Here is a 121,896-nt window from a genome sequence, read left to right on the forward strand (position 1 = left end):
AGGGAATGATCGAAGCATGCAGTGGTGGTTAAAGAAAAATTAAAACTGATATTCTTTCGTGTCTGCGTGACTAACTTCATAGAAGGCTTTAACCCTTCGTGGTCACACCTTCTGAGAATCACGAATTGGTCACATAGGGTTTACTGCACCCCAGCGTTAATTTTGGGTTACCATATTCATATTTTTGAATCTTTTAACTTTTGAGTGATAATTGTATATTTGTAATACTCATACAGTCATGTTTTAATTGTCCTCTTCTGGAAATGTAAATTCTGATACGATGAAATTTGTAATTGAAAAAGAGCGGGTCTCCGCGGTTGTGGAAAAGGCGATTTTGTTCGCGATAAATCCCCTTTGGAAGTTGTAATGGCGCGATATTTGAACTCGAAATTTGCTCTTGGGGTGCGATACATCCGTGTGACCACGAACGGTTAAGTATCATGTTTGAACTCCCCCATCTATGGGATATATGGGCCAAGTTACGCAGAAATCTACCAACACTCAAAATGACAAAAAATTAGTTAAACACGTATTCTATAATTTTGTGATCTTCATTTTGCAAAAAAATTACCAGCTCGTTGAACAACTCTTGCATTATATAATTATTAAAACTACGAAGCCATAGTTCCATTTCAAGTTTCAAAAACATAAACTGCAGCAAATTTAAAATAATATTAATTATTCTACTCACTATTAAATAATCCGTTAAAAACGTTGTAAAACAATAACAAGAAATAGAATATACCCAACAGAAATAAAGCTACATTTCTGTAACAATTAAAATCTTTAAACTAAATTTACTCCATTTTGGATCATTAAGGATTGGTAACTTTCTCTATAACTAGGCTCATATAAAGTTTAAGACTTATTTCTTTCTAATAAGACTATCTTGTTTCTGTTACCATTCAAAATTGAAACCATCTTTTTACCACTACTGTAGTGTCAACGACCTATTAACAGATTATCTAAGTAGTTGAAGCCTCGAATTGAGGAAGCTTGCAAGATAAATGAATAACTCTGTGTACCATCTCTCCCAAAACCGCGAACCATCTCTCCCAACGACGAGAACCATTTCTCCCGGCACCTCGGGAGAGTTGGTCAGATGTCATGCCTTCAGTTTTCACCCCGATCTTTAGCAAATATTGTATTAAACCAAATATCGACTGGTTTTTCTGAATCGGCATAAAATTCCGAACATAATAGATTTATTCTGATAGAATAAATAATATCAGTATTAGTTTCACTAGCCATTTTATGCCAAGAGCACCGACACCCCCGGGTTGACCCTTTTCAAACAGAAACAGGAAGCTTAACCAAAATGAAGTAGTCCGAATTTATGGTGTTAGTACGTTTTAGCACAAGTTCGCGGGTTTCGCGAAAATTGACGAAAACTGCTTGTCAGATCAATGGCGCCTAGACAGGCGTCGACGACACGGTTGTAATCGAATTGGAAACACCCGACAAAACGAGCAATTCGCGCGGCATCCGCTGGTACCGGCTCTCGTGGTGTCTCGACGTTCTATAAATATTTACGCGAATTCATTCATTCGTGCCGCGTCGAAGAGGGACACGCGTGTGAATGCACTCGGTTCTCGCGGTGCATCGCGGCTGCAGACCCACGCGACGGGAAGTAATGTCGTTTTGCAAGCGACGTGTGCCGACTGTGCCTGGCCTCGCCGAGAAAAACTGGAGAAATAGACTGATTCGTATTCGAATCATGGAAATCCTTGCTCCATAGGAGACGGATGCAGCAAGCACCGAAAAACTGTTGAAACATCGACGTCACCCTGAGATCCAAAGCCGCGACACTTTGTAGCGCGTCATAGAGGATTCAGAACGACGAATCGCAGAATAATATGAATAAAACAAGCTGGAATTAGTTCAACCGAGGCTGCGTCGATGGGAGTTCGACCAGAAGTAAGGAGGAATTAAATTACGGTGGTGCGCGGTGAAAAAGAAGCTCGGGAGGCTTTCGCGAAGCTTTTTGCGTCAAAGGGAAAGGTGTATCATCACTCAGCGCGTGACAACCGCGCTTTCCACAGCTATGAAACTCGACATTTAATAATAAGGCAGAAGTGAACTGGCAGTTTGAGGCCAGCTTCTTTCAGCACGTATCCCTCGGGTTACCGTGGCCAGCTAAGAGTTCGTTCGCGTGAACATTTTTTTCCTTCAGCCCGCCTCGTGCCTCATCTGATGACGTGACATCGCGATTACATGGGAAGAAGGGCACCGTAGGTGATCACGAAGGTTATTTCTCATGAAACGTGCATGAGCACAGGCGAACCTTAATATTCCTCGAATAGTGCAGAAAAATTAAGCCTTGACCCGATAAGGACTAAGTATTCTGCTGCTTCTAATTCAAGTACAGGTACTTCAAGGAGAATTCCTTATGAGAATTCAAAAGCTTAAATGAATAAAGTGCCATTATGAATGAAGAATTAATTAGACTTCAGACGAAGTACAATTTATATTTCACGACACTTTAGTCGCGATAGGGAAACTTCTACGATCACAATTTGCTTTGCTTCACCAGTGAGGGTACAAAACGATATTTCCACCACCCTGAATAGGATTCTACCTTCAGGTGTTACCCCTCGACGCACCGTATAAAAAGGTTCCGGTTGGTAAGGATGTATGTAAATCCTTTTTCAGAAAAAAAAAGAACAGCCGTCCTAATCCTTCCGCCACTGACTGATTGGCGTATGCAAATTTCTTAATGACGGATCAGCCGGAACACCGCTGAGACGTGTGACGTCATGCTGCGCCGAGTAGGTATCAAAATGATTTTGATAAATTCGAACGTTAGATCCCCCTTTTTCGTGGCACCGAGGAGGCTGCGGCTCATCTATCAATATTATACGAGCCGTGGGAAGAAGACACGGGATAACTCCTTTATTTTTTACCTCTAATCGATTCGAATCGGTTGGCGAAGCTTCTTAAAAGTCAGGGGACATGGGGCAGCGATGGCGGCATTTGCAAACTGAATGTTCGCTGCTCAGAATCCAACGTGTATCAAACTCATGCAACAGTGGTACAATAGATGATAATAATTTGCAGGTATACAGTGCTCAGAAAAAATAGAATGGGACTGTCCAATCAGTCGAACTTGCCAAATTGCGCCCTTTATTTACATTGATTTGAGTTTTTGTATGACGTTACTCTGAATTTTTATTCGTCCCTTAAAACATTTATAATACAATTTATAATATTTCGTTTAAAACCATATTTTAATAAATGCCAACATTGAAAAGACCATTTTGCACCCCTTGTCAACTTTACGCCCTAGGCAGCTGCCTAATGGTGCCTATAAGTACGAGCCAGGCTTATGCTCGATTAACATAAATCCAAAGAAAAATCACGTATCACACAAAGAGTTACGAACTCCTGACCCGCATATATTTCATCTATTTGTATCAGTACTCTTTGCCTGTTCGACCTTCTACAGTATTGGAAATAATGATTGCACCACTAGAATAAAAATGTTATCACTTATATCTCCTCTCTTATTGTCATTGGCACCAGGAAAATATTATTACAAAAATATGTAGCTCACTATTTTGTCCAAAGTAAGATGGATGTGAATGATTTTATCAACCATGTTGCTATGGAAATCATGCGCATTACGTAAGTTTCAGTGATGCAAATAAATATCTCCAATACCGTAGCCCAGAACGTCCCACGAACACGAAAGATTTCGGACAATAGGAAGTTACATAATTCTGGAACCATGCAATTTTAACTCATCTGTATACGCCTCGCGATAAGCCAAAGCAAGAAGCCATTTTATAGCCTCAGCATCCCCGATCGAGTCTCCAACCGTCCACCCCTCGATATCAATAGTATCTCGCGAACACCTGAATCGATCAAAGACAATTCCTGGCGAGCCTGTATCAGGAACACGATCAGCAAGATCAACAAATCAACGAAGGAGTCGGATTCATCGGGAGATCGAGCAACCAAGAGGAATGTCTGGCGTCGGACGTCGCCACGTGGATCACCGATTCGTCTCCCATTTTTCTCCCCGGCGGAAAGAATATAAACACCGCTCTATTTTGCATGCGGAGGGAGCGTCGATCGTGAAAGATCGACACGATACTCCAGGTACCCTCGTAGGTGACAGTGATTTACATTTGAATGAGGCACTTGGCCTGCAGCCAATGGCGGTGGAACGCTCATAGAGAACGCAACAGGGGGATAAAGGGGCGGCAGAGGGACAGGGGAGAGGAGGTCTAACCCACCGGTCGTTCCAAGTCATCGTAAACTAATAGACGTCTGATTGCGGTTACCGCGAGTTTTGACTCGTCAGTACAAATATTTATCTTCATCCCTGCGCGCATTCACGCGCAGCGTGCAACGCTCTAAGACGCCGATCGCGCTATCGATGCATATAAATGCATTAATCTTGATCGGCCAGGCATCGAGCGCCGCTCCGCTGCGTGCGCGCACCGTATCCATGCGGCGTAGATCCCGTACGCGGGGGGCTGAGTCAATATTTAAATTATTGGTATTGATCAGCGGCTGATTAATGGACCGAGTCGCACAGCCGCGGAAAGCGTCGGGTTTCCGTGAATAGCAGGCCGCTGATTTTCAGATTCTAAGTAATTGCACGAACCCGCTTAATTTGAAATGATGAGGCGGGTTCATTAAAATTTCAACGATTCATCAGCGGTGGAATCGCGATCGTTTGAAGTGCGACGAATAAATTGAAACGTCGATCGGGGGTAAGTTTTCATGTACCGGATGATCCATCAGCAGCGTTATTCGTTAGTTTGCATGGTGCTTAAAATATTCCTCGGATCTTCGCGCGAAATTTCTCTGGAATAGAGGAGAATATACTGTTTCGGTCGTTGTTTAGTTTCTTTAAACACAGTGCTCGTTCTTTGACCCTCTTATGGTTTCCTTAACACTTCTTTAATTCCTGCTTCCTTTCTTCTTGCTCCTGCTTTTCTACTTTATTTACTGTCGTGAAGTATATTTGTAATTGAAATGGTGCAATAAAGACTTAAGTACAGAGTGTTTCTATACCTATAGTGAATACTGCAGGGGGTCATTATACAGGCAAAAATAAGACGAAATGACAAAATCGCGGTAAAGGCTTCGTTTTTGAGAAAATTGACTTTGAAGTTCAGCTAAATACACTGAGGAACGCCCTGTATATTACTAGCTTTATTACTCGGCTTCGCCCGAAATTTAGATTCTGATTTTATGCAAAAAAAATTTGTTTATTTTTTTTTAGAAAATATTCACATCCATCTGGATTAGCTAAGTTGGCATAATGAGCTGGGACACATTTCGTGACCCCAGAGTTTTGCCGTTCGAAAGTTTTCAGCTGACAGATAAACACACGAACACTTTCTGCTTTATATATATTAAGATTATTGTTGTTACTACTACTATTATGATTCGTAGCAGTGTTTTCAATAGGTTTCTAGAAAATACAACGTAACAAAGTGAATAAAGTGTCCTCCAAATGTTTCCCATCTCTACGCTATTTTAACTTTCTTATTCGCCAGTGCAGATTTACCACTTACCCCTCATCTACCGCCGCGAAATAAACAATGAATCGAGCCAGAATTCCAGTTCCCAGAGGCAAGTGATGGAGCCCGGGGACACGGTTGCCGCAACTCCGCAGAAACGGCTCCAAATGACCCAGAAACATCGCTGCCCAAGAAGAAAGGAAAAGACAGCCCCTGACAAACTGTCCCCGATTTTTATTAACATCCTCGTTCTCTTAACCCACAATAGCTTTCTCCCTGCCGGCGAATAAAACGGCACCCGTAATCAAACGTCGCAGTTCAGATTACGCCGGGTGTACCCGCCGGGTTACCGTTCAGGGGACGAGGAAATACAATTTCTATAAAACCCTACCCACGCGGACAGTTCTCGCCGGTGAGTACCCACGAGATCCTTAATGCGGCCAGAAACAATCGTCGACGCGATATTCGACGTAATATTCCGAGAAAACGTACGGTGACAAGGCTCGCGCATTTCGTGCTCGTATATCTGCAACCGTTCCAGGCGAGCCTCTCCGCGGCGAACACGGAACTTTATCGTGGCCATGGCGCAGGACCGCCCTCGCCAGTATGCTTATAGATGTATAGCAGGCTACTTTTTATTTCTCCACTGGGACCAGCACCAGAGAGAGAGACAAAGAGAGAGAGAGAGAGAGAGAGAGAGAGAGAGCGTATTCGAGCCCACGTATGCATGCACGAACCATGTTACGCGGTAGCCACCATGGGCCATGTCCGGGTCAATGTTGCATACGGTGTAGGATGCACATCGATGCACATGTATGCACCGACGGTTTGCCCTCGCATCTCGCTGCCACAGAAGAATAGAATCGCCTATGCTGCACGACCGCAAGAAAATTTACCCACTTACAGATCATACTTCAGCTTTTATTATATCTTAATTATTATCCCCACGATACTATAAAACTTGCTAATGCAGGTAATGAATTATAGTAGCTTGAATAGAAGAATTGCTGGTAGATCTTGGAATTTGGAGGGCCGAGATTCATAGTGGTGTAAGTCACTCGCATGGGTTTTCTCGTAAAACAATATTTTGCGTTTATTGTTATAAAATCTCTATATATATAGAGAGAGAGTTGTTTTTATATTGCAACTGTGGGAACACATCTACAGGCTCAAAATAGGGTTGAAATTATGGTAATAAAATCTTATTCATGAAAATCGCGTATTCTTCAAGCGTTTTGCCGAAGGGTACCCTTAAGTCTCTAACGATTTTCATGAATTAAAAAAAAGAAACAGAACGTCATACAGTAAAAATGCTTTTTGGACTTTATTACTTCGTATTTGAAGAATAAACAAAGAAATTATTGTTTGAATTTTATCAATTTTTACCGTAAATATACAGCACTCATTGCACCACTGTAGAAGTTAAAGCTCTTGACAGGCGCCACTGTAAAAAGCTTAATTATGGACCGATTTCAAAAACTCTTACGGCATTCTATTCATAATTCGACTCGCTATCGCCTTACCCACAAAGAGTAATTTTGGATCACACATTTTTTTTTTATCGACAGATTTACGCGTAGAAAAGCTGCTTTTTTGCAACATGGCGTTTAAACATGTGCTAAAAATCGCCGGATTGTTTGTTTGCGACGAAGACGGGTAAGACGATAACCATTCACATATATTTTAAGAATTTCTTTAGTTTTTTTATTTCAGACGATCCTGTCACGAGTTCTGATGGCGCCCGTCGAGAGCTCTAATTTCCACAGTGCTACAACGAATGCTGCATATCTAATGCAAAAATTGATAAAATTCAAACAATGATATTTCTGTTCGCTCTGCAAATATGTAGTAATAATATCCAATAAGCTTTTTTACAGTACGTTATTCAGTTTCTTTTCGGTTAATTCATGAAAGTCGCGTATTTCTCAAGCGTTTTGACCGGAGGGTAGCCTTAAAAACTGTTATTAACACAAATTAACAAAACTTCCACTTACACCGTTATGATTCTCAACCCTCCATCTGCAAGTATTTTCTCTACGTTCAGAATTTAATATAAGAGAATCGAGCGTAATGCGTGCACAAGCACTCTTAATTTAGACGCATCTATGCGTGGATCGAAGTCAAGCAGCTCTACAGCTCTTCGGGATTAATCGCTGGCCAGAAGCGCACTGTACGCCACTGTATCGGCGTCTCGTGGGGATTCAACGAGATCTTTGAAAATCAGCACAGAGGGACGGACACGGCGGAGCGGCTCGGCTCGGGGGCAGCGAAGTCGACGGCGAGGTGCAGAAAAAGCGTGCATTGTCGATGCGCTCGGGACCGTGGACCCTGTCAGCCATAACAAATTGTGACTTCGGTAGCAGGGACGCGGTGTTACGGCTGCGGCCACGGTCACGTGATTAATTGTAACGTCGCGGCCGCATGGCCGGTCGATTTTTTCCACGAATTATTTGCATGTCAAAGCGGATTGATGGAAACGCACGGAAAGGCAGTAGCCGACGTCCACGGGCGCATCCGTTCGTATGCGACGCGCCGAGCCGACGCGTGTGCTGCACGTACGTACAGCCAAGCGCCCAGAGCCCACCGCGGCCTCCGCAACTCCACACCGACGAGAAACTCCCGTTCCAGTTGGCAATTTAACTTTCAAATGCGCCGCCCCGATCAAACGTGCCACGGCGTACACCGCACCGACGCCGGATTTTCGAGAGCGCATAATTCCCGCTTGAAATGCGAATTTCCGCGATGTCGATGCACGATAAGCGTGCAGCCTCTCCAACGTCACCTCCGACGTTCGGAATTGCGCGTTATTCCGGCAGGAAACGCCTCGAGCACCGAAAACGTATCCCTCTCGGCGGCCCTCGCTCTAACGAAGGAGCCGAAGCCTCAAATTCGTTCGCACCGAATCTCACGAGTAAAGCAGTGACCAGCATCTGTTAAATGTATGTGGAAATAAAAATTTTAGTGCATTTGTTAGCCAACAGATTTGTAATTTAATGGGTTTTTGTAAGGACATCGCAGTTTATGTGACCACTGAAAAAATATTATTGAATTTCATAAGGGTAAAGTAAGTATTCTTCCATTTCTATACAAACTCATAAAATTTTAACAAGTTAATATTTGTTAAGTTTTGTTATACTAAGGTGTAGAAAAGACTGTGACAAAGAAGCATGCAAGGTTTGAAGTCGGTCGGTCTGATCCAAGAATTATAGTTTGCCATGTGCTTAATTAAGTCAATGTGTTGCACCCTTAACCAACAGTAACCATTGTACATTTGATCATTCGACGTAACTCGAGCTATAACTAACGAAATAAAGGGAAAAAATTGTTTGCATAATGAAATGTCTCAGCTTCGCTAAAAATAGTCAAATTTACATATATGAAATCTGGTGTTTTTTAATCGGGAAAACGTGAGGAATCCAATAGTACTGTAACTGTAGAACAATATAAAATTTCACATTTCTTGTTTTTATTTTTAATTTTATTTTTCTTTGCGAGAGCAACAGCTTTTAACCGGGAAACTGTTTCTATAGTTTTTAACAATTGCGTACAGCTTTTAGAATGATATATGTTTGATACAACTAACATTTGGAACTGTGATGAAACGGGCATCGCAAGAGTTCATGTACCTCCAAAAATTATAGCACAAAAAGGGAAGAAGCCAGAGAAACTTGCTATTCAAGGGAAGAAATTTATAATTTCATGATAGAGAAATTTAAAATTTATAGAGTAATTTATAGTTTTATGATATAGTATAAATTTTATAGTCTATAGGTTACTGTAACATTATAAAAAAACATTTGTACTCATTTAAGCCTACTTCTTTTTATCATGTAGCACTATATACCTGCTGGTCAGAGGTACAATACCCCCAGTAAAAAAAACAACGGGCTGTTGTACCTCTAACCAATTTTCCTTTTTTCTTTAAACTGCGGTAAAATGATAGTAAAAAATATATTAAAATTTGCTAAAAATGTATGTGCTGAGAAAAGCCTTGAAAATTGATACGATCCCTTTTCCGATTCTTTTTTAGCAAAACTGAAGTGGAGAAAATTCAATAACTTCAAACTGGTTAAAGGTACAACACCTTCCCCTAGAGCAGGAAGCTTCATTGCAAGCGGAAATAAAATTAGAGTGCGTTTGGAGACGATGCAGGGCCATTTGGGGGTATTAGGAAGCGACACGGTGTCCTCTGCTTTCGCGATGAAGCAATGATCACGGATGAATTGTATCCGGGGCAAAAACTGGCAGAATATGCAGAATGATCGACGAGGACCTGCACGCAGCCCGGTTGGCGCGACTCCAAATAGAGAAAGAGGCACGCTGCCCTTCGATTTCTTGCGCTATTGGCGCACAGCCGAAGTTTCGGGGCCCATAAAGAACGGCCGGAAGACAATGCAACGACACAACTCACAAAGAGACAAAGCCCCCAACTGGCGGTCGGCCACGAAGATGATATCACATGCTTTACGATCGTTCCACGGATACTTTATACCCCACTCTGCCCTCGAATGCTTCTTCGACGTGTGTGCGTTTTCTTTGGTTTTCGAGTCGCCCAGTGCTTGATATAGGAATATGCAGATGTCGCGTGATGAAATATCTTCGCCGTTGCCCTTTCTTTCTTCCCTCCCTGCCCTTACTTCGGGGCCGGACCTCTCTTGTTTCACCTTCGCCTCGAAGATCGAGAAGTTACGCGGCCATTTCGGCTGCTACCACTGCTCTAGCGCACCCAGCAGCCCTGACATTTCTATTTATAAGAGCCAGGCGAGCACTGGCCCTACTGCGCGGTTACAGTTTACGAATATACGTCATCGATTCTGAGACACCGAGGGGCAACGTGTCCATTAGTCTTGCGCTCAATTTTTCTCGAAGATTTCCGACCTTCGCAGGCCAGTTCCTTCGGTTGATGCTGATGGAGGTGGACAAGTATGACCCTTTGGTAGTTGAGTTTCAATGCACGGGCTGTGCTTTAATGGCTACTTTGTTATACGCATGGTCACAAGGTGCGCGGTGGCAGCGATGCGTCACGGGTGCACGCTGGACTGGTATGGTGGATGAAAAATGTAGGTGGTATGAAATAGAAGAGAACCACTGGCTGCCTGGATCCCATCCTCTCCATCATTGTCTTCTCGATCAAACGTTTCGAACAATGACAGTCGCGATGGATTCCATCACGAATCTTATTCCCAGCACTCCGGTGTCTGGACAGCTTACACTAGACAGCAGCAGCAGCAACCTCGAAAGGACGTTCGACATCTCGCCATAGTACTCGGGACGTATGACAATCACGTAACTCATTTCCTACACGATAACGTCACGGTGGAATTTCATTATTGAAGAATCGATTGAGGGATCGAGGAGCCGCGAATCTTTCTGTCGGGGGGGACGTTCCACGGCGGCCATCAAAGGGCCGATGATTCACATCGTACGGAGGGTTGCGTGCAAATTAATGTGAACGGAACTCCCGCAGCTAACTGCGGCCTTTCGTTGTTTTATTTCTCTTAGCCATTTTCTGCTTAGTATGGAAATGCTCGCGGCACATAGATGTTAGGGAAGAGGTAGTAATATCGCACTGGTTTCGTAAATCGTACCTCATGATTTTTTTTTATAATTGAAGAGTCCTTGTAGAAAACCCTGTAAGTGTAAAAAATCAAATTTTCAGAAGAGAGAAAACTTCCCTAGCTTTAAATTGTTTACGAAATTTGATTTGCTTGGATCGCTAAGCATGCTTAAGTATGCAATAACCCAAATGCATCGCAAACTTTTCTATTTTTCGCATTAGTATAGTCGAAATTGGTGAAAAACAATCTTAGGAATCTAAGGAAATGATCTTTTAGCAGTATTGGTAACTTATTCACAGAGGGAAATTGCATTAAAATTCTATACTATAGTATGATCATTGGGGCGTAAAGCATTTTACTAAAAAATTTTTTTTTAATTTTGGCACTTGCAGTTTATTCCACAACGACTCTTCAATTAATGAATAAATGCCGGAACAATGAGAAATAGATGCAAAACTTTTCGCATCTTTTACACTACGTCATAAGAAGATTGATAGCAAAGTAATTTCTTCGTCTCAAAAAATTAAAATATCCAATAGTAGGTGTTTCAAGGTTCAAACTACTTGGCAACTCTTCCCTACTCCAATCTTAACATTAAAAAATAATTTCCGAGAGGAAAAGTGCATGTATACATATGATAAGGAAATTGAAAGATTCTAATATCGAAACTGATCACTGAATTTATCATGGGAGAAAGAAATGATCGTCACTGTATTACTATTTGGTTTCACTTCTGCAGAGACAACAAACACTTTCGTTTTGGTCAGAAGTATCATCCACTTCAAAGGGTCCATTTAACGAATAATTGAGACTACGCTTCCTTCTCGAGTGCAGCAAAAAAAAAGAGGCCTCACAAAAGTCTGGCAACAATGGATCCTCATCGTTCTCCCTTGTGATTCGATATGCGTTTGATGGACGTGAAGATGGCCAGCCTTTCTTTAACCTTGGCCCCTCGCGTCGAGAGCCCTTTTTTATGAACTATCAATAAGATATCACCTGCTGTTTGGAAAGCCAGCCTCGAAATATCGAGGTCCTGCGTCCAGTGCACATTTCATGTAAACGCGCGCGCAAATATGGAAACGCGAACTTTCCACTTCTATGTTTCTATATAATGACCATTCAGTAGTGCAGATTACATAGGGGGTTCACAGAAAGGGCCAAATCAATTAGATGATTAACTTTATGAACCTTGGTTTGTTTCTGTCGCTTTTAAGTAGACCATCTCAACGATAAACGCTACTTTTCCCCATTCTATAAACTTAATGAAGCCAGCTTATTAGTCACCGCAGAAATTTTTTCGACAACTTGTTCCCGTGAAAGGAAGGCGGCAGCTTCTTAAAAATCTAAAATCAACTTCATGACTATAAATATCTCTCAAGTATACACGCAGAAACCATCTGAGGCACCTACCAGTACTTGCAAATGAAAACTAACATACAAGAACTTGCCTCGACCAGTTTTCATTTGAATTCAATTTATTACCTTGTTACCAGGAGTGAACTCCAAACTTTACTAAAGCATCCCTGATACTAGCTCAGAAAGCAGTACCTACCGTACAATAATTCGAAATTCATCTACATATACTGTATTCAACGTTACATATTTAGAATCGAATGTCTAAGTAACGTACATGAATTTCTAATCCACTGCACTACTGACTGTAATATGGTTTAATACGAAGGGTTAATATTATTATTGTTATAATTAATCAAATAATTTCAATTAAATGACTATTCCCTTAAGGGGGTACTCTAGTGTAACTGGCCGTTTTTCAACGCCATCTTTGAGAATTTATTTTATAGAAACTATAAGGTTATACTCTCTGGCGTTTTGCCTGCATATTAAAGTATGTTTGAAGTAACACTCAGAATTTTTTGATCTAGTTTGTTGCACATATACATAGATATAGTCGCTGGCACAAACTTCTTCAAAAAAAATCTTTTCCGACAGGCGTAGGTGTGGGAACTGTTCTAGTCATCCAAAATGGAAAAACTAAGATTTATTTTCTTTATTATGTTTGTGGCTATGCTTGGAACCACCGACGAGCCTCTATATTGTATAAAATGAATTATACGGAACGAAAGCAGCTAAATTTATCAGCAGAAATCAAACATTTTTTTCAAACTGCTGTCATTCTGCAAATTTTTATTATTACTGGGCCTCTATGGTTCCAACCATAGCAACAATAATAATAAAGAAAATAAACCTCAGTTTTTCCATTTTGGAGCACTAGAACAGTTCCCACACCATCGCCCGTGGGAAAAGGATTTTTTCGAAGAAGCTTACGCCACCGACTATATCTACGTATATGTGCGATAAAAAGGATCAAAAAAATTCTGAATGTTACTTCAAACATACCTTAATATACAGACAAAATGCCAGATAGTATACCCTTATAGTTTTTATTAAATAAATTCTCAAAGATGGCGTTGAAACGGGGTAGTTACACTAGAGCACCCCCTTAAACATTCTTCCTGCAACTAGTATACAGAGGGTTCACACTAAAAACAAGCCACTCCACAGAACATTGGAAATAACTGTGGTACATCGATCAAATCACTCGATCCCTTGCACCAGCATAGTCCATTCAACATCTCAAGGAGCCACCCAACAAAATCCTCCCACCTTGGTTCGATTGAGCCATACCTACCGGTCGGCGAGGGAGCCAGCTTCCGGTTACAGGAACGAATCGAAATACGCTCGTAATTCAAGCGAAGAGCTCCAGCCTGTCCCGTGTCGTCCGCCCGTGAATTTATTAAACTACTCTTAATGCAGTGCGCCTAGTAACGCGGAATAAACGACCGTGGCCAAGCTACTCGATACTCGTCCGCGCGCCCACGCGACTTCGACGCTGCTCGCACGACAAACGGACGAATAAAGGAACGAAAGGTTCGACCAACTTCCCGAGCATCGTGACAAGGCGCGGCGAAGTGAGATATCTAAGATAGCTGGAACAAGATCGGCGGGATCTGGCGAGGACCATTATTCTTTATACCGTAAAAGGCGCGATGGGCCAGCGCCAGGAAATACAGAAGCTGTTACCGCTAAGTAGTCCGCCCACGCACCCCCGGGCTTTAATTCAAATCCTTCCTCTATCCCGTCTAACGATCTCGCGAGGGGCCAATCAATTCCTCGCGGCGTCTCGCCGCCGCGGGGATAACGAAGTCATTCAGATCGGAGAAACTGTGGGGCTACCTACTGGAATCGAATCAATACTCTCTGAGAGCTTCCCAGTGGGAGGAACAGTTAACCGTCGCGAGAAGGGTGTCTGGTATATTCTTGCCCCTGAGTGATACTGAGGAGGTTTCTAAAATTGGGAGAAGCTTCAGGCGATTATTGCACAGTATCGACCAGTTGAGGAACGTAAACGCTATGGATGTACCTCAATCCGGAATAATATTATTAAATTTAATAAGTTTTATTGCACAATTAATGTGAATATTTTTTAGTGAAAAACGGTGCTATGTTTTCAAACACTCAGCATTGAGGAGCAATGCGAATCGAGGGGCATCCATATCGTAATTTTATTAAAAACACAAAACTATTTGGGTTTCTGGTTTCAGGCCACTACAACGGACCTTAGACTGCACGCAGCTGAACAACTTTGCCACTTCGAAACACTTGCGCCATTTGGAATTACCGCGTTAGCTTTACGTAAAAAAATGTGCGTTCACTTCTTGAAATACATAATGATATAGCCTGAAAGTTTTAAAAAGATCGCATGTATAGTTTCCTTATAAAAAATTCCCGAAAAGAACCTTGATTTCTGGCGATTACACCAGGTTCCAGCTTAATAATATACCTGATTTCAAAATAGAGTTCACTTTAAGGCACACCAGGTGACAACTTTTCAATACGCAACTCAGAAACCTTCCGCGAATTTCCCTTTATGTCAAACCTGCAAGTACGAAACAGCTTATTTACCATCTCAAATTAAAAGCAAGCATCCGTGTTTCATTTACCCGGAAAATGATTATACATAATTCTTTAAATGGCTTCCAAGCAACTCAATTCCCCTCCAGCCAGAGAAAGAAATTATAGACGCCAGTCCCAGCGATAGAAAGCGTGATAAGAGCGAGAATCCAAGTCCATTGTCACTGGCACCGCAGCCAAATACGCCCTGGAAGCGAGAGAATCGAGACGCCAGGCCCGAAATGTGAGGCCGATCGATAACGCCACGTCAATGCGCGATGCGGAGGATCGAGAGTGTCCCTTTGTCCAGGCACTGGTGGACTGAATGGATTCGAATCGAGGAGCGACTCGAAAGCGACTCGAAATATCGGCGAAAACACCACTGCTCCAGTCCATTAAACACAGAAGATGCTATCTGTCCTACTGTTTCTTACGAGAAGTATTCGTTCGCCGACGATTTCATCGATTCCCCCGATTAATTCCCCGAACCCTGAACAGTGGAGGTATTCTCCACCTTCCAACCACTCCCAGAACTAAAACAGACAGTTCCGATCGTCAGAACATATCGCCCCAGGCCTAGGGAACTGTGAAATAGACAAACTACACTGCATTCCAGATTAGAGCATACCTGTTTCGCGCAGGCACGACCCTCGGTAGGCATTGCTACGCCCTTTTCTCCGTCGCACGGCCCTCTACTCTCTCTGTTAACTTTTCGCGCGGGACGTTGTTAACGTTGACAACGGGCAGGTGCCGCATTTGGGATTTACCACTTATTCCCTGGAAACCACCACGGCCAATCGCGTGCGGCTCAAACGGTGGGTAGTGGTGGGAGCTGCGCAGATCGGTCGCAAATCGGTAGGGGCGTCGGTGTGCTCTTATATGGAACGCAGTGTAGCTTCAGAGTTCCGAGGAAGCCTTCAGTCGCAAATGAGCTTGCGCGCGGACGAGCAAGAAACGAAGAGAACGGAGGAGTAGGAGGAGGAAGGGCGTTAAAAGAGGACCTTGAGTGTCGCCGAAAGGGCATAAATCCCCGTTTACAATGGCAGGCTGCAGGGCGCACGTGTCCGCACGAGTGAAGTTTGCCGCGCGGATGAATGAAACTCTTTGACGAACACGTTCTGCTCGGTTGGCAGGCCGATGCGCGGCTTCCCGTTCTCTGTTATCGTCGTGCTGCCAGTTGTCGTCGTTGGTGTTCCCCCTCCTGTGGCATCAGTAACAGCGGCACAGCGACTGGACTTGCCACTAGACTCGGCGGGCCCGGTTATTAAGACGGTTTACGCTGGGGGACAGAACTAGCACCTCCATTTCGCTTTCCCCCTTACAACTTTTTTTCACATCTGGACCCCTGTCAACTGAGAACGTTCCACTTTTCGACTTTGCTTATCTCTCATCTGAACTGTCTGGCGAGGGGAAGTAATTGGGAATTCAGACATCGAATGAACGTTCCCTTATCGCAAATGAGACGTTTTTCTTTGAGATACTTGAGCGAGAGTTAATGCTGGTAAATAAATACACTTGAGTAGTTATCTATGGATGCATAGATCATATACAGTGGCGGACGAAAGAAAGTTTGCAACGTTTAAAATCGCATAATATTTTTCGAATTGGTCAAAACGACGTGAGTGTTTTTTTTTTAGAAGCTAGAAGGATTAGTTTGCTAAGTGACGTGTTCCGCCGTTTTGAAAGATAATGCAATTATCTTAATTGGTCGAAATAGCAAAAAAAAATAGTAAATGTCGTTTTTTTTCAACTTTTTTGTGAGCTTGTAATAAAAATACGAAATACCCGTTTGTAGATTGAAGTAAGTTGTATGCATGCTTAAAATTTTATCAAAATCGGCTGACGTTGCTCTGAGCTATAAACGCTTAAAGATCGCAGAATAAGGTAAAAACTCGCTGTTTCGGGAATTTCGGGGTTTTTGAATTTTTATTACAAGCTCACAAAAAAGTTTGAAAAAAACGAAATTTACTATTTTTTTTTATGATTTCCGACCAATTGCATTTTTTTTTCAAAACGTCGAAACACGTCGCATGGCAATCTAATTTTTCTAGCTTCTCAAAAAAACTCATGTCGTATGACACTGTAGATATTTAATAAACCTGTGCTGTTTTGCAAATGTCTGCTTAGATTCCTATATCGCTAACTTAATCTCAGTTCTATCAAGCACTATTTAACTTAGGTACTACTACATATATCCCTCTGTCGAGGGAACTTCAGTAATCCAAAAACATTATTTTATGCTTTATGCAATCGAAATGTTTAAAATTTGTGGGCAACGTTTTCTCGTTTAAACTACAAATTTGGGACAATCCGATTACACAGTTTTATGGAGCATAAAACAGTATTAAATTTTTATATCCACTATAATTTTCAAGGTATAAAGGATAATTAACCTCGAAGGGGTGTTTTCACCGAGCAAACCAAAAAGTAGCAGAAACAAAAAATTACTCCGACACTTTTATCGAAGTCCCTTAAAAATCTGCAAAGTTTCCAAAGAAATCGGAATTTCGGGGCTACCAATGTTTCTTTATTACAGTCCGACCACCGTACACACTATCCCCTGCAAGAATCCTGCTCGCGGGGGCCTGAGATATCTTACAGAACGGAATCCGCGGCAAGCCACATAAATACCGATTCAATATCACCCTGTTCTGGGAAACAAACACCGGTGCCTAAGCCCTGACTGGGCTAAGCAGGCAGAAGCGAGCCGGCGTTGCGAAGCGTGCAGCAGCGCCAAGTGAAACGGGCTTTCATTAAACTCCATTACATTAAAAGTACGGCTTATGGGGGCCCCTGTTCGCCGGCAAGGCACGACGAAATTATGCATTCGTATTATGTGCCGAAGCATCGAGTCGCCCACGCGTCTTCCCACCCCCCCACCCTGCCATATACGCGAGGTCTCTCACGTTACCGCTTAAATTCCAGCCCCTGCGAGGCCAGTGCAGCACGAACGTTAATGAGTAAGCGATGCTGCCGGCCCAGCATCTTTTATTCATTTCACGAGGAGAAGCGAAACATCGGCGGGCCGCCGCTTTTACGCTAGCTGCCTGGCATCCACGTATACACGCGGCGGGGCTGCCCACGTGCGCCGGCCATATTGCATTTCCGGTTCGTGAAATGTTATAAAGTTGGCTGCTCACTGGAATCCCCGCGGCCGCTATCGCGATTTCCTGTCTGTGATCTGTTGCTCATAGCCGGTGCTCCCTTCCAGAGGCAAAGTGAGCCGCGCTCGCCTCCCCTATCTGCCCCTAGTATCGTAAATTTTTGCCAATCCCCCATCGAGCCGCGATTTAAGATCGGCACCGGCCTGGCGAGCGCCGCCGGAATCTCAATCGCGAGATACCTTAAATACCGTAAATATTGGAATTTGATAGTTGCTCCCTAGCCACCGGACCAAATTAGGCGATCGCCGTAGCGTTCGGCGCTGAACGGGCGCGCGCGATCCCGCGACAAGCTTTCTATGGGTGCTCCGAGCGGCGCGTTAGAAGCTTAACTTGATCGCGGTGGGGCCTCTTGTAGACGTTATCAGGAGAAGCGCGATTTTATTTGGAACGAGGTGCTGGTTGGACGCGAGAGCTGATTGCGGAACAGAGGCAAAGTGGAGATGTTAAAAATAGGTCGTTACTGGATCAAAGTCGTGACTGCTGTCAGATTTCTGATACTTGCTGAATCTTCGTTTCCTATCGGCTGGAACTAAATGGCTTGGCAGATTCGATTACTAGAATTGTGCGCGGATGTTTCGACCGTGTGGACCGACAGCATCCATTAATCCAGCTTAAGCGGGATCATTGATTTCCTCGCCTACCTTAGCGTTCGACTCTTTCAAGCGTAACGAATCGCTGCTCGATCTATACCTAACTAATGTTTCTGTACTCTGAGGTGAATGTCCCAATTTCTGCTCATGTCCCCATTTCTGATCATTTCGTATTTTTCTTATTATTATACGCGTTACGTTTGTACTATAGTTATATATTTTCATGAGCGGTAATACGGACATTTAGAGGATTATATATTTAATTACAAATTACTAATAGTTAAACATCTTGGAATATCTTTCTTAAATAGCTTTTGAATTGCTTGATTTATTATTAAAGCATTAATCAATTACTCTGCAAATTTTCGTCACGAACAAATTTATTACACCTTCTTTATGACGAGTAACCTCTTAAATGAACAGAAATCGGGACATTCAGCTTAATGCCATGAGCTCTGAATCGTTTGGAGTTGAGTTGAGTAAATCAAGTCTCAAAGGAAACAATCATCTTTATATTAATTATCATTTCCTCTCCTGACTGCTATTAATCAAATTCTTCTTTTTCAAATCCAATGGACAGTAATTCTCGTAATTATTATTTTAAAGGACCTGTACAAGTTTGAGTTCTTCTATATGCAGGTTAGAAGAGGAAATGATAGATTAGAACGCAGGGCTGAAATTCAGCAGAACGGTGCTCCAAACTAAAATTTTTGTAAAATAACGCGTGCATAGATTATATAAAAAAAGAAGCGGATAAAATGTCTGAACCCTGTTCTCGAGAGAGATTTTTTGTCGGGTCGGTATCATAAAACGGGGTAGGTGAAAAAGGTGGAAGAAGGTTTCGGTGAATGGCTGGCACGATGATTCCCGTACAAAAGGTTTAACCTCTTCACGAGTGTGTCCGATTTTCGGACGTTTCACCAGAAATCGGCGCACCGTGTAGGGTCGTCGAGGGGAGAGAAAAAATTGTCCGGTTCTATCGAACGGGATGGGATAAGTCCGGGCACAAAGGCCTCATTGTATCTCGAATTTTTATAAGGATCCTCGAGAAGCTCCATTGTGCGAAAATTGGGGGTTTACGTTAGACGGGGATTGCGGAGGCGGAAAGGGATAGCGAAACGAGTCTGTCGACCGTAAAAATGTAAAAAAACATTGATCTTCCATCGATGCACTTGATAGAAATTGCGTCCACGTTCACCAAATGCATTCTACGCAACAACAATTCGGAAGGCATTTGGCAGAAAAATTCTCTTACATTTTTTAACGTAACGAATTTTGTTCACTTTACTCTTACTGTTTAGAAACGTTAATGGAAAGCTTATTTTGACAGAAAACGAATAGGTACATTAGATACAAGCAACAAACCACGAGTTTATTATAGAAAATAATCTACTTCCATTTCAATTTTTGAGGCTTCGTGTTATGCAGATATGTTAGAGCTGCTGATTTATTCCTACTTTAAAAAGTAATCTGTATTATGTTTAATATTTTATCACGCCTGTTCTATACACTTGTAATGCGACGAACCAACGCAAAAGTACATTTTAGACACTTTTCCAAATTTTACTGCGAAGGAAGTCAATTAAATCATTGTTCCAAAAATCCGATGAAAGGGGATCAATATTTAGACCGATCCGGATCAAGCGCCGGATCAATATTTCCAAATAATCGGTTAACCGGGAAGGCAGCTCAACTTTCAACCCCGTTCTCTGGAGAACCGGGTCGTGGGAGGGAAAAATCCTTTCGAGTTACGACAATGGGGTGCCTGCAACCACGCGTGTCACTCCACATATCCGACAAAGCGGCATTGACGAGTCGGATAATATAGAATTTCCAGAAATCTGGATTCACCGCGAGAATTGGGGGATCGAGATTGGGGTTTCTTAAGGGTTCGCTGCCTTTCTCGACGTAATAAAGGGGCGGTTGGCTAGAGTTCACCCCGCGCACCACCTGCGAGGAAGACGTTTTCCGTCGAGAAAACCAACGTTACGTGAACTTTCTCACGCGTCTGCAGGGAAACAGCACCTGCCTTCTAAATCAACCCTTATTGAGGATTATTAAAACTATGAATCTCCAAACACTACAGTAGTGCAAGCTTATATGCGCTTCCTATTTCTGTCAACAACATACAGTAATACACAGTAGTCCTTGAGTAAGGGAACACTATTGATTTACGCCTTTGTTGATAACAGCGCCTTTGGTTTAGAACTCGTGACACATTCAACTCTGTTGCAAAAGAAAGGAATTTACTATCAAAGAGAAGACGTCTTCGAATTCACATATGTATAAATTCCCTTCATCCTTGCTGCTAATTAAAACGAACATCTAAAGCTTGATCAACGATTTGAAATTTACCTTATACGTCCCTCGTAGTTGAGCAACCAGAGATAAAAAGCTACACGAAGCATCAGAGACGCTCTAAACTCTAAGGAAACCCATAAAGCGGTTCGAAATTTCGCGATAAAAATTACCGCCATCCGCGGTCCCTGAGTGGCTCCGCCACCATAGAGTGGAATCTGCCGATGAAACCTTTCCCCTGGTCCAGCTAATGAATGAAAGAATCGTGAAGATCTGTGACACAATCGCGAGCCCGTTTCCATTGAAGAACGATCCAGAATCGAGGGAGCAATTGAACATCTGAGCAGCGTTAAATCCGAGTGTCCCCTGAAATAATGATCGACGATTGAATTTGTATCCGTGGAAGGTATACCACTGTCTTCCCCGCGACGCACAGGAGTGTAAAATGTAATTTGTTACTTCCTCTTCCGTTTTATTATCCCCCTTGATGCATCCAGAGATTCACATGACGAAGAATGTGGTGGAGGATTTTAATTAGACTCAGGGGTCATTTGTTTCGAGGAGCTTTTATGACAGCTTCAATGGTCGCGGAAATGCTGCCTTTGCGAAATGCGAGAATGATGGATATTTATGGTGATACTGAGGAAAATAGATAGTACTGTACAGAACGCTGTAAAGCTGCAATGCAATCAAATATTCACAAAGCAGGACTAAGGGGACTGCCTGTTTTCAACGCTGTTTTCGGGAATTTATTTAACGAAAACTATAAGTTTGTACTGCACGGCGTTTCGCCCGCATATTAGGGTATGTACGAAGTGCAACTCGGAATTTATTTCGAGCGCTTTTATTGAAAATTTACAGAGTCATAGTCGATGCCGTAGGCCCCCATACAAATGTTTATTTGTCGGGCGCATTCGTAGCGGCTGTCCCCGTCGTGTTAAATTAAAAAACCATGCCTTAGGTATTTTCTTCAGTCACCCCAAACACCCCAAATTTAACAAAACGACGATTTTTTAAACAAAAATGGTTGATTTTATAAGAGAAATTTTTACTTTTAGCCTGAAAACCTTGTTCACTTTTAACAAAAACAAAGCTGGGGACATCGATCGTAGCCAGTCATATGCTGAATACGTACGCAAAACCTGTACCGGATCCGCCCAGTGGTTTCTGAGAGATCACTGTGTCTTAAGAAATATTGTTTTGAGAAGAACTAAAAGTTTGTACCTTTGCGCCTCTATACATTTTTGGGATCAAAAACTAAAAGAAAATGCATTAAATAAAAATTTCATTTCTAATGCAACTGTTCCAGATACATATGGCCCTGCAAGTACACTTTAGGGTGCAACAATATATTGAACAAAAGTGCGCATTAGCCACGGGCAACACTGTTTCCTCAGCTCTCGCCGCAAAAGTCTCACAACAATTCATCAACGATCTCCACCGTCATAACTCACCAATATCTTCCGCTTCGTAAACCAACATCGACCAAGGAACGAAATTGGTGGCACACTCGAAATTCGAAACATGGTTCGAACAGGCTCGACAGTTTCAAAAGATCGTCCCTAAACGTGTCCTATAACCCTATGATTTATCGCGGCCTCCCTGAAAAGAGGACTTTTTACGTCCACGGGCCTTAAGCCCCCGCGCATTTCCATCTCGTAAAAGCACGGTGTAACCTGCCATCAGTCCCGATTCAGCTCTGCACGAATTAAATCGATTTAACCCGCGCCTCTGTTGGCATCGCGAGACCGAGGGTCAGAGGCATAAGAGCATAGGCTACAAAGCTGAAGAATAGTAAATCCAGGCGGGTATAAAGCACCGTGCGAGGCGGTGGGTTCGATGAAGGCCTCACACGCGCCATAAACTACCCTCCGTGCAACGAATTTGTAACATTTTATTAGCGAGGCTGGCCCCGGCATCAAAGTCCGCGAGACGTTCGCAGCCCCGGCGAGAAGCCACTCTGCAGAGGAGAGAAGCGTTTTTAATGGCCTGACTTTGTTCTCATGGGGGCCCTGTTAGGCGGTTATGCCCTACCGGTTGCATTCATCCGGGGAGATTTATGCCCCGTGCCCATACGAGAGGAAGGATGCGAGGACGGCACTTTTATGATCGGTTTTCTGTTACAATGTTGACTCTTTATGCCGACACGAGTGCCGCGACGCACAAAGACGCGGGAAGGAAGAGGAGGACGCCTTTAAAGGAGCGACCTGAACGATCTCGCGACGGCTGGTTTGTCCTGCGGGCAAAAATCGCTAAGCTTTCTCCGTGGACTCTCTAGGAATTGGATTCCAGCTGGAGAGTACGTAGCCTATAAGCTGGACGGTATTGGTAAGACGCTGGAAAACTGTAAGTCAGAGGTGACGCAATGAGTGAGAAAATAATCATATAAATGTCTTCTTTTTTAAAAATAATTCCAAGTTCCAAATCTGGATTGTTGGAAAATAGACATCGATTCTCTTGAATTTCAGGTTTACTTTTAAGCAATCCTGATGCAGTAGGTACTTGGTGCATCAATTAGTATTTTGTCGATGTAACGAAGTAATGGATAAAATTAAATCATTGGATTATTTTCTTTGAACAAATTATTTTAGATGTAATTTTAAAATAATCCCTGAGCAAACTTTTTTCCAATTGAGATTTTAAAATGTGTGGAATTAAGGGGGGTTTGCGCCTTGTGGGGCTGAAAAGTAGGTAATTCTTTGTGAATTCTTTGTACAAAAACGGTTCGACAAATTAATTTGAGGTTTGGCAGCCTGTTTTATTGTATCTTGAGCTATTGTTCTGAATTTTTGTGGGATGGTGAAAGAATAAAAAACGGTGATAGTACTGTAAGGGTTATCTGAAACACGAAAAGGAAAAGGGATTCTTAATCTATATGAATGTGGCTATCTGGGGTAGTAGATGCATTAAGAAAAATAAAAAAATGTTAAAATAGCAGCCTTTTGAAGAAGATGAAACGCCCTGACTTGAGTCTGAGAAAGGTTTTTCCCCAAAATCGGGAAAACTTCTTTAAATAAAACAGGAACGGTAACAGATACGACAATAAATCTACTAAAGTTTTTTTCACTGTCACACAAAAATTCAGAACAATAGCTCAAGATACAATAAAGCAGGATTCCAAACCTCAAATTAATTTGTTTCACAAAGAATTACCTATTTTAAAAAACAATAAGTAATTCATTCGAAAATTAATAACTGCCCACATATATACATGTATATTAAAAAACTTTGAAACGCCACATACTAAAATAAGCAGAATTTCACCGAATTGTTGCTCAATCTCCAAAATTATGATATCTAACTCAAAACATCATAATTTAAAGCCTCACCATGATTATTTGTATAGGACATAATTTCATCTTTTTCCATATTAAGTAGCTGTGTTTTAAACATAAAAATTGCTAAAGTTAAAAGAAACTTTCTTATCCCACTTTACATATCTTCGTATACTTACCAGCAAAAGAGGCGAATAAGGAGTCTGTCTTTGGCGGCCTGCCTTGGACTGTTCGTTAATGGACAATTTAGGAACGCAGATACTCCCTAATGAACCTCATTACCGTAAAAATTCCCCGATTTTCGCTTTGGTAATTAAATCCATGTCCTACAGGATATTTAATCCTTAAGTTGCGTGACTTCGTCGTAACGACTTTTTGGGAGGGAACTTCGGGACCCTCCGCGATACTTCGCTACCCTCGGCCCACGCGCGCTCCAACTACACTAATAACTCTAACTACGATCGATTACACACCGTTGCTGATAATCTCGCTCGATTCCGCAGCTCCAACTGTATACTCAACGCTTACACGAGGGCGTGATCGCGGAGTTGTGCAGGTAACGGCCGATTTACGTGCGATAAAGCCGTACGTCGAAGAGGGCGACTCAATATATATTAATGCGCGATCCGTTTAAAGGCAATTACGGGCTAATTCGCGTCTTCGTAAATCAGCTCCGTTATCCAGCGTCCTCGCCGATCTCGGACCAGGCCCGCTCTTCGCCGCGATGTACAATCAACGGCTCGATGAGATGTTACCAGAGATACCTACACACCTTTTTTCAGCTACTTATCTAACTAACGACGCGATTTTATCTGCGGCGATGATACGAGCCTGCCTGCGATGCTGTTCCGCAGCATTCGTGAACATGCATGTACTCTACTGCGAGCTATTATAATTGGATGAAAATTGATCGGGCGTTCAGAGCAATTTTCTTGATGCTAATTGCGAGTGACACTTGCAAGGGAACATACCCAACCCGCACACGCCGATTTTGATGAGACTCTGCAGAGTGATTTAGAGAATAGTGATAAATATTTGACACGATTCTTTTGTTATCGGAATTTGTTCACGTTGAAGGGGTGAAAACAGCCCCTAAAGTGGGGGGTCGAAAATATATTTCCTGGAAGGGGTGGTCCTTAAATTACCTAAGATTTTTTTGGGGGGGGAGTCGCAAATTTTTTACGTTTTCTTACAAGGGGAGGGGAGTCAGCTACCGTCTTACGTAATATTTTTTAACCCAATTTTCAATAAATACAAATTCTATCATTAATGTTCCAGACAAGTTGTTTTAGTTTAAGTTTCCCGAAACCGAGTTAAATGAATTATATAAACCTTTAACAGAATTTTAATAACTGAAAAAGTTAAATGTAAAAAACATTGCGTAAGCAGTGGGGTGCAATATCAAATCCTACAAATTTTTATACTGGGGTATGGAGGGCGTGAGAAATCGCCAAAATTACCCTTACGTAATTTAAGGACGGCCCCGAATATCTCGAGAACTATTAGGCGTAGGTTATTTTTTTTTTAAGTGTGAGTTTTGTAAAGACGATTCCAGCCCCTGCTCAATTTTTAGAAAATTTCACGTACGTACAAGTGCGAACTTAAAGTCACTTGAAGTAAGCTGTTTATTGTTTTTGAAAAATGAGGTTATAATCATAAAACAGTGAGTAAGAATTGGTGAAATAATCACCGTTTCCTTTCAATCCTTTTTTTTATATTTTTAATAACTCGTTCGTAATTTCGTTCCTTATTACACGCAACGCAGCAAACACCACCTTCTTTTAGGCAATTTTAGATATCTACTTGCTTCGAGTAATCTTAAAAGTAACTCGGAGGCAACTGACACTACTGAAGACAAACTTGAAGTCAAGTTACTTGACTAATGACAACGAGGTTTAACGATCGTAATTCACTGCTCTATCAATTGTTTTAATTAACCCACTGCATCCGCGTAGTGTGTGCCTCCTTCACAGCCACAAGCTACACGACGCCGACGCCTATCCCGAAATTTATCATGTCCGAGAGAAGGTGCAGCGCGATGCTCGGTCCATTCCCAAACGCTGCACACTCGGCACGTACAAAAACCCTTAATTAACACCACTTTTTCCCCCACAAGGCGGGCAAAGAATGGTGTAACAGCCGCCCTGTTGCTCCCTTCGCGGCAACCTTGTTAACGTTCGCCAAAGCAGCATCTCAATAAGCGGTACACCCCGATCGTAAAGTTCGATTGCAGAAAGGGAATTCTTTCTCGCGGGGCACTAATTTATGATAACCCGTGCGTGCGCGCGCGGAGAGGAACGAGCTCGTGTCAAGTCGTAACCGGATATCGGCCTGGCCCCGGCGGTGTAATTATTTTTCAACGGGCACAAAAGAACGAGGCGGTGGAAAAAAAAACAAAAAAAAAAAAGAAAAAAAAACGGCGAGACGAAACGAAACGAAAGTGAACGAAGTGAGAACGCGAAGGCACCGAGGGCGAGCGCTAGCTCGCGCGAGATTTCGCGCTTTACCCCATAATTACGCGATGCTGGGAATTCATTAGCGCGTTAACCAGGTGTGAGCACCAGGCGCCTGATAATCGAGAGGTACGATCCGGCCAACGAGCGCTCGCCTCGAGTCAGCACAGGGAGAAAAAAAGAATTAATCCCATCAGATTAACCGGCCCATTATAATTACGTACGAAGCGTTAACGCGGCCGGAGCTTCCACGGCCGGGCGGATTTGCAAGCGAATGGGGCGTCTCTTTCTCTTTCCAGGCCCCCGAGTATTCGGCCTGGCAACCCAAAGCCTCGCGATACGCCGGATTAATTAGGTCCCTCCTTTCATTATCGCGAGCCTGCGAGCGAAACGCTATTAAGTATCGACGTATATTTCAATCGGGCGGGCATTAAAATAATCTCACGCTTGTTTCTCGCGGTGAAACGCGGCGCGTATTAAGCGGCGGGATAAAATGTTAATTTATGACGGTCGAAAGTTGGCCGGGGTTAATAAGGTCCCACGGAGATTCGTGGCCTCGACCTTTCGCCAGCAGCCATTAAGGGCGAGGATAGGAATCGAAAACGCGAGGAAATCAAGGCCTTGGCTTCTCGAATCAATGCGCGGAGAACACTCTAGACTTCGCTAAAATCGAATTTATGAGACCTTACTACGAATCCTCTACCTTTTCTGAATTAAAAGAGTCCTGCATGAGGTTGTAAATAGGGTCGACAATATTCACGTGGGAATTCCTTCGAGTTCCCGTAACGTTTAACACAAAAGCAGTGGCGGATTTAATGGGCGGCCGACAGGCAGTTGCCGCCTGGGCCTCACCTTAAACAAAATCATGTTTTTCTCCGAACACTATATTTTTTTTCTGTACTACTACACTTAGCCCAGTTTTAATAAACTACCTCTTCATTTTCTCGAAAAATGGGCCCCTGCCCTGAAGGACCCCCTAAGGCCCTATCTTCAAAAAGAAAGTTACGATTTTATCCAAACACTATATATATATTTTTTATACATTTCTGTACGCTTAGACCGTTTTTGGTAAACTACCTCTTCATTTTCCCAAAAAATTGGGCCCCTCGGAACGTTCGCCACCTGGGCCTTTTCCCTTAAATCCGCTACTGCACAAAAGGAACTACAGTGATGGTCATATATACCCACACATGAGTATGAATAACTCTAATACCACAGTTTTTTATTCAACTACAATGCTTCTGTTACCCTTAAATACTATCTACTTTCATCTAACCTGAATTTCGTCTACTAGAATCCTGACCTACCCAAGAATGCTCCCTACTATACATAGTAAGCGTACTGATACTCAAACATATGAGTACCAGAATAAACCGAAATACTCTTCCCTAGACATCAGAAGCCGCCAACGAGTCCAGGAACAGAAGCGCCGCGTTTATGTATCTCGTGACCATGCGAAGGCTCAAGCAACAGAGCCTTTCATCTGGCTGGCTGTCGGAACTGGGGTATTTAATAAAATCGATACACCGGACGACGTCCATCGAGGACGAGTGGCCGGTCGGTGGCAGTAAGAAACTTTATATCGCGATATGTTGGAGCCGCGGTTGAGCAGCATCGACTCGTAAATTCGTATCTCCCTCGGCCGCGGCCACCCGTCTCTTCCTTCCTACAGAGCTTTCAGCGGCGGAATAAAGAGTTTAGCGATCGATTGGCTTTTTATCGTGCGATTGGGACGCGGCTGCGCCGCTCGTGCGAGCGACCGAGTCGCCCCGGAGCCAACGATTTATGCCCGGCGACTTATTTGGCAGCATTGTTTACGGGCCAGGAAGCAGTTTGTCCCGGACACTCGGCTCCTTTTTTGCGATATAATTGCAGATTCTGCGCGTCCACGCAGCCAGGGCGGTCCTTTTTTGCGGCGGATCTTTCTGTCCCACCGCGCCATAAGAAACTCGCACCCTGCCCTCGCCCCCTCGGCCCGCCTCGTCATCCCTTACCGCTGCCCTCTCCGAGCAACATCTTGCCCGCACTTTATCACAACGCCCTCCTTTTCCAACCAGCCGCGAATGTCCCCGCTCCCTTCCTCCTTCTGCGCCCGCTTTTACGGTAGCCCGATTCAACGTGTCCCGATTTTTTTTCTCCCTCTCACAGCCCACCAAAATCCCTCTTGCCGTGGCTCGGTCGCTCGGCACGCGGTCCTGGGACAAAGGTGGAGAAAGTATATAGACGGGACCGCGGACTTTTCGATGCTTAATAGCTGTTTCCCAAGGACGCGTTAATAAAGAAGTTGGTCGTCTGATCACTGGTCGTGGATTTAAAGACTTGAATCTTTTGGGCTTATTGTGTCCTCCGTTCGGATAATCGAAGTGTTTATTTCTTGATACCGAAGCTTCTTATTCTGGTACTGATTGCGAGGCAAATCGCTGGCTGATGACTGGTCAGGGAACCGCTTGAATGTCTGTGGGAAACGAAATGCGAGCTTTAAGAAATGTCACTCCAGGTAGCTGGCTATTTTACTTTTTATTTTGTCGGTTTTTAAAATATCATTGTGCTGTGTCGTTTTAAGGGACGTTTCTTCGACCATGTTGAACAGTGCACCTGAGTGTTACCAGAGATACTCCGCGGCTCAGCGATCACCACGTTGAAGCAACTTTATGTGGCTAGTCGTGAATGTGTTAACAAGGGTATCATCGTCGGGAAGCATACCAAAATGACGTTATCTGATACACAACTCGGTTTCAAATCACGGCGGTCTAAAATTACGCTAATTAAGGTCGGTATTCTGCAAAGATGACATATCTTGCCAGTGTAATTGGAGCAAGATGTATTTACATGATGGAACCTATCATCTTCTCGCCGTGCACGGGCCCGATCGAGTCGATGATAATTGATGCGCGCTTAATAATGAACGATGCCCGACGTAATTAAGAACAAGCTTGCAAATTTATCAAGATCCTTTGGAGCATGCTATTAACGCCACGGCGTCTGATGCGCAGATATGCAAAGTAGCTATTTGCAAACTCTGTTGCAACGATTATGAAAACACAGGATCCACTCGAGTATCGAATTGGACCGAAGGAGGATCGACTAATTTCATTCGAGACAAATTATCGGCTTCAAAATTAAATACATCTACGTGTGTAATTATACTGAAACCCTGTTTAAAACTTTAATAGGAAATATGATGGGAGATTATGGCATTCCATATCTAACACCTTTCAACCATGCAGTGTAGATGTATATGTATAATAGTGTCTACAGAATTTTCATAGAAGTGTATAAGTGACTTTACTATCATGTGATGAGAAGCATGGAATTTAGTTTCCTCTGATTACTTAGTCTGTGATATTTCTGCCCTTTGGTCGTCACTGACGCTAACTAGATACCATATTCTACTTCTGAGGACGCTAACATACTCTTTGATCCTTTTTTTAAATCAGCCTCCAGAAGAAACGAGTACTCGCGAAATAATTTGGCTGTCAGGGTAAAAAGGATGGTCCCTGAAAGTTCCCTCCGTGCGAACGGGTTAGTGGCCTGAGAAGTGTTCTGGTTGCATGGATACCTCGAGGGAGGACAGATAATCGATGAGGGGAACCAAGTGTCTTGACCATAGCGAGGAATTGACAGACAAGGCGCTATCCTAAAGGGAATTCTCCGAGAGAGATCGTGCTCTCCCGCCTTTGCGGAGAAACGAAGCAATAAATTCGCGGATACGCTGCCGACAGAAGGATCTGATAGCGGCGAGACTTGCTCGCACAAAACCCTTTTTTCGCCGTCCACCAAGTATGGAAACTCAAGACCCTTCGTTAAAGCGATTCAAATATTCCTATCTACGGCGGGAATTTCGTTGGACACTGAAAGCGCGAAAAACTACAAATTTTCTGGCTGTTAATCGCAGTTTAAATTACAATAATTGTCATTTAATGTAAGAGATTTAAAGGTCCCAACTACTTGCATTTCTGCGATCTTGATTTATTGGAAATGAGTACTGGATCCTGTTATAGATAGAAAACCTGACATTTACAACTCTGTGAATACTTTATTCTATTATTACGTGTATTGCAAATACCTGTGTGTACAATGATCAACGATGGGTAATCGCTGCACCATAAATGTTCAAAAGGGGTTGCTGGAGGAGCTGTGGTTTTTCACCATTGATGACCATATTCTAGTGCTTCTTGTTTTCAATTTTTCCATTTCCTTGATCCCCTATAAACATTCAGTTAGAAACCGTTGAGCTGTGAACATCACTTATGTACACAAAAATAATTAAGTCATTTTTAAATAACTAACAAATTTTGTTTCGGGAGTTGTTAACCGAGATAAGATTATTTCGTATTCTAAAGCAACAGGGAAATTATACCTATAAAGATTATAGAACGTAAATGTATCTGCTACAAATGCTTTGAAAAACAGGTCCATTTGAATTAATCGCGCCAAGCAGATCGATGATGCCGACATCTCGAAGAAAAGTGTCGAAGCAACAGACGGGTACCATCTTCTGCCCATAATGGAAGATATTTCTGAAGAAGAATATTGCCGAAATCAAATTTTTCTGAGAAATAGTTAAATATGTTCTTTCAGGAATAATTCACTGCTTTCAATTAGAATTACATGTGTTCCTTCTATTTAATTTACAAATTAGTTCCGATGCGTATTTCGTCAAAGCGATTGGAATCCTTCCTTACGGACAGAACTGATTAAAACCACTCACGAGGTACATATAGTCGCAAACCAGGTGGCGTAACACAAACTCCCATAATATGTGAGATTTATTCTCCTATACCTTGTCTAGGATTTTGTATCTCATCTCAATCTCATCGTCTCATCGATTGCATCTCAGAAGTCGAGTAATAATTACTGTTACACCTTTCTGCTTTTTAGCATTTTTTAATATCATTTAAGGACGCAAAGAAATCGAAGCCTCGTTTAACCAGATCTTCCTGGTTGTTAGCTTGCACATACATACTATTTGACTTTAATGTTTGGAGAGAAGCAAAAGAATAGGAATTGATCAATAAAGAATTTATTCACCAGCCTTCACGTTAAATGGAATTATTTTCGAAGGTGCTAAATGATTTCGAATTCATAGTAATATAGTGTTAACACACTACTAACGGGTAATAAGTCAAAGTTCGTAGCCCTCTGGCGGAAGTATTCCAGAGGCTTTCAACAAGTCCGTGTTATCCCCATATGAGATGAATTGATAGTACAGTGTACAGTTAGTGTATACAATTTTTAACGTGATTCTGAAAGAATCGGCGTATGTCCACGAGGTGATCTGAAATTAATACAGTAATACAGCAACAATGACAGAACATGTAAAACTGTTAACATATTACAATATGGATTCCCAATTAGTGAGGGTATTATTCGCTATAGTTGCAATTATCATAACCATAGGTAATTAAACTTAGTACATTTAGGTTATGACTAACTTATGTTTCGCGTATAGTGTCAGCATCGCTCCTTATGATCTGACAAAATTTTCATAAAAATCGTACGACAGGTTTTGTTTCGTGAAAGAGATATATTTTTCAAATATTTATTATCACATTGTCCAAAATAACATCACAGTTCTTTTCTGTAAATCGTGAAATTAGAGATACATTTAGTAAAGGTTTTAAATAGATCACATATTTCCGAATCACACAATCAAGTTTATAAACAGTCTCTTAATGTCTCGTAGAATCTTGCAAACATTGCATTCATTTATTTAAAGTAAATGTATATCATTATATCTGCAGTAATTGTGGAATAATATAATGATAGATACAAGGAATGAAACGAACATAATGTTATGATTATATATGTAATACAAAAATAGGTACATCTTTAAGCGAGACCTTCCCTAGGCTATAACCACAGTATCCATAAATTTAACTCTGTAGGGCCATTTCTTTGGTACAGCAATCCAACGTTAGGCATTACCATGTTCCTTACAAACCTTTGCCCTGTCTTTTTGTTCAGTGTTATTTGCCCTATGGCGCAGAAAGAAGTCCATAGGGAACAGCGTATTGTTAACCGGTCTCAGCGATGCTGGTAAAACATTGATATACGCGCGTCTAGTTTTTTCAAAATTTGTCGCAACCCACACATCTGTAAAAGAAAATATTGCAGACGTTGTAATTAATAATGTAAGTGTTTGTAACTATATTTCATGGAGGAACATGATTTAAGAACATAGATCTTTAAAGTGCTTCGTATATTTAGCACTCGTTGAAAATCGTTGATATACCTGGACACGAGCGTTTGCGGTACAAGTTTTTCGATCAATTCAAATTGTCCTCGAAAGGAGTCGTCTATGTCATCGATTCAGTGACCTTCCAGAAAGATATTCGAGACGTAGCGGAGTAAGTAAATACGAACGCCAGGTCGTCCCATCCTGAAACAGAAACGATAAGGAGGTTCAACTTTTCAGGTTCTTGTATACCTTGCTGTCCGACAGAGCTATACAAAGGAAACCTGTTCTTATACTGTGTAACAAACAGGATCAAACTATGGCGAAAGGTTCCGCTGTCATAAAGACTTTGTTAGAGAAGGAAATGAATTTATTGCGCGTGACAAGAACGAATCAACTAGAAACTACAGACGCATTAGCAACAAATCTCTTCCTCGGTAAAGAGGGGAAAGATTTTGAGTTCTCCCACTTGGACGCAAATATTGAGTTCGCAGAATGCAGTGCATTCAGTAAAGATTCTGACACCTCGACAGAGATTGAACAGTTGAATAGTTGGTTAAAGAAAATTGCATAAAAATGTGTAACCCATAATTTTTCCAAATAAATTATCTGTTCATAACTTTTTAAATTGTGTTATTACTCTCGGGAAGCAGATAAGACTGATGATTTTGTTACTCTTGTATTTAATAATGCCATGTAACACTCTGAATAAAATTTGTAAGACATATTTCGCTAAATAGATGAAATGAGTACGATATGTTTCTAATTAATCTAGTTGAACCGTCAGTGTTAATTTTGACAGCAACCATTGATTGGTTAATAAACGTTGATCAAGTAAACGTCACACCTCGATTTAACTTTCGGTACTTTTGCGTGAAAAGTAAATATTTATTTAGACGAATAACTAGATTTCACGGACTCTTTATTAATGCTTACAATCATTTACAAATTTATTCTACATTCGTTCTAACCTAACAATGATATTATCTGCTATTCGTCGTAGTACAGTGGAGAGAATTTGCGTATATATTTCGATTTTGTAACCGATAATTACTCGACATGTTTTCGTTTGTTTCTATTTGATACTAAACGCAAACAACAGAACTTAGAAAGTCTTTTCTTCGGGTGATCAATTACCGACACAAGCGCTCGAAAGCAAGTATAGTTTCTCACTGATCAACATGAAATACTCATTACATGTCGTAAGTTGAAACATTTCTGATGTATGCTGTTTAAATTAAATCATTTATTGTATTCTCGTTTACTTTTGTAACACAAATAATTGATCTGTGAGGCGAGGAAAGTTTATTTTGCATGGAAATTTCTCAAACATATCGATATGTCTAATTTTCACGGTAATATAAATAATGTATTTTGTTGGACTCATAAAGTTATCTTCAGATGAAAACTGTAATTACTTTTATTTACATCCTATATTTATTAAAGTTTTTTTTACAAAATTAATCACATCAACAATGATACTCTTGTTTAGTTGATGGACGATGCAATATTACGTCTTACAACTCACAAGGGAAGATCCCGAACCCGGAAATTCAGAAAATTCTGAAACTTTGTGAATATGCAGGGAATGTCTTCCTGATTATAACGCAATGTTTGTTTGCTGCCCAAATACACTCTGAAGGAGTGTAATAGACCCCTGAAAATCCGGTTATTTTCTAATTTTGTGTTATGACGCGTGAACTGTAAAATATTTTTTTACCACGTGATAGATCTAATTAAAAGAAGTAACTTTTGTCTTGAAACTTTTTTCTAGCCCCTACAGTTCGCGAGTTATAACACAAAATCGGAAAATAGCCGAATTTCCAGGGATTAATTTCGCCCCCTTCGAGTGAATTTGGGCAGCAGACAAAAATTGCGTAATCAGGAAGAAATCCCCTACATATTCACAAAGTTTCAGAATTTTTTGAATTTCCGGCTTCAGGATTTTCCCTTGTCAGCCTCTCAGGTTCGCACAGCCCAGAGTTTTTTTTTATTAATATTGTTGTCTAACAAACCGAGCGTAGTTCTTCGTTAGAGCGTTATTTTGAATGTACCGGTTCCAGGTACCACTTATACTTCCTTTCATGCTGTCACGTGACAGAAACTGCGCTTGCGCACATGCCTGCGCCCCACGTTAGCGCAGGCGCTCTTTTGGGTTGTATATTCGCGGCACTTTGAACATACATTGAATCGCACAGTATTATTTAGATACATTAATCAATTAATAGTTGTATTAAATTAATTTAGTTACAATAATATTATAAAAGAGTTAGTATACTACCAGGAGATATAGGAATATTTAAAGAAATCAGAAGAACATGAAAATAGATATTACATTTGAAGGAGAAATTTAAAAATTCACCTATTTTAACTATTACTTTTTAAAGGCGCTTTGATAATTTGTTTTCAATGTTGCTCGAAGCGAACTGAAAACACCCGGCAAATCTAATCAGCAGCATTGCAGTGAGCTTCGCTCGTATTATATCACTAAGTGAATTCTGCTGATAGAAAAAAATGCGAGGCGCGAATACATAAGGATCGAACACTTTTTAAAACGATTTTATTCAGCTTCGATCCTCTCTTTGTAAAACTAAAACTTTGCAGGCGTTCGTAGTATATCATTATCGAAATTGTAGTACAAGAAAAGAATTAATTTTAGTGACTAGCACTATAGAAGCAAACTGTTAAACTTTATACAGCAATAAAAGCTATTCGTAAAGAAATCTGAGCTGTGAAATGTGAATCCACAAACACTAAAAACTAGAAAATAAAAAAATATATAAAATAAAATTTAAATAAACGATTTTATTAAAAATGCACAAAGAACTAGAAAATAATTCTTTCCTTTTACTGCAATTTCGGTGTTGTTTTTTCACTTTAAATACAATTTGTTTGACTATTATTTCGATGTAATGATTAGAACGAAGTTACCGTAAACCGCGTACTGCAAGCAATCGAATAAAATAGAAAAAACTGTCTCGATGTAAACAAAAGGCACAGATACGATATCTATTAATTACATAATTGAGAGCTAACATCGTAATAATATTTGCAAACATTGCAATGGCGTAGCAGGCGTGTTCCAATTTTAAATTCTAGAATGCGCTCGTTAAATCTGGAATGACTAATCGTACTTTATCTGGAAAATGCTAACGCAATGGGACACCGAGCCAGAACGATGTTCGTCAAGCTCGTGCAACGAAAATAAACAAACAATATTCTAACAAAGTGTTTATCGCCGGATACTCTACGACACTGCGCGCCATCTTACGCTACCAGCGAACAGAATTCTAAAGAGGAAGGGGGATAACCTCGAATTTCTCAAAAGGAGTTAACTACACACACCAAACGCGAGTAGCGTGTAGTTAGTGAAGCGTGTTGGTTCATTTTTATCGTTTTACAAGCGCGCTTCGCTGACGCGTATCGTATCAGTGAGCTTCGGTCGTTTTCCTCGAGCGAGTATCAGCTGTTTCCTTGCGAGCCCGATTAGATACAGCACTCTGTCACCATGTCCTCCGTAAAATCCACCGCTCAAGATACAAATTGCAGCGTTGACATTGGAGGTAACGTTGACAATCTAATGGATCTAATAATCCCGTCTGTCGTCGGGAAATGGCAATTGTTTCCTGCGATCAATACCGCCACTTATTGAATAGCGGATGCGGACGTTCACCGTATCCCTGTCACGGTGCCCTAAATCGCCAGAATTAAGCGCCTTCGTTCGATAACAACTTTCGAACCGATGTAAAAAAAATTTGTCGCTCGCGAGTACAGCTACGATTTGCTCTGCAAGCCTACGAGGAGTCACGTGAATCAGTTTCTAGCAGATAGCTGCGCGATCATTACCTTTGAAACACCTGTTATCGAACGGCTGCGCGCGACAGTAGGTGGCGTCATCCCTCACGAGAGCGCGTTGCTGCAACGACTTCGGCATCGCTGACGATTGTCGATATTGTAAATGGAGATAGCGGCAGATTTGCAAAGTAGCTTTCGCGCACGAAGTAATAAATCAATTTGAAATATTTTCGTGCTGATCTTTTCTTAGGAGATTGGAATACTGCCACGAGTAAAAGGCAGTGCTCCAATCACCCTGTAGAACGAGTCTTAAGTGAGGGCCGCGCGAAAGAAAGAATGGTGCGAATGCTATTTTATTTGTTGTAATTAATGCGACAGGCATGCGAATCAAATATAAGGATAAAAGCGAAACTTTCACCGAAGACCGTCTCGCCAGCAAGGAGCCTATCGGCCAATTCAAGGCATGGTTCGACGAGGCCTGCAACACTCCGCAGATATTCGAGCCGAACGCTATGTTTCTCGCCACGGCTACCAAGTATTACCGAATGATTCATCTCCATCGCGCGCAGGTTCGCAGAAATATTCAGGAAAATCTCGTTGTTGCAGAGATGGTATTCCATCGGTGAGACCTGTGCTGCTCAAGGGTTACAGCACAAATGGTTTCAAATTTTACACGAATTACGAGAGCAGGAAGGGTCGCGAACTAGTGAGTGCATAAAGTCAACGAACTTTGTGTGCTTGACGGGCGGGATGTGTATTCAGTTACTTTTCAGGCTGAAAACCCGAGTGCAGCCGTGACGTTTTACTGGGAACCTCTCAGACGATGCGTAAGATTATCAATATTGATACACGATGATTACTATAGGGATTTAATAGGAACAAAATAAGGATCTAGGTCCGTAATTTACTAGACCTGAATTATTTGGCAAATCTACAAACTGTTCTGTTTCAAGTTGAATGCACGATGATAGTTAGGGTTTGTTGGTTTAAGAAAACGGGTTTAAAAGACGGTTTTTATTTTAAATTTAAACACCGGGTTTATATACTAGAATTAATATGCAGATATGAATTAATTATTTAATTAAAAACGTTAACATTTTGACTTGAACTCGCCTCGGACACAAGCATATTGTAGTAGGTAACAGTTTACTGTAAAACTTCATGATATTTTCAGAAAAAATACGTACTAAATAGAATAAAGATTTATAATTTGGTACCACCTTTTAAAAGATTTATATTTCGTACGGATTTCACATATTATAATTTTTTTTATTTGCTCTTTTATAGAGTATATTTTATTTTGTTATATTTTTGTAATTCCATAATATTAAGGAAACTGATTTTTTTTAAAAAAATAAGTACAAGTATTTATTTACTATTTTAATTATAATTTTTTGTGAAAATTCAAAAACCAGTTTAACCGATTTTTGGGGAATAGTGAAATTCGAAAACCGGGTTTTTCAAAAGTCGGTTTCTGTATAAACCCTAATGATAGTTGCCATTTATGGCACACAATAATATAATTCCATTTCTGTAAAAAAATTCCACGTTTCCCTTTATTATTAAACAATGTAGGTGCGAATAGAAGGCAAAGTGAAGAAGACGTCAGCAGAGGACTCCAACCGTTACTTCGAAAGCCGACCGTACTCGAATCAAATAGGGAGTATGTCCAGTAAACAAAGCACCGTGATCGCAAGCAGGCAAACGCTTATGGTGAAGGAGAGGGAGCTGATAGCGCAATTTCCGGAAGGGCAAACTAAGAGGCCGGATTGTTGGTAATTAATTCGATGGACGGTTGCACGAATCTTTCGAGTCACTCCATGATATCATTGAAAGGTTACCATCTGTGGACTTAATAATCTGTCTTTTAGGGGAGGGTACATAATCATTCCAGAATTCGTGGAATTCTGGCAGGGCCAAAGCGATCGTTTGCACGACAGAATTCGTTTCAGACGTCCTAAGCCCAACGAAAAAGTCGATAACATTCTCGTTCATCAAGGGAATAACGGATGGGTTTATGAAATACTATCTCCGTAGAAAATAGAAAAACGAATTACAGTTATTTATTCTAAATAAATGCGGAGAGAATACAATATGTTGTTAGATAGGCCAAAAACTTAAATGTACATAGGATAAACCTACGAACGTTGCTTCCTTGTAATTATTAGAATTTCTCTTTGTAATCCTGGAATGTATATTCACATACAATTGTTGCTTGTTTCGAAGGATACAAGGATATATATTTAAAACGTATTTGCATTAATTAATTACCGTTCTGACTTTTCCACGCTGTTCTAACGTGGAAAAAACCATCCTCCTCTATGAGACTCTGAAATTGCCTCATCCCTCCTCCCACGCCGAAATAGTAAGTTTTACCGGCAATGAACCTGAAGATACCACGAGGCACGATATTATCTACCGTTGCTATAAGAACCTAATCGAATGTTTACGTCACGACCGTTATACTTGCCCAATGCCGTCTGGTTTCAGTCTTTGCTTAAAAACTTCGTATAGCTTCCTGTGATTATCGGGATTGTAAATCGTTTCGCTAGTAAAAATTAAATCGTACTTCGCAGCCTGGTCATTCGAGACATTCAACCTTGTAAACGATTCCCAGTCACCGCAGAAAAATTCACATCTTTCTAACGTACTTTTTCGATCCTTCGTATTGATCAAAACATTCGGGATAGTCACGGCTTTAATTACTTCTACGTTCTGTAACATGATTCTCTTGTGTACACGATCTCGTGAAGATCAGCATTGCACGCAGCGATAACGATACCAACATAATCTTGAAAATGAACGAAGGAGTTTTTGTGAAGAGCGATCAGACCAACGACACCAGCACCACACCCTAAATCCAAAACCGTTTTGTTTCCGAAATCGATATCGTTGTCGGATATATAGAGACATAAATCGTAACTGCACTCCCAGATTTTTAAGCCACCTTGATACAAGAATTCGTATGATTTATTTGTTACTTGTTCCTGCCGGTGACGAAGCAAGTTTCTCAAAATTGTAAGCATTCCACGTAATTTAGGGTTAGAAATAGAAATTAGCGATTGTCTACCTTCGTATTTCGCGGGAACAAGGTCGGAATGTTGCGACTCCGCCTCTAAGATATTTCTACAGTTCTCCCGTTTCAAATCGATTAAAGCCCTTTCGGATCGAATTAAGTCTAACTCAAACCCCGGGAATATTACAGTTCTCGCGTAATCGTTGCGTTCATATTGTTTCTCGGTTTCTGAGGTCGATACCTCGACCTTCGAGGCAGGTGTCCAAGTAATCGTCGATTTACCCGCATCGACATACTTCTCTGGAATAATTGTAATAAAAACTTTTTGTAGTATCGTACTTCACTATGCTGACTTCATTCGAACGCGAGTAAAGTCTGATCACAGTTTGGATAAACACTTTTAAAGATCGCAGGTGCGCCGACAGCAATGTGACGGGAACATAACCTTAAAACGGTTCCTAATGGGAATTTTAAACAATCGAGTCAGAGAGAAAGAGGCGAAAATACCTTCGGCCTCGTCGCCCTTTAAAAATCCAAACTTGAACATCTTATCCTCGCTAGTTTTACTTAGATCTACGTTCGGAAGAACTATTAAAAAGAATCCGAGGTACGGGCACAGACGTGATATACAATAGACCTAACATCTTATGGACTGTCGCGGTTTGCGGCTCGGATTTCCCTGCCTTACCGACCTACAAACTCCAGACTGACTGTACAGATGAGTCTGTGCTACAATACCGTCGAAGATAACTCAGATCTCTACCGACGCAGAGGCTTCCTGGATGCAACGACCTCTGCAGATTGGCGGCTGAATATAATTCAAAAAGTGATTTACAAAATGTTACGCATTGTAAATATATCCTCGAAAATACACATCCTTCTCCTCTCCACTATTAATAACTTGGTAAACATTGGTGCTTGAAGTTTCGCGATAAATTAAATATGTACATACTACTTTTAAAGTTTAATGTTTCGAGTTTGTAAATGAGACTCGAAAGACAGCAATATCTTATGGGTTACAAAATCGGAGTCCTTGCTTTTGTAGACAACGAAATTCAATTCCTTTTCTTATCGCGACATGATAATTTAACGAAACAACGAAGTAATATATCTAGCGGCGTTGTCGTTCCTTTCCTTTAATCTAATATTTCGCAACGCTTATTGTGTATCTGAGGAGACAATCTGTAGTTGCAAAATCATTCTGATAATAACAACGCTGTTATCCATTTCCTTGTAATACGCACTGTGGCGATAGCTTCTTGTTTAGATGACGCAAAGATCCTTTAATATACGCACAACTTTTCGAATACCAGCCTTATTCCGTTAGATGAAAACGTGAATAAATTCTGTGCCGGGAGAGCGGACAGATAATTTTTAAACTAAGTGTTCCTCCGCTTCCCAGAATTTAAGGCAAAACGAATAATAATTAATTGCGCTACTACATGTAACGTAAGTAGTTTGCAAAATAATTTACGTAATGTGGCTTCGAGTACACAACTGGCACCAAAGAACCAATTAGCTAGATAAAGAGTACGCAGAACTTTTAATAATTTTAATCACTGAAACGCTATACAGTATACGTGTTTAACGTGCCATTGATAATAATTATCCAACGAATTCATACACATTACGCTTCAGTGCAATCGTATTATCACCATCGACCATTAGAAAAAAAAAACAAAAAAATAAAAATATTACTGAAACACCGTCGCGAATTTTCTCGCAGAGAATCGTGTGACGTATTTGTTATAGATTTCGCGTTTCCTGATTACTTGATACTAACAAACGTGTAATTATCGATCAGTGTATCTTATCGTTTAACATTTCGCGGTATATCGTATCTTCGCACTATCTATCCAATTTTTACACCGTTTTCAGATTACAGAGCCGTTGTTTTTTTTATTCACACTCGCCTGGGCCCCGTTATCGATCGCAGAAATTGAATTCGCCGGGCCACGTTGTTATCGCTTTCACGCTACCACGATTCGAAGAGGGGAGAGGGTTGAAAGACCCAACGTGCGTCTCTCGAGGGACTTCCCGGTTACGTTCAATTTTTCGTTTAAAAGCCGCGGACGTTTCACGATTCTTGTTCAGTTACACTTTTAACACGAGCTGACACGGTGCTGGCGATCATGGGGTCGTCTGTCTTCTTGGCAAGCGCGCTGATTTCAATCGTGTCCCTCGAAAATGCTGTTCTCTCCTTACCAGTCACTTGGGCCAATTTCGAAAATGACACCGGTAAGGAGTGGTTCTTTTCTGCGAGTCTCGCATAGCCGGATTCGTAGACTACCTACCGTTAGAAAGTTCGCCCGGTTGCTCCGAAGTTCTCACACCTCTTGAACCATTCCACCCTGGCTCGTAGTGTTTCCACGCCATTTCTAAAGACTCTCGCACCATTCGAACGTCGGCAATAAACACCCCACGTCTTCGCGATCGCCATACGAATCCAAAAGAAAGAAATCGTCGATCCGAGCACCGCGGAATCTATTAGCGATGCCACAGTAGCGGTTCATACAGACACCGTAAATGATAAAGTACATGTTGCCCTCTTTTTTGAATGGTTGATCTCGTATCATCTGCGCGTAACGCGTTACCCATGCAGACTTGTGATTTCTACGAGCGAGGGTTTTCGTTACGCTTAAACGTTACTTAGATGCGCGAGTTCGCCTGTTTAGAAGTGCCAAGGATCGTGACCAGGAAAGAATGGGGAGCCAGGCCACCGGTGGAGCGTGTGCCAATGGAAGTGACACCAACGCCTTACGTTGTGATCCATCACGGAGGTATCAAGCAGTATTGCTACGACCAGAAGACATGCTCAGCGATTGTGAGATCCTACCAGAATTATCATATTGACGATCGAGGCTGGTTCGACATCGGCTACAGCTTTGTCATTGGCGAGGACGGGAACGCTTACGAGGGACGGGGCTGGGATTACGTTGGGGCGCATGCACCTGGTTACAACACCCAAAGCATTGGGATATGTGTCATCGGTGACTTTAGTGGTAGGTGCATTTTCTTTTGCAATTTAAACGGGATCGGGGAAAGGAGAAGTTGAGGAGTGATTTTTCAAACGGGCACATTCCCGCATAGAATTTTTTTTAATGATCGCAGAAAACTGTGGCGCCTACGGTTATTAAAAAAATCTTCTTTTTATTAGTACACGTACATTTTATTTAAAAAAAAAAACGTTTGGAAATAAGCCGTTTTGATGGAAACTATACAAAATATGCCGTTTTATATGAAACCATTTGGAAATAAGCCCTAGAACTTGCACAGTCTTTTCTGCCATTTTCAAAATGTAATATAATGTTTATGGCTAATTTGTATTGCCAGTTTTAATTGTAAAGGTAGTATGACTGTGGGTACGTTTTTAAATTATTTTAGTGTATGTTTGGGTAACTCTATGGAATTAAGCTCCTTTTGTTTCGTGTTCGTAACAATTTTATTTCACAGATGGGTATAGGAAATATGTCCGTCTGTTTCAGACTAAAAAATTATTTCATCAGGCAAACTTGGGAATAAGGTTTTTGGTATGAAACATGTATTTTCACTTCCAATTTCCAAAAAGAAATTGTGTAATTTAATATTACACTGTTCGACAAAATTTAACTTATTTTTTGGGCTTGTAACATTCAATATCTGTTTCTTATAGATTTTCGTCGCCATCGCAGTCAGTTTCCGAGAAATTCGATTTTAGAAAAAATGAAAATTTTCAACTTCGAACATCTTTTCGTGTTCAGTAATAGTTACTGTTATTAATGTTACAAGTCCAGGTGGCGATCGAACAGTGTTATTGGCGATGCCGTCAAAAGCTTCAAGGTGAAAAATGGAATTATGCTCTTTTGAAAAGTCACTCCTCAGTTGTATTAGGTTCTTAGATAAATTGTTTTTGTGAGGAAGTGAGAGGGGTCTTTCGTGACAGCTCTGAACAAGCATAGCTTTGGCCAGAATAAATTCTTTAGTTGAAGAGGGGGTCAGAAGTGGAACCAGTGCGGTGATAACTTGTTGAATTGAAAGAGCGATGCTTTGGCATGAAGGAACTTTATAAAAGCAGAGCATTAGCAGACTCTTTGTACCTGAAATTTTAAAACGAGGGTAGAGTGGAAGATTGTAGGTTTTTTCGATAATCAAGGAGGGTAGATTTTTAATAGTATAACTCATACTGGGAACAGATAAAATAGAACAAGTTTTTAAACCTAAATATGTATTGTTTTTTGCAGATTTCCTTCCAAACGACGCTGCTCTGAACACCCTGAACGCCCTCATCGACTATGGCGTGTCTCTGGGAAAAATTAGCGAAAGTTATCACGTCTTAGGGCATCGACAAGCAAGGGATACTCTGTGCCCTGGAGATGAGTTTTACAAATACGTGCAGACAAATCCACGATGGACAAAACATCCTATACCGAAGTACTCCAACGCAACAGCCGCCACGGAACCAGTCACTGCTGCGAGCCGAAGTTCCTTGAATGCGATTAAAAGCAACTAACGCAACGCGAAATGCCAGTGCTTCGAGTCAAGTTGTTGCCTATGCAACTCGAAACACTTAAAGTATTTGAAAAGCATCGCTTTTCACAGGCAATATATTCCTAAAGAAGCATTTCAGACAGTTGCACTTGCTGGATCGTGCCACGAGGACAATTACGAGGAAAATTGGTTTGATTAATGTTTATCTAACCACAAACACGTGAAATAAGAAATATTCAGTTTTACCTCGAGGTATGATAATTACCTCAAGGCGCAGGCTTCTTAGCCTGCAACTTGGCAAAATACGTACAGTATTCGTCTCACGTGCACGTTATTTAAGGGGTTATTCTACTTTGATCGGCCGAAAGATGAAGCTATATTTAAAGATTTTTTTCTCAATAAACACAACATATAATGAAATAAATCTTTTTGGAATTTATTAAGCTACTCTTGTATTATGCAAAAAACAATTTAAAATCATCGTTTCTAATTTGTTTCATATGTTTTTTATAGCGTCAATGTGGCACCAACAAAAAGGGGTATGTCCGTGGCGTAGGTGATTTCCCGGCTCAGGCTAATCCGAAATAAAAAATTCGAAAAGATTCTTCATCTGTCTGAGTGTGGCTATCGTCCGTAGCGCAATTAACAATTTTTGTTGAGGAATAACAAAATGGCGGTTTGATGAAAAAAGTTCCCCAAAGGAGTGTTTTCTCGAATTTTCTCCGAGAGAAATCTCGATTATTTTCAGACAAAAATTGTTAATTGAGCTACGGGAGATAGCGACACCCTTACAGATTAACAATCTTTACAATTTTTTGTGTCACATTGACGCTGTAAAAAAACGTATGAAAGAAATTAAAAAAGTCGTTTTAAATTTCTTTTGTATAATATAAGAGTAGCTTAATAAATTCCAAAAATATTTATAACGGTATATGTTGTATGTATTGAGAAAAAAATCTTTAAAAATAGCCTCGTTTTTCGGCCGATCAAAGTAGAATCACTCAGCTACCTGAATTAATAATAAGTATATAATTCTTCGCGTCTACTGTAGTTTATTTCTTACTATAATTAATAGTTTGAATGAACTCTGCTAAGAGGAGATAAGTTCTTGTGCAAATGCGCGAAATTCGGTCGTACGATAAGTCCGATTTGTTTATCGACCGAACTGTAACGCGTTTTGCTACGCACAACGATTGTAAAGAAATAAGTTCGCAACACAGCGATGAGCAATGTTCCTGAGACTCTTATTTCTCATTTTCTTATCGTAGTATCTAAGTACAAGACATTGATAACTGTTACTTCATCTGCTTGCGCGCGTGTGTGTAAAATAAATCAATTTTCGCCAATTATTGTGTAATCACAGTCTCGATTAGAAACCAGTATCCCCGGGCATTTTTTCCGTACCTTCCCTTCATTCTACATGCGACGTAACACCACCTGAATGTAATTCAATGTTCGATGTAAGCTTTTACACGCGAAACTTCGAATGTTTACGTGATTAAAACTCACTCCAAGTCCTTGGCCTCCGCGTTTTGCCGTAGTGAAAGGGAAACTAGTACAAGTGAGTAACGTTATCAGAAATACGCAACAGGTGAATGAAACAGGAGAACTCATTGAAGCAAAATTAAGGGAATCACTTGGTTCAGAGTGAAGAGGCTGAAGTTCCCACAAGAAATAAAGATTATACACACGTACATTGTTTCGCTGATGAAAAAGACTTGCGCGAACATAATAACAGCTGATGTCACGGAATTATCTATTATAAACAAAGGTTGCGTACGATACTCATTATTAGGTATCGCTGCTTTGGGGAAACCCAGTTCGACACTGATAGAGATGAATCTTGCATCTGCATAATTGTACATGTTAAATCCCCTCTTTAATGTGCCCTCTTGTGACCAAAGGTCAGAAGCGATGACACACGGCTGGCTGCTATTAATATCAACCGTTTAAAGGTTCCAATGTTAGTGTCTTAGGAAGAGCGAAGATGGACACGCCAGTCTTTGCGTTTCTGCTGCTCGCGATTCTTCGAGCGACCTTTGGCGCTGAACACGAGACTCCTGGTAATGAAATTTTCGCCATACCGATTTTAATATTGCCGCTTGAAAACTGAGAAAAGTACAAATTAATTGTGCGTCTTTTGTTCGAAAGCAATGCATTAGTGGCACTCTGTGTACTGACAAGAAGATTCAATCTTGACGCTACTGTTTTCTATTTTCTTTATGCTCCTTTTCATTCGATTACGCAATGTTCTTTGGGCGAGCTAGACGCGAAAGCCTGGCAATTGTTGTTACGCTACAGCGATGACAGTGTTCATATTCAAGGATGATAATTTACCACGGCCGTGAATTACGTATAAGATTTAATCTTTCTACAGAAATCATTAGTTGATGAGGCGCAGCTTCTGCTACGACTTGTCAAATAATGAAGACGTGTGGAAACAGGTGGCCCCTTCGGTTGTGAAACGTTTCCTTCTGTCGTCAAATTAAGTCTTCTCGCTAAGTGACAAGTAATTGTCCACGGGCTTCATGTTTTTATTAAAAGGGTCAATTAATTCAATCCTCTGGTCTGAACTAATATCATGCCTGGAGCAAAACATCTTTACATGCTGTATTGAAACCTTTAAGAATAATTTTCAAAAGATCTTGAACAGGGAAATAGATTTATCACTTATTGTCAGTTTTATTTTCTTCCTACGCTTGACAGAAAGGAAAAGTGCTGTTTCAGAATTTATGAAAGTAGAAATGCACAAAATTGATGCGTAACTGGGTGTTCTAATATTCTCCAGTTCGTCCGAATATAATATCGAGGGCAGATTGGGGCGCCAAGTCACCGAAATGGTCGATGAAAAACCTGGCAACAGATCCACCCCCGTTCATAATTGTTCATCACTCAGCGACCGATGGTTGCACGACTCGAGCAATTTGTCAAGCCAGACTGAGAAGCTTTCAGGTGATTCACTTGATGAAATATTTGCATGTGTAAAATGCAGTGTTTAGCTGCATATGGGAAAGCTGCTTCGAAAGCAAATCTGAGCAAACCGAGCTTGTTAAACGGTAACTCTGAATAAACACTTTTATTATTCAGCTGAGGGTACCATTTAATAATTCAATCAATACTTCAATTTCAAATTCTGCACAGATTGATTTGTAGGAGTTCTTCCTTGAGTGAAAGTACTAGATACATGTGATTGTGATGGGAGTAACAGGATAGTATTGCGAATTTTTAGAACACTTTGTTCTCACTTTGTTTAATGATGATTCGTAGAACTACCACATGAATGAGAAAGGCTGGGGCGACATAGGCTATAATTTCGTAGTTGGAGAAGATGGTAACGTGTACGAAGGAAGAGGCTGGGGTAAACATGGGGCACATTCGGTCTCTTACAACTCCAAGAGTATTGGAATTTGCGTAATCGGTAACTTTGTTGGTAAGTTACGCCGTATATCGCTGTATGCATTGCGTAATGCGACACGCATGTAAACGAAGACGCTGATTAAGCCTGAACGATGGCGAGAATTAAATACTATCAGAAAGATGAACCTTCAAACACGTCATTTGTAATATTTTGTCAGGTCACTGTAGAAAGTGCAAGCCACCTGAAAGTAATATTTTTAAAAATAGTCTTTTTCGTGTCTTAATATAGAAGATGCTTTCTGTCCTACCTTGCAGAGAAAAGATAGAGGAGATAATAGGAAATAAATTTCCCTAAGGGATGAAATTTCATAAGTTCAAAATAACGAACTAGATATTATTTCCCATTTGGGTCATCTTATAAAAATATTCGTAGGTCACAATCCAAACGCAGCCGCAATTCAAGCTATCCAGACGTTGATATCGTACGGCGTGTCAATTGGCAAAATAAAAGAAGATTACACGTTGCTTGGACATCGTCAAACCGCGTCAACGACTTGTCCAGGGGACAGCCTCTATAGGCTGCTTGAAACCTGGCCCAGGTGGTCATCAAGCGTATAATTTCACTTCACCAAAGAATACCATCACTATTTATGTATATTATTTATTTTCCATCGTGTGTCAAGTGTACTCGAACAAATATACTTTCTGTTATATACAACGTTGTGTTTTATTTACTCCGTACAAGTGTAGCTTTATATAAACAGAAAGAAGAAAGTTACGAGCGTCGTTGAATGAACGATGGCGGCCCGTAATCGAATAAAATGCGATGTAAATAAAAGTTCTTGAAGAGTAAGGCTGTATTAATAATTTTTCTCGAACGCTTGAAGGGGAAGAAGAGTTTTTACGCTTGCGCGCAGGCGAGGAAAGCTGATTAAATATTCAGAAGGATTCTATTTAAATATTACGATTATATTTTGAAACTATACTCAACATAGTATAATCAATTGGACGCTTCATTCAGCATCCTTTGCCGATAATAGCACAGTAAAGTAACTCATTGCCGTCTTCATAATCTAAAAATACAATGTCTGTTATTAATGAATGTTTCGCATCGCGATATATTCATTCTCATCTTATGTCCTGTATAAAAGTATACAGCACGCAAGTTGGATTTTACGACACGCTTTTCAGAAATTCTAATAAATTACACAGCTTTGTGAATTGGAATTCTTTTTGTTTACCGTGAGATATGTCTCCATATTCATTGGTACGATATTTAAAGCTGTTATTTTGCTAGGCTTCAAGCTTCTTTGAAGCAGGAACATGTGCAAATTCTTAGACTTTTTGGAAAATATGTACCACATTGACTCGCACCTAAGCACACATGAAATCATTAAACATTCCACGCGAGTGCGATAGTGTGAAATATTAGAGCAGTGGGGTATATTCTTACAGAGCGGTGCACACGTTTTCGCTGTGATTTAATAGCTTCTGCCCGGGAAGGCATAGCAGTAATATGTAAAACGATTGCGACAACGAGAACGACCCAAATCTTATCACATCTTCTAGATTATCTAGATTCAGTACAGTCTAAAAATACAAAAGCATCGCAGAGTCACAAATTTCAGAAACACGCTCTTAAAGAACTGTCTCAAAAGATACAATTATATATATACCTTCGCATTTTAATTTATTTGCATAGAGTTTAGTTATATAATGTTGAAATAGTCTGAAAATCATTTCTTTGAGAGTACTTACTTGAGCTCCTGTGACACTCAGACGTATTAGAGTACAGAACAGTTCAAAGAATAGGGATTTCGTGAATATTGATTCAACCAGCTCTGTGTACCTAATAGAAAAAAGTAGTCGAATGCATACAGGGTGTCCCGAAATTCAGGGACATCCCGGGACATGCAGTATCCTGATGCAAAAAAACGTCGAAAAGTCATTTACCGTTTTGGAATCGGAGGCTTAGTTCTCGAGATATGAACAGTTGAATATTCGCGGTCCAAGTTCCGGGCCGCACAGTTTAAAGCCGAGTCAGCTGATGGATTTTAATATAATCTATCAAATTACTTAATTTTCAATTACAATAAGTAGAGCCGACCGCAATGGTTCGAACCGTGAAAACGGGTTCTCTAATGCATTTTTAACCTTAAAATTTGCGCAAGATAATATGTTACATAATATATAATACATTGCTAAAGAAAAAAAAGTACACGCAGTTGAACTTGAATCCGGGCCAGCCGTGTGGCAAGCTGTCACGGTAACGTTGTAGCCACGGAACCTTCTTGGGTATCGATGCTATATATCTGGATTACTAGGTACGTTAAAAAACTTTAAGTCAAAATATCTCGAAATCGAAGGCCCATTTTGAAAAAAGCCGAAACGGTATTTTTATACTACGCGAGTACTACGACCCCCACATACTGTCGTTCCAAAAGCGATTTCCGCAACTGTGCCTTCCCCTTGTCAGCTGATTCGACGTTAAACTGCGCGACCCGGAACATGGACCGCTAATATTTAACTGTTAATATCTCGAGAACGAAACCTCGGATCCCAAAACGGTAAAGGACTTTTCGACATGTTTTTGCATCAGGATATTGCATGTTCCGGCAAGTCGATGAATTTTGGAACACCCTGTATATACCTTCACGTTGGCAATAAGAGGAATTCTTTGAATTATTAAAATATAAAACTAACTTGATAGCATTTTGATGGTCTTGTATACAGACACACAGCTTTTTGTACAGCTGATCCTGCTTGTCTGGCGCAAACTCACTACTACCGTATTTCTCAAGGATCCACCCATCTTCCATGTTTATTGAACCTTCTGGATGTAGCACGTGTACCGTTCTTAGCTGGTGACTAGGAAAGATAGTGCGCTAACGTTGCAGCAATTTCTTTCAATTTACACATTAATTCTTCTTCGATCCTTACCTCACGATCGCAAGCAGGGCATCGGCATGGTGCACGTACAGCATATACATGCTCTCGCAGGCAGCGAACAAGTGACCTACTGCAAACGCTCCTATGTACATGTGGATGCATAAATAATAGTAATATTCCTCGTTGTCTACGCCGTAGTTAGCTACGAATATGTATTGCTTCTCTCGAGACTGGTTCAGTGGCATAACGACATCAAGTATGAGTGGTGTCGATGGTACCGCCAAATAACTCAACAGCGTCACGTAAGTGTACACTGTAATGAAAGCTCAGATTGAAGGAAGATAGAACCGTCAGTTTAATTACAGGGAAGCGAAGGATCACGCTTACATCCATAGTTGATTACAATCCTTCTCCCTTGTACTTTGTAGTCATGAAGAATCGTGCTTTCTGGGTGACTCGTGTAGCGTTTACAGTCTCTCTCAATGGACAGAAGCACAACCCTGATCTGACACATACCATATCGTTTTAATAGAATCGAAGGAGATACTTTCTAAGGGAAAGAAGGATTCGATTCCATCTAGACGAAAGACATTTGGGGGAAAAGGGGCAGTTGCCCTTCCCCCTGGCTTTTGAGAAAAAATAGCTTATTTTTAAAAACTGATTTTCATTAATACACGAAAGAAGTGAATACTTTTAAATTTCGGTTTCAAATTTTTAATTAAATGGGCCCTACAAAATGGGTTCCAAAAAGGGTTGTTTTTTCCCAAAGTCTATGGACGCCCTTAATTGTCGGGGGAAATTGCTGCTCGTTAATTAAACACAAAGGGGTGAATACCTTGTCTAGGTTGACAATTCCATTGACGTATATCGCGATGGCCAGGATGAGGGTTGTTATCGTTGGAAAGATCTCCATAACTAAATCATAATCAACGCCCCACACATCGTACAATCCTCTGAACTGAAAATTATGCAAAGCACAGGGGCTGAATAAATAGACGTCGAAGCTACGGAATTGAAGATGGAAGGAAATTTCGATCGTATCTGAAACTAACAGATTTCTGTTCCATGCCAAATCATCGAAGTGCCTCAATTCATAGACTCCCTTTCTTAACCGACTTCAAAAAGGAGCAGGTTATAGATTCGAACCGTATGTATTTTTTTTTATGTTTGTCCCCGCATAACTCCTCAGCACATGGACCGATTTTGATGATTTATTTTTATTCGAAAGATGGCGATGCCCCGGTGGTCCCATCCTACACTGCATCAATATTGGTCCAATATTTTGCCAGTTCTGGTTAATAATAAAGACTATTGTCACCTAATTATTATTATGTTATATACGTACACCCACATCTCCTAAGCACGTTGTGTCGATATATATAAAACTAAAAAGACAAACAAATATTAAAACCGACTTCAAAAAAATAAAAATGCACTAAAACGTAAAAAATAATTTAATCCCTTATTTAATCTACGACTCTCATATTTGTTAAGCAGGCGTCTCATCATATACACTGTGTAGGTAAATCAGGCGCTGACTTAAAAAATATGAGAGTCGTAGATTAAATAAGGGATTATTTTTTTTTTACTTTTTAGTGCATTCTTATTTTGTTTGAAGTCGGTTTTAATTTTCTTTCTAATTTTTAAATTAAATAACTATCTAATTTCTAACATAATCGCTAGCCACAGTTTCTTCTGTACATCTTCCACTTAAACAACAGCGTTTCTGCGAAGTTACATCCGCCGATAGGCTAATCTTCGTTAGAATTTAGGATTAAGAGTATTAGTAGCTAACAATTAGCGGCTGAAATACAAGCAGTTACACCACATAGATTGTGATTCACCCATTCACTTGTGCAGGTACAGTCACTAGTAATACACCCTACGCGTTCGAATGCGTCATTGCACGCAATGCGCATAAAATGTGCAATTCGTCCGTTACGGCTTTACTTTTAATCGTTCCATTCCACCTTGAAGTTACGACGCGAAGTGAATAGCCGAGGGGCTGCCCCGACTGATAATCTCACTCCCAGACGAGTAGCTAATAGAAAATTCAAGAAAACTCTCCGCCCCGTCGTCGCTTTTCTTGGGGCACCTCGCTTCGTCTAATGACAATCGATCGTCCCGCTTATTACGCGAAATGTCCTCTAATCAGCCTATGACGAAAGTCTCCCTCGACCGATGGTGAATTAGCTGGCTCATTTACGTGGACTTGAAAGAAGAGAGTATAGATCCCCTCGTCAATGATTAATCAGCGATTTTCGTCGCAGCCATCGAATCGCCCCAACGGCCGACGGTAATCGCTCCCAACCGACCACCGAGGGAAGAAGCGAGAGCTACCAGGTAGGATGGATTTCTTCGAGCAGCCGGCGTACGAGTGGAACAAGCGATTTTTGAGCTGGGTCGGTATGTGGCCCTTCCAGAGCACCCGCGTTAAAATTCTGCTGCAAAGCTTCGTGTTGGGCTTGTGTAGCACCATGTTCGTGGTCGAGGTAACTATTGGCAAAACTGATCATTCCCTGCGACTCCCTTAGGCGAGACGTACACGATAGTTCACTTCTAGCGCGAAACAACAAATTGCAAAGCGAACAGTAGTTTATTCGGAAAGATTTATTTAACGATCTTATGGATAAGCTTTCATGCCAAATCATCTCTGAGCATCGATAGGGATTCTTTCAGGACTTAGTGACTTAGTTTTAGTTCTGAGAACAGGAGTTATTGTTAGAAAGTTATATAAAGCAGGTCCGAAGATGGGTTCCTATTGTGGGATCAGGAACGAGAGACCTCGGAGAGTTGGCTTTGGCGACGTTGGTAAGGCGGCTGGCCAAGTAGCACGGAGGACCCCCGAAGATCGTGGGTTGGAGTCCCATCGCCCGAGGTCCGTTTCTTCCGCGGCTCCCGAACGTGTAGGAATTACGAAACCTATTGTTCCTACAGTTAATAAAATTAACTTTAGATTGTAACTTTTCAGATCAATATCCAAGGCAGATCTTCCCCTTAAAAAGGTCCGTCGCCCAGTAAGCCGAAGCGCCCGGCGACCACGCGTCGCTCATATGACAGAACAGCCAGCGATCACGCATCGCCTATATGACAGAACAGTGCCGACGAACATTTCGCTTTGGTCGCCGCGCTTCGCTTCGGCGAAATGGGCGACGGCCTATTAAGGGGATACACCACTGTGCCGGCCGGAAGAGTAAGCCATTTGTAAGAATTTTTTTCAGGAATAGTTTACAGTTTTCATAGAAAATTTGCATTACCTAGCTTTAGTACGCGATCTTAAGAGATTATACGAAAAAAGAAAAATAGAAAAACATCCATAAATTTTAATATATTAATTACTCTTCTACACCCCCTCACGCGAGCTGGTCGAATGTGTATCTATGGAACAGCAGGCCCGAAATCAAATTTCATTTTATTAAAATTCATTTCGGCAGACTTTGAGCAACGCGCATCATCTTTCAGATCAATTTTTGCTCAGCCTCTTACAATTCCAACATAGTAGACTGCAGATGAATGGCACTTTGTGTAACGTGTGACAGTGACGCGTCCTGTACTTGATCTGATGCAACTGCAGCGAAAGTGGAAATGCAGGAGGACATGGTCTAAAGATGCGATGATTATCTTCCGGTGTTTTTCCAGTTAATGCATATGTAGGTGTATGTATGAAGATACGGGCAGACTCATACTATCGAAAGAATTGGAAAGCCAGGGAAGTGGGGGTAAGCGAATTGTTCTAATAATTTTTATTTAACATTGTGTCTACAATGCGAGTACTGAGAAACGTGACGTCTTTAGATGCTAAATTAAAGAATGATCGTGAATCGATCGAACAGAGGGTAAACTTTTATTATAAACCTGTGTCATGTATACTACGTTCGTGTTGATGGATAGTAATTATCCTGCACTTATCACGAATCATGATGTTAATGACTGAAATGCAGTGAGTATGTACTAAAGCTGATCGGGTACTCGAATATTCGAGCAGCTCGAAATTCAAGCCGAGCCGAGACTCGGTTTCCGATCCGATCCGATTGCTTAAAGCAATCTAGTGGCTCGAACGATCCGAGCAAGTCCGGCGTACGGTGTGCAATGTAAGTACATCTTTCGTGCAGATCGGTATTATCGAACAGTTCGCTGTATCGTGTATGATAAATGTTTCAGATATTTTATCGTATGTTTTTCTAATGGAATAGATATAATGATTGCTAAGGAGAGTCTAGAATTTTTATAAACTATATAAATCAGATAACTATTATTTATTTATTGAGATCACTATTTTTCTAATTTTGTATTTGTAAACTTACTCATATAGGTACTTTTCTTTATTTTACCTTCCTTTTCTTTACTTTTCTCTTTCTTTTCTACCACCCTTCGTAATTTTGTTTGTCTTGTGTTATTATTAACAAAGGGTGTTAATCGTTAATAAGCAAATACACATGTAATCCTGAAATAGTTGTACTTATTTGAGTAGGTATCTAAATCTCTTGCACAATTGATAGAATTTAAAAAAAAACATTCGCCAGCACACAACACCGTCAGTATTGGAATTCGCATAATCGCTAGCTTTGGTGGTAAGTTCCGATCCCTACAGGGTTATCCACGTAACTCAGAACGCGCGCGCGAGAACAGATGAGTTTACCAAGTAGTTAGTCCCTGTCCTAAAGACGAAATTGACTTTTGGATGTACAAACGCTTTGCTCGAAATTTTTGCGTCGTTTTCCCCTGCGCCTGAGGACAAATGTCGAGGCGGTTGTCTGAAGAAAGCCACGCAGGGCATCTGTTCTTGCGCGCGCGTTTTGGGCTCCCAATCAGTGGATAACCCTGTATATCGCGATGTGCATTGCGTAATGCGACACGCATGTAAACGAAGACGTTGATTAAGCCTGAACGATGGCGAGAATTAAATACTATCAGATAGACGAACCTTCAAACACGTTATTTGTAATATTTTGTCAGGTCACTGTAGAAAGTGCAAGCCACCTGAAAGTAATATTTTTAAAAATAGTCTTTCTCGTGTCTTAATATAGAAGATGCTTTCTGTCCTACCTTGCAGAGAAAAGATAGAGAAAATAATAGGAAAATAAATTTACGTAAGGGATGAAGCTTCCTAACTTCAAAACAACGAACTAGATATTTCTTCTCATCTGTGTCACCTTATAAAAATGTTCGTAGATCACGATCCAAATGCAGCCGCAACACAAGCTACCCGGGCGTTGATATCACAAGGCGTGTCAATTGGCAAAATAAAAGAAGATCACACGTTGCTTGGACATCGACAAACAACGCGAACGACTTATCCAGGGGCCAGCCTCTTCAGACTGATTCCAACCTGGCCCCACTCAATATCGGGTGTATATTGTTATGGCCATCCGTAAAATAGCCCATCAAGTGGTCATCAAACGTATAATTTCAGTTCACCAAAGAACACCATCACTGTTTTATGTATATTATTTATTTTCCATCCTGTGCCAAGTATACTCGAACAAATATACTTTCTGTTACAACGTTGTGGTTTATTCATCCCGTACAAGTAGCTTTATACAATTACGCGTAAAGTGTTACGACACCGTTCACAGAATTATCGTAACTGTCTTCCTCAGACCTTACGCAAATATCGACGTGCGAGAAGTCAGCTGCTCCTGTTTTAACGTCACTGTAGTGGCTCTTGTCTCTAGCCTGCGTGGTATTAAAAAGGGATGCAATTATTTAGAAAATGGGATCGTATTAATAGTCCGGCGTACCTGAAGCGGAATTTGGCGTCGGAACTTTGCATTCAATTCAGGTATGCAGAATTTTGTCCCATACGGTATTCCGGAGTCTAGATCCATGGAGATGGTAACGAATTCCGCGCGACCGTCAAGAAAATCCTGTCAAACGAACACGCAATACTTATGCTCTCGCGTTATATTTATAGTGCTGTAACTTTATGTGCATATATTCGTCGATTCAAGCAAATATCCTCGAAGTTGATAGTAATTTCATGAAGTCATCCAGTAATCATGTACGTTTAACTATTATTCAAAAAATAATGTTCTCAATTTACATATTTCGAAAAATATTTGCTCGATAGTGATCACTGTAAAAGGGGGTAGAAAAAGTTGATATGGTAGTAAATTGCTAAACGAACCTGCAACGTTCGAAGTTTTTTCATTTTCGAGTCCAAGTAATCAGACTCATCGTCGCTACTGTAATCAGGATAATACGCAGTGAGAGTCGCATTGTAATGAGCACGACCGCTGCAATCGAAGTCCGATCTGTTGAGACTTCTTTCTAAAGTGTGTTAACAATATCGAAGAATATATAAAAGATCAAAATTTCACGAGGATAAATGTATATAAAAATACTGCTTTGTAATTACCACTAGCAGAGACAATTGTAAAAATGAGTACCACGTATGGTATCGTTAATATTTTCCTCTCCATTTTATCAATCACAGCTTATAACTTAACAGTACAACGTGGTCGATGATGAAGTGACTTGAAAGCATTGGCTGGTGCTGTTGGTGGCCTTATTCGCTGATATCAGCAAGCATTGGAATTTGCCAATCTTTCAAAAACCGAGGGAAGCCTCGTTAACTATATCTTAATCGAAACAAATTTCCTTCTGGGACGATTACTTTAAGACGTTTTTCTTGTAATTTATCCCAGTGTAATATAGTATTAACAAATCAGCAACAACGGATACTAAAAGCGTGTTGCTTTAAAACAAATTCTTCTATAATGTAAACGGAGCACCTCTGATACGCTATCACAACCTTCGCGGAGTATGTGTAGCTGCGAGGTGTGCAAATATTCTCCAGGAAGTAAAAAACAAACGTTAATCACGCTCGTAACTAATTAAGGAAGAGCATAATCCGTCTGAATATATTCAACGACACGAATTTAGCTCACTGAGGCGTCATGTCACGTTTGACTGGTTGCATTGACCATAGTGCCTCATTAACTTTTTCGCAGTGACCCTAAGAGGTAGCGGCTATTATACTATACTCCTCTTGAATAATAGAAACCGTGTTTGAAGGAGACACGTGGAAAACTATGCCTCGTCAGTCGAGCAGAAGACACCGCCGCTCTCGTACGTGTTTTGTCGCGAAATTCCTTTTTAATCGTGGCCATTTATTGTTACAACGTGACGGCAATGCGTGCTACTAACTAACGAATCGATGGTTGCAGTGTTCGAGAAAAATGGTATAACACGGACGGCGGGAGAATGGTTCGTTGAATAACAGAATAAGCTTTTCAATTGTCTTCATTCGATACCACCTACTTCTGAGTCACGCAGCTTTTCTATTTTTGCAAGCCAGATATCGATAGTGGTGAAATGGTAAAGTTGCAACTGTTGCACGCATTTGTACGTTATTCCTATTGTTTTGCAACTATGCTTATTAGATGGTTAAATAACGCGGCGATTAGGCAGCTTGGAAATAGTGAACTTTTCTCGGGATTTGTTAATTCATTTCAAAATCCTCTGTATAGACAATTAGGCAACCACCACCGTGAATAGTGCTATTATATTTGCTCTATTTAATGGGCTATTTAATGTAACTACAATGTAGTCTGTGTACTAAAAGGTTTTATTCGTTGATTTATTAATAATAATAATAATTGCGTATTTCGTGATCGAGAGACGATCGATCGGGGCAACATCACGTATATGATCGACGTGTCATTGCTCCAAAGAGTGTCTATTCTAGCGGACTGGCTGGTTGTTAAATACGTAAAAGAAGTATCAGCGAAAACATTTCGAACCGAAAATAAACGTCGATAATCGTTAGGTTGAAGCCTATCCAGGGCTAATGGGGATGCTTAACGATGAATAAATGATTGGTACATGCCGCTCGTTCCTTGGATTCTCCGTATCAGGGACAGACAGAGACTCGCTCGATAAAGTTGTGCATTTAATATTTATAAAATCAATGCGAAGTATGTATTTAAATATGAAGGAGATATCTTAAGTATTTAGCTTCTAATACGAACTCGATTTCTTTCTTCTGACGGTACCTCCTTTATTCCTCCCTTCTCTTCTAATGGGGGCACCTCAAGGAAACGAGCAATCACAAAAAATCGATACAAAAGGTAACCCGAAAATGTTAAATCCCATTTCGAGTTCAATGATAAAGAGTTCAGCAAACTTACTTCGTCGTGTAATTGTGTTTCATTTAGCTCATTCTCTTTTAGAAAAATGTTACTTGAAAATGTCCGACGATAGATCAAACACCCGCTGGAAATTTTTTCAGTGTCTTGGTTGTTGATATTAATAACAATCGCCTTCAATATAAATCGACTTTATAAATAGATTTGTGCACCAATTTTCTCTTCATTTAATTGCAGAGATCCAAAATAACTGTTATTTAAAAAAAATTGAAAAATATTCATTTAGTAAAAATTAATTCTTATTTAAATAGAAGCCAGCTATCATTAAATCTCAAAGAAATTTCTCAAGAACTGAAATGATTAAAAATATTAATTTTTAATTTTTCTGATTAAAACTATAACCATTATGAAGAATTAAATTTTTAAACAAATGACCAGATTTTTGGATTACCAGTGAGCATTATCGGTGACCCGAGTTTTATTTTGGTCATTGATAACCAAATTATCGACGATGAACAAATTTTTTAGTCAACGCTAAGCAATATCGACGGAAATTTTTTTTCTGGTGACATTCACTCATTTTCAATTATTATTAACATTACTGATAATTAGCATTCATTGACAACATGAAAAAAATTAATTGTTAAACTTATATATTTCATTATGTAAAACACAGTAAATTGTACTACAAATATCTTTTATTCTATTCTTTGTTTCATATATTTTCATATCGTCTTTTTGCTTAATAAAAGATATAAGTTTTATAATTAATCTGTGTTTGTGTTGTGAGTGAATAGTAATTATCAGTAATTATAATAACAATAATTGACCAATAATCGAATATAAACAGAAAAGAATTTATGCCGTCGATATTGGTTAGCGGTAACCAAAATAAAATTCGGGTCATCGATAATGATTACGCGTGATCAAACAATTTTAATCATTTATAATTTATAATGGTTAGTCGTAACCAAAATTATCTAATTAAAGGTATTAACTCTTACGCCATAACTTTTAAAATTTGTCCTATAACAGTTATGATGTCTGTTTAATTGTTACACCTAACGAAGCTCAATTGTGAAACAGTTCACTGTATTTTACAATAACAATCGTGACCCTAACGCCGTTCTAAATAACTGAGGAGCGATATTCCTTGGTGCAACTGTTCCTCGAACCGTTGCATTTCCTTTGACGAAACGGCTTTATCGGGCGACTTTCACGAACCGGCGTTGCGCAAGCGTTTCCGCACCTCCCATTATTACAATTACCATCTAATTTACAATTTCTCGATGCTTGGAAATAGTTTGATTCGAGGGGGTTCACCGATAGAAGGCACGCGCCGTTAGCCTCGTGCACGTTTTTCAGCCGAAGTGACGGGAGCTCAAGGATTCCCGATGTTTTCACACTCGCTGTGATTCCTCTTGAGCAACTCGATCTACCTTGTCGCACAGTATGCCCACATTTAGTTATTAAATTCGATTGTTACTTGGATAGTCCGCGTTTGAGCGAAGTGTATTTTTCAAATGGTACAAACAAACGAGATGCATTGTTATTTATCTTTCTCCATTTTATTTCCATACCTAATCCATTAGGATTCAATCACAGCACTATCTTATTTGCATCTGAATTTCCCAAGTAATATTAAAAACTACCATTTTACTTGCATCGTAGTGAAAACAGAAGAACATAGGTATAACTTCGTTCCAGATGATTTATTCAGAAATTAGAGGGCAGGAGTAAAATTCAAGCAGTTCAAATCAGAGGTTGGCAAAATAATTATTTAAATAAAATTTTAAATAACGAATAAAAGTTTTAAAAAAAGTATTCGTCATGTGTCGAATAAAGTTAACCCGGTTCGACGAATAAAGTTAATTTTTTTATTCGTCGAGCGTTTCAACTTGAGCTTCGAATAAATTTTTCAACTTTAACTTTAATCGACGTCGAATAATTTTCTGACTCGCATTCGAGCCGCCAATAATAATTGAAATATTTTTTTATTTAGTTAATGCCCAACACTGGTTGGAATGGAGAAATTCGATTAAAATTCTGTTCCCTCCAAGTTCTTACCACATACCCTGACATTGGCACCCATAGTGAATTTCTCCCCTGATTCAAACTTTAAATTACTCGCTAGTTTCGACTGCTCGAGTACCTTGATCGAGTCCACGGAATTATCCAGGTCAGACGTACTGTGGATTCACGATCGATCCCATTTATTTGCGTGAACACGTAGGAAGACCGTCGTTCCGTGGTTACTTCCTCGTTCTTTTCCGCGCTGACCGAATGTCCAGTCTCGACGACCTGGCAAAATCTATGGAACGAGTTCACAGGTGGCGTCGCGACGCTCGGCATCGACTTCATTCGACGCGCGACGCTTCCTCGTGTCGACCGCCGACGCTTTTCAGCCAGACTATCGCGATTTATACATTGTACGCGGCATAGCGATGCGCTTTTCCATTGCACAGTGCAGTGGGACCATGACTCCGTTATGATAGGAGTTCCCTGACCCAAAGTCGATCAGGTAATTTCGCTTTTCGGAAATGATTCCGGCGGGTGATCAGCTAGATAAGATCACCGCTCGACAGACCACAATGCACACGCTTCATTCGTGGCTTTCGGTGCACTTTTGTTTGTTGGCGATGCACTGACTGTCGCTGCAATCCGTGCACTCGTTATGCATTTAGTTAATTCTTTATATTTTGTGCGGATTTTAGTTACTTTAGTTTTTTTATCATTCCGTTTTTGTATGCAGTCTATTTTATTGTGTTATATTTTTCTAGATCCATAAATATTAAATGAACTCAAAAATAGTACGGATTTGTACGGATTTTAGTTAATTGAATTCTTTTTATTTTTTTTATTTTGTAATATTTTTGTAATTCTATAAATATTAAGGAAACCGAACATTTTTAAAATAAGTACAAAAATTTATTTACCATTTTAATTATATACTTTTTGTGAAAATTCGAAAGCCGATTTTTTGGGAATAATGGAATTCGAAAACCGGTTTTTTCAAAGTCGATTTTTTGTATAAACCCTAGTCACAATACACCAGTAGGAAATTAAGTCCTCTTGAAAGAATTATAGTGTCACAGTTTCGCTTTTCGTTGATTTTAACGTGGGAATATATCGGAGGCACAAGTAATTAAGATAAACATTTATATTCATATTTCTTGCTGTCTCTATTGACGCAAGCTTCATAAAATATTCAAACATTTGTTTAAGTAATTTTAATAGCTGATACTTCCTTTCACACGATCTAACAATACTTCTAATAATAGGAAGACAATGGTTACAATTTGATCCACGATTAGTCACGTGCACGAACAAGGTATCGCGAATGTAGTTTCCTCGATGGCTTATCTTCAGAAAAAAAATTGTTCCGTTTACCTCCACGTGGCCTACAAATTGGTATACATTTAAAGTCCATTATGTAATACCGAAAAAGTACTTCCCGGTATCAGATAAGTCATCGACAACTCCACCCTAGCAGGCTACTCCAATTGGGACGGAACGATTAAGCGAAATTTTCGATTGGTTCAGCACGTTTCCTCATACGAAATTTTACAACGCAAATAAAACACGATTCGCCGACGATAACGTCGCACATGTCCATGACGATGTTTGCCTCCCATTTGGCTTCGCACGCGACCCACAAACCAGGGGATTCACCAGTCGTTTCTGCAAGAGGAAAAGCGAGGCCAGCGTGAAATTGCGTAGATTTGTCACTCGTCCGAACATTAACATATTTTTTTTAGTTCCCTGGCCTCTTTAGGAGAGTGATGACAAGTTACTTTATCTTGCGAAAGCTACGCTTCAGCTCTGGAGCTGAGTAAAAGGAGCAGGAAATTCAATTTACGTCAACTTCCCGATTCTACTACGTCACTTGGATTATTGGGTCCCAGTTATTAGGACGAAAAGGGACTCGGTTGAAAAATAGAATAATTTAGATAGCATCTGACTTCAGGGTTGACCGTGGTTGGAAAGTGTTTTATTCTTCGCCGGTGTTAGCGTGACTATGCCCCAGCAATTTCATATCAATTTCGTTTTAGTAATTTTACTCTACCGGAAGGGGTTGGGCAAGTTCATTTCGAAAGCTGTTTAGAAAACTGCGAAACAATTTCAATCCTTTCAGCTTTGCAGATTGCATCGTATGGAGTAATCTGCGCGTCGATACGAACGTGAAACGAGAAACTGTGTACACACGCGGTCTCGATCCTATGAGCTTGATGGAAAATCAATAGCAGCGGTTTCGAGAATCGTGATTTGCCACTGTTTGTCAGACAACGTTAAATTAAGAAATATCCCCTTAAATGAGAAATATTATTCCTATTCTTTCCATGTCATGTCTTACCTTTACCCACGCTCGGCTCGTCCCTATAAACAAATTTAGTCAGCTGCCTAGGGCGTAAAGTTGACAAGAAGCACAAAATGGTCTTTTTATTATTGGCATTTTTTAAAATAAAGTTTTAAATGAAATATTACAAATTGTACTATAAATGTTTTAAGCTACAAATTGACAATGGGCGCGAAATGGTCTTTTTATTATCGACATTTTTTAAAATAAAGTTTTAAATGAAATATTACAAGTTGTACAATAAATGTTTTAAGTTACGAATAAAAATTCAGAGTAAGGTCATCAAAAAGCTCAAATAAATCTATACTTATGTAATCGTTGTGTCACTGATTCATCACCGTCCAGCCCAAACCGCTGACCCTAGAAACATGAAATTCGGAGGGTGTATTCCTTTTGCGATGTAGGTGCTCGATAAGAAGGGATTTTTTTAAATTCCAACCCAAAGGGAGTAAAAAGGGGTGAAATATGTTCTCTCGGACTTCTTATTATTTCTTAGGCCCAATTAGATATCAACTTGATTTTTAGTTAGGGGTGGTGAAAAGGAGTGAAATGAGTTTTTGTGGAGTCCTTAATATCTCTTAGGCCCGAAGCGAAGCGCGGGGGTAGTTTGCTAGTATATTATAAATAAAGGGCGCAATTTTACAAGTTCGCTTAGGGCGGAAAAAAGGTTCGAGGCGGGCCTGCCTTCACCCACCATCCGCCCAATACACCTAAAAACTTTGCTAAGTAACATAATTTAAAAAAAATCACCACCACTCTGTCACTTCACTGTTCCCACCTCTGAAGCCTTGAATTCATATAAATTAAATTCTACAAATTCTCCCAAAATGATTATTGCAATCGTTTTACAGACGCAGATGAATCCGACTACGCTGAAGTCCTGGCTGCTACGGGGTGAGCTGGAGAAACTAGAGCATGTCGTTTTAGAAGGACGTGGAGCTCGTCTGTTAGGCGAACACTCGCCTGATCTTAGGACAAGAGTCTTCCTGAAGGGACTCCCAAATTACTTGGTTGGTATATCATTGATAACACGATTCGCGAAGGCAGGACATTCTGGATCCTTTCAAGAAATAGTCACTTTTCTTCCAGACAAAAATCTCGAACGTACACGATGCTGTTTCCCGTGGTTCCCTGCCAGAGGTGCAAAAATTAGTAACAGAAGGGGCTAAAAAGAAGCTGGCCATTGCGAAAGATCCAGCTGGTATTCCTTTGCTCCACAAAGCGGTCTATTACGATCATCAGGACATCGTCGAATGGCTCGTGCAGAATTACCCTATCACTGTGCAGCAAAAGGACAGGGTGATTCTCGTTATTTCATCTCTCCTAATAGGGTAGACCGGGGGTGATAGTTACAGGGGGACGATTGTAACACGTTAAATATCTCAAAACATGTGATAGATATTAACACAAATTTTGGATATATGATGAAGAATGGCATTTCGAATACACAAATCCATATCCTAGCAGTATAGATACACAATAGACATGCATAATGAAGAAAATAACTTTTCCATACCCTAAAGTAACTTTTCCTTACTGACTTAAAATTGTAATATAAATAGTTTTCTCTATTTTTTAATATTTAATCTGGCCATTTTTCAAGTAATACTGATCGTTACTTATCACTTTTAAGTGTCTCGTTAATAAAAATTTACAATTTAAGTTCAAAAACCAGGTCAGGGGCGATTGCAACACTTTCTCCGCTTCTCATTTTTGATTAATAACCGGAATATTACTTGACATACAGCGAAACTGTCGTGGCTCAAATAATGTCAGATAAGTAAGTAACATTTTCGTAAAAAAAACTGCTGTTGTAAATGTAATAGTTTTTGCGTAAGCGTATTCCAAAGTCAAAGTGTTACTACCGCCCCCGGTCTACCCTACACAATTTACAGATTCATTTTCGTCTTTTGTTTATTATCTTCTTCCACTTCGTATTTATCACTCGTTTCTTGAATCACTGTGTTTCATTTCAGCTTCTCATACCTTTCTATCTTTCTCGAGCAGATTCAGATCAATTATCTACTACGTCCAAACTTAAGCACAGTCCACGTTTCACACAGAATTTAAAATTTTGAAAACTGCACTGCTTAAAAGCATCAGAAAATTACTCACTTACGCTGACTTAAGTTGCTCTCTATCTCAAGAACTTTAACATCTCATATCCTACACTCAACGAAAGAGTGAGCATGGTCAATTATCAGACAGAGCTTATAAATGGTACAAGCAACGAATGCCAATATCAAATTCAACAGGCAAATGAAAACCATTTAAATCTGGCCTGATGAAAGCAACGAAGCTAAAAGAATCACGCTCTATTCTAAAGCGAACCGCCCCGTGATATGGAATTTATTTTAATTCACCCTGAAAAACTCTTAAGGCCACCCAATCTTTTTCAACACGCCCAGTGTCGATCTCGACCGATAACACGAAGAATATCGCGATTAATTAGCAAACGTGCCCGGCCCACCCCTGTTCCCAAGATAGCTGGCACGTCACGATCGTGTCGTGACAGGGGCATTTGCGCTCCTCGCGAGATATTCGGCTGCTGAATAATCGAAAGGCCATTTTTTGTAACGACAGTCGCCTTTCTCGCATCGCGTGACGCCGCTAATAACAAAGTGTAAACCACCTGTTCTCCCCTGCAGTCATCTAGCTTCGTGTCCAGGCGCGCACGCAGTGCCTCTGACACGGCAAACGGCAGCTTTTCACCCCTTTACCACCCCCGATCTCAATTCGAGCCCCATACATTCGCCGTTTAACTGTCGTCGACATCGTGCTCCCAACGCTGCTCCTCCGCGACCATTTATTCCTCAACCATCACAATTTCCAACCCCTTCTTTTCCCGCCGAACACCGCGCGGTGGCGTTTCGCCGAGGATGACTCGATAAGTTTGCGGCAAGTGACAGTTTCTTTTCGCAAACATTGTCCATGCTGGCTCTTTTAGTCATTCTTTAATTTCAAATAATAACTGCGTGGGATGAATCGTTGTTTGAAATCAATTCTTGCTAGTTGATTGTGAGGTGACATGGAATATTAAAGTTTGAACTTTTTTATGGTTTTTGTGATGATTTTGGATGTTTTTTGTCAATTAAAATGTCGAGTTCGGTGGTTATAGGTGATGGAACTTTGAAGGGTGATTAGAGAATTTTTAATTGAACGGATGAGGGGTTAGTTTTTGGTGACTCTGAGCTTGTAAATTGTACTTTTCATGGCGCTTCGGTGTCACTGGTTGTAATGGGTTTCACGAGTGGAGAGAATTATAATATTGTGTTTCTGATGTTTAGGAAGGTAGAACAGCATTGCATTATTGTGCGGCTTGCAAGGATTTCGAGGCGATTTGGGATGTTCTCATAGAAGGCGACTGCGACGCGAGTATCTGCGACAAAAGGGGCAACCCGGCGGCGTACTACTTGGAACACAGCACCGAAATCGAGTTGCCGGAGGTGGAGAGCATGTCCCGCCGAAAGATGAGCAGTGGCAAGGAAAGTGAGTGGTTTTAATCGAGCACGTGCACCGTTCTGATTCAAACACTTAAACGAATTCATCCGAAAGCTGTTTCAGGCACACGTTCAAAAGAAATTTTCTGTCTGCTTGAAATTTGTTTTAAGCGCGATGCTTCGTCAATAATGCACCTTTTATTTCCCAGCAAAGGTTCATTACTTATATCTCAAAGACAAACGCTAAAGTTATTTTAAATGCATATAAAATTATTCACAAAACTTTATATTAATTTGACGAACAACATGTTTTCATGCAACAGAAATTCGGGGACCTCGTTATGCGAACGTCGAGGAAAGACGAGTAAATTGAGCTCACTCTAGGCTATGACAGTTAAATGCAACTGAAGGTACATGGGTGGCAATGAAAGTTATCGTCGGTTTCAATTAATGTGTCTGTTCGTCATACAAGTACTCAGTGGGCAGACAGCTTGGCTAAAAACAACTTAGTAAATGAATTCTAGACAACCTTGCGGTAGGCTCCGTTCCGTTCATCCTCCACCTTAGTCGGATATAGATTCCTTGACTTATACCCTACTACGAATCCACCCCTAATGACCAGCGAGAATCGATAGGACTTAAATTTGTAAGGCGCGGAAAACTGCTGGCGATCGATAAGATGACATGCCGTGGGTAATCGAGCAGCGAATTATTTAGAAACTCTTTAAAACTGTAGTGCCCAGAAACTGTGTCAACGTTGTAACGATGCAGGAATGTTGAAGCTTAATCCAAGATTCCTCAAGATATACTAGCTTTATAATACAGTCAGAAATGGACACCTTTATAATTGATTTTCGCTTGAAACAGAACCGTGCAATTCCCTAGAAAAGATTGGGTGTTTCTGTTCACTAGTAAATACATATTTGCATTTCCTTCGACGATCGACTGACAAGCAGAAATCGGCAAACCAATATCCTGAAAATCTGCATTCCTATAGCATTCCTCTGTTCTGTGCCGTTTAAGCTTGAATGGTAAACTGTTCCAAGAAAATCTGAATACCTAATAGCTCTATAAAGTTGAACGAGAATTTCCGTAGTAAATCAATGACGATTACAATGCATAATCAAATAACGATTACATCCAATTCAGTGGGGATAAGTTGCAAGGACCTCGCAATACTAAAATCAGTGAAACAAAATTGAGCCCCTTTCAAATGATCGGCAACTTTGATGATACCATTTCTTTATGCAATGGAGCTAAATTAATAGCCGACCAGAAAAGAGTAAGTTCACTTCGAATGCTGCCATTTACATTGAGCCGAGAAAATGGCCCTCGAGTTGTTCGAACTGACATTGGAAGTTCCATGGAATTGACAGACCTCGAAGTCGCATTAAATTGTTATAAGCAGCCGGTATTTTACGTCGCATACGAAGCCAGTGTGCCACGCTTGCAATGTACACCGGAATTCCCGCCTACTACATTGATTGATCTATTTACTAAGAAAGCAATAGGGTACGTACGATGTAAACGGTGGCTCGAAACGTGTCAGCGACGTGACGGAGTCCGTGCACTCGGCTGACTTCTAAAAAATTTATTAATCCTTCGTGGAGCACGCAATCTCTGTCGAAAGAGAACATTAAGCCACGTTTCCACGTGCTGCAAATGCACTGCACTTATCCAACTATGTAAGAAAGGCTGCTCTTCGAAAGCAGAGCACAGGTAAGATGCGTGGTAAGCCACGTTCCCACGTGAGTGGCGTACGAATCGTTTAAGGGGTTATACCTAGTCAGGAGGGCGAAAAGAGGCGAATTTTTTTGAAAAAGCGAAAGCATATATTTTTACAGAACTTTTTGCACTTAAAAGAGCAATATTTAAAGAACATTTGGTATTTTTTTTGTAGAAAAATATTTACGTTTATAATAAAAATACAGCGGCATCCAAGAAGCTTTTTTAAAAACAGTGAGCCAGATATCTCAAATATCTACTGCACCAGTCTTTCTGAAATTTTGTGGGCTTATATTTTATATAAAAATCTATTGAATGACAGAGGGATTTTTTTCCATTGTATAGTGTCGATTTTATCCACGAAAAATGGCCATTAGTGATAACCATGAAGCCATTTTTCTTTGATAAAGTCGAAACTATACAATGGAAAAAAAATCCCTCCGTCATTCAGTAGATTTTTATATAAAATATAAGCCCACAAAATTTCAGAAAGACTGTAGCAGTAGATATTTGAGATATCTTGCTCACCGTTTTTAAAAAAGGCTTCTTGGATGTCGTTATATTTTTATTATAAACGTAAATATTTTTCTACAAAAAAATTACCAAATGTTTTTTAAATGTTACTCTTTTAAGTGTTATGCTTTTTTAAAAAAAATTCGTCCCTTTTTGGCCTCCTGACTAGCTATAACCCCTTAAGCCACACTCCTACTTGTGATTACAACACAGTTCAGATGCAAAGTATTCTATACATCGTATTTCTTCGAATAATTTTTGTAAATGTGTATGTAGAATGGAATATCTCGTTTAATCACCTTAGTCGCGGTCCGTTATGTTATGTAAAAAATCGATGATTCATTGGTAATCGTAGATGTTTGCTGAAAGATAATTACTTAATTGGACGACGGCGGTTTCATTAAACCACACTTGAGAATTTTAATACTCAGTCATTCTGTTTAATTTATGCGTTAAAGATACTGTTTAGTTCGTTAGAATTTTATTCCACTCGTCTCCAGAATAGCGCCAGTGTCGAACACAAAATCGATCATCCGTGGTAAGAGGATTCCCCCAGTGCTTAAAATATGTATTACACTGTTCAAACACGCAACGCTCTGTTATAAATCCTGTTGCTCGTGAATTCTTAAGAAACCAGTTATACCTCGAGGCAAGAAGACCGCGTCATTACGATACTTATTATAAAAAACCAAGTCGTACAAGCCTCTGATTAATTGAAACCCCCAACCTGTGTCCAAGTACCTAAACGTACGTCACACATCTTCCTACATTTTTCGAAGCCTGGTATTGTAATCGAGAAAAAACCAGACACGTCTAAGAAATTATGTCCCAGCACTGTTATTAATTATCAATCAAACATCGATTTAAAGAAAAAGGCGAATAAAAGGACCAACGACTGTCTTTGGAAGACATTATTCGAAACATCTGAATAATTGCTGTAACTGTTGAAGAAAATGTTCCCTTCCTAGGCTGGGATTTCAAACCTTCCAACATAAGAATATGGATCCACAACCGGGACATCAGGAAATTGCAACACGTTTTATGGGAAGGACATGGAAACAAATTGCGTATGGAGACCAGCAACAATCCACGCGTGAAAAGATTTTTGGAAGCCGTTCCCCACATAATGGTTCGTGACACTACCAAAATTTTAAACTGTTTTTCTCAACGGTATATAAAAAATTCACTCTATTTCCCTTCGATTTCGATTCAGTGATAGAAATAATTTCCAAAGATTCACTGCTACAAATGTATCTTTATTTTCCAAAAATTTTTATAGTAACAAAACTAAATTTCTGTGCTTTTGTGAAAGGGCACCGTCAAAGACGTCCACGCAGCGACAGTGCGCAACGATTTAGAGAAGCTTAAAAAGAAAATTGATTCCACGTCGCCAGCCGTTCTCTGCAGCAAAGATAGCAACGGCTTAAACGTCCTGCACAAGGTAAACTACACGCAAACCGTAATTTTCTGTTTCTGGATACTTTAGTATCCTGATAAGCGTCGTTTAAATGATGAAATTTTGAATAAATGTCAGGCCGCTGGATTGGGATACACGGAAATCGCGAGAGAAATCTTAGCGAGATACCCGACAGTTGTGGAAGCGCAAGACAACGATGGAAAAACACCCTTGCACTATGCAGCTGCAGTGAAAGACGGTGGAACGCTGTATGATTTGTTAACGGAGCATGGAGCTGACGAGAGCAAGCTAGACAGCGTAAGTTTTCAGTATGGTGAATAAATAATTATAGAAATTAATCCACTGTATCGATTGAAATGGAAATGAAATACTCGAAATGGCAGAAGTCGAGTCAGTTCGAACTGAGATGTGCAATTACTGCAACATATTGTTATACCTTCATCCTATATCGAAGAATTAAATAGTATCTCTGTGTATAATTTATAAAAATCGTACGTGAGAGGAAGAGATGTTTCTATTCCTCGTTGTACCTCGCATTAATCGACTAAATGGTGACTCGCAACGGAGTATCTTAAGCTCCGAATTAAACGAAACACTTGCGTTCATTTGTGTAATCGTTTTCTTCGTCAGAAACAAAAAGCAGCAGCTTTCTATAAGAACCGACCATCGGACATAGATCAATCGCTGTTAACCGTGGTACCAGAAGCACCTCGAGTCTCTGGACCATCGTACCCCAAGCACTGGGACTGGAGGATTTTGGAGGCAGAAGAATCAATTTCAAGGGGGATGAAGAAAGTCCACAGTGCAGATATTGACAGTGCGTTCGGCAGCGCTGAATCTGCATCGAAGAGTTTCAGCAGGTCCATGGAGCAGGTACCACAGTGAACACTTGGAGCCTTTGTAACTTAATAATACGCTAACACTCTAAGTCTAAGCCTCGAACGCGATACCACCTAGTTCATTAAAAGGTAGAGACAGAGTCTCATTAGAGAAAAGTCCATTTAGGTACACCTTACCTACGACCGTAGCTAAAGTTTGCCCCATTTCGAACAAATTTTGCATTCATTGATATTATACAGTACCTAAACCCTGCTTCGATATTCTAGAAAAAAAAAATAGAAAACAAATTTTAAGATCACCGAGATTAATGACTAATTTAACAAAACAGATAAAGAACGTCGAAGATGACGGGGAAAAAGAACACCAGGAAGATGCAGGGAGCGCAGAAAAGCCAGGAAATGCAGAGGATGTAGAAACTGCAGAGAATGCAGAGGAGAAGCCAGAGCACCCGGAAGATACGGAAAATGGGGAGAGTAAGGAGGAAGAGACCGCGCAGGAAACGAAGGTGGACGATTCGGAGGAAAGATCCTCGGACGATGACGTGGTGACGGGTGCACCGATGCAAGAGGCAGAGGAAACTGCCAAGCCCGAACACCAAGGCGAAGAGGAGCCGGCAGAAGCGGAACCTGAAGAGAAGGCAGAGGAAACAGAGGGAACGCGGGAAACGGAGGACGCCAAGGAGGAGGCTGACGGCCCCGAATCTGCGGAAGCTGAGGACGTCGTGGAGAAGGAGAAGGAGGAGAAGGAAGACAACGAGGAGAAGGAGGAGAAGAAGGAAGAGCAAGTGGTGGAAAACAAGGCGGAGCACGAAGAGAGAAACGAGGCGAGCACAGGTGATTCTGGGGTCGATGATCCAGGAAACGACGAAGACCAGGTACACTCATCATAACTCTTAAACGAATCCAGTTTCAGGAACGTAATCGGCTAGTACACAGACATAAACGCGAGTTTCATAGGCAGTGAAGCGCAAGATACGAGATAAGTATATATTATATAAGTATAAGTTAAGAAGAAGAGGGAAAGGGATGCAAAGCTGCTAAATTCTGGGCTTCGGCGTTCGTTCGGCGAATGAATAATTAAGGGAGTACATAGCCAGTTAGCTACCAACGTTGACCGTAACACGTACGATGGTTGTAAGTGTCACTGTGTATTGAAGTTAAGAAACGATCGATATCGAAATATTATACAGTATGTTCTTTGTCACGCACAAATATACCAATAAATAAATAACTGAACGAAGGACTTCTGTTCTGTAACTTCTCAATGAAACAGTCCCACGAACGCTTGAAGGATTATCGGAGGATCGCGATGGCATTCAGGATGCTGCGCTCGTTTCTTTATTCTCCATGTGCTTTATTTAGCGCCAACAGGTAGAAACTCGAAATTGACTACGTATTTCAAACTCATTAATCCATTTACATTCCGCGAAACACCAAGCCTGACAGCATTAAAACGAGACACCCCGGGAATAAAAAATTAAGCCTTCAAGCGTTCAAACGACCACCATTTCTCGGCACAAAGACAATTCACGCCAACATTCAGCTACTCGACGGATAGAAACATTAAGACGTTTATTAAAACACACCACGATTTGAAAAAGAAAAATACCGGACTATATAGCTATATCGATCGAAAAACCCAGGTGTAGGGCGCATCGTCACGCAATGCAGACACGAGGCTAAGACAGCGGACGATCGATTTGCACGTTTAGATTGCCCCGTATGATTAATATTTCCCCTATCGACCGGCACGTGCCCGCCCGTCCGTGCGCATGGTTTTGCACCTAGGCATGATTAGCAGGTGATCGTGGGCGAGCACGAGGAGCTTCCGGAGGCAGAAGTAAACGAGGGCAGCATGACGGCGGACCCAGAAATCGAGACGCTGCTGGAGAACGGCAACATGGAGCAGTTGGCCGGTTTGGTTCTCAACGGGGAAGGCAGAAGATTGGTCGGACGGCATTCGGGGAATCCTGAGCTACAGGCGTTCATCGATCGCGTCCCTTCCTACATGGTATTACGCACTACCTGTGTTGCGAAACACTTTTTTGTTTGCTCGGCCTATTTCTTGAGGAGGCGTCTATCAGCGTGCTCGTTCCACATCATTTACGTTATTCAGTAGATGACGGTGCTTATTCGTTCGTTAATTAATAAGCTATTCCGCAAACTTGTTCCAGTGTCAGCCTGTTTTTTTTTTCCCACCTTTATTTCTAATTACGTGTTAATTGTGCGATGAATAGGAATGCGTATAATTCTTACAGGGTAAAATCCACGCCGTGCACATGGCAGCGCGAGAGGGAAATCTGAGAGATCTGCAGAGCGCGTTAGATCGTCGCAAATTCGCTGTCGCGAGGGATGGATCGTCGCCCCGCGGTGCAACGCCCCTTCATGTTGCTGTTGTATTTGGGAACACTGCTATTATCAGGTACACCGACGTACCACACGCGATGCGATTAATGAAGAAACAAAGATTTCTGACGAATTATTTTCTCCCTATCGTAATTGCTCCATGTTTGAAGAGTCTTCGAGCTTTCAATGGTAGAAGCAAAATGGATGAAACGATTGATTTTGTTTAATATTCAAATTGAAAGTGGGGCAAGGCAGTTTCAGTGTTGCTGTCTGAAAGTATTCGTGTAATGCATTCTGGTCCTTTACCATGTACCACACTTCCAGCAAGCATATCTGAATCTGAGGTATAGCTTGCACCACATTCTTCCATCGTGATAGTTATTTTTTCTAATAATTATACTGGCCTTCGCACAGAACTGTTTAGTTCGATATAGTGAATAATAGCTTGCGAAAGTTCACCTTGCAAGTACTTTCGCGAAGTTCATGACAGAGAAATTAATAGTGCGAGGGGCAAACGAGTTACCTTGTCATGCTTCAATCAAGTGTTATCGATTTCTGTCACCTATCCTATTAATTATTTGTGTATCCTTTTAGATACCTGGCGGGGAGGTTTCCTGAAACTGCGCATGCCATTGATCTAGATGGCCGGACACCCTTGCATTACGCTACCACCCTTGCAGACAACGGACACTACTACAACCTACTGCTTCATTTGGGTGCCAATCCTCTGGTTCAAGACAATGTGAGTTAACCTTTTTCATAATCAATCGTTTCCTGCAAAATGACACTTCATTTTTAACGATTTTAATTCGTGACGGGGTACTAAATGCATCGGAATTGGAAACATATTGAGATACTCATCTATCACCCTGCGGAAAGTAAATACCTTTTGAATTTAAAGAAATATTGAAGCGTTGTATATCTTGTTTTTAAATTTTTAAACTGTTTTTGAGGATCCAAGGATTTCAGACTAAAATTTTCTCTGTAGTTAGGTACATTGGTAATAAAATGTTTGCACGCTACACAGTGTTAGTTTCAATTTTGACTATGGTGTTTTTAAATATATTGTTCGTGCAATTACTTTGTCACCTAGCTCGGACACAAGGCGGACTATTATAAGCAAGATCAAAGCGAATTCTCACACAAAACACTGCTACGCAGTTTCGGGGCTAACGAAAACCTCGCCGACGAAATGTTGGCCGACAAAGGTATTTTATTCGGACGAGGCATTTATAGCACCATCGCTCACACCAAACAGATATGTACGATGATCGTTCGAAGCACTGTCAAAGATCTCACTCCACGTTTTGTTTCTCAAACGAACTGAAATTCAGGCTCTATTTCAAGATACTGCCGCATTTATTTACAGTACCATCACCTTGCTTTTTCACACGTTTCACCTTTACCCTCATGTAACATCATCACAGAGTCACAAATTATGAAATCTTATACAGGTGCTTGAAACATCCCTAGTAGCACAAAATATTGGTTCAATATTTTCTTCAAATATTAAAAAACGTTGAATCCAGATACCTATTATATATACAAAAAATGTGAAATATGAAAATGTTTAGAAAATATGAACTAAATATTCATGGAATATAAAATAAATATTTAGAAAATGTGAAGTAAATAATCATGAAATGTGATATAAATATTCAGAATTGTAAAATAAATTTCAGGAAATGTAAAATTAAAATTTAAAAATTGTAAAGTAAATATTCAGAAAAAAATATTTGCTTCTTAATCTAGAACAAATATTGTATATTTAAATATCAAAAAGAGGTCGAATGTCTTTTTAATATTGGATGTATGTGTATTCAATATTTAGTGCTACTAATTAGGGATTCTTCAAATTGAAAGCCACACATTGACAGACTTCCCAACTGCAACCCCCCATAAAAGTACTATTAAGCCTAATGGTTTTGTCACAAAGTTTCGTATCATTTCAACTACTCTCCTGTTTCAAAAGACTCGCCAGTTTTTAGCCGCCCCTAAAGCTATCAAACTACCAAGATCACCTGCCACGCATCATCAAGCATCCCTATCATCGTCGAATCGAAACAACTCGCATCATTCAGTTCCCCAATCACTACTAACGAGTCTGCCCAAATTTCCTGATTAACGTATCCGCGGCTCATCACGTTCCACTCTTCGTCTTCCTCTGGACCCTGGCCCTTTCTGGTCTCGCTGCTCGATGCGAACAGTTCCTGGAGGGGACACGTACTCTGCCCGCCGAGACATAACCGAGCCAGAGACCCTAGCCACCTTGGAACGGTGCTTCCGACTGCTCGCTGGCACAAGGCACATCGCGACCCCGAAGTCACCTGGCAACCCCGGTACACTGATCAGCCGTTGCCTGAAACGGCCCATATTCGATCATATCAAGCACCGTGTGACACGCATGGACCACAATCTCTTTGACGTGATCTGGCCCGCTTTAAAGAAATACGGTAACGCGACTGGCAACAGCAAAGCGAGCAGCGCTTACTCGTTCATCAGCAACGCAGAAGAGGACAGCGGTCTGACCGTCGTCGCGCCAGATTACGAGAGCTACACCGTCTTCGGGGAGTTCTTCGACCCCCTGATCAGAGACATCCATTGCGTGACTGCCAGCGGTGACCTCCCCGACCACCCAGCGCCAAGGTTCTTCTACAGCGACGAGGACGAAAGCGAGGAGAACCCAGACACCGTCGACGAAATGACGATCTCGGCGATCGAGGCGTACGATCTCGATCCCCCAGCAAAGTACGTTCAAGCTGCCATTATCGAGTGTTGCAGAAACCTCGAGAAACACACGTTCCCGTTGACGCTGACGGTGAACCAGTTGGAGAGGGTGGAACGCGAGATCACTAACGAGTTGATGAGCCAGGAAATCTCGGGAATGATGGCCGAGGGTAGCAGCGAGGACGAGCCGGGGACGTACTTCACCCTCAATGAAATCTTGGACCAGCCCAGTCCTATCAGAGCCCAATTAGCCGCCGCTGGCTTGCTCTTACCGATCACAGACTTCGAACTGAACGATGATAAACGCCTCCATGGCAGACACTGGCCGTACGGGCGAGGGGTGTACGTCACAGCTGCTGGAGATCTTGCTGCCTGGGTGAACGTCCAGGATCACTTAAGGATCGTCTGTCGAACCGCCGACAACCGGCCGGGTCTCATAGGCCGTGCCTACGTGAGGCTGGCAAAGATTATGCTGATGCTCGATGAGAAGCTCAAGTTCAGGCGGGATAAGAAGCTAGGCTTCCTCAGTGCGCGGCCTTACGCCATCGGCAACACCCTTAGGTTCAGCGTGATAATTCGGTTCCCCGAGCTGTCCAAAGAGTTCGACAACTTGAAACATCTGTGCGTCGTTCGTGGACTGAGCATACGCGAAACGGCGCGGCAAGACACTGTTAGAATCAGCAATCAACAGTCTCTGAGCGTCACCGAGCTGCAGACGCTTCAAGACTTCTGTAGGGCTGTTCTGAATGTTTTAACGTTAGAGAAGGAGCTGTCCATAAACAGCTCGCTGAAAATCGCCAATCTTATCGCGGGGCTGTTTCGTAAACGCACCAGTGGCAAACGATTTCAGAAATAATTGACGGAATGGGACCAAAGCTATAGTTGACTGAGACAAGACGCTTCTCCGCGCCTACGAGCCTGCCTTTTATCGTTCGCATCAGTGGAGACTTTTACTCCCAGTTTATATCGATTTTCTTTCTTCTTCTTTCTTTTTTTTTTTTTTAAAACACTGGATTAATGCGCTTATACGTGGAAACCTTCTGTGATAATTCTTGAGCCAATACGTTCGACTGCCAATTAATCCCCGTAGGGATAAAACCGTAGAGAGACTGTCACGTATGTCGATAGAGAGGCATAGGAGCGTTGGAAAGATGTGTGTGAACGTTATTCTATTTCTCGTGCACCGAATTACGATGCTTAAACAAAATTTCGTTGCTCGATTAATTGGATTAGCTACTTGGAGGGACACTGGACTGTTTACTAGGTTAGTAAATGAACGTTATTGGTCCACGAACAGTTGTTACGACGCTTTCGACATGTTGTCGCACGACACCATGCTTACGTACGCGAAATGTGTCTATGTACATATCTGGATCGCGGAGTCACTTGCCGCAACGATCTTATCCAGATCACGGGGGAGGTAGTCTCGTTTAACTGGAAGCAAGCTTAAGAATAATATATGAAAGCTTCTTTATGTCACGCACGAGTTCGATGTTCACAGAAATAAAAAACGGCGTAGCACATGTCTTTCCAACTTGATGTATTCAATTTACAATGAACAGTATATATTCCTGAGTAGCTACTATATGTAAAGTATCGTACGCATAAAACCGAAATTGACCGAACATGAATTGGGCGCACTTTCTTTGGGACCGACTGTTATGGTGACACTTTCGCGGTTACGTGTACATACGTGTGCTTCTGTATTTCGAATTCTGTACCGTATAAATCGGCCACTTGAACTTTTTCTGCCTGCGATTTGTATCTGTGTACACGTTTTTCAGAGTGAAGCAACACAGTACGCTTTCATGGTGCACCTTTTCCTTCATACAAGATCGTTTGCAGTTTGTGCGTAATCATTCTGTGTTTTGAACAATAGTTGTTGCAAACATTCATCAGACTTTCATTGAATAATCCAAGTGGATAATAAAAGATTCGAATAACGATACGCAACGAAAACGAAAATATGTATATAATCCTCTTTCCAGATGACCAGCAACTGGACATATCGATATTTCGCGAAGAAGAGGGTCGCTACTTAGCGTCGTGTAAGCGAAAGTTATATTAATTGACTATATTAGCGATAAGATCGATTTCTCTGATTTAATTGAAATAAATTGTAATCGGCGTTAACTGTTTTAATAGCCCTTGGTGACCCGCTGCTCAAAGGCTTAACGGAAGTTGCCAATGCGCGACCAAAGGACCCTGTCACCTATCTGGCGACATATTTATACAATTTTGCTAATAAGAGTAAAAATAGCAGCGCTCAAGAACAGGTGAATGCCACAAACGATTCTAGCGGAGTGTTATTTCTGATAGAGGGATGCTGGACTATATTTTGAGAATATTACAGGAACCAAATGTGCTGATTATTCCTGACCGCGAAGAAGAAAGTACGGAAAATGTTGTGAATGAAAATCCAGAAGAAGATGCTGGTTACCCACAAAGTCCAGGTTCCGATGTCCCTGAATCAGCTTTTAGCAACCCTAACAGGGTATGTCAGTCGTCGGTTACTGTACTATCTTCACATTAAATGCTCGGAACATTTCAAAATAGATGGAAGTTTTTGTGGAAGAAAAGGGATCGAGTAATAGGTGATTTTACTTTTTCAGGACGAACATGGGCAAAGCGTGATCCATTTCGCGGCCATTCGTTCTTACTCAAAGGATGGCCTGTTCCATTTGCTTCAAGAAAGTCAAGTTAATATAGGCTTCAGGGATGAGTTGTACAGAACAGCTAGGGATGTCGCTGACCTAGCAAACATCAGAGAAAATGTCGAGGAGATCGATCGTTACGTGGCTTATTTGGCAGCCAGAGGTGAGAGCTAACTGTTCCTTTCAATTCTTCAATGGTATTAAATGCAGAATCATAAATTTGAAGATCATAGTTTCCTAAATTTGCATTCTTCGGTGCAGGCGAGACTGAGAAACTGGTGGAGCTATTGTTAGAGGGCTACGACCACATTCTGGACGTAAAGGACGAAGGCGTGAACATCGTGGACATCGCTGCGGAACGAGGACGCGACGCAACTGTGCAATTTTTGCAATCTATCCCAAATTACGTGGTAAAGCGAAGCGGATATTAGTGCCTTCGTCGTATGAGCTATTGTATCGTGCTATGTTAAATGGCAACAGAACGCTAGAAACGTGATATTTTCTTACAGGCACAACGAGAGGAAGTACATCATGAAATTAGAACGGGCAACGTTACAAAAGTGAAGGAACTGTTAAATAAGAACAATGGGGGAGGAAAACTCTTAGCGATGGGGAAGAATCCGATGAGCAGATGCGCTCTTCACATTGCTGTCCTTCGCGAGAACGAAGAACTAGCCGAGTACGTTGCGAAAACGTATCCAGAGACTTTACGCATCGGTGACAACGTGAGGATCGCGGAATTTCTTAATCGTCGTTAAATATAGGTTCCATTAAGTTCTAAGTGGAAAGGCCTCGTAATATTCTGTTCCAGTTGGAAAGGACCGCTTTACATTACGCAATGGGCCTACCATCTGTCGAAGAACTCAGCAACATCCTCATCAAGACGGGTGCAAAGCGTACCGTCAAAGATTTGGTAAGTGACTTCTTCTAAGCTTCTGAACTAAAGGGGGATGAACGGTGACAGGAATTCCGTGCTTGCAGAAATCACGACAACCTTCCTATTACTTCATGAACAAATCTGACATCGAGAGGCTTCAGGAAGAGGAGGATAGTTTGGTCAAGTAGATGATCCACCAGAACGATGCTAAACCGTGCACCGATAATTCTTCACGTACACGTTTAAACATTCGCATGCATGTGTGCGACATACGTTGAGAAAGAGCAAAATGAATGGTATGCATTTGGTAGGGGCGAGAGGGAGAAATCATAATGTGCCACTTTATTCTGCGTGTTAGGATTATTGTTTCGTTGGGGACATTCTTTTTCTCAAAGTATGTCCGACGTAACGAACGAGTAGAGAGTACGCTCCGTGACCGGGTGTAAAGGAATGGTGGTCATGTAAAGAGTCTACATTATGTAATATACAGTACAAGTGTTAGTAGTACAAATAATAAGAGTATTTCGTTTTTCCGTATACGTTTCCTTTTAATTACCTTCACGCAAGTTCCTCTTTCTTTTTCTCGGTCTTACTGCCTACAAACCTTCAAGTATCGAGGCGAGGACCTGCACTCTGTCCTTGCCACTCTTTCTTTTCCAAATTCATAAGCTAATCACGAATACCTTCGGATATATTAGTATTCACTGACCACGGGGACGTGCGTAACAAAAAGAGAAGCGAAGGTTGTAAAGCGTATCAAAGAATATCTGCTATGAAATAAAATTATCTGCCCGGACATCTACTACGCCGGACTGTGGAAATCATTCTAATTGTACGACATATCCCGTGGAAGGATGTTCTGCCTCCGAAGACAGCAGCAGCAGCGCGCGTGTCTGTAATCCAACAGTACAGTATTTAATGATAATTCTTCCAAGAGTCTACCTTGCTCCGAGGCTAAGGAGTCGAATCGCCGCGAATGCTCTTCACACCACAAATTCCTCGAGTTCCAATAATTAACAATCGTGTCACTGATACAAGATGTAGCACTTTTCCTACTGCTGATCTTCGGCTGGTCTTTGCGTTCTTCTCGCGTCCGATGAGCCCTCCTCGTCGCCCTCGAAGTCATCGACGATTCGCTGCCAGGGCATAGGGTTTACGTACGCTGGCTTTGCTTTCTGATGAGCTGGTAAGTCAACACCAACAGCAGAGTGACCTTTTATTACAGCGAAAGTACCTCTCGGCACAGTAGACGCTTAAAATTATAAGGGAAATAATGAAACTAACGCAGAAGTCCTTGCGTGGCAGGCTTAGGTTTGTTCTTCGCCATTTTGGTCCAATTCTCATAGGCTTTCAGGCTTTCCTCTAATCTCTTCTTCTTTCCCTCGTCCAGCTGCTTTTGTTTCATCTCCTCTATCCTCTGACGAGCTGTGCGCGAACATCGAAGATATGAAATCTTGAACGGACCGATCGGCTACTCTCTTTACCTTTCTCTTTCTCGTTCTTTTTGCGAGCCCACTGGCGAAGATACAAATTCTTCACCACGGAAGCTTTGTCTTCGACCACTTTCAGCTGCTTCTGCAACTCCAGCTCCTTCTCCGCCACTGCTCTCCTCTTCTCTTCTTCCTTCTTCTTCCTTTCAGTCCACTTCACGAAATTCTCTCGCTCCCGTGTTTCCCTCTCCTCCTTCTCCCGAGCCACCCTCTCCGCTTCCATTCGCTTTCTCCTCTCAACCACATCTCCCTCCTCCTTTCTTCGCCGTTCCGACTCCTGCTTTCTGCGGATCCACTCGCTGTAAGTGATTCTCTTAGCGAGCTCGCTCTCGTTCGATCTATCCTCCGAGATGCTGATGCTTGTCAACGACGCCGTGGATACTTGCACGACTCGGTGCCCGTTGTGCCTAAGCGACACGTCACAAGGTTCAAATGTTTTCATGTATCTCAGGAAGAGTTTTATTTACAAACACGTTATTTACAGACACGTCGCGGAGGTTAATATTTCTATAATGCTACGAATGTACAGGATACCTCTGCACTTCCGAGTCGAGCTTCCTAGCGGAACAAAGCTCATCGTTATTGTCTGCTCTACCAGCGATTCTACATCGTCTCTCGACTCGATTCGATGCTCTACGTGATACTACAGACTTCGAGCGTACAAGGTCAGATTCCAGGGACGCAGGCGTAGGTGGAGAATTCAACGAATAACAGCGATACGTTTCTTGGGCCGAAGCTTGGTCACCGGCGTGGCTCACGAACGAAGTAGACAGATCGTTCTTGATGGATAACGTGGACATTATGTCGTTCACTTCCGTGAAATCACCGTGGTTACCTTCGAATTGCTGCCCGTTGCCCTTGGAACTGACCTTCACACGAATCTCAAGCTCGTGCTCCTCGTCCTCGTCGTTCAATGTTTCGGCGTAGATAGCTGGATTAATGAATCGAACTTCTGGCCCAGATTTAGAGCTCGCAGGGGTCATACTGTAACTGACTAATCCGTTCCTTCGGGAACGTCCTTTCTGACTGTCGTCGGACGTTACACGATCGAAACGATCGGGCCCCCTCGGCCGTACATCGTTCGTGAAGCCAGTGCCCCTTCCGCGGCGCATCTCATTAAAATCATCCCGCTGTCTCCAATCATACCAGCTGTCAACGTCGCTGTCAACCATCGTCAAGAATTCTAAAGCCTGGTCCGGCAGTTGCGCGATGAAGATTCCGTGTAGACAAAAGTATGCCGAATTTTAAGAGGACGTCACATATCGTTGGCTTGTGATGCGTCTTCGAATCAGTCCTTAAGATTCCGGACGGAACTCGCGAACGTATACTCGTCCATGATCCGCGCGACGTTGTGCTATTCGCTCACAAACAATGGCGAATCCCTTTTTAAATGACGTCGATAAGCTTCTTGGGCAAGAGTATCCTCGCGCAATTCCGCGTTCGGATTTTGAAATTGACAGGGGCGTCACCTTCAATCGGGAGGGACACCCTCCATTAAGGTACTCGTGGTGACGCTAACACGACTGCGATTTCATAGTGCCTTGGTTGATTTACTGTCAGCACCATTGCTAATCGACCAGCATGGAAAATAGATCACGCTCGATGCTTCTCGGTATTTCACACGCGGTTGATTTTGTTATGTCAATTCATTTCTCACGTTTCTGAGTAAAAGCATCGGAAGTTGTGTAGGGGATGGTTGATAAGGTGAGATAAACGAAAGACAGTAATTCGGTAGAAGCCGAACTTTCGGAGTCTTCTAGATAATAAAAGACGGATAGTTTATTTGCTAAAGTCTTTATTTGTTTTTTTCAACTTATCATGTATCCTTATATTAACTTGTGCTTGATCGACGTATCACTTAATCCTTGATCCGAAATTAATCGGGATCTCAGGGAAATTAGCGTTCGGTTGATATGAAGTTTCTTAAATTCGTCTCGGTTGCGTTGTTCTGTCTCGTAATCATAAGATACTCCTCCGTGATTTCGTCGGGCTGAATCTTATTGAAGTACGTGTCCCGCTCTTGATGCACGTAATGCGTATCGTCGAAATTGAAGTGCAACCCGAGCACGATATTCAGTGCAGAAGTGTCGTACGCGTGGCAACCGGAGTACCGGTATTGCGGTTTCTTATTAAATCGGCAACCCGCCGATTGAGCTCCTACAACAGAGGAAAATTGCTCGCGTAACAATTCTATGCACGGCTATTCTGTTAAATAATATGTAGATAAAATTATTTTTAGCGTACATACCGATGGGACAAATGCAATCTCTTGTTAGCGCGCATTGAACCCATGGCAACATTACTTTCTCTCTAATTTCTTTAAAATTCCTAATTACTAAGTGGGATGCTCTTATTAAAGGGAGAAAGAAAAAACTCTCCGCAGAAACATGAAAATATTCATACATCTTTGGATGCGTTAAGGAGCTAATGGCATGCCTTGTAGGCCAAGTTAAAATTCCAGATTTTGGTAAAAGGTACTTTGAAATGTCTGATGAATTCAAACGGACATTTGAATCCATGTACAATATGTTTCCTAATGTATTTAAAGCTGTCTGTGACAAGTAAAAGGAATATTCAACAGTTTTCGTCAATAATAGCCATACCTTTACGGGTATTATACGTAGAAATTGTTACTTACCTGGATAACTAAAGGTCTATAAACATGCAGTCTATCGTCTTCAACGTGTGCTGGAAATTGACTCACATCGAATTGAATCACGTTACACTTCGTAGAATTACAAGCTGCTCTAATATTTTGCAAAGAATCATCATTTAATCCGACGCTATAAATGACAATGCTATTATTTGGCAAAAGGTGACTGACATTTCTAACAAAGCCATAAATATGCTGCTCGTTCCCTGGCCTTATAAGAGAGACAACAGTCACGTTTTGAGACTTAAGACTAAAAGGTGTTGTGCTTGTTTGCCCATCGAGACCAAGCATCGCGAGATACTTTGAGTCTGTCACCAGCCGCTTCTCCTCCACCTCTTTTAAGTTCTCCTGTAAAGGTAACGAAAGCAAGAGCATAAACCATTGTCCCCGCACAATCGATTATAGTGAATTGTCCTAACTGTATTTACTTGGAAGTTACGTAGCTGCTTGTGGGTCTCTGTAACCAGAGTCTGAATAGAGGGCCGTTGATTGCTGAGAGCAATGAAAACGATGCTGCTCCCTGCTATGCAGATAAGCAACAGTAGCAGGCCCTTGGTACGCATCTCTCATCATTTAACCAAATGTTTGTTCTTCGATTTTTAGATAACAATTGCACTGAGACGTTATGTTAAAAACATTACACATAGGTTATAGATTGTCCCTGACATGACTGACTGTTATAACTGGAATAGGTTGCTGGCAGACGAGCATCAGTTAAACGCATTGATCAGGGCTTGGTTCGTGAGCTCATCCCATAGATAAAATACTTGGAATCTTTCAACTACTTAGATTAAACTGCATTCGACTTGATAACAAAGCACTGTCAGTACTCTAGCAGACGCCGCATTTCTAGGAACTTTCTATTCGGAACGTGTGAGAATGGTAGCTCTGCAATTGGTAAGACTCGAACAATTAACACTAGATGGTTCTGCGCAAGCAGGCGAATTCTGAATTCTGACAGACCATTTTCGATACACAATCTCTATGTATTCGGTCACGAAGAAAGACCGGAGTGACTGTAGTTTCTTTCTTTTTTTTTTAACCACCCGCATAATTGTGTTATAATTATTGTGCGTGATGCCTCGATGAAGAGTAAGTTGAACATTGCGACGAAATTAAATGGAGAGCTGTCAAATGCAACGTAACGCAATCATCGCACCTCAAAGGTAAGGATGTTTACAGTGGACTTGAAAATTGCCTTGCACCTTCTTCATTCAACTTTTATTATATTACCCATTGTCATTCACAACGAGCGACAGATTCTCGGATACCCGCGTAACGCGAATAATAATTTCTTGTACAGCTCATAAAGTCGTCTGTTCTTACAGAATATGTTTACTGCGATGGATTATTGATACAGCTGTAATTGAATTAAACACATGCTCCTATTGTTCCTTAATCAATACAGTTTCTAGCAATACACTCGACTGGTTTTATCGTAAAAAGAACCGACCCGCTCGCTGCCAGATGTTTAGCTTCTCTACGCTTAAGGCAACATTTGATTTATTGTTCCATTCAATTCCAGAGTACCATGAAATTGATTTCATAAATTGCTCGCGTTGCAAGGTGTCTGTGTCGCAAGGGGAATTATAAAATAAGCGATAACAATATACCTAGCATAGTTACGCCATTTGTCAATCCAGTCTTTTTTATAGGCTTCGTATAAACAGAGATATATTATTTGTACTTAGATGGACAGATTGCGACTATTGCCATTGGAATTGCCATCAGCCACCAATATAAATAATGGAATGATTAAAGGGAAAATATCGTTCGTCCGACGACTTGCCGTAGGATTTGTCATTCTGGCTACGCTAGGTTTATTATACGTACCAGCGTACCACTCAGTCCAAAGCCCATTTCTAGGCTTAGGTGAGACTCCGTCCCCTGCAGAGTCTACTAGTGATTCTCACTTGGTAGCCTCCGTAGGTACGCATTCACTAACATTGCTTGAAATCCTGTTGCGTCGCAAACTAACTGGTTTTGTTGTTCGAACATGCTTCGATATTTTCTTCCTCAATTATCGGTCGATTTCAAACTTAAATTCTCCGCCGATGGATGTAGAGCTTGTACACACGACCAGGTACTATTGTTGTAATAGCGTTATCACGGGCAATTCGCTCTGTCTTAAAATTCAGAAGTATTTAGTAGAAGATAAAAAGAAACGTAGAGAATAGTTTTTCCTCTTCTATTTATTTTATCGCAGCGCGCTTGAGTAATGCTGAAGTTGAATGAGTATTTTTATTAGCATGCACAAAGCCAGAGCTTAAAGGGGAAGAAAGTTTGTGGATTCAATTCTACTTGTGGAGTTGGTGGGAAATATTTCTAAATAACTCGTTTACAGCACAATTGCCAGGATGGGCATATAATACCTCGAGAGATCTTTGTACATACATTCATCCACAGAATACAACATTGGTTTTAAATCCTACTGGCATCTGCTCTCCGTCGCCATATCTATTTATTGTTATTTGTTCAGCTGTCGCGAATCTCAAAGCCCGTGCTGCTATAAGGCATACTTGGGCTAATAAGAATAATCTAGACAGTGTATATAATTCAACGGTAAAGATCGCATTTCTTTTGGGGCAAAGCGACAATGATACTCTTAACGTACGTACTCGGCGTGAAATGAGAATTCTCCTAATGGGAGCTACGACGACGACCTTGAAAATGAACTATTTTACAGAACGTAATAGCCGAAGAAAGCCACCAGTATAACGATATTATTCAAGAGAAGTTTTACGATACTTATAATAACTTAACACTAAAGTCTGTCATGATGTTGAAATGGGTGACGTCAAATTGCGGCCAAGCTAAATATCTCATGAAAACAGACGACGATATGTTTGTAAATATCCCTATTTTAATGAAAACATTACAATCAAGATCGCAAACTACCAATACTTTATTAGGCTCCCTCATCTGCAATGCCAAACCTATTTTAGATCCGAATAACAAATGGTAAGTAACAACTGCAGGAATCGATTTCGCCTAACAATTGTCCACATCAATATGTTTAATTAGGTATACACCAAGGTATATGTATTCGGAAAGAATATATCCTAATTATTTATCGGGTACTGGGTACGTAATGAGTCTGGATGTGGCATTTAAATTATATCGCACGGCGTTAACAACACCGCTGCTTCATTTGGAGGATGTTTATATCACTGGCCTCTGCGCAAAGCACGCAAAGGTACGACCCGTAAACCATCCTGGTTTCAGTTACGTTCCAAGGAAATTGGATCCTTGTATATTAAAAAGTGCTATTACGACGCATAAAGTCAATGTGTCCAGTATGTACGTGATATGGAATAAATTGAACGACACAAGTTTCACGTGCAGTAATCATTCTCGTACTGACAAAAAATCAGTTACATTAAGTAGGAATAGTAGGAATATCGGATATTACATTGTGAAAAGGAGACCCATCAATAGATGTATTTAAAACGATCGGACATTTTAAACATTGAACTTGTTACTTATTGTTGATTTAATGTTTATTAAGAGTTAACAAGTGAATGGATATTAACATGAGATTCTGAATCAGTATTTTCACAATGTAGATCTGCGTTTGAATCTCGAATGAATCATATTTTTTACTAATTTATTTCCTTCGCGATACTTTTCTCTCTCTGCATTCTTGTGGCAAGAAAGATTCGTAATTGATATTTAACGTACTAATAATAAAGGTTCCATAACGAAGGTTTTATACACTATTTTTCCATTTAAACAGGAGTAGTTGTTAAGGAAATACTGTCAATTAGATTTCCTGTACGAGTATAGTCAACTTATTTGCATACTTGTATGAAACATTGATGATTAAGTACCAAATATGTCTCTAATAACTTCCACTCGAACTAATAGAAATTTTACTCGAATTCGAAGAATTACTTTAATATCCAGATATTTTATCAGTTGCTTCCTGTTAACGTTAAAGCGGTATATATTCTTTCTTGCCTTTTAATTATTCAAGCAGACACTATTTAAAAGATTATCTCGCGGAAAATATAATTTGTTTAAACAATAAACAACTTCCAATGATATTTATGACTAAGGGGAAATTTGAAGTTAATAGTAACTAACGATAATTTAAACATATCTGAACTCCTAAGGTAGATTATCAGGCGTTTTCCTGAGCTCTATCAAGCTTCCTTTAGAATCTCATTAACTCAGAAACTGATTAATTTAAAATCTCATTATTATATTGTATAGTTAAATATTGATAAGTTTCTACTCCGAATAGAAAGACATTAATGTTATATTCTCTATTATGTAAATATCCCGGTGGTTGAATATTTGTATTTTATTTAAATGGCGCTTGCGTTTTCATAAAAATGACGAAGCTTTGATTAGGCAATGCATTTACATTCCCTATTATCGAACGTAAACGAGGTATTTTTTTTTGCGATCATCTACGCGTTAAATTTTGCAATTGGCAATTAGAATTTTTGGAACGATCGCATTTACCTCGACGCTACCTATTGCCTAAATAAAAAGATATTTCTCTCCAGAATAAAATTATATTTGACTTTTACACATTCTAGAAGAATTGTTATATGAACATATATATAAATATATTTTTTGCTATTTATACACACTGTCAATAACTTTTGACAGTTGATTCCTTTAAAATAAAGCTTATTTTCTTTAAAAATTTGTATATTCGCAATGCTGTTGATAATATATATCAATATTTTCTTACACTTGAATATTTGTAATTGTTTCAAAGAGCTAAATTACAAATTTTTTACTTTTAATACATTTTACGCATTATGCGTATCGCTGTAATTATCACTATCCAATGTTGTAAACAAGGAATTTAGTGAATTTAATTGAGAAAATTGAAGCTAGCGAGTTCACCCCTCCAGTTCTTCGATGAATGTGTCTTGTGCAGAATATCATTATTAAGGCCATGCTATCACGTTTATTTAAGCATCAACGATATATATTTAGTAATTAATAAAAGTTCAATGTAGCTTAATATAAATGCTACGAAGATACGACGTAAAATTTTGTAAGAGTCATTGTAACTTAGCAATTAAGATTAATATTAATGATAATAATAATCGCATTTATAGCACTCTGACTAATTAAATCGACTATCATTTTGTATATTTTAAATTTTAATGATAACTATAAAATATGACATCTCTTGCTAATCCCATTGCAAGGTACATACCCAGTGTGTCAATGTTTAAATCAATTACTAGCTCAATTAAGTAAACACGAATTCACGTTCTAATATTCAGTAAGCTTGTCGAGTGAGATTTATTCACTAGTGTAAACGAAACTAAGATTACTAATGACTCTGCGGAGCATCCTAGTGGCCTTAGAAAATTTCTTTTATCTTGTACAAATACATTGCTCGAAAAATTGTTCGTTAGTAATCTCCTAGCACGTTATGAACCTTGGTGCTACATAGCAATTAATTAATTGTACGTTCGTCGTATATACTTTTGTATAGATCGTCATTTCAATGTGTAAACAAACTTCGTTATCTGTATAAAGAAGGATTATCGTTTTTACCGGTAAATTTCTATTAAAAATATTATCTCGTTTCTTTTCTATACAACGAGCTATACACAAGTATATACAATATTAGTAATTACGAAAAATTTACATTGTCTCTACAAATTCATATACATGTACAACCAATTTGTTACATGCTCCTATCGAATTGTCAAAGATTTATGTGCATAATAATAAATTGAAGAATAAAACGAAAGAATGATGTTGGAAGAATACAAAAAAAAAATGATTCTTTTACGTTCAACCATTACACTCGATATTTCGAACTTTACATATAGGTACTTGTTTCATGTCCAATCTGTTTCTTCGATGTAATAAGTATTTTTGAATAAAGGCGTGTATATAAAAGCTAAACGGCATTGTGTTTAATTGTACATTTCTCCCGCTTCATTAAAGAAAGGAACAGCGACCAATAAAAGAGATCACAAGTTATTGCATGAAAGTTTTAATTGAGGACACCATGCATACAAAAATATTAATTGTATATTTAGAAAATAAATACATAGGAAATGCTTTGTATGCACAGCAAGATAATTATTATATGCATAAACAATTATGTACAATATTTTTTAACTAACATTCTCGATCTACGTTACTTCTTCTTCTTCTTTTTTGCCGTCTTCTTCAAACACTCAGTTTTATCTATCGCGATACTAGTTTCTATCATTGTCTCTACTAATGTATCTAATTTCTTCTTAGCACTTTTTCTCTCGGTGGATTTTTCAGTATCAAAATGAACAGCCTCTAAACTTTCTGTTATTTTATCTAATCTAATTTTTTGCTTCCTGTAATACTTGGTCCTCTTCTTCTTCGTTATTCTAGCATTTAATCGGTCTGCCTCATTTTTTAAATATTTCACAGACGAATCTCCAACTTCCTGAGGTTCTACAAAAGGTTCCGTGCAAGAGATTTTTGTCTTAAATTTATTCTCTAGCATATTAAAATCATCATCCTCGGTAAGAAGCTGTAAATTTCCATCGCTTTGATGTGACATTTTATATTTCTTTGCCCGAGAGCTATCTAAATTAGCATCTTCGCATATATTAATTATGTTCCCCTCTTGATAATTCTCATCTTTTTTCCTTCTCGATTTCTTCTTTTTCTTTTCATGCGTAGACACATTCTCGAATACTTCCCCGCCATGGTCACTTAATTTCCCTTGTACTCTTTTCTCTATTATCTCCTTCTCCAATTTTGCACTCACAGGAAATGACGCATCCTCAATTTCCTTATCTCCTCCCTCTTTCTCAACGACCTCGACGTCGCAAGCCAGTGGACCCTTCTTCCCTTTCTTCTTCCTCTTTCGTTTTAATTTTAATTCATTCTTAGTTATTGCATCATCGGATGCACTCTGTTTACTTCTTTCATCATTATCACTCACGTTACATAAAACGTTCAACTGATGGGTCAAGTCGTTTATGCGCCTCTTAGTTTTCTTCCTTAGGTTTTTAGATACTTTCCGAGGAGTTTGTTCGTGAAAGAGTGAAAGGCTAACGGGCAACAATGTATTTTCATTGTTATCTATTTCACATTCGTGCTCCTGATATTTATTGTGATCCTGTAATGTATTTGATAAACGTATACCAGCGCCTAGTAAATTCTCCTCCTGTTGAGCAATTCTTTTTAATTTTCCATTCAACGTTAAGCCGTGCCTAGCTCCCTTGTGGGCAGTTCTACCGCCGCACACTTTAAATAACTCTTCGTCCGTTAAAGGAATACGGGTAACATCCTCTACAGTCTGTTCTACTTTCAGCAGATTCGAGTTGCTTTCGTTTATCAAGTTACCATCGAGAAGGACAGAAGTCTTAAGAAATTTCCCATAGCTCGCCTCGTGCTTGGATTTCTTTGCACTCAAGACTTCCTTGGAAGGTTCGTTGGATGTACTTTTCTTTGAAACAGATATAAGAACGCCGTGTGCCTGCGACTCGACTATGATATTGTCAGCTGCTTTGTTAAAAGCACTTTCCCACCAATTGTTAGAATCGTCATCCTTATGACCGATTCCTGCCACATCAAACTTCAATTTTGGCTTTAACGCTTCCGTGATACCAGTCTCATTTTTACCCAAGCCTTTACCTGTTTCAATACAAAAGTACAAACACTCTTAGAAACAAATAATTGCAAACTTATTCCTAAGCCGACGCACAGAATTTTCAAATCGTTCCGATTTATTTGATCGCTCTGATATAACATGTTACAATGGCAAAGAGTTCGTATGGGCATTTTAAATGCGTCAGGTACAATAGTATTTAGAAGTAATGCAATTCGCACGAACGCATCGCGATGCGTTCAAAACCATACCTTCCGTCCACCCATATTTCATAAGCTGAGATTTTGCAAAATCAGCCATATTTAACTTTATCCCTTGCTACAATTTCATTTACCTATACGATTCAACAAGCAGAACGGAGCACGTTCCCCGTTCTTTAATTTTATAAACAAGGAGTCTGAAGAGACAAGTGAATCAAAACTATATTGAATTTCGAGCCCTAAGAAGTTGGATTTCTTCGGCGGTCGTAGGATGGCGTGGCGATAGAATCGAATGCGGAGTGCATACTTTGAAAGAACTTTGTCCAATTCTAATACCCAAGAATTTCTTACAAATATACTAAATATTTATCCCGTGCGTGGATTTTTCGCTGTAATAAAATACATTCCTTTATATCATGGCTGGTTGGCCTGGACCGATACGAAGCCGCGTCCCTCCATTGCATCCCATTTCTTGTTACCTACCGAACTTAAAAATGGTCCCCCATAACATTCTCACGAGTTCATCAAACGTAATATTCGCAACAGCTTTAATTGATTACACGAGCGTTCATTAAAGAAGGAGCCGTTGTTCCGGGGCGAGGGGGTACGGTCGAAGCTGTTATCGCTTAAAATTGGACGCTCTTGATACGAACGATGTATAGTCGTTACAAAAAAAAAAGGATGTTCAAGGCTTTACGTCGTTCATCAAGTTGTCAATGATTTGACGTTCATGTGCCAACTGTGCGTGCACAGTGTCTTCACGATATGCATCTTGCTAGTATCAAACATTTACTCGCACATTTGCTATGATAATTCTGTCCGCCCCACCATTATACAGCGGAATTTATTCGGTGCATGTTACCGATATTGCCCCGATACCAGGGAAATGAGCAATCTTGGACAGAGTGTGTGCTTGACATAAAAACACGTTTTTAGTGTAACATCAACGATACCATCGGAATACTAAGTTACATTAACAACAAAAGCAGGTTCGTGCACTTTATTCCCCCGCGATCACGCGTAATTCGTAATCACTTTGCTTTTATCTTATAGAGGCATGAATATCGTTTAATTTTAACGTTGTGCAAGCGAATTTTTGGCGATAAACAGCTCGTTTCATGCCTCGGTCGTGTTTCCACTACAATATTTAATGCCCGCCACAGTAAACCAAGTAAATACCATTTCTGCATGCTATCCTGCAATTGCTTAACGAATCTTTTGATACTTAGTCATCAGTTTTATTGTGCCTTATCAGATATGATAATTAGGAGTAAAGGTTCATGTATTTATATTTCGCTTCGCAACTATTAAGAATTTACGCCCGCCTCCCGAAAGTAACGCAATTTCCTTTGGACTGACGCAGGTGAATATTAATCGTAAAAGAAAATGGCATTTCGTGAATTAGTTGAGGGCGATTGTGGTGGACCTAGTTCTTTGATCCATCTTACATCACACTTTGTACGTGATCATGGGTTTAAAGAAGAAGGAATACGTCATCCTTTTGGGCCTGTGGAGCCCTTTCAGGCTTCAGACTCAGATCAGTTAGTTAAACAATTTTTAGAAGAAAATCCTTCGTGTCCTCAAACATTTAGAATGGATAATTTATTACAAGAAATGCGTGAAATTGATCAAAACATTCATCCACCTATAGCAGCACCGGGAGTAGCTCAAGAATTAACCGGTTTAGATACAGCTTGGGCGAATCAGTATCTTGAATCGGGACGACATTTTAATGTAAGTTGCTATCCTCCCGCTATTCTAATATTAGTACCCGCCGCTGCGCAGTTAAGCAACTTCTCTTATCCCATTTCTAATGCAGGAACACCATACTGATGATATTTGGAATCCTGAGATAGAACAGAATTCGAATATCTTGATCCAACAGACTCATGAATTAGGATTAGGACCAAAGTGGGCTGAGGAATATATAGAGCACAGTATAGATGCTATACAAAGCGACATAAACAAGGAGACTACGGGAGAAACAATAGAAAATACTGATAATCCTAACTTTGCGTATTCAAAGTTTATGAAATTTATGAAGCAAGAAGGAGATGTTCCAATAGATAGCAATCAAGAATCGCTGCCAGATTTTGATAACACTAGTAAAGAATGGACAGAGCAATATGAAGCAAATGATGAAAAGTCTGCAGAGAAAGTCTCTGATAATAGCAATGAAGAGGACGAGGTTTTAAGTAAGGTAGAAGAAGAATTAGCTGTGGCTGGTAATTGGATAGATGAATTTCAAAAAGACAATACCGCTTCAGGTCTGTATACACTTCAACATTAACCTGCTCTAATAATTAAATAATAATAATAATAATTTGCGACTAATAACTTGTATCTTAGATGCAGATAATTATGAGTCTTCGTTTTTACAATTACAAAATGAATGGGAGAAGGTATCGTCCCCCGACGAGGTAGCCACGAGACATCCGTGGCTCTCGGAATACGATACGTTCTACGATCCATTTAAAGATTACGAATTTCACGAGGAGAATCCCATGAAAGATATACCTAATGCATTAGAAGAGGGTAAAAAGAGATTAGAGGCCGGAGATTTACCAAGCGCTATACTTTGTTTCGAGGCAGCAGTGCAGCAAGACGAGAGCGATCCGGAAGCTTGGCTGCTTCTTGGTAAAACGCAAGCGGAAAATGAGCAAGATCCATTAGCCATTTCCGCTTTGAAACGCTGCTTAACTCTCGATCCAGTAAATAACAATGCCCTGATGGCCCTTGCAGTTTCGTACACAAACGAATCCTATCAGAATCAAGCGTGTTTAACTCTAAAAGAATGGTTACTAAAGAATGAAAAGTATAAACATCTCTCGGTAAAAAAGGCTAACATCGAGCAACAGCCAAAATCCAGCGTATCGTCTATTCTGTTTGAGTAAGTAGCTGGTAATATTAACGGCACAGAAGATTATGCTTAATAAAATTATTATATTTTTCGCCGTTCCAGTGATGTACACGAAGAGGTGAAAAATCTTTATATCCAAGCTGCGCGAATGAATCCACGGGATGAAATAGATGCCGATGTGCAATGCGGGTTGGGAGTACTTTTTAATTTGTCTAACGAATACGATAAGGCTTGCGATTGTTTCCAGGCAGCGCTACAAGCGCGCCCTGATGTATGTACAGAATAAAGCTTTCTCTATTTCGCGAGGAATGCTGCTAACATATCCTTATAAATATTATGTTTCTTGGAAGGATTCCAGATTGTGGAGCAGATTAGGTGCAACTTTGGCTAACGGTCAGAAATCGGAAGAAGCTATAAACGCGTATCATCGTGCCTTAAAATTAGCGCCGGGATTTATTAGAGCACGTTACAATCTGGGGATTTCTTGCATCAATCTCGGTGCATACAAGTATGTAAAGTTTTCGTCGATACACGGCGATCGCGATCACTTTCTTGCTTATCGTGAAACTCTTTTTCTCTGCTCGCAGAGAAGCAGGTGAGCACCTTCTAACGGCTTTAAATCAGCAAGCAGCCGGCCGTGGAGCGCAAGGCGAGAATTTGTCGCCGAAAGCCATGTCGAATACCATTTGGTCAACGTTAAGACTTGTCATTTCGTTGATGCACAAATACCATCTAAACGAAGCTATAGAAAACAGGTACAATTCAACAAATGCCTCTAATGAAAACCATAACAAAACTCGCCATGCACATAATAACTTTTGTTATTCTAGAGACCTACCGAGGTTGAATAAAGAGTTTGAAATTATATGAAGAGCATGCAAATTTGTTGAAGCTATTTGTTGAAAAAAAAGTATAAACTGTTTTTAAGGTACCATAGATGAAATCGTTAAAAAATATTTTTTAATAGTTAAAATATGTATATATAAACGAAAATTAGACTCGTTTTACATACAATTCCTTTGCTACACAAGGGGGTAATTTAAATAATTAAATACCCGATTAAGATATTTTATATATTTTTAGAAGTTATTTTGATTCGACATTTCTAACAGGTATACAGCTCCTTATTATTTCGTCTCGCATAAATTGAAAATGGGTTATAAATTATATGTACATAAAATTGTTATGAATTCAATAAAAATGGATTAAAACAGTTTAATCCCCGAGTAAAATAATTAACTGTAGGATCTTAAACAAGAACCAGTAATTTATGATGCGTATATCGTAAAGTGTAATAATAGAAATCTCAAAATATAAATACCCGTTCTCCCTTGAAATAAACTAAATCGTAACAATTCGAAAAAGTATAATTACACAACGAAAGATCGATATGGTATGAGTTACGGATATATTATATCTATCATAATTTATAAATATCGTAGATCACTTCTAACAGAATTATATTAGATTTGTAACAAAGAGAAATTAGTCCTAAAGGCACATCAAAATTACATATCTCGTAACATTTAGACAGCGATGAAAATATTACATCGTAGGATCAACGAATTCAATAGAAAGTAACCATCTATGTGGTTCCCTAAATACATGCTATCCCGCCCTTAGCGGTTGAAATATATAAAAAAAAAATCAAATTTAACAGATTGCTTAGAAACATTTGAACATCGGTTAAAAATACACGATACTATACGACAAAATTTGCTTCTTCAATGTATATATAAAGCGATCTGTTTAGTCGAACGTTATACCTATATAACACTGTAAAGTTCTAATTTTCATACTCTTTGTTCTGCATAGACTTTCATTAATTACGAATGAATTAATCCATTGGCTAAGGGAAAGATAACACACGTCTAGACATAATACAATATATCTATATAGAACGTCTCAACAATCGATTATAGGTAAATAAATTTATCTATAGTATTTGTCTCTGATTTTTGACATTTTTTCTTTCTTTTTTTTTTGATAAAACTTTCTTCATAAAAATGTTGTGCGTGACTACAATCAGTATAACAGAAATCGAACACATTGATTAGCTTGATTAAAGAAATGTGCACTTCTTAAAATATCGTATAAATGACTAGGCGTTAACCGTAATTAAGAAATTGTACATTTGACAGCAATTATTTGCAAATTTAAACATCACGTACAATAAGAAGAATATCCACGAAAACTGAACGGATATTCGAGAAATAATCAGCACTGCAAACGTATCTTCCAAGCAGAAATCGGCTATTAAGTTCGAAGGGCAGGCGATTTGTCAACTATATTAAATGTCAAGTAACTTTCATTAAGCGCTAAATTGCGATTAATAGGATTTCGCAAAAATCGTATCACATGTAGAATTAATTATTGTTCTGAACAAACTCGGCTAAATATGATTTGCCCCGAATCTATCCTCTTTATATAATTATATAATTCCTGCGCAACAAACCACCTATCGTTGCATTTAAGACAGTACAGTTTTCTTTTGGAAATAAAATGAATTGGACCTAGACTATCGCTGTTCGGCGATGCAATTATTTAGATAGAACCGTCGCTCATAACTTTAGAGTCGTCAATAGCTGTTGCCCAGTTTCCATTATTAAAGACTTAACGTGCTCCGCGTGCATAATCTGAGTGCACATCTCGGTACATTTTTGGAACGCAATGACGTCGTCTTTTGGGACCACTCGGTGTAAGCTTTCTAAGGACAACGTGTGCGGCAGATGATTTAAAATTTCTGAAATGTGGGAAGGATATGCATCAGCTCTACTATACTCCAAAGTACTCATAAATGAATATTTACCTTTCATAATTTGCGAATGCATCCAATGCAAATCTTGTTGCGTGATCGAAGTAGAAATTTTATTTTGAGTTAACTCGATTAGGTATTTCCATTCAGACTCTGTAGTGTAAATATCCTAAAAGTACAAAACGATCTTTAAAATTCTGTAGTAAAAGTAGCAGGGGACAGTGCAAGCTGATATACCAAGGTACAGGATGTATACCTTTGCATATTGTACAACAGCCTGAGGACAGCTCTCCATTAGAATAACTGTTACTTCTTCCGTATCCTGAATGCAGAGCGTTTTCAACGACAAGCTGCCGTCAATGTCTTGGGTTTCGAGGAATTGCTTCACCTCGTGCAAGCATTCGTTCGGTACAAAATCGCACGACAGTAACAATTGTAACTTGAACAATTCCGCGGGTATATTCTTCTCGGAGTCAGTCTTGCCTATGTTAGCTAGATCCTTCAAGTTATTCGCGTTCAACATTTTCTGATAATCCTTCGCGTACGGAGGCATTCTGTTTAGGTAATCGGGCCTAAACTTCGAGAATATGAAATTGGCGTAATTTTCATCAATGTTCTCTTTATTCTCTACTTTGTACACTTTGGTTTGAGACAATTTGCCAAGATACGATCGCACTAATAGCTTGAACGCTTCGACCAGAGCGAAATCCTGACGTATATGACTTTTATTTATAACAGACGCGTCTGCGATTAACTTTATACTGATGTAATTGTGAAGGTATTTCTCGAGGAAAACTTGCAGCGCCATTGCTGCGTTGTGACCATCTCGGCCTACCCTCGAGGGCAGATACTCCAGAAACACTTGTATAATCTGATGAAGGGACAGTATTTCATCGTCTTCTATTATCTGTATGAGAATCTCGGCGAAAGTCTTGTTTTTCTGGCGCATCAACGTCCCAGCAAAGTCAGAGAATGTTGGGATCATCGGGCTCCTCTTCTTCATCGCCGTCATGTCAAACAATAAATCCCAATGCTCTACAACTACCCTTTTGATACATTGCGCAGAAACTGGCTCAAGAATTTTCTCCGCTTGCTCTTGTTTCTCCGCTTGAATATATAAAAGTGCCAAAGCTAGTTTGACTAGCTCGTCGGTCTCGTACAATTGTAAAAGATGTATTAACTTCTCTGTAGTGTACTCTCTCAATACAGGACTACCAAAGATCAATTTCAGCAAGTCCCCTTTCTTCAACTTACAGATTATTTCTACAATATTAAACCCTTGGAACAGAGCATCGGCTTCTGAACCACTTTTCAGTGTCAGAAGTACTTCTGTTAGAAATGTAACAAGACCTGGCGCATCTTGGCTTGATTTTCTGGATAACACCTCGGAGGGTTTCAATCCAGACATTTTATAGTAGGGTATACAGAGATCCCAATCTGACTCGTACTCCGATCGGATATAATAGTCTGCGAGCAGTGCGCAAGATTGATTATACAAGTTTCTCAATTTCAGCCCGTTTCTGCTTGCGGTATCTTCGCACTCGTCGATGTTCAAACAATTGTAAGTAGTGTCTTTCGCCAGCCGTATCAGAGCATGGGCTTCTCCCAATAGATGTCTGTAAGTGCTGGGACTAGAAGACTTGTGACTCTTTGCCGCATTTAAAATATCGTAATACAAGTTCTCCAGTTTAGGTGAGATTAAGGAGTACAAGGTCCAGGAGTTCTCAGCTCTGGCTAGGAGAACTAAGTAGCTTTTGCTCTGTAGTAATTGCTGTATCCCCAGAAACGGTCGTAAACCGATCAAACAGACAGGTTCGGAGACGCTCGGGCATGTAACGTTATAATTATCGATGTTGCTCGTCGTTCTTGCGACGTGGTGGGATAAACGTAATGTGTATGATTCGAGGCCAGCTTCGGTCAAGGCGTGCAGGGCGGAGTGTTCCAGTGCTACGTGATTAACAGGTGCGGTAAACGGATAAGTAGTTAAGCAGGTTGCGTCCATAGGACTCGAGCTGGTAGTGGAGAAATGATAAAGATATCCTTCTTGCAGTGTGCACAGGAAACAACTCACACCCTGCAAATATTTGTATTTATCTGATCTAAGAATCGACTTCTTTAAGCAAAAACTGTTGCACTCCTTTTTCATGTATAATGGCTTGAGTAGCAGGCAGCTGAATAGCTCTGAGTTTCCGTCGAGCTTCGACTTGTTATTAGCTGGCATGATCTTGAGAGATAATAAGTTTTTTATTGTATAATTTTCTGACCAGCCCAAGTCGGGGGAGTTTGTTTTAATTATAACTCTCGTGTCGTGTGGATTTAATATGAACGGGCTTAAGGTATGCCCGGGCCCTGCTCTTTCTAAACTTATCGATGGGAAGCTAACAGTCAGCGGTTGTGGATTTCCATCGATAGCTTGAGCAATTAATCTCTGTAATTCGTCTCTTTCATTGTACATTAAGTGATCCAGATCTATGACATCCTTGTTATTATTAGATTTTATTTTATCGAAATCTCCTGTATCCAATTTGCACCATACATTTGTTTTGGAGTTCTTACGCTTCTTAGCCTTGGTCTTTGAGTTCCCCCTACTGGTATAATTATTTTCTGATGCAACAAAGTGAGGATTCTGCACAGGACTTTTATGTTTCGAACTCGGTGCTTGCGATATTGTGCTATCATCTTGGTTCCCCGTATTATTACTGTTTTCCACGAGCGACGAATCAGTGGATATAGAAGTTTTATCGATGGACGAGGAATTTGTTGATGTCAGAGAGCTGAGCTGATCGATGTCTTCGTACATCGAATTGGTCAGTCGAAAGACGCATAAGTTTGATTTATCCATAACCGATATAAAATCTTCAACGATTTCCATGCGCGTAGGAGAAAACGAGAGTCCCAAGGACCACGGTCTTGCCTCGAAATCTATAAACTTCATCTTAGATACTTGTTGAGTCTCGACTTTGTACTCGTGAAGAATAGCACTATTTCCCGATGCTACTAGAAGATTACCAGTACTTTGGCAGCATGCGATCAATGTCGGCTGTATACTTAGAGGTAATTCTATCATCTCCAAGCTATTCAGTGGTCTATTTAAGCTCGGAGTCACACGCCCTGCTATTCTAGCTCGCATAGGCTGACTTTGGTCTTTTACTATGGCCCAGTTAACATAAATTCTAACAAAATTATTAGTGGCTTTCCCAATATGGCTATTAACGCTCGCGTCTCTGGCATACTTTGATTCTAATGTCACGACATAATCTCCTTTGGCACAGTGTACCATTTGACTGATCATGTCAACTGTTGGGAAGACGGTGCGCAGCTTTATATCAGACATCATCAATTCCCATACCTCGACACAGTGCGTCGAAAGGGCCAAGAGGAGCATTTCACGGCCAGACGCGTTCGCTATGCAGCTCGCAGTGGGCTCCTCGATTTGAGTGATGTTTTGCCCCAAAAAATTGTGTACCGTGATTACACGCACCATGTTGAATTTTGTACTAAGAGAGATCCTTAATCATACCTATGTTACCCTTAGACGAACATCATTTCATCCGCAATTGAAAGTACACTTGCTACTTCTGTAACCCAATTGGGCACGAAGCTACCGTTATGATACAACCTAGTTTGTTTGAACCTTTCATAAGACTTGTACTACGTTGTGGTAATTCATTGGAGGTTACCTTTAATTTTTTTACGCATAATCATTCGTATATACGAGTCATTGGCATAGGAATATAGAAACACGACGAATTCGTTGCCTTTTACGAACGTTTTGTATGGCAGCAAAGTATAGATTTAAGCATAAGGAGCCGACGAAATGTCACTTTAATCTTGTTAAAGTGAAAACGAATCTGTCTCACACCGCCTAGAAATCGGTGTTAACGAACCCAATGATCCGTACTTTGACATTCTCGATCACTTTTTACACATTCGAACGTGACTGTTATACAGTGAGTACCGAAATTAATGAGCTGCAGTAAGTTTCGGGAAAAGCGTGTCAGCTTACGTCCAAGGGGATAACACTCATAGCTCATAAATTAGCTCTTTTCTATTAATACCACAAACTATGAGAGAGCAAATGCACTTGGCTCGTTTGACAGATCTACTACTTGTGCGCGCATGTGCATTTACGGGTAAGTACGATACGAATGTGCAACCCGCGCGCCCTTATGATAGACTAACTTCACTACTCGGCTTCGCCCGAAATTTATATTCTGATTTTATAAAAAAAAAAAAATTTTTGTCAAAATAACATTCGTCTGGATTAGGTAGACATAATAGGCTGGGGCACATTTCGCGTCCCCAGAATTCACCGTTCGAAAGTTTTTAGGCAACAGACAAACAAACACAAACACTTCCTGCTTTATATATTAAGATTTCTTATTTCAAGATTGAATTTATGAAAATCTGAACGAAACGTAATAAGAAGTATAAGTAAGCTAAATACTAATTTCGTATTCGTACTAGTTTTCTATATGGAAATATTTAGGATTCAGTATTGGGTCTTTTAATTTTTATTATAATAATGTAAAAGATAATACATGCACTGTTTTGATATTGACCTTAACTATATTGTACAGAATTTTAACTTTAAAATGCTCGTTCTTAGGTAATTTTCTATGCGTGTCTCCTATTATCTTAATACGCTCCACATGTTATTGGCCTAAGGTATAAGGCATAGCAGCAGATGCTGTCTAAACATCAGATGAGCATAAAGTTCCATATACTTCGCCGATGTTACTAGCAATAAAGTTGTAACAAAATGTCTCGCACATATTTTGATCATAGATCAATCGTTCCATTAGCATACGTGACAGTCAAAATATAAAATACATCCTTGGAAAATCTATTTCGCCAACATAGGCGATCCTTATTTGTTTGAAATAACTTTCTCGATATGATTTTTCAATGTTTCTAATTGTCGCATGGTTTCTGGATCTAATGTTGGAATGTTGGACATACGTAGCCCATCGTTGGGTAGCAAGGATATAACATTGCCATTGCGCAAAGGCACGTTAATGTTGGCGGTATCTTCCTGGATCACGGCGGAAACCAACAGAGGACTACCTTGCATGCTAAGGACCATTTCTCCTTGCCTTGGACGCCTCAGTACATTTAATGGTGTATTGGGCTTAATTTTTGGTGTCACCATGCCGTACTCATGTCTCGAAGGCTTTAGAAGCGCAGGGGTTTTAAACGCATCAGCTTTCATGGATTCCTTACCGCGTTCCTTCTTGTTTTTCTTCAAGGTTGCCAGACTAATCTCTGTTAGTTTCGTCTTGCTGCTCCTGGAGGAACTACGCGTTCTTCTGTTCGTGGTGGGTCCGACAATCTTCTTCGAAGCCCTCGAGGGACGCGTCCCGGGAACTCCCTCGGTCACGTACCCGTCATCGGACGCAGATGTGATTCTTTTCGCATTCTTCTTCCCTTTTAGCGTCCCTGAAGCCAACGGTAAGAAACAGTCGTCAACGGACGACGAAACATGGTTGCAGTTCTCTTTCTGGTTGTCGTACTCGTAGCTTAGTATCTCACCGATGGTCATCTGCCGTATCTCGGGCGGCAGCCGCGCCAAAGTAACGTCAACGAATGTTTCGAAACTCTTTATCCCCATTTTTCCTTCTGCTTCCATTTTTAATATTCGCAAATGCGCCTGTCGCTCGAAATCTTTCACTAATAAATCACTCTCCTCCGTGGACTTCTGTTCCTGTTTTGATTTCCGAACATTTTTCGTTCGCGGCATGTTGGATACAGCGTGAAATAGTAAGTCCAGCCGATTTCGTCGCTAGTCTTTTATTCGACGTCTCGAAGGAATTTTTTGGCCTCTAATCAGCTCTAATGTTCAAAAGTTTCTTCTTCGGATGACTTACATCGAAATCAAAGCGATGTTTTCGATTCCGTTTACCGCCGTTAAAAGTTTACAGTTTCATGCCTGTGATCACGCGAACGATAGAACGGCAAAAAGTGGCGCGAAAACATGAGCAAGCTTCAAGGGACTGCCTTCAATGACGCTCGTGTCTAGTGATCCTCTGGGGAGTGATCGGAACAACGTGTATCGTCGCTGATTAGTTGCCGCGTTTTGGAGCAAAAGCGGAAGTAGACAGAGAATGAAACGGTAAAAAAGAAAGAGACAGAAAGAGAGAGAGAAATACTGATAGAAAGAGATAGATAAACTTTAGGTTATGTTATTTCCGGTTTTGCTCCAAAACGGCTGCGGTTATACCGATCACTGCCTAGAGGATCACTACTCGTGTCAAGCTTCGAGTGTTCAAAAAAGCATTTAAATTCGATTTGAATTCATACAATATTCGCGGTAAATTTGCCAGTTAGTTATGGATATGTAATAATTAGAGGATAAGTGACTATCTATACGGTTTGGAAAAGTGGTGGTGATGGCAATTCTATTTAAGCGAGGATGAATAAATTTAGACGATAATATTGGAAATTGGTAACTACTTTCGCGTGAACGGTTGTGGAATAACATTCATCATTTAAAAATTGAAATGGACGGCAGTCTTCCATACGTGGATTCAATTTCCGATTACAGACGAAATGAACAGCAAGAAATGATGATAGCTGCTCCATTGGACTTGTCATTTAAAAATGCATCCTCCATGAAAGGTATGTTATTTAATACAATGCGTTGGTAATGTAATCAGTTACGTCGTTCTACGTGCCATTGGAATCCTTTCGATGTTGCCGGCGCTATTTAGCACTAACTCAACGCCGAAGGGATTAAAACGGTGTAGGTGATCGTTTTCTCGCGAATAAAGAATAGTATAAATAAAAGCTGTTCTTTTATTACAAGAGATTTGGCAGCGAAACGCCCTCAAGCAGCACGAACAGGCAAAGTGCCGTTACGAACGCCAACAGACCGGTTCGTAACGAGTTCGTTGTGGTTAAGCAATAATTCGCTTACCTCAATGGATGGATTGGAGAATCTTGCCCAGAAAATTCTCGATGACCCCGCATACCTTAGCTGGCTCGATCTTTCCTTTAACGAGATAGGGAGAATCGGAGATGATATTCTGAAATTCTTGAATTTAAAAATCCTTTACTTGCATGGGAACAATATATCGAACATCAATGACGTTACGAAATTGAAAACTCTGCATAAACTTAAGTCTTTAACGTTGCATGGAAATCCGGTTGAGAATCTCCCGTATTACAGGGGATATATCGTTCACGTTCTTCCGCAATTGGTGATGCTAGACTTTTCAGCGGTGCTAACCACCGAAAAGAAAAGGGCCCCGCCACCTGGGTTTTATAAAATGATACATGGCACTACATGAATATAAAACTTTATTTTCAAGTTGCATTTGTATTAAATACACGCCTTTTTAAGTATTACTTGTAGTATTTCCCCAAGAATGTAGCATTTTCTCTTCGAGGTACTCTGACTTCAACACTCTTACATCCATTTCAAACCTATAGTTAAATTCTTTTTTAAGTTAACTCAAGATATGTACCATACAAATTAATTTTCCTATTTGAGTTGCGTATTAATTAACAGAGGTAAAAAGGCCCCGTATTACGTTACAAAATGGATACAACTGCTAATGGGATTGCAGTGTCCCCCTTTGCGTAGTATGAAACAATTCTTTATACATCGAATGGCTCAATGTCGTCTGTGTTTACTGCGATGTTTACTTGACTTTTCTACGTCTCTATCCCGTGACCGACTACGCGATCTATAACGACTGCGTGACGATTTATGACTCCCGGATCGCCTCCTTTGTGCTTTTTTTGGTTTCCGTGATCGTCCGTGACTATGGCTTCGAGATCTGCTTCTACTGTGTTTCTTTCTTTTGGAATGCTTCGTTCCTTCACCCCTGGACGGCGAAGTACTCGGAGATTTTGAGCGCCTGAATGAAAACGGAAAGAGGCATCGTCAGTACCGCGAATAGATTCAGATTCTTTTGACGATACTATACCTAGGAGATTTTGTTCTCTCGGGTGCCGCGTGTGTACCACTACGGCTAATAAATCCTCCCCAGGCGTTATGATGCTTAGGCAGCGGCGGACTTGGCGTGTGACTATCAACGTCTCCACCTCTTGCTTTCGTTCTTGCTTCTTCGTACTGGCGACGAAGTTCTTCCACGCGTTTCTCTAATTGTTCCGGCTTAACGCGAGGTCGGTAATAAAGTCGTAATATACGACGGCAAACGTCTCTGATCGCGGATTCGTTGACTTTAAACAGGGAAAACCAGGCGGGTGATGTGGGTAGCGGGAGTTGAAGTTGCCTAGCTCCCAAATAGACGCACGCACAGGCGACCGTCTCCGGTTGATATCTTAAAAATACATCAGACCTTAACGAGTCGTTCATGTAGTTCCAACACTGTTGCATCAATGCCCGATTCTTTTCGTATCCCAGCACTTGCAAGTACATGACAATAATTTTGTGAGGGTGTTTCACGTGAACACAAAAACCTAGTTCCTTCAAGACCCTCCTCTCTGATTTAATTACTTGGTTCTTCAAAGCAACATAATTCTGGTCCAATATTACTGGTTGTATTGGCCTGGAACGAATCGAAGGTAAATGAACGATGATAGAAATATATATGCATCTCGATACGAGCGTCGCCAACATTGCGTCGCACTCACTTTTGACTGGAGACTTGCTTTATATGATTGAAAACGTTAATGACATCCCTGATGCGTCTAGGTGCCTCCTCAATTTTACTAGCTAAACAAACACAACCCATTGCAGTTGTTTCCATATTATGCCTAACTAACGATTTACTGTAATAAAATCGTTGAAATATTACTTGTCCTGTGGCCATTGCGACCTGTCCAAAGCAACAGAGGAAGAGTGAAGATTACATGGCGCATAGGTTAGAGAGGTTATGCCGTTTAAAAACATTTTGTTTACGGCTTAAAGAATTACAAACCTGCGGCAACTTCAATAAAATACCGGCCGTCTGTATCAGTTCGCATCCTAGTATTCGTAAATCCGTTTCAGTTTCCGCGTCCAGCCCGTCTAAATGCGACGGCGTTGAATTAAGCTTCTCCTCTGGTAAAAGACAATTTTGTAACGTTAACACAATCTTCCCGTACGGCTTTACGTTTCCTGCGGTTGTATTTTTCGCCGGGGCCGTGGAATTCTCCTTCGTATTGCTCATTTTAAGTCACGGTGCGCAAACAAAGCATAAACTTTTGTCCGCTCACGAGCACTTAACGCACAATAGGTTAACCTTTCATTTCCTTCACCACCATTCCCGACCATTCCTCTGATTTATAACCTTAAAGTTACGCGTTTATTTAAAGAAGCATACTTCACGTGCGATTCAGTCCCCCGAAGCAGCGCCACTGTCCATTATTAAAAACTAGGGGTTGCCTCGGATCTTGCCCTATAACATAACCGATGATATAATATAAATGAGCATAGGTATCCCAATCAAGACAAAATATCTTCTTTTCATACTTTTTAATATAATAAATTCGATAACTAATAGAAAATATGGGGAACATATGATAGAATACAGCGCTTCTCCGTTTCAAGTGTTCATATTTCGCGCCGTTTTCAAAGCGGCAGTCCAGTCATATAAATCCGCCATTAGAAACGCGAGGCATTAGTCAGTGTTTTGTAGAACGCCGTAAGTGCGCGGTGACGGTGTGTCGTAAATTTTTGAATATCAAAAGGATGGTTTGATTTTGTGGAATAGAAATTAGTGTAAAGTGGTGAAATACAGTTCAAAGCAGAGAAACACTTCCAATAAAGCGGAGGTACGGTATTCTTTGCATGATAATGTTCGAGAACGAATTCATTGTCCATAATCCGTTCGACATGTCCTGATTCTAACACTCGACAGAACACGGCCAACGAGAGCCCACCTCTTAATGACAATAATTTCTTCTACAGATTGTTGGCGAGCCCTCGCCCTTGCCAATTATCAGCCAGAAATTGGTGAGTGACTTTGATTTTACAATTATACCGAGTAACGAGAAAATTCAAATCGCATCGTTACCCCGCTACTACCCGCCAATACACGTCAACATGGCCGACTTCTTTAAACTCTTTGACACGTTCAAACTTGTTCGGTCTTAGACACGGGGCGAGACAGAAAAGAAACGTTACAATGCAGCATTCAAGTATATAATGATATATTCCTTCGTTATTACATGTCAGTTCTCTCTGTCACTTCAAAACGAATATCCATAGATCGCAACAGTGCATTCGATGCAGGTTGCGTACTGAAAGTTCTGGCGGGCGGTCACTTGTACATGAAAGTTTCTCGATCGATTTGAATAGAACGTTTCTCGAGCTTACAGAGTAATAGGATTTTGCGCGTATCTCGCGAAGAACGGCGTACTAAGTGTATAATCGTAAATATATACAAATCAAGAAATAATACAGGTATAATATAATACAGTCGCATAACGTAACAATTATTATACAACGTATACATAGTAGTAACTCATAGTGAAACGTAACGCAAAAGGGGTAAATAAAGAACTAACAATAGCGATAGCAATGCCGCTCGTACATACGTCGTACGAACAATTGTATTCTAGCTTTCTTCGTCTCCTAAGTTCTCTCCTCCTTCGATTTCGGTCCCTGTGTTTCATCTTACGTACACGATTTACAAGTTTTAACTGTAGAGGAAGTAGGAAAAGTCAGGTCACCTATCGGCTGACAAATTTTTCGTTGTCCTGATTCAACCCTGCGTTTACATGATCGGTTATTATAATAATATTTGAGCGATAGTCGTTGGAAAAGTCACATAAATCGTGGTAACGAGTCCTATAGTCGGACCGAAGTCAATTAGCTGCTTAACGATACATCGACCCCCACTTTTGTCACGTCACAGATTACCCTCCTGTTTTAGACGAGAAGTGTTAAGCAGCCAATTGAATTCGAACGAACTATAATACCATGCGTGGTACTTCGACGAACAATTCGCTTCGCGTATGGTTACAGTGGACCGAGGTAGGAACAATTTTCCACGCCACGAATAAATAGGATCGCATGATCGTTTTCGTAAAACTCTTCGCGTATCAAACATGGAAAAATCGTGACACATCGACACGTTTGGGAGTCGACAACGTGGAACGTTGTTTTTAACGTTGCCACCTCGACTATACGTAGGTTAAAATTCCTCGAAGGATGTGTGGATCCTTAAAAAATTTGAAAAAATAAAATCTCCAGCGTCTGTGTGCTGTGTACATAATTTCTACCTGTATTCTGCGAGGCGCGTGCGCCGTAACAGGATGTCTCATAATAGGTGGTCCCTTAATCGTTGAAAGCAATAAGTCGGGAACCACTTCAGGCCTTTCTTTTAAAAGAAACTGGTTCATTTGCGACGCATAGTTCTTTCTAAACTATTTATCCTCTCGTCCAATAGAATGCGTAGAAATAAAGAAGGTGAAGCTTCCGTTACGATGCAAAGGCAAATCTCTTCACTCCAAATGTAGGAGCCGAATGAACTGTACCACCTGTTACAAGACACCCTGAGTATAAAAGGTTCTGAAGCGTCTCAGTAAAACGATAGAAATCGTTACACATCCACGCTAAGAGACATTCGATAAACATTACATTACGGATATCTGGCAGTGATTTAGCTTTCGTCTTCGTCCGCGGACGAAGTTCTCCGTCCATCCACAGACTAGCTCGTGTAGTTAAGATCGTTCAGCTACGTCTGTTCGAGACTTGGACGAGGCCTCGTTATTCAAATGCGCCGTGTCGTTGCACACCGTCTGGCTCTCAATCTTCTCCGCTGCAATGGTCTCTAGTTTAGTCTCCGACGTTTTCATCGACGCGTTCAGGCTCTTCAGGAAGTTGCCCAAATGTTCAGCGGCTATTGGGTTGTTCGCCCACTCGTTAGAGGGGAACGCGGCTAATAGCCTCTTCTGAAACATCTCCGACGTCAATTGTTTCGCGTCGGGCTGCTTGAAGGAAGCTTTCTTCTCGCTATCGTTCGTCGAGTCCTCGACGGCACCGCTGTCGGTCTTCGTCGAGGTCTCAGAAGACTTCGATCCCTCCGAGGGAGACGGGAAGCCTTGCTCCACCGTGGAGCAACCCTTGGTAGAAGGGCTTTCAATCGTTACCGAGCTAGAGTCCGGACTGGCAGGTGACTTGCTACTGGACACTTCGGCGCCAGCGTTGCTCTTCGTCGGGCTTGGCGCAGGCACATCGTTGTCGATCCCATTCGAAGCAGCGTTCACGCTATCGCTGCGACTTGCAGCGCTCTCGCTGGTCGTGTTCGCGGCAGTGTCCCCTGGAGGTGGCGACGGGGAAGCTGTGGAAGACACTCTGGGGCTAGCTGCCTCGCGGTGAGGAGTCTGACGGGAATTATCGGGCTCCTTTCTGGAATCGTTGCTCCCCTCCAAGTTGGAATCGCGAGCCACCTCGGCGGACGCTTTCTCCTCGCTGTTGCCGCCACCGTTGGTACTGCTTCGTGGGGAGTACCGGTTGCTTGGTTCCGCGGTCGATGGGTACTTGGTTTGGACGGACAATTGTTGAGCAGCGTCGGTAGAGTCCAGTGCCTCGTTGCTGCGAAACACAGGCGTCTTGTTCGCCTCGAGGGGTCGGTTCAAGCAGGTAGACGGAGATCTCTCGTTGGATTGCTGCTGCTTGGTAATGGGGACCGCCAAGGGAGCGACCGACGATCTGGCTGGCTTCACTGGTGCACACTGTGCAGCTAGGTGACTCTTTCCAGGAACGTTGCTATTCATACCGCGGTTGTCGGTGTTACCAATGCCGGAGGAATTAGCCTCGGTTGGTCGAGGTGGTAGCCTCAACCTGGCGTCCATTTGGAACTGTTGGAGGTTCGGTGCTTGGCTCAGGGCGTACAGACTCTGTAGACTTGGGAAAACGGAAGATAGATTGGTGTTGGCTCGGCTGCTGCTTATGGGGCTCGAAAGTCCAGGTGCATAGACTGGAGCACGCGACGGGGTTGGCATTGGGCAGTCATTGACTCGGTGCGCTGCTGGGGTTAAGGAACCAGGGGGTGCTCTGTAGTACCTGTGGCCACCCATCAAAGTCACCACTTGCCCTGGATCCGTGATGTTCGACACGTTGTGCACTCTCACCGACGGCTTCGCCTTCAGCTTGGAGACTGGTTGCGGTATTCTCAACGGATGCATGTCCACTTTCTTCCCTCCACTGAGGTCCAAGATCTCCCTGGACTCCTGCTCCCTTTTCCGCTTCCCGTGAGGCGTCTGTCGCTGCTGAGAAACCTCTCGCTCCGGCTGCTTGGTCTGCCTGGGCTTGGGCGGCACTGTTATCCTTATCTGCCCAGCCTTTAGCGCCTTCAGCACTCGCGGGTCCACAGATCTGTCGTTCAGAGTGATGCTGGGACTCACTTTACCCAGAGTACTCTTCCTATTGTCTTTGGGGTCGCTGGGCTCGATGAAACCGCCGTTGCTTCCTGGAGATTTGGGGTCGGTGAGGGTGATGCTGAGGCTGGCGGGGATGTTCAGCCCACAGCCATCCAGGATGTTCCTCGTATCGTGCGAAAGAACTGGGCTAGTCGGTGGCTTCGAGCTTTGCACCGTTGGGATCCGACTAGGCCCAGCCTCTCCCATCATGTTCGCAGCTCTCTTGACAGGGATGACGTGTTCAGTCGCGATCTTCCGCGGTAACTTCACGTTACTCTGCACGGGGCTTGCCGGTGGCAGTGGAGGAGGGACAGGTGCGATTGGCTGTGGCTTCTTGGGAGTGTGTTGTTGCTGTTTCTTCCGCTTCACATCGAAGATCGGTAACCCTGGCGGGCACTTTCTTTTCACTGCTCCCGCTGGAACCACTGGCGGATCGTTAGAAAACGTATACACGTCGACCTTCGCGTGATTAGTGTTCGCGTTGACGTTCACCGGCGCGCTTGAACTCTTCCCATAACCGAACCCACGGCTATCCACGTCACTGCACTGTTTGCTCGCGGTCACTCGCGTATTGCCGCTAATTCCGCTCATCGTAGTAACTCGTTTACTCGCATTAACAGCATTTCCTCTTGCATTTACACCAGCATTCTCAGTATTGCCCTTGCTCTGCCCGTCTGCGTTACTCGAAGCCTCGGACACAACGTTCTCCTGTTCCTTCTTCGTCGCGCTATTGCTCTTACTTCGAGCATCATTCGACTCGCTGCTGGTAGCCTCGCTCGCTTTGGGGCTAGGATCTAACTGCGCATCTAGCAGCGTCTCCCTGGCGGCTAGTTGGAAGCCTTGAAGGAACTGCTTTTTCTCCTGCAGCTCCCCAGACCTCTTCAACGTCGTTTTCAACGCACTGCTCGCCTTCTCTGGCGAGGGTCGCTCCACGAACGTGACTCTGCGCCTCTGTTTCTCCTGCTTCTCCCTGTCTCTCTGAAGCTGCTGCACGATTAACGCGCTCGAGGAATCCTTGTCCATCTGGCCGCAGTTCAGAAGGACGTTGCTGATGACCGTGGGCTTCTTCGGGCTGGTCTCATTCGTCGGTGTGCACTGCTTCAACGTGATCTTCACCCCATTCGAGTTCTGCCCGCTTCCTATGCTGACCACGCTGAATTCCGGGCTAGAGGGCTTGGCTTCCGTGCCCGCGGCGCCCTGTTCCTTCGAGTTCCACGTGGCAGACGGGCTTCTAAGCACCTCGTACTTCCCATCCGGGTTCTTCAGTATCTTAATGGGCGTTTTTATCTGCTTGCCGGACTCGTTACTCGGCGCAGCCGGCGCTGCGGTGTTGGTCACCGGTGTCGTCGTCGTGTTGGTCGGCGCGATCGAAGCAGTCGTCGACGTGACGGACGTCAACGTCGTCACGCAGTTCAGTGGCTCTTCTTTCTTGGCTTCCGTTGAGGGCTTCTGTTCCTTCGAAGATTTCTCGCTAGAAACTTCATTCTGGTTCTCCACCGGGTGCCCCTCTTCCTGGTCTTTCGCATGCTCGACTTTCGACCTGGATTCCGCATCGTTCTGCGACTCCCCTGTGCCGGTGTTGTCCCTCGTGGCAACGCTGGCATCCACTGGAGGCAAACTCGCACCCAAACCGGGCGTGGAAGGCCTGTCGTGCGGTGGCGCCTCTAATCTCTGCTCCTCTAACGCCACTCGGTAGAAGAATCGCATTGGCGCGTTCTATGAGCGAAACATTCAAATGTTAGACATCCCGGAACACATTCACGGGGCATTTGCGAAATGGAATGTAGATCAACGTACCCTTTTCCACGCGTAAATGTAAGCGACGTCCATGAGCGTCCAGTGCTCCGGGAGAGGGGCACGTCGATGGCAAATCTCGATCGTGTACCTCGTCATGTCGACGCTGTACTTGAGAGCTAGGAATTTCTTCAAGTGGGCGATGGTCACCAGGGCGGGACACTGTAGGTACCGCCTGTTGCTCGTCGTGTTCGTGCTGTGGTTGTTGTTATTACTACTACTGCTAATTTGGTTACTGGGTCCGTTTGAATTGCTCATCTCGTCGTTAGTGCTGAGTAGAATGGTCAGGGGATCCGCTCCAGGTGGAAGGTACTCCAAACTCAAACTCACTGCGTCCTCTGGGGCAAAGATCAATCTCCCGCTCACGTCTTCTCCTCGCTGCTCCGGAGTCGCGAAGTCCGCTAAGCAAACAATTCAAAGCAATTAGAACTGGGTAACTTCTATTTCTCCAAACAATCGTCTATCCTAATTCTAACTTTAAGAATTACCATGCTCCGGGTGCCTCTTGTAGAACTCCCTTCTCTTGCGCATCTCCTTGTGGTACAAACCAGGGACCAGCTTGTAAACGATATCTTGCAGCGCCTTGTCAGCTCTGAAATCGAAATTTTCTGTTAAGAAAAAATCTCCGAGCCGATCGAATCTCTGAGGTATCAGAGGGAGGCGAACTTACTTGATGTTCGGCTTCGCTTTGTTGAGCACATGCTTGCAGGAGGGGCAGTGGGCCTCGGTATTGAGGTGTTTCAATATGCAGCTCCTGCAGACTGCGGGGCGAGAAAAAAGGCGACGTGTCATTATCCGTTCGTTCTGGGAGGGAACGCGATCCCTCGCAAGATTCAATTTACTTACACGAATGCAAACACTCGACGACGGTGGTCGCGTCTATGAGGTACCCTCTGCACAGGGGGCAAATGAGATAGGGATTCACCTCGCGGAGGTACGCTCTCTTGCCCACGCCCGACATTTCTTCTTATTGTGGAGCTCAACTGTCCGTGGCGATGGTACCTGCAACCAGAAACACCGTACCCTGTAATCCCATAGAAAACCGCACCGCGAAGAAAGCAGCAGTTCCTTTCCCGCCGGAAAGAAAGAACCTCCAATCGTGCCATAATTCCCGTTTCTTCCCTCGACTCATTCCACGGTCCTGCTCTTTATCTATCTCACATAAACCACCACATCTTGTTTGCACGAAAACTGTTTATGAATTCTCTGCCGCGTGCCCTGCGAGCAGATGTTGCCACGAGACAAGCAGTGGTTTCTGAAAGCCCGCGAGAGAGTGACTTCACCCTCTGCGACGGTACAACTAAGAATCGCTACTTTGCCTTCTATAAAACCTGGACGACACGAGGGCGCTTTCTTCCCACTGTCGAGACCCCTCATCCCCGAAGTCGAGCTCTCCACTTGTCGGGATACTGTGATATCTCGGGTAAGAATGATTCGCGACGATAATTCGCGAGTGTCTGCCGACGACTGGCAGGAGCGTGGCAAAACTGTTAGGCCGTGTGTCACGGTGTTTAGCCCACTTTCCCGAAGGTTTCTCAGGTAGCTAGAATCCCGTTGCCTGGTTCGCGGTCCCCCTCCATCGGGTTCCAACCACCCGTAGGTAGACGGGTGCGTTTTATCCTCGTCCTCCCCGCCGGGGGGGGATTGTCCTTTCCGTTTTTCCACTGGCTGGGCCGCTCGGCGGTTCCGCCGAGCAGCAGCCCTCGTGCCTCGCGTGTGCACCACGGATATGCTGGCTGGTTATTGATCGAATATCGCGGTATTTCGCCACGGATAAAGTCGCGGCTGGATGCTCGTTATCGTTCCCCAGGAAATTACCTCTCGGGACAACGCGCTTCCACCGACGATTCCTGAGCGTCGCGAGGCTGGGTCGTGCCGCGAGTACGCGAGGCCGTCGACGATGGAAGCATGTATCAAAGCACGGAGGAGTGGCTCGAGAATTACGCTCAATTCTTAACGTCACTCGTCGCGATGAATTTATTCGCGTTCTTTCGTGGCTAAGACGCTCGAGTTCCTGGATCATTTATCGAGACTTAGGGGTTATACTCCGAAGATCTCGTTTTCCTAGCTTCGATTATCCGCGCGAATTTACAGTAGAAGATCCAGTGGTGGTTTTATAGTAAAGTGTTCTGACACACGAGCGCTCTACGACTGAAACGGAGCGTTTCTTTCGAGGACGATATCTCGACACGCATCGAGTCCAATTAGCCGGTTGGAAATTAGCCGGACCATTTGGACCATGAGTCGGCACGCCTTAGGTATACACACGGTGGCGTTCTGCGGTGTCTAGTACTTCGTCTATTTATATCGGCCGGTAAGAAGAGAAATTCTCGAGCGGCATCGTAAGTGGCGACGTGGTGGATGGTCGATTATTCGAATCGTGTCTGAATGGACGAGCAACCTTGCTCCATCCATAGGACATCCTCGAGGGTAGGGTCTCTGGAATGGAGCCGACGGTTAGCAAGCTTTCGAAGCATCTATGGTACTTTCAGCGCTTTCGAATCTACTAAATTCGAAAGGGACTAACGTAAGCGTTTATTGGACAGGTCAGCCTGGCGTTCGGCAGCGACTGACTACAATTGGGCGATCGGTAGCGACCGACGCCGTCGAATGTAAACAAACGAAGCTCGGCAAAAAACGCACGATACCGCGACGCAATGCTTTCCGAGGTTGCCGGTGCCTCGACCGGGGATATCGGGCGGCATACATTCCTTACACTAAGTAGTTCAGAGGACAGTAACAGTTGGAAGAAGATAGTGGTTGCTCAGCAGAGCTTTGAGGTAGCTGGTGCCTAGAAAGAAGAATCTTAGATACTCTGGCCAAGATTCTGCTCCATTTTCTGCAGAATCAACAAGCCGGAGTCGAACCCCTTTTGAAACGAGCACGCGCGTTTTCGGTTCCAGCTTTCTCATTTTCCTTCGCGAAACTTTAGCCACCTTATCGCGGGCATTATGTGAGTTACAGATTAGACCCCCAGCTGCTCTCTCTCCGATCCCTCTTTGCCGCGTTGCCTTCTATATACGCCTCGTACCCCAAGAAAAGAGTAGGGAGACGACGACCCTACTGGCCGGAAGAGACCATGATTCGAAGTAACCTTAGCGACCGTGTACAGAGATCGCGAAAGAAAAGGCATTCAATCGTCCGTCCCAGTCTCAACGACCTCCGGGCGAAAAAGTCCTCCTTCACCGTGAAATAGTGGATTTTCGCCTGGCTAACCTTCGACTCTCACCCATTCCCGAGGCGAAGTCACAGAAATGCCATTGGGTAATCACATTTTTTCTCATCCACGTTTTCGTCGCTTACCGTCACGCGTCAGCGACACGTTCCTCTACGGAACGAACGGTCGTTTTCGTCAAGTTGCAATTCCGCGGCACAGCGATAGTCGAATATCGCGAATGTCGAGGTCTTCGAGCTTTGTTCCCGCACGATTTCTCCGCGCTCCTATGCGGAACGATACGTGCGCTCGTTCGGTAAAAGGGGGAAAAATACCGTCGCAGAAGTGTTCGCGGTGAATTTCATCCGTCACGAGGAATTTCCCGCCCATTGTCTAGCGGCGTACGTATTCACCGTTTCACGGCGATCTGGTTGTCGGAGGCGGCCAGCTGATTAATCATTAGGGACACGTTTTCTCGTGTATCGTAGGCAACGGACGTTGCGAGATCGCGACGCGACGAAAGCGGCGCGACGAGTTTTTCAATGGAAAGCTTTCGAGATCCTGTCCCTGCGCCCGTCGCCTACCGTTACTCCTTGCTTTTCGACAATGGCCTAGGTTCCGTGCCGCGGCTCTACGGCAAGCTCGCGGAGCACGGATCAGGCGATGATCTCGTGTCGAGCACCCCGAGCGTACCAGCGCGATGTTTATTCCGTCGTGGCGCGTATCGCGAACGCGCACCGAGCGATTTCGTCGAGGACGAGGCAGCGCGAGTACGAGAAAACGCGCGGCTACAGGGCGCTCCAAAGCACGTGGTAGATGTAGAATGAAACGGGAGGATTCTGCAGGGAGGCACGTTGCAAAGGGAGTACGAAGGTTGCTCGTGGGAATCGATTGTGAAAGGTATTCGAGACATCGCTGTTCGGTGGCTGAAGAACTGACACGATGGGGAAAGAGTAATCGTCGAATTATGTTTCCTTGAAGTGTGATAAATAGGGACAAGGATATGAATCACGAATTTACATGTCTGCTTCATCTGGTTAATCGAGATCTTTGGATCTTTTCTTATGTAAAAATCATTTTCGAACTGGTCAGAGTGAACTGTAAGAGATTCTATATACCAGAGTGTGCTCCGAACATTTTCCGCCTCGGTGGAAGATTACGTTCCACGCTTTCCACTGAATTTTCCCAGAGGAATGATGTTGCAATTTTTGCCGCGTGCTTTGGGACACCCTGTATAGGAGCGCGCGCGTGCGAGAGCGAGACGCGGCTAGGTGAGACGGAGAGTGTGCCGCGCGCGAGAGAGGATAGAGCACGCGGAGAGGGGAAAAAGAGTAATAACGAGAAAGACGGAGAGTGGGACAGAAAAAGAGACGTGGGGAGGGGGGGGGGGGAGAAAAAGATGGAGGAAACCGCCCTTTCCGTCTCTCTCTTTCCCTCGCGCTTTCCCCCTCCATCCGTCTTTCTTTCTCCATCGTTTCTCAGCATTCAACCGGCGAGTAGGTCTCTCTACTACTACGTGCACACGATCGTGCACGCTCGAAAGCACTATGTACCGGGTGGCGCGGTGTGCGTGCTTGTGTATACACTTACGTGTGCGGGCATGCGAAGATCGTAGTGGCCGAACGCTATCCTCTACGGTGGCGGAGCATGCTGGTCTCGCTGTCCGCGTACAGAGAATGTGTCCCCAGTTCCCTGTCGCGCTGTCTGGCCTCTATGAAAACGGGCGAACCTTCCTCCAGCGCACCCCCCTCCGTCCTCCGCCGAGGGAGCACTGGTCGTCCACCGATCTGGCTGTTGTGAGCGCGAGGCGCACGGGGTGCCCAGGGCAACGGGGCCTACGTCGCTTGGCTGACGATTTCGCGACGAACGGCCAGCCTCCGGGCGACGGGCATTCGGAGAGCAGACGGGCCTCTCCACCGACGCGGACGACTTTACTTTCACCTATCCGGCCGGGGCTCCAGGAAGAACGCCAGAGCCAGGACAGTCCACGGTGAGGCAGGCTCGCGAAAAAGACGAACGAGAAACGTACTCTCGTTCGCACACGTACTCACACACGGCCAGCGGAGTCGGCGAGTAAGAGGAGGTGGAGTATACACGGTGATCGGAGCCGTACGACGGCGCCGCGGGACACGGACGCGGCGTTTCCTCGAACTAAACCGTGGAAATGAACGACATCGAACGGCGAAACGAACGCGCAAAACAACACTGCCAGCACGGCGTCTCACGCCAAACTAAACCGAAACCCCTGAGTGGGATCTGCCCTTTCCCCTCTCGCCCCCCCTCCCTCCCCGCCCTCCACTTCCCCCCCAACTAGCCCTCGGTCCCTACGCGTCCCTTTGCCGCGCGCCCCTTTTGCGCTCCGCTCGCAACCCCCTCCATCGTCTTTCTCTCCTGTCCTGCAGGCTCTACACACGCTCCTCGCGCTACGCCTGCCGCTCCGTTTCACTCCTCTCCTCCCCAACCCTCCCCTTTCGCGTCCCTAATCCGCGTCGCTCTCGCTCTCTATTTCTCTGTCTCTCCCCATCGCACAGTGGGGAAATTTCGCGATTTTATGGCCAAAACTGTAGAAATGAAAATTTTGAATTTTGCAAATTTAATACAAATGTCAATTGAAGAACTATATCCATTTTCGTGGTCAGAACCTGAAAACTTATTTTTAATATATAAAATTCAGCACTTTTATATGAGAAACTAAATTATCCGAAAAACAGCACTTACAAAAATTACGAACGATAAAGATTTTTTTATTTTTTACATTTATACACTTTTTTCTTTGTTCGAGCATGCCTCTACTACAGTGCAGCAGAGCATAGCAGAAGGGTTATCGTTTCTGACGACAAACAAACATACACAATACAAACAATCAAACAGAGGATCGAAGCTGAATAAAATCGTTTAAAAAATAATAAAAAGGATTGTAATGTATAACATGTGAACCAGTCTCGGTCACAGTTATGTCGTATGCTAGACAAGACACACTGGATCGTGTTTAAAAATGCATATAATTACAAGATTAGCAACTATTAGCAATCAATAATTGCATTTATAGAATGAAAATAGTCCAACGTAAAATAGGAATGAAAATCATTGCAGGATATTATGAACACTACTTAAAAAATTGTATAAATTACGTATTAAAAACCGAAACACAATTATTTTGAGGACAAAAAGATATCTTACGCACCACCAGGAATTGAATTTATTTTCAGATCTTTGGATAGCACAATATAAGTGTTTGAAGCAACTTGAAAACCTGGATTAATTCTTTGCGATTGGTCTAACCTCACATTAGACCAATAAACATTTGCGAGTCTATACGAGCTTTGTATTAAAACATTGAACAGCAAAATTGATGGCATTTAATACTCATATTAGTTCTTCAATTGACATTTGCATTTATTTTGTCGAAATCAAAAATTTATTTTTATGTTTTTGGCCATAAAATCGCGAAATTTCCCCACTCTGCATCGACGGTAACGCTCTCTCCTGCCGCTTCGAGCATCGTGTCCGCGCTCTCGGTGTTGCTTCGCCTGCCTAGGCTGCCTAGCCTGGCCTGCCTGGCCTGCCAGCCTGCTTTGCTCGGCCGCGGCTGCCCTGTTTCCTTGCCTGCCTGCCTGCCCGTGCGAGTTCGTTTTTCTTCTCCACTCTCCTCTTTGCTCGCTTCTGGCCACCCCTCCTCCCTCCATCGAGTGGTACGTACCGACACTAGCGCGCTAGACCGGGCACACCAACGGGCACCGTCTCTCTCTCTCTCTCTCTCTTCCTATATCTCTCCCCCTTCACCCCATTGACGGTCGCCGTGTTACCAGCCGGGTTACGAGCTCCCCCTCTATTCGCTCGCGCCGATACCTCACCCCTTCAGCTATCTACCCCTCTCTTCGACCTTCCTTTCCTCTTTCCTTCGTTCCGCGCGCCTCCTGTTTCCCTTTCGCCTCCACGGCCGCAGAAACGACCCCCTAGCTCCCCGATCCTTCGCCTCTTCGCGCTCTTCCTCCTCTTGCGTCGGCTCTCCGCCCGTGGCCCTCCAATTACACCGCTCCGCCAGCGGAAATCGACGGCCGGGGAGCGGCCAGATGGATTTCCGCGCGCGTTCGAATAATCCCGCGCCGCATAAACCCGTTCGCCTATGGAAAACCTGTGCCCGGCCCGGTATCCTGCGAGCAGGACGAATGCTAAGTGACCGACTGGCGCAGAGAACCAGCTGGATTACGGGAAAACCGTAGGTATTTTATTGCAACCTGTCGTTTCGCGTTACCCGCGTCCACGACTTTTTACATTCCCCGCCACGTTTTACTGCGTCACGTCGGCTTTCGAGGCTGCGAACCTTGAGACTTTGTCAGCCTGGGGACTCGTTAGCCCCCAATGTAGACGTCCTCCTCGAATTCCCATGGCTACCTGCAGTTTTCGCGCCACGCACATGGCGAAAAGCTGTGTTTCATCGAAGAAAAAAGAAACAGCTTCCTATGTGCGCAGAGGTCAAGAGGTTTATGAGTTCATGGCGAATCAGAAACACTTTTGGGAAGGCCTCGCAGTCACCTACCTGCACGAACTTGCGAAGGGATATTCAATCTTTAAATCTCCCATATACCTTAGTTCTTCCGCTACGACGTCGCAAGCGCTACCTATCAAATCCCACGAAAAAGAAACAAACAAGCTAACACCGCAAGATCGTCATCTACGCCTGCAATGTCCATTCTCACGTAAAAAAAGTAGCCTCCGACATGTCCACCACCCCGAGATGCAGTCGACTGAACGCGCATTCAATGGGCGTGGCGATCGTAACGAAATTCTTCGTTTCACCCTACCTGCTTTTGTGTCAAGAACCCCCCCGAACCCCGGACATGGTAATTAATACAAATGTTGGGACTAGGCTCTCGAGTTACCCACGGGATGACCGCGAGCGCCGCGTACGATTCCCTCGAACAGGCCCGGAAGAGGCAATTAAGGGTGTCGTCGGCCCGCATTCAGCTCTCGGTATGGACAATAGGCACGAAAAAAATAAGCTTCGAAGTTGCAGCCAGTCAACTGGTGGAGTCAGTTTATGGGCCAGCTGAATGTAATACAATAATCGACAGGCCGGTATGCAACATTTACGGCGTGATCGTATTGTTCGGGTTATTTTGACTCGGAAAAACTGGGACGAAAAGATACACCGGGGATACTGGTGTTATGTACCCTCGCCTATTGTTATATTTACGACGGTTAATCTCTGAATCCTTGCCCATAAACCATGAGCGATAGCCCTCTCGCACTCCGAGCTCCACCATTTTGGTTCCTGCCGAAAACGGTGCAGAGACACGTCGACCGGAGGATCTAATCTGGACTTTAATGACATTAGGCAGGTAGGCTAATCGCGCGTCCGTTTCACCCCTGCTTATCGTAGGCAGATGCTATTAACACGTTACCCTAGAACTCCGAAATTTCTTCCTTCCAACCTTTTTCTGTGAGCGCACTATCGCCCCTAAGCTTTCGACTTGGTGTGTATCGAAACGATTATTATCCCCGTATCATTCAACATTTGAAACTTATCTTCCCTTTGAACATAGGGGAGAGTCGTGCAGTACCGACCGCTCTAAGTTTTTTCTTATATCTTGGGGTAGAGTCGATAAAAATCAGAAATTCAAAAACTTGTTTGTAGTATCGATGGAAGTTAATAAGAGGAGGGAAATTATTTTTGTGAAATTTAATAATAAGAATTGATAATTCGCAAGGGTAATAAAGTTGTAGTTTCTAGGAAACGAAATATTGTCGTCCAGTACCGACCAACTATTAAATTAGTAGATTTTTAGGTCTAAATGATTAACAATGTTATTAAAAAAGGCATTTAATTGGTACAATGCAAGATTCTTTTCAAATTTTATTTGTACAAACATCGCAATTAATATTCTGCTGATCTGTGCATTCGACGTGTTCTCAACCTTCACACTCGGTACACTGCATCTAATTTTCGTCAAATGATTCCTTGCAAACCGAAATGGGCAAAATTTGTATTTAAATAAAATTTCGAATAACGAATAAAAAAATTAACTTTATTCGTCGAATAATCTAACGTTAAAGTAGCTTTTATTTGAACCTTATTTAAATAATTTTTTATTTAGTTAATTCCCAACTCTGCTTGCAAATAACACACTGGATATTTTCTTCATTAAATCCTAGCTTCCTGTTTGTTAGGTTATCATACCTATCCTTATTTACTTTATTTTTCTGCGGGACAAGGTAGAAGGAAGGCTAAATGAACATCATATAAATTAATCTGAATTGCTAACAGATTGAACTTACAGATAAGAAAAATTTGGTCTCTACTGGTTGACAGTGTATTGGTCGGTACTGCACGGCAGTTGGATGGTTGGTACTGTACGACAAACACGGGGAAACATTTTAGATCATGATATATTATGTACAGAAGAATATTGCAAAACTAGGCCGTTTTAGTAAACTTAATAGACTAGAGATAGCGTACATAATAGAACAAAATCATTTACTTACATGAGAAAGAAAAGATTAGCTTTAAAAAATAACTTTTAACCCGCTGAATATCAACGTATACGTTTAATGCCTCAGAACATCGAGAGCAACGGAGTAAACAATACGACCTCGAAATAGGTTATAGAGAATTGTGATTTCGATTTGTTGATACAAATAAAGTGCTAATATCTTGTCGAAGGAGCCAGAACTAG

General features: G+C 41.6%; 17 protein-coding genes and 1 long non-coding RNA gene across 30 annotated transcripts; 7 read left to right on the plus strand and 11 right to left on the minus strand.

The window, feature by feature from the left end:
- Positions 1-31,930: 31,930 nt before the first annotated feature.
- Positions 31,931-33,533, plus strand: Srprbeta (signal recognition particle receptor beta). The gene is made up of 4 exons (XM_076823254.1): positions 31,931-32,127; positions 32,695-32,861; positions 32,938-33,077; positions 33,146-33,533. Exons 1-4 carry the CDS (start codon positions 32,034-32,036, stop codon positions 33,477-33,479), a joined length of 735 nt encoding a protein of 244 aa, XP_076679369.1. The 5' UTR covers positions 31,931-32,033; the 3' UTR covers positions 33,480-33,533.
- LOC143374803 (uncharacterized) lies at positions 32,258-36,244 on the minus strand. 2 transcript variants are annotated; one of them, XR_013086748.1, is made up of 4 exons: positions 36,131-36,244; positions 33,877-36,044; positions 32,963-33,109; positions 32,258-32,823 (listed from the first exon to the last, which is right to left on the minus strand). It is a non-coding gene; the product is annotated as an uncharacterized LOC143374803 (long non-coding RNA). The 2 variants fall into 2 exon arrangements; XR_013086749.1 differs by lacking the exon at positions 36,131-36,244 and having other exon boundaries at positions 32,416-32,823; positions 33,712-35,831.
- An 11-nt stretch (positions 36,245-36,255) lies between these two features.
- On the plus strand, positions 36,256-38,953 carry LOC143374800 (pyridoxine/pyridoxamine 5'-phosphate oxidase). 2 transcript variants are annotated; one of them, XM_076823256.1, is made up of 6 exons: positions 36,256-36,468; positions 37,079-37,235; positions 37,307-37,406; positions 37,463-37,527; positions 38,276-38,475; positions 38,572-38,953. In XM_076823256.1, the coding sequence occupies exons 2-6, from the start codon at positions 37,164-37,166 to the stop codon at positions 38,735-38,737; spliced, it is 603 nt and encodes a 200-aa protein (XP_076679371.1). In that variant the 5' UTR covers positions 36,256-36,468; positions 37,079-37,163; the 3' UTR covers positions 38,738-38,953. The 2 variants fall into 2 exon arrangements, with proteins under 2 accessions (XP_076679371.1, XP_076679370.1); XM_076823255.1 differs by having other exon boundaries at positions 36,261-36,468; positions 37,474-37,527.
- On the minus strand, positions 38,742-40,400 carry LOC143374798 (histidine protein methyltransferase 1 homolog). The gene is made up of 6 exons (XM_076823253.1): positions 40,224-40,400; positions 39,771-40,016; positions 39,487-39,647; positions 39,171-39,415; positions 38,972-39,087; positions 38,742-38,885 (listed from the first exon to the last, which is right to left on the minus strand). The coding sequence occupies exons 1-6, from the start codon at positions 40,261-40,263 to the stop codon at positions 38,839-38,841; spliced, it is 855 nt and encodes a 284-aa protein (XP_076679368.1). The 5' UTR covers positions 40,264-40,400; the 3' UTR covers positions 38,742-38,838.
- A 1,291-nt stretch (positions 40,401-41,691) lies between these two features.
- Positions 41,692-48,258, plus strand: LOC143374906 (peptidoglycan recognition protein 3). Its single transcript, XM_076823456.1, has 8 exons — positions 41,692-41,954; positions 42,392-42,718; positions 43,937-44,202; positions 45,801-45,978; positions 46,139-46,246; positions 46,972-47,135; positions 47,451-47,613; positions 47,974-48,258. The coding sequence occupies exons 1-8, from the start codon at positions 41,849-41,851 to the stop codon at positions 48,156-48,158; spliced, it is 1,497 nt and encodes a 498-aa protein (XP_076679571.1). The 5' UTR covers positions 41,692-41,848; the 3' UTR covers positions 48,159-48,258.
- Positions 47,973-57,043, minus strand: LOC143374801 (uncharacterized). Its single transcript, XM_076823257.1, has 5 exons — positions 56,788-57,043; positions 56,557-56,699; positions 56,171-56,296; positions 55,864-56,105; positions 47,973-48,184 (listed from the first exon to the last, which is right to left on the minus strand). The coding sequence occupies exons 1-4, from the start codon at positions 56,849-56,851 to the stop codon at positions 55,974-55,976; spliced, it is 465 nt and encodes a 154-aa protein (XP_076679372.1). The 5' UTR covers positions 56,852-57,043; the 3' UTR covers positions 47,973-48,184; positions 55,864-55,973.
- LOC143374802 (uncharacterized) lies at positions 48,428-51,529 on the minus strand. The gene is made up of 7 exons (XM_076823258.1): positions 51,265-51,529; positions 50,817-50,934; positions 50,481-50,742; positions 50,244-50,408; positions 49,299-49,389; positions 48,994-49,130; positions 48,428-48,914 (listed from the first exon to the last, which is right to left on the minus strand). The coding sequence occupies exons 1-7, from the start codon at positions 51,340-51,342 to the stop codon at positions 48,737-48,739; spliced, it is 1,029 nt and encodes a 342-aa protein (XP_076679373.1). The 5' UTR covers positions 51,343-51,529; the 3' UTR covers positions 48,428-48,736.
- Positions 57,044-57,105: 62 nt separating the features above from the next.
- On the plus strand, positions 57,106-80,048 carry LOC143374797 (uncharacterized). 4 transcript variants are annotated; one of them, XM_076823252.1, is made up of 21 exons: positions 57,110-57,638; positions 63,728-63,886; positions 63,966-64,175; positions 66,164-66,365; positions 69,523-69,683; positions 69,867-69,995; positions 70,089-70,268; positions 70,602-70,844; positions 71,140-71,685; positions 72,609-72,821; positions 73,069-73,232; positions 73,751-73,898; positions 74,250-74,364; positions 77,872-77,931; positions 78,029-78,159; positions 78,237-78,377; positions 78,496-78,700; positions 78,799-78,947; positions 79,047-79,262; positions 79,349-79,450; positions 79,519-80,048. In XM_076823252.1, the coding sequence occupies exons 1-21, from the start codon at positions 57,636-57,638 to the stop codon at positions 79,600-79,602; spliced, it is 3,561 nt and encodes a 1,186-aa protein (XP_076679367.1). In that variant the 5' UTR covers positions 57,110-57,635; the 3' UTR covers positions 79,603-80,048. The 4 variants fall into 4 exon arrangements, with proteins under 4 accessions (XP_076679363.1, XP_076679364.1, XP_076679367.1 ...); XM_076823248.1 differs by lacking the exons at positions 77,872-77,931; positions 78,029-78,159; positions 78,237-78,377; ... (3 more) ...; positions 79,349-79,450; positions 79,519-80,048 and adding an exon at positions 75,364-76,877 and having other exon boundaries at positions 57,106-57,638; XM_076823249.1 differs by lacking the exons at positions 77,872-77,931; positions 78,029-78,159; positions 78,237-78,377; ... (3 more) ...; positions 79,349-79,450; positions 79,519-80,048 and adding an exon at positions 75,364-76,877 and having other exon boundaries at positions 57,106-57,638; positions 72,612-72,821.
- Positions 80,049-80,235: 187 nt separating this feature from the next.
- LOC143374907 (uncharacterized) lies at positions 80,236-82,553 on the minus strand. The gene is given in 6 exon segments (XM_076823457.1): positions 80,236-80,307; positions 80,433-80,489; positions 80,491-80,597; positions 80,699-80,839; positions 80,899-81,311; positions 81,424-82,553. Coding segments are annotated over 6 exon segments (1,443 nt in total). The 5' UTR covers positions 82,077-82,553.
- Positions 82,554-82,682: 129 nt separating this feature from the next.
- LOC143374790 (uncharacterized) lies at positions 82,683-84,424 on the minus strand. Its single transcript, XM_076823237.1, has 4 exons — positions 83,986-84,424; positions 83,543-83,905; positions 83,153-83,456; positions 82,683-83,061 (listed from the first exon to the last, which is right to left on the minus strand). The coding sequence occupies exons 1-4, from the start codon at positions 84,118-84,120 to the stop codon at positions 82,802-82,804; spliced, it is 1,062 nt and encodes a 353-aa protein (XP_076679352.1). The 5' UTR covers positions 84,121-84,424; the 3' UTR covers positions 82,683-82,801.
- A 74-nt stretch (positions 84,425-84,498) lies between these two features.
- Positions 84,499-89,267, plus strand: LOC143374794 (beta-1,3-galactosyltransferase 1). 4 transcript variants are annotated; one of them, XM_076823245.1, is made up of 5 exons: positions 84,499-84,723; positions 85,213-85,429; positions 85,806-86,167; positions 86,244-86,518; positions 86,582-89,267. In XM_076823245.1, exons 2-5 carry the CDS (start codon positions 85,249-85,251, stop codon positions 87,003-87,005), a joined length of 1,242 nt encoding a protein of 413 aa, XP_076679360.1. In that variant the 5' UTR covers positions 84,499-84,723; positions 85,213-85,248; the 3' UTR covers positions 87,006-89,267. The 4 variants fall into 4 exon arrangements, with proteins under 4 accessions (XP_076679360.1, XP_076679359.1, XP_076679361.1 ...); XM_076823244.1 differs by having other exon boundaries at positions 84,501-84,723; positions 85,249-85,429; XM_076823246.1 differs by having other exon boundaries at positions 84,502-84,723; positions 85,249-85,486; positions 85,902-86,167.
- Positions 89,268-89,513: 246 nt separating this feature from the next.
- Positions 89,514-91,540, minus strand: LOC143374793 (uncharacterized). Its single transcript, XM_076823243.1, has 2 exons — positions 91,391-91,540; positions 89,514-91,165 (listed from the first exon to the last, which is right to left on the minus strand). The coding sequence occupies exons 1-2, from the start codon at positions 91,437-91,439 to the stop codon at positions 89,682-89,684; spliced, it is 1,533 nt and encodes a 510-aa protein (XP_076679358.1). The 5' UTR covers positions 91,440-91,540; the 3' UTR covers positions 89,514-89,681.
- Positions 91,541-91,698: 158 nt separating this feature from the next.
- Pex5 (peroxisomal biogenesis factor 5) lies at positions 91,699-95,418 on the plus strand. Of its 3 annotated transcripts, XM_076823242.1 has the most exons (9): positions 91,706-92,328; positions 92,703-92,880; positions 92,991-93,073; positions 93,159-93,606; positions 93,689-94,229; positions 94,302-94,470; positions 94,550-94,707; positions 94,787-94,954; positions 95,030-95,418. In XM_076823242.1, the coding sequence occupies exons 2-9, from the start codon at positions 92,808-92,810 to the stop codon at positions 95,067-95,069; spliced, it is 1,680 nt and encodes a 559-aa protein (XP_076679357.1). In that variant the 5' UTR covers positions 91,706-92,328; positions 92,703-92,807; the 3' UTR covers positions 95,070-95,418. The 3 variants fall into 3 exon arrangements, with proteins under 3 accessions (XP_076679356.1, XP_076679357.1, XP_076679355.1); XM_076823241.1 differs by having other exon boundaries at positions 91,699-92,328; positions 92,703-93,073; positions 93,695-94,229; XM_076823240.1 differs by having other exon boundaries at positions 92,703-93,073.
- LOC143374791 (BLOC-2 complex member HPS3) lies at positions 95,259-101,073 on the minus strand. The gene is made up of 3 exons (XM_076823239.1): positions 97,211-101,073; positions 97,009-97,123; positions 95,259-96,942 (listed from the first exon to the last, which is right to left on the minus strand). The coding sequence occupies exons 1-3, from the start codon at positions 100,436-100,438 to the stop codon at positions 96,761-96,763; spliced, it is 3,525 nt and encodes a 1,174-aa protein (XP_076679354.1). The 5' UTR covers positions 100,439-101,073; the 3' UTR covers positions 95,259-96,760.
- Positions 101,074-101,452: 379 nt separating this feature from the next.
- Borr (borealin-related) lies at positions 101,453-102,909 on the minus strand. The gene has a single exon (XM_076822944.1). The coding sequence runs from the start codon at positions 102,692-102,694 to the stop codon at positions 101,825-101,827; it is 870 nt and encodes a 289-aa protein (XP_076679059.1). The 5' UTR covers positions 102,695-102,909; the 3' UTR covers positions 101,453-101,824.
- A 440-nt stretch (positions 102,910-103,349) lies between these two features.
- On the plus strand, positions 103,350-104,263 carry LOC143374933 (leucine-rich repeat-containing protein 51). 2 transcript variants are annotated; one of them, XM_076823490.1, is made up of 3 exons: positions 103,350-103,399; positions 103,499-103,572; positions 103,762-104,263. In XM_076823490.1, the coding sequence occupies exons 2-3, from the start codon at positions 103,518-103,520 to the stop codon at positions 104,241-104,243; spliced, it is 537 nt and encodes a 178-aa protein (XP_076679605.1). In that variant the 5' UTR covers positions 103,350-103,399; positions 103,499-103,517; the 3' UTR covers positions 104,244-104,263. The 2 variants fall into 2 exon arrangements, with proteins under 2 accessions (XP_076679605.1, XP_076679604.1); XM_076823489.1 differs by having other exon boundaries at positions 103,356-103,572.
- LOC143374932 (cyclin-L1-like) lies at positions 104,237-106,201 on the minus strand. Of its 2 annotated transcripts, XM_076823488.1 has the most exons (5): positions 105,843-106,035; positions 105,720-105,740; positions 105,556-105,637; positions 104,886-105,470; positions 104,237-104,816 (listed from the first exon to the last, which is right to left on the minus strand). In XM_076823488.1, exons 1-5 carry the CDS (start codon positions 105,886-105,888, stop codon positions 104,570-104,572), a joined length of 981 nt encoding a protein of 326 aa, XP_076679603.1. In that variant the 5' UTR covers positions 105,889-106,035; the 3' UTR covers positions 104,237-104,569. The 2 variants fall into 2 exon arrangements, with proteins under 2 accessions (XP_076679603.1, XP_076679601.1); XM_076823486.1 differs by having other exon boundaries at positions 105,556-105,740; positions 105,843-106,201.
- An 837-nt stretch (positions 106,202-107,038) lies between these two features.
- LOC143374931 (uncharacterized) lies at positions 107,039-117,432 on the minus strand. The gene is made up of 6 exons (XM_076823485.1): positions 116,810-117,432; positions 112,912-113,067; positions 112,736-112,826; positions 112,554-112,657; positions 112,069-112,466; positions 107,039-111,987 (listed from the first exon to the last, which is right to left on the minus strand). Exons 2-6 carry the CDS (start codon positions 113,024-113,026, stop codon positions 108,571-108,573), a joined length of 4,125 nt encoding a protein of 1,374 aa, XP_076679600.1. The 5' UTR covers positions 113,027-113,067; positions 116,810-117,432; the 3' UTR covers positions 107,039-108,570.
- Between the last annotated feature and the right edge of the window lie 4,464 nt (positions 117,433-121,896).

Source organism: Andrena cerasifolii, chromosome 11, assembly GCF_050908995.1.
Source record: "Andrena cerasifolii isolate SP2316 chromosome 11, iyAndCera1_principal, whole genome shotgun sequence".
In the NCBI taxonomy this organism is placed as follows: domain Eukaryota; kingdom Metazoa; phylum Arthropoda; class Insecta; order Hymenoptera; family Andrenidae; genus Andrena; species Andrena cerasifolii.

Bases quoted from the DNA above. Each gene is read 5' to 3' on its own strand.
- LOC143374794 (XM_076823245.1), top strand. From the start codon at position 85,249: ATGGACAGATTGCGACTATTGCCATTGGAATTGCCATCAGCCACCAAT. The intron at 85,430-85,805 runs GTGAGACTCCGT...TATTTTTATTAG, and splicing joins AAGCCCATTTCTAGGCTTAG to CATGCACAAAGCCAGAGCTT. The intron at 86,168-86,243 runs GTACGTACTCGG...ACTATTTTACAG, and splicing joins GCGACAATGATACTCTTAAC to AACGTAATAGCCGAAGAAAG.
- LOC143374793 (XM_076823243.1), bottom strand. From the start codon at position 91,439: ATGGCTGATTTTGCAAAATCTCAGCTTATGAAATATGGGTGGACGGAA. The intron at 91,166-91,390 runs GTATGGTTTTGA...GTATTGAAACAG, and splicing joins GAAATATGGGTGGACGGAAG to GTAAAGGCTTGGGTAAAAAT.
- LOC143374797 (XM_076823248.1), top strand. The intron at 70,269-70,601 runs GTAAGTTTTCAG...TTTCTTCGTCAG, and splicing joins ACGAGAGCAAGCTAGACAGC to AAACAAAAAGCAGCAGCTTT. The intron at 73,899-74,249 runs GTGAGTTAACCT...TTTGTCACCTAG, and splicing joins ATCCTCTGGTTCAAGACAAT to CTCGGACACAAGGCGGACTA.
- LOC143374798 (XM_076823253.1), bottom strand. From the start codon at position 40,263: ATGTTCAAGTTTGGATTTTTAAAGGGCGACGAGGCCGAAG. The intron at 39,648-39,770 runs GTAGACAATCGC...TCTTGTATCAAG, and splicing joins TGTTCCCGCGAAATACGAAG to GTGGCTTAAAAATCTGGGAG. The intron at 38,886-38,971 runs GTAATTAATTAA...TATACATTCCAG, and splicing joins AGCGTGGAAAAGTCAGAACG to GATTACAAAGAGAAATTCTA.
- LOC143374791 (XM_076823239.1), bottom strand. From the start codon at position 100,438: ATGGTGCGTGTAATCACGGTACACAATTTTTTGGGGCAAAACATCACT. The intron at 97,124-97,210 runs GTATACATCCTG...TTGTACTTTTAG, and splicing joins CTGTTGTACAATATGCAAAG to GATATTTACACTACAGAGTC. The intron at 96,943-97,008 runs GTAAATATTCAT...CCCACATTTCAG, and splicing joins GCATTCGCAAATTATGAAAG to AAATTTTAAATCATCTGCCG.
- LOC143374932 (XM_076823486.1), bottom strand. From the start codon at position 106,073: ATGAGCAATACGAAGGAGAATTCCACGGCCCCGGCGAAAAATACAACC. The intron at 105,741-105,842 runs GTTTGTAATTCT...TGCTTTGGACAG, and splicing joins TTTTATTGAAGTTGCCGCAG to GTCGCAATGGCCACAGGACA. The intron at 104,817-104,885 runs GTATAGTATCGT...GTTTTCATTCAG, and splicing joins GAGAGAACAAAATCTCCTAG to GCGCTCAAAATCTCCGAGTA.
- Pex5 (XM_076823240.1), top strand. From the start codon at position 92,726: ATGGCATTTCGTGAATTAGTTGAGGGCGATTGTGGTGGACCTAGTTCT. The intron at 94,471-94,549 runs GTATGTACAGAA...GTTTCTTGGAAG, and splicing joins CGCTACAAGCGCGCCCTGAT to GATTCCAGATTGTGGAGCAG. The intron at 94,955-95,029 runs GTACAATTCAAC...TTGTTATTCTAG, and splicing joins AACGAAGCTATAGAAAACAG to AGACCTACCGAGGTTGAATA.
- LOC143374800 (XM_076823255.1), top strand. From the start codon at position 36,414: ATGTCCTCCGTAAAATCCACCGCTCAAGATACAAATTGCAGCGTTGAC. The intron at 37,407-37,473 runs GTGAGTGCATAA...GTTACTTTTCAG, and splicing joins GCAGGAAGGGTCGCGAACTA to GCTGAAAACCCGAGTGCAGC. The intron at 38,476-38,571 runs GTAATTAATTCG...TCTGTCTTTTAG, and splicing joins ACTAAGAGGCCGGATTGTTG to GGGAGGGTACATAATCATTC.
- LOC143374933 (XM_076823489.1), top strand. From the start codon at position 103,455: ATGGACGGCAGTCTTCCATACGTGGATTCAATTTCCGATTACAGACGA. The intron at 103,573-103,761 runs GTATGTTATTTA...TTATTACAAGAG, and splicing joins AAATGCATCCTCCATGAAAG to ATTTGGCAGCGAAACGCCCT.
- Borr (XM_076822944.1), bottom strand. From the start codon at position 102,694: ATGCCGCGAACGAAAAATGTTCGGAAATCAAAACAGGAACAGAAGTCC.
- LOC143374931 (XM_076823485.1), bottom strand. From the start codon at position 113,026: ATGTCGGGCGTGGGCAAGAGAGCGTACCTCCGCGAGGTGAATCCCTAT. The intron at 112,467-112,553 runs GTAATTCTTAAA...TTGTTTGCTTAG, and splicing joins CAAGAGGCACCCGGAGCATG to CGGACTTCGCGACTCCGGAG. The intron at 111,988-112,068 runs GTACGTTGATCT...TTTCGCTCATAG, and splicing joins ACATTTACGCGTGGAAAAGG to AACGCGCCAATGCGATTCTT.
- LOC143374801 (XM_076823257.1), bottom strand. From the start codon at position 56,851: ATGGAGAGGAAAATATTAACGATACCATACGTGGTACTCATTTTTACA. The intron at 56,700-56,787 runs GTAATTACAAAG...AACACACTTTAG, and splicing joins TACAATTGTCTCTGCTAGTG to AAAGAAGTCTCAACAGATCG. The intron at 56,297-56,556 runs GTTCGTTTAGCA...TTCGTTTGACAG, and splicing joins AAAAACTTCGAACGTTGCAG to GATTTTCTTGACGGTCGCGC.
- LOC143374906 (XM_076823456.1), top strand. From the start codon at position 41,849: ATGGGGTCGTCTGTCTTCTTGGCAAGCGCGCTGATTTCAATCGTGTCC. The intron at 44,203-45,800 runs TAACGCAACGCG...AGAACTCATTGA, and splicing joins TGAATGCGATTAAAAGCAAC to AGCAAAATTAAGGGAATCAC. The intron at 45,979-46,138 runs GTATCGCTGCTT...AACCGTTTAAAG, and splicing joins CGTACGATACTCATTATTAG to GTTCCAATGTTAGTGTCTTA.
- LOC143374802 (XM_076823258.1), bottom strand. From the start codon at position 51,342: ATGGAGATCTTTCCAACGATAACAACCCTCATCCTGGCCATCGCGATA. The intron at 50,935-51,264 runs GTATTCACCCCT...GGTATGTGTCAG, and splicing joins GAATTGTCAACCTAGACAAG to ATCAGGGTTGTGCTTCTGTC. The intron at 49,390-50,243 runs GTTAGTTTTATA...TTTTTCTATTAG, and splicing joins GACCATCAAAATGCTATCAA to GTACACAGAGCTGGTTGAAT.
- LOC143374790 (XM_076823237.1), bottom strand. From the start codon at position 84,120: ATGCGTACCAAGGGCCTGCTACTGTTGCTTATCTGCATAGCAGGGAGC. The intron at 83,906-83,985 runs GTAAATACAGTT...TTACCTTTACAG, and splicing joins AGCAGCTACGTAACTTCCAA to GAGAACTTAAAAGAGGTGGA. The intron at 83,062-83,152 runs GTATGTACGCTA...CCTCTGTTGTAG, and splicing joins AGATTGCATTTGTCCCATCG to GAGCTCAATCGGCGGGTTGC.
- Srprbeta (XM_076823254.1), top strand. From the start codon at position 32,034: ATGACAGAACATGTAAAACTGTTAACATATTACAATATGGATTCCCAA. The intron at 32,128-32,694 runs GTAATTAAACTT...CTTTTTGTTCAG, and splicing joins TGCAATTATCATAACCATAG to TGTTATTTGCCCTATGGCGC. The intron at 33,078-33,145 runs GTAAGTAAATAC...TCAACTTTTCAG, and splicing joins GATATTCGAGACGTAGCGGA to GTTCTTGTATACCTTGCTGT.